Source organism: Phoca vitulina, unplaced genomic scaffold, assembly GCF_004348235.1.
Source record: "Phoca vitulina isolate PV1807 unplaced genomic scaffold, GSC_HSeal_1.0 scaffold38, whole genome shotgun sequence".
In the NCBI taxonomy this organism is placed as follows: domain Eukaryota; kingdom Metazoa; phylum Chordata; class Mammalia; order Carnivora; family Phocidae; genus Phoca; species Phoca vitulina.
The window spans coordinates 8,834,808-8,978,986 of record NW_022589741.1 but is presented as its reverse complement, the minus strand read 5'-3'; the positions used below and the strand labels follow the sequence as shown (position 1 = coordinate 8,978,986).

The window sequence follows — 144,179 nt, the reverse complement described above, 5'->3', positions numbered from 1 at the left end:
GTAACTGTGTAAAATCTGCAAATTTTCCATCAAGATGGACAACGTGAGCTTTGAAGCTGGAAGAACCGGTGTGACGTGAGGTGGAGTGGCTCCGTGTTCCCACAGAGCAAAAGAAAGTGGGCCAACGCTGCTACTGGGAGACCAGGGACTTTGGCAGAGTTTTTCTCTTGCCTCAATCTGCACCTCCATAAAAATGATCCATCTTAGTGCCCGTGCTGAGAGATATGGAAGGGTGCAAACTGAGCGTCACTGTTCTCCCGCAGAGCAGGGCCCAGCGGTGCCACGGCTACATTGGGAGCATCCCGGGCTGTGGGGTTGCAGCTCACCTGGCTGGAAGGGACAGCGGCCTAAGCAGCTAGTCCCATGCTGGAACAGCTGTATTTAAAGTCTCTGGCCTCGGGGGGCCTGCGGGCCTCAGTCGGTTAAGCATCTGACCTTTGATTTCAGCTCAGGTCATGATCACAGGGTCGTGGGATCGAGCCCCACATGGGGCTCCTTGCTCAGCACAGAGTCTGCTGGAAATTCTCTCTCCCTTTGCCCCTCCCACAACCCCCTCCCTCATTCAAATCAATCAATCAATCAGTCTTTAAAATAGATAAATAAAATCTCTGGCCTCAGTCTTCACGCCTCCCCTAGGGTTTCCTCACCCTGCTGAGCAAGGCCTGGGATGGTGAGGGTCCTCAGCAAGGGAGGGGACAAGCCCCACACTCATGTCACCACAACAGTCATGTCATTTGGGACTTTGAGCTAGCTCCTTGCAGCACCCCCAGTCCAGTCCCACTTTCTCATCAGCATGCTCCACACTGCCAGGCTTCTGTATTAAAGGCAGGATTCACATTTTACCTCAACGACCTGGAGCCACGTGTGGCAAAGGCAGAGATTTGTGGCAGGTGGCAGGTCTCCCGGGCCTGGCAGGAGAGAAGGAGACTGGCGGGTTTGGGTCCTACCAAGATCTTTTTCATGGACACTGGGGTGGAAGCCCCCACTCCACCCCCAGCCATGAAGAGATCTCATTCATTCCCCATCCACTGTATTCACACCTGCTGTGGCCAGCTCATTCTCAACCCCCTAGAGCACAAAAAAAAAAAAAAAATTGCTTTTCACTCCTGAGGAGGGCATAGAAGCCTACAGCTCCTCTAGACCCTGCATGGCCTGCTTCACAAGGCAGAGGACAGGCCAGCACCACTTGGTAATGTCTGCCCATCAAAGTCACTTTCCGACTTGGCCATTCTATCTAACCCCTGCTCCTATCCCAGCCTGTCCTCTGAGGGCAAATGGAGAGTGGGAGGCTGCTTCCCAGCCCTCTGGGTGCTGTTCTCCCTCTCCCCCAAACAGATACGTCAAAAAGTGTTTATGGAGCCCCTCCTACCGGTCAAATAAGCCACAACTGTCAAAAGCAATCTACACGAGTCTTCAACGTGAGACAAATCAGGATGCAAGTTCTGATCTTAGAACAGTTAGCTGTGGATCCTTGGCTGAATCACTACCTTTCTGATTTCAATTACCTCATCTGTACAACAGAGAAGATGATATATCCCTTACAGGGTTGTTCTGAGGCGCAAACAAGAGGATGTCTACAAAACCCCATGTCAGACAATAAATGTTTAGTTCCAACCTCTTTAATAATATGATCATTGTTAGTTGAGCATGTGCTTGTTACGAGGAAGAACTCTGGAGTCAGGTTCAAATTCTGACTCCATTTACCAACCATGTCACCTCAGGCTCGAGTCACTGAGCTCCGGAGCCCTCCACCGAATAGCAGCGACAATAACTATGTCCAGCCTACAGGACTGCTTGTAAGGATCCTCGACCCTTTTGCTTTTCATGTCACATTCCCTCTGCAGCACAAAACCAAGGAAAGGAAGCAAGGCCTCGTTTCTTTTGGTTTTGTCATTTAATTTAACCCTAATTCATCCTCACAAAGTCCCTGGAAGGCACAGAGAGAGAAAATCGCCCACTGGATTTGCCTTGCTTAGTGTTTACTGAGTCCCCTGCCTACCCTGGTCCCCATCTTCCTTGCAACACTCTGCAGTATGTGCACTCTGAAGGAAGAGAAGAAAGAGCAGCTGGGTCTGACCTCCAAGGAGTCTGACAAACCCATCGGCCCTTCTAGCTCCAAAGTCTTGTCCAGGATGCGCACAGATGAACCTGTCCTGTGGGTTGGGGTCAGGAGGGCTACTACGGTCTCACATCAGGATGGGTCAACTGCAAGCTAGGACAGGAGGGTCTGCTAGAAAGAACAGGGACATGGAGAAGACCTGCGTTCCCATGTGGGCCTGCAGGGGGGGAGGGCAGGATCCAGAATGTTATGCTGAACCCCAGGGCTACCTCCAACTTACCAATGCCATCAGATGAATTGTTCAGCTGCTCTAAGATCCCACCTCTCCTCCTGAGGTCGTGCTACAAATCTCTATTAACCACTGGAATATTGTTGGAAAGTTATGAATAGTCCACACAATGTCAGTTAATAAAGAATGCCTTAGAGATATTTGATCATACTTAAAGCACTTGCTAAATGGGAAGCAAAGTATTATTATCCCCATTTAAAAATTTTTAAAAAGTGAGATTTGGGTCCATTGATAAGATTGCCCAAAGTCTGCAAGTTTTATATAAAAGGCGGTGTTCAGGAATAAAACCCAGGACTTCTGACTCTTAGCCCAGTGCTCTCCTACACTGCTAATGCGGCTGGATTCCACTGAGTGCGTCCATGAGAAACATATGTCCACTCCTACCTCCACAGAAAAAGGCAACAGTGCCAGGTGTGCCGTGTCCCGTTATGACTGGTCCTGCCTTTGCACGAAAGAGAAAGTTTAGTTTCCAAATAAAGCCACTGCTAGAAAGGAAGTTTGCAAAATGTGGATTTCATATTAAAAAGTCTTTCTGATTGGAGGCGAGTGGGAACAATGCCAGGGAAACGGTAATGGGAGGCAGCTGGAGACGCAGGGGTGCAGCTTCATACAGGACTCACAACTCTGCACGGGAGCCCCGAGGCCCGCAGCTCAGCGGGAAGACTGATGCTCCCTTCCACCCAAGTCACTCACTGGCCTGAGAGGAGGATCATGGCTGGGCATCCCAGCTCCCCTCAGGACAGGACCTAATGGGCTTTATTCCAAATGCCAAGAGTGGGAGGCACCTTTAGAGAATCTGTCCAGTTCACAAAAAGCCTCTTTCTCTGGGAACTGCCTCCCACCCTTAGGTGGAGCCAGCGGCCCTGCCTGTAACTTCACATACATATGCACTTGCCTTCACATACCCAACCACTGTTGACTGGACCAATGGGGTCACCTGCCCCAGGCCAGGCTCTCTTTCCCTGGAGTCTGGAATTAGGGCAGGCTCCCGGGAGAGGCATCCATCCATCTGAGTTGGGTTACATGAATGGAGAAGAGGAAAATTCAGGAGCTATAAGGCATCCATTTCATTCCAAGCATATGGAGAAGCAAAGTCACAGGTACATCCTGAATAGGACTTTGTTTACAATTAATGTTTCTTTTGGAGGGAAGCAGAGGAAGACAGTGAGTGATGGGTCTAGGTTCCTAACAGCTTCAAGAGCTCCTAGTCCCAACTCTTAAAAGGCCCAACTGTGCTTAGATTCTGTAGGATCCCGCTGCAACCCAATATACTCTCTTTTTTCCCTTTTCTTTTCTTTCTTTCTGCCTTCTCCCCCACCATCTCACAATTGGCTGTAGTTGGTTTCTATTAACAGCCAAAAGAACTTTGAATAAGACCCCAGGTCAGACAGATGTTGGTGAGGATGCGGAGAAAGGGGAACCCTCCTAAACTGTTGGTGGGAATGCAAGCTGGTGCAGCCACTATGGAAAACAGTATGGAGGTTCCTCAAAACGTTGAAAATAGAGCTACCCTACGACCCAGCAACTGCACTATTGGGTATTTACCCCAAAGATACAAATGTAGTGATCCGAAGGGGCAACTGCACCCCAGTGTTTATAGCAGTAATGTACACAATAGCCAAACTATGGAAAGAGCCAAGATGTCCATCAACAGATGAATGGATAAAGAAGATGTAGTGTATATATATACAATGGAATATTATGCAGCCATCAAAAAAGGGAAATCTTGCCATTTGCAATGACGTGGATGGAACAAGAGGGTATTATGCTAAGCGAAATAAGTCAATCAGAGAAAGACAAGTATCATATGATCTCACCGATATGATGAATTCTTAATCTCAGGAAACAAACAGGGTTGCTGGAGTGGTGGGGGGTGGGAGGGATGGGGTGGCTGGGTGATAGACATTGGGGAGGGTAAGTGCTATGGTGAGCACTGTGAATTGTGTAAGACTGATGAATCACAGACCTGCACCTCTGAAACAAATAATACATTATATGTTAAAAAAAAAAAAAAAAAAAAGAAGATAGTAGGAAGGGAAAAATGAAGGGGGGGACATCAGAAGGAGAGACAAACCATGAAAGACTACGGACTCTGAGAAACAAACTGAGGGTTCTAGAGGGGAGGGGGGGGATGGGTTAGCCTGGTGATGGGTATTAAGGAGGGCACGTATTGAATGGCGCACTGGGTGTTATACGCAAACAATGAATCATGGAACACTACATCAAAAACTAATGATGTAATGTATGGTGACTAACATAATAAAATAAAATTAAAAAAAAAAAAAGACCCCAGGTCAGAGAAATAACCCACCCTTTGATGACCATTTGACATGGCTACATGCTACCAAAGAGGTTCACCCCTGCCTCCTCCAAAGGCCCATAGGACAGAATTTAGAAAAATATTTGAAGACAACTTTGGACACAGTGGATGCTTCATGAAGTGCTTTAAGGCAAACAGAACATTATAAATAAGTGAACTGAACTAATCTCTAGACCTAATATTTAAAAATAAAATAAATTCAGGTACACTTTGAGTTTAAAATGGCATCTGGCTAGACACTCCTGATGAAGTATCTCTAAACTTCTCCCTAAATTACTTATGACACAGAAAAAAGACAAATTTCACAACATTGAAAACGAAGACTAATCAACAATCTGTTACCAGCATCTAGAAGGAATTTCTATTAACTAAATAAAGGTAATGAAGCTGAGCTGCATTGAGACAAACAATCTATGTTTCACCTTGTAAACAGAGCAGCCTCATACACCTGAAAAATGAAGACTTCACTTTTCTCCTACTTTCCACCCACAGCTCAGAGACCCAGGACCAGAGCAAACAAAAATCTGGCTCTTTGCTCTGGGTGCTATTTTGGGGATGGGCCAGACTACTATTGCATCTTCCCCAATATACCCACATCCTTTCACAGAATACAATTCCTGGGAAGGCATGGAGCAGGAAGCAGAAGAGAACTAGCAATGGCACATCACATTTTGGAAGGTATTTTTTTCCATGTACGATGCTTTGTAGGCAGGATGAAGGCAGTATGTGCTCGCGAGTAAGCTTTTGACATACTCCACCAGTCCTGAATGTTATAGGCAGAGGTAGAAGGAGATCCCACATCAGTTCAGCAGGGCTATACAAGATGAATCCTATCTTGGGAACTACAGAGGAGCTATGCACCGACAGAGGAAGTACAGAGGAGCTATGCACCTCAACTGGCTCTCCAGCTACAGTCCTAAAAATTAGGGTCATAAGCAAAGCCAAGGACAACCCACACTTCCTCTATGTTAGCAAGCACCAAGTCTCCATAGAGCTCTACTTGCTTAAAGGTAAGTAAAGTGAAGGGGGTAGGGGTGGAGGGGGGGTCCTCATGGGGCCTACAGAAAAACAATGCCACATTCAGGAACTAGAGCATCACCCAGAAGACTAAGAAAAAGAGCACACCTCTGAAGATGATTTGCTATAGAAACCAGAAGAAAATTTTAGGAAATTGGCATCTATAATATGAAAAATGTAATGTGGCCCTGTGAAGTTGAAACTGAAAATCATATGGAAAACAAGCTGAAATAAACAGATAAGTTTCAAAGACTGCCACCACAGATGACATTTTAGTTCTTACAAAAATGTAATGGCAGGGGAGGGCTCCTTTGGTTATGCTAAGCCTAATTGTGATTCTTTTAAAATAAACAATGGGACAGAACTCTTAGAACACAAGAAACAGCTAACTGCTGTTAAAATTTTAAGAGTGGAGTTTCTAAAATAGTTCATCCAAAACAGGATTAAGCAATATTCTGTTATTATCTGCCCAAGTTTCAGCCCCTTGCTTGTGAGAGTTCTTCTCTTTTATCAAATGTCTCGGCAAATCAGAACACCACACACCCACGGGAAAGACTGTATTCCAAAACTTTTTTTTTGGCAGAAATGATGGGAATGTTGAAATCCAGTAATAACCTCATTACCTCGTTTGAGATAGTTTCATTGTCGAAGTTACTCTTTTTTGCAGCAGCAGCAGTAAATAATTAAGAAAGCACAATTCAGAGAAGTTCTTATAGAAGTCTTTTAGAAAAGATACCTGGTGGTTTCAGAATATGTTATCACAGTAACTTCAGCTGTTGTATAAACACATTCAATATTTGTAGACTGGATGAAATATAATAGAAGTGGATTTGTCACTTACAAAACAGCCCACGGCAAAGGTTCCCAGTTTTCAAGAGCAGCTCTCCACCCCTGGACACCCACGCTAACAAAAGTTCTGCTGTCTTCACCATGTGGCCTCCAAGGTTGTCCTTGTCATTTCCTGGCACTCAGCTGGAATGGGGGAAAAAAGCATGAATGAAAGCTCATTGAACATTCTTATGGGGAAGTCCTATAAATCACACACATCACTTGGGTTCACATTTCTATTGTCTAGAACTCACTTGCATGGTAAATATCAAGGGGCTTCAAGCCTATAAAGGAGAATTTGACCAATGGTCTCCCAAGAACAGACGGAAAGGAAGCTGCTTTTGACTTTTAAAAAATTTCCAAGAAAATAGAAGTATTAAATAATAATTAAACACCATGTATAAAGCAGTAAATGAGTGGAATTCAGATGGCAGAAAGTCAAATAAGTATTATGGATGGCAAACTCGAGAAACGCTTTCAAAGTGCAGAGAAGGGAACAAAAAGATTGAACTACCCTGTTCCACTGACTCTAAGACATCCATTTTTCCACCTGTTAACACTGTGGAAATCAGGTTAAGTCTTAACAGTCAGTGGCACCTTATAATCATTTGGACCAGGGAGCTGTGTGGTGAGGTTGGCAACTCCTGGCCATGGGCAAACTTGGTCTCAGCTGTTCATGTCGTAGGCACTTTAATTGAGTTATGTACATCCTTGTGATTACATGTGAGTTTAATTGCTATTTGAAATGTCTTTTAAAAGATTACACTATGATTGGGCATTGAAACAAGAAGTTATTGTGTATGCAGAAAGGCATGGGATTAAAGCAGCAGGAGGTAATTTGATATTATTGAAGCAAATATTGGAGCAATGACTACAATTGCTTTTTTTTCTTTTTAAAGAAAAACCAAGTACTTTACAGGACCTAAGAAAGCGAAATGTTCTCTTGAAGTGATGTGAACTCTGTGATGTTCTGTAACAGAGAGGCATGCAAAATGGACGGCCTGCCACATGCTAGCAACGCAACTGAATGCAGGAGAAACTGCCAAATTCCCCAAAATAGATGAAACATTTTAAAACAGGAAAGGGCCTGGTGCAACTAATTTACGAATTTCACGGGATGGTAATTACAACACCATGTCATATTTTTAATTGGCAGTATTTTTTTTCTTCCTCGGTTGTACATAAAATAATAGTGCTTCTTACAATCTAAGATAGTACTCAATCAGTACTATCTTAGATTCAAAAAAATACAGATATTTAAAAGGAAAATGATAGCTATGGAAGACCGGGAATAGAGATTCAGCCTAAGACTTACGTTGCCAAAGAAAAATCCAAAACCGTCAAATAAGATATAATCATTGAAGATATAATTAAAGAAAACTTTCCAAACAAGGATGGGAACAGGGGAACCTGAGAAGAATGAAATGGGTTCACCGGGTTCCAGGTAAAAGTAACCAAGAGAGAAATATCCTGACAAGCTTTTAAATTACAAACAAATAAAAAGCATTTTTCCATATACATCCGGACCAAAAAAAAAAAAAGAGGTATCTATAAAGGAATAAAAATCATGCTGATCTTCGTCTTCTCTTCCACAATGAGTAATGTCTACAGTTCTGACATGACAAAGATTCAGACTCAAGAGTTTTACTCACAGGTAAATTTTAGTTTTTGAGAGGAGACAACAAAAAGACATTAATAAAAGCTCAAAATGGCTGTCACTCACATATTCTTTTTTAAATCACTTTAAAATATATTCTAACTGCATAAGTGATGAATTAAAATTAGGAGCTCAAAAATGGGAGAATCAGAACATAAAAGGACTAGCAGTGAGCAGTGAAACCAATTAAACATAGAGATGGGTCTAAAATAATTGTTTAAATACAGTTACAAGAAAGACTATGTGTCAAAAATACTCTGGAACCAGGGACATACAACAACAAAAAATATTTATAATAACCCAGATCCTAAAGCCATATTTAATAAACTTTCAGGTAGGAAGGGGGAACAGAGGAAAATAAAAATATACAAAAGTCTATATCCTACACAGTTGTGAGCCTAAAAATACCATTTTATTCTTGACTAAACAATCAGAAATACTGATTGGTGTTCACATACATTTTTAGAAGCACATTACATAGGAGAACAGGAGACTTTCCTTAAAAAGACAAATAAAACTTCACCCCTGCCTCAAGATATTTGAAGACCTCTAGACAACACGCAGGATGCATTTTAATTTGTTATAAAAATAAACAAACGTTAAATTCTTTGAAGAAGCCTGTGGAGAACCAGTCTTCCAATGATGTTTATACCTTACTGCCAACCTATATTTTCTATTTCCTCTGGTAAAAGATTCCTAAAGTCTGGCATGAAAAGATGCAGAATCCTGTATCAGGGTGGTGCTCTCTCTACCTGAGGTCAGTGTCGCCCCACTCTGTCTCGTGTCAGTGTAAGATGGGACAGTCCTCAGTCAGGACCGCCTTGTTCAACAGAGTTGCTGGTGGCACCCCAAAAAGACACAAACATTCAATCAGGGGGAAACTCCCCAAGGTACTGTTGTTACACACACAGCACCTAGGCCTGAAGTCAATACCTACACCAAGTGTTTTCCATCCACTACCTAATTGGATGCTCACAACAACCATCCACAGGCACCATTTTGCCAATGTTACAGATGAGAACACTGAGGCTTGTTTTTCCAGAATTCAAAGACTGTTTCCCAGAATTACACAGCCAGTAAGGGGGTGGCAGAGAGGGAGCTCCAAGACAGGAATTTCTGGCTTAGAAGTTCATCATGCCATACCACACCGTTTCCCTAATTCAAAGAGAGAAGGAAGAAGGAAAGGGAGTGGAGAGATTGATTTCATAATGTATCAAAGTATTAGTACAAGTGCTTTCTCTTTTACAAAATAATAATAATAATAATAGTAATGCAATGCACTGGATTAATCACACTGTGCTAGTACCTCATTAATCCTCTCTAAAACGTTCACAAAGTGGATATGGGGCTGCTTTTTCCCCAACATCAATGGTTCTGAGACATTCCCAGAGCCTGCCCTGGTCTCCGAGGTTTGATTAGCAAGTAAGTACCACTGGACCTTCCATCCTCTTTGTTTCTTGTGTACTCTGAGCTAACCCTTCTCTTGCCAGGAAAGAAGTGACATTAAGTCACTGATTTACCCTCAAGAGTTCAAGGTCTAATGCACTGCTCCTTCCCAGAGCTTTGAGGAGAACAATACTTAAGAGAATGCACCTGTAATAGTGAAATTTTAGACACCAGCAAGGGAGTTCTTTTTAAACCTCCCTCCCCCACCACCATTGACACCAAAAAACAAAAACAAAAACAAAAACAAAAAATCTTCACATCACACCATATTGAGACCGTGGTTTCTCCTCATTTGTGTACCGAGGGCCTTGGCTAATCTCGGTGTTACCTAACTCAACCTCTTGTTCCCCCACAAATCATGTATAGAGGCCAAGCCGGGCCACAACATGCCATCAGGCCGCCGCCTGGAGCATCCGGATTCTGCCTCCGCTCTCCGCGGCTCCTCCTCTCCCGGGTCCCCTGAGCCACCCGCGCGTCCCCGGGCCACCGCGTTCCCGAACAACCCCCGCATCCCCCGAGCCGTCCACACCACCCGCACATCCCAGCCGCCCGCGCGTCCCCGAGCCACCCGCACGTCCCCGAGCCGCCCGCGCGTCCCCGAATCACCCGCACGTCCCCAGCCGCCCGCGCGTCCCCGAGCCACCCGCACGTCCCCGAGCCACCCGCGCGTCCCCGAGCCACCCGCGCGTCCCCGAACCACCCGCACATCCCCAGCCGCCCGCGCGTCCCCGAACCACCCGCACGTCCCCGAGCCGCCCGCGCGTCCCCGAGCCACCCGCGCGTCCCCGAACCACCCGCACATCCCCAGCCGCCCGCGCGCCCCCGAACCACCCGCACGTCCCCAAGCCGCCCGCGCGTCCCCGAACCACCCGCGTGTCCGCGCCCGGCTGGGAGGCTCCGCGGCGTCAGCGGCGTGCGGACAGCTGCTGCCACCTCTCGGCCGCCCCTCTCCCGGCCGCACCCAGCCATCCCCCACACTCCCCCTCCCACTCGGCCCCAAAACCCTCTCCTGGCGTCTCGGGTCTAGTAGGCGCTTGGCTGGAGGAGGTGTGTGATCAGTGGGCCTGGGAGGTCGAAGCCATTTCCCCACAGGGACTTCCTATGGATGAAGAGTCTTCCTTTCGGGTCACTGCCGCTGCGCACCCAGGAGGGATGTGGGGATGAGTGCTGCCAGCGCGCACCTCGCCTTGGTTCTGGGCGGCACGTGCCCGCACCCCTTCCCCGCCAGGAGATCCAGAAAGGCCACACAGTTGCCCCGGGCCACAGCCTGGCCCCCAGGTACACCGGATAACAACCAGGACCCCCAAATCTGAGCTATCCTGGCTGCCTAAAGGAATGCGGATTAGAGCACAGGTTCTTAAGACTCCTCTGTCAGACACACTGAATTAGAATATCCAGGGCTGAGGACAGCAAACTATTATTTTGCAAATTTCCCCAGGTGATCCTAATGGTCCCGCAGGCCAGGGACACCCGAGTTAGAAAACCTACAGGCTGCCTGCACACACAAACACACACTCCTGAGTCTGTGCCAAGACAAACACCTAATACCGGGCCCAGGGCTTAAAATGCGAAAGATTTCCCTGAGCATGCATCCCTAGCCCAGTTTCCAACCTTCTCTGTTCAGAGTGCCCTTCGTGGTTCAGTAATTATTTTCACAGTCCCCCTGGGCCAGAAGAAACACCTAAGGGTCTGTTCATTAAGTAGTTAGGCCCAAACAATGTAATAAGTATTTATGTTCTAATAACCGAATAGCCATTAGAAAAAATAATACATAAAAATTGGGGGGGGTCATATTTTTATTGCATTCTTAAATAACCAACTACTTACTAATGGGATGTGTGTGCTAGCTGGGTACTACACCGCACCTCAAACCTTGGAATCAGATTAGACACTACCACCCTTATTTCCTACTCTGTATTGATTTCCCCATGGTGCTTGCTTTTTATCACAGCAACCACTAAAAAGCCAGCTTCACGAAGATACGCTGTCATCAAAAAGCATGTAAAGCAATCTAATGGTGAAACTGCAAACCATCCTGACTAGCTAGTAGTTTACATGGAGTCCAACAGATGTCAAGCGTCGCCTTAACCATTTAACCTACCCCATGGAGCCCCTGTGGATTCTCTACAGGGCCCTGGGACACCTCAGCACAGCGTCTGGGAGCATGCAAGGCCTTCACTCCAGCTCACCAGCTCATCTCATACCACACTCCTCAGGGTTCACGACATTCCGCTACAAGGACCTTCTTTCTTCCCTGCATGTACCAGGCACCCTCCCTCCTCAATACGTGTCTTCCTTGCTGTTTCTCTGCCTGGAATGCTCTTCCCCAGGTCCTGGCAAAAGGCAGACTCCTTCTCAGCCTTCATATATCGGTTTAAATATCACCCATTCCCTGAAGACTTCTCAGGCCTCCCACCAAATCCCTCTCTGCTATGCCAGCCTGTTTCCTTGTCTTTGTAGCTCTTATCATTATCTGAAATTATCCTGTTTATATATTGGTTTACTTACTTATTTTCTAGCTTCCTTATCAGAATAAAGTGAGCTTTATGAAAGCAGGGCATTTTGTTCATTACTGTTTCCCCAGAACCCAGAACAATGCTTAGCAAAAGGCAGACAACCAATGTTTAATGAATGAATGCAGCCACTACACCCAGCCCAGAGAGATAAAAGGTTTGAAGAATGTGCTTTAGATGTGCTATCCTTTGATCTTCACAACAGCCATTAAAAAAAAAAAAAAATTGATGTGATTAACCCCATTTTATGGATGACGAAATCAAGATTCAGAGAAAGTGACGTGTTCAAGGATGCACAGCAAAAGCGGCAGAGCTAAGATTCAAATTCAGGTCCAGCTGTCTCCAAGGCTGCTTTTCGTAAAAGCACACTGCCTTCCGTGGACTTCCCATTATCTGCCCAAAAGGCTGAGGCCAGCAGCAGAGGAAGGAAATGGAGCCTTGGGGCTAGTCCCCAGAGTGCTGGGAAACAGAAACTGGCCCAGGTTGGAATTCACCCTCTAGAGGCTCCAGCTCCCCCACCCCCAGTAGAGACCAGCAGAGATGTCCCTCCCCAGGAAGGGCTCTCCTCTGATTCCTCAGGCCAGGGGCTGACACAGGGAGGCCTCTTGCAGCCTTATCTTTTGGCCTGGCCCGTGTTCTGCTGTAAGCGTAATAGCACATGGAACTGGTGACGGCCTCTAACTGCCGAGTGTCCGCTAATCACCCTGACAGGTAGGGGCTAACACACGGCTGTAAGAAAGGATCTGATGAGCACCCACCGTGCTCTCCGCACTGCGCTGGGTACCAAGGGGCCCACATTTTAGACAGTCCCTGAGTGAGGCGAGGACGATCAGGACACATTCATCTGTAGTCCCAGGAATTTCAGGTTCCCATGACTGCTGGGAGGAACTATGAAGGGGACATGCAGCTCAGACGTTGGACAGCTGGACACTGAGTTTGAGACCCTCTTACGAAGGAGGGGAGATTAAACTTGGGTCTGTAAAGTCAAAAGGTCTGCACTTTGTCATTTTCCCTTCTTCATATGGCTTGCTTCTACTGCATTACTATTACATGGGGTGGTGCAGATAGGAAAGCAATCCACCTTTCCTCTCCTCACCTTTATATTCCCCTTTGCCTGGCCAAGCCAACACCTGTTTATTCTTGTAGACTTAGTCCCCTTGGTTCCTCCTCCAGGAAGCCCGCTCTGGCTCTCACTGGGCTAAGTACCTCTCCCCTGTGCTCAAATTGCCCCATGTGTAGCTGGGGCTCACCACATGTGTGTGGGTCTGTCCCCCAGCCAGATGGGGGGCTGTTCTGAGGTGGGAGCTGTGATGGACTCACGGTTGTGTCCCCAGCCCTTAGCACCATGCCGGGCACACAGTAGGAGGTTAGTGAATATTTGTGATGCCTGAGTTACTGAATCCCCCACCCACGTGTTCTGACGTGTGGTTGGGAAGATGTGACAGCACGGTGCTGGTCTCCTCGCTGCCGGTGTCCACAGGGTCTTGGGAAAGACCTAGAGGTCAGCTAGTCCAGCACACAGGTGCCTGCCTCCTGGGGCCCCTGCCCTATAAGGATGGCCTGCTAAAAACACACACCCTAAGAAGAGGACACCCCAGGAAAGGCTTGGCCATGGGCTACTGTCATTTCTTAAGCCAGACTACCTAAAACAAACTCCTTGCGACTCAACGTCATTATCTGCTCCCCTGCGTGGAGCCTCCCGGGCTCTGCATCAGGTCACCGTGATTGCACCCTCTGGGGCTTGTGACACCACCTCCACAGGCCACAGCCACCCCAGGCTCCTTTACAGCAAAAATAGCTTGCCAGAAAGACTGAGAAAAGCAATGAACATGGACTGGCTAACAAGAGAGCAGCAACATGTAGGAAACAAAGGAGATGGCTCTGAGTAACAAAGTTTCCAATTGCTGGCCCCCGGGCATCAGCGCCACAGACCCTGGGCTTCAGGCTTTAGTCATCAGGCTCTGCCCCTGATGCATTAGCTCAGAAGAGCAGAGCACCCCCTTTTCATCATGAGCCAGAGGCTGGTCTTGTGTGGGGGCCTGCAGAGACCTCCTGAAGCCAACGCTGAGAGGAAAAGGCAGGCCCGAGGAGAAATGGTGCCTGGTCCGCAGCAGAGCCCCGAGAGGCAGAGAGAGAACACTGGAAGCATGAGGCAACCGACCGTCTGCCCACGGCAAGGTGACGAGGAGAAATGAGAGAGACACAGAGAGAACAAGCAGGGAGGAAGACACAAAGAGACGCAGACTGAGAAGCCCAAATGGAGAACTTAGAGAAGAATGTGCTTTTCCAATCCACAAGAGGTGTGAGGGCATGAGGGGGAGCGGGTTGTGAAAGCACAACCAGAAAGTTCTAGACCTAGTCACCAGTAACTTCAAAGCCAGCTCATATTTACTTTCAGTTCCCAAACTGTGACCACCTGAGGCTTAGGTTCTAAGCCCCCACCAACCAACCTGCCGGCATGTCCTGCAGGGGTCGCTGAGAGGGGCCGAGGACAGGCAGTTCTCATGCCACACCATAGGGCTGTCCCATTCGGACAACCCCCCCCCCCCTCCCTCCCCCCCCCCCCCCCCCCCCGTGGCTGCTGTGAGTCGGAGCCCTGGTCTGGGCACTGAGTGATCTGGTCTGCTTTGCAGGGGCTGGGTGCTCCCACAGGATGGAAGTTTCCAGATATCTCTTGGTGGGCTGCATCTCCCCATCTGTCCTGCTCTGTTTCCCATCCTCACTGTGTGGTCAGTGCTGCGGAGCCACCCACAGAATGGCTTGTGTGTCCCTGAGGCGGGCATCATCACAACGTACCTTGTGGGCAGGTGGAGGGGTTGGCCACTGGGGGGCGATGTCACATGGGGGCAGAGGAGACAGGGAGTGGGGATGGCCCCCTGCTGCTGGCTGAAAGGGTACATTTGTTCAAATTCAGAAAAGGGTATCGCTTCCCCAGGACACTTCACTGACATCTTCCAGAAAGCTGTTGCAGTAACCAGTCAACGCCGTGAGGAGCAGCACAGGGTGAAAGGGGTCCTCGGGAGTTGTGCAGTGCAAAACTTGGCCCGCTGTTCGTGGCTGCCTTGCTGGGGCCACGCTGAGCGTCACCTGCATCTCGGCCTGCCTTGCGTCTACAGGTACCCCGGCGAGGATCTCACGTGGCTGTGGAATAGGGGCCCCTGAAGAGGAAGACCTTCAACTCTGGCCTCCACACCAGGCCTCCACATGGGGCCCCTGAGCTCACTGCTCTGCAAAGCACAGCGGCCCCCCAACCAGGGCCACCACCACAACTACCACTCCATCCGCCAGGGAAAGGGCCCTGTTCAAACACGTCCTCCTCAGTCCTTATTATGGGACCCACCTTTCTCCAATATCACACAGCACGCCTGAGATCAGCTACATTTACCATGAATTTCCCAGAGGACTGGAGGAATAGAAGGGACCTACATAGGCCCCAGTGCAGCCAAAGGCCCCTTACCCACCTGCCTCCCACGTCATGCCCACCCACCTTCATGGCCAGGTGCCTCTCAACTCCCACCACCAGAAATGTGCCATTCACCTCCATGCTCTGGGCTGAGTCAGAGATGGCACCTCTCCCGATCTAAGGCCTACCTCCCATGACCAGTATCCCCCTGGACTGCTCCCTCCCACACCCCTTCCCTTCCAGGGGACACCACTCCCACTCTGCTCTAGTCCAGACGGGCTCAAGCAAAACCACCTTGTAAGATCACACAATGGCGCATCTCCCAAGGTCTGGCTGATTCCATTCTTAAATAACCTCGTGTGGGGGACGTCAAAAGCTCAGCTCAGGGGAGCTAAAAAGCTCAGTCCAGACTCTTCTTACTCTCTTTCAATAAAGGTTAAAATCTGGGGGCCCGATCCCACCAAATTTCCTTTCACATGGATTCTCTCCTCGAAACTATCAGTTGAAAGTCTGTGCTCTTTCGCTTCATGAGAGTCTGCACGGCCTGGCTCTCTCTTCTCTCTAGCCCACCTCCACCATCTGTCACATTCAGTCCTCCCCTTGCTCCATCCACCACCGAGCCTTTGCACGACTGTGTCTTCTGCCTGGTGTGTCCTACTCATCTTCAAAACCCAGTCCAGACATTGCTGCCTCTAGGGAATGTTCCCTGATGGAAAACATCTAACCTAGACCCCCCAGGCCCCCACCCTGTGCTCCTTCTCCCATACCTGCCTGACTCATTCAAAAATGTTTCTTGACTGGAAGAGTAGTTACAAAGGGCTCCAGGAATAAAGTCCCTTGAGGGCTGCCATGGAGACACTTCCTGGTCACCAAGATCTGCCTTCTCCTTTCGTAGGAATAGATTTATAGCTGGGCATTGGCTACCAAGAAGGGACTACACTTCCCCATGCCCCCTGCTCCCATGGGACTCAGTTCTCAGCACTGGAAAATCAACAAAAGTGACACGTGTCACTTAAAATACCTCCATGTGTTCCTCCACGTTCCTTCTGGAACCCAGAAGAGCCCGCATCCCAGCTTCAGTCAGCAGAGCTAATGCCCTGGGGTGATGCCGGGTTCCCGAACGCCCTGACAGGATAAATGAGCCCATCTACTTACCCCAGACTGTTAAATGAGAGAGAAATAAATCTTGATATTCTTCAAGCCACTGTATTCCTGCGTGTTTTTCTTACAGTGGCTTTGCCTTTCACCCTAACAAATAACAAGAGCAAGCAATTTCCTGGCATGAGTCACATCTGGTTTCAGCTCACAACAGTGGCAATGCCCTCTGAGGATCAACCTCATCTAACGTGGTGGTTAGGAGTGGGTACTGAGACTCCTGCTGAATTAGTAAGTGCCGCCCAGCACCACCTACGCTAAGAGACAAGTATGGCCTCTCCTTTCTTCCAACACCCCATCTACCTCTTTCCTGCTTTGTCTTGCGCCCCCTTCCCTGTCCCTGTGAGGCACACAGCAGAGGATCCAATAGCAGCCAACACACAGTAACCACCTGAGCAGGTTGAGCAAGTACTTGGCTTCTCGGGGCACCTTTTCTCTCCTTCTCTATGATGAAGGATTGGACTTGACTGGTGCTTCTCAACCCTGGCCACTCATTAGAATCCACCCAGGAGCCTTTAAAAACTGAGATGCTGAGTTCCATGCCAGGCCAATTAAAACCAAAGTTCTGTGGGATAGAGAACCTCTAACTCGGAACTCAATCCAGTTTCCAGCCTGGCTTCATCACACCCTAGAGCCATGTTGTTCTGGGCCCAATCCAGCCCAGCATGGCCTCCGGTGCGCTCTGTGTCATGTTGATGACCCAGCACCAAGGACTGTAGTCGGTGTCACACACAGATGCTCGCTGTTCTTTCTGAGGTTGCTGTCATTTGGGATAAAATTCCATATTTCCTGCACTTGACTTCAGAATATCTGAGTAGAACTTTTCCCAAGGAGGGAGAGAAAACTAAATTCAGTTGTGTTTTACTCCCATGGGGTCTCTGAACAGAAAGGTTGTGCTGTCATTCGGACCCGGGTTTGAATCTGGCTCTGCCCCTCCCTCACTGTGTGGCTTGGGCAGGTGATTTAATGGCCCCACCTCTAACCAGCATGGCCACTTTAACTACAAAGTGAAGAGCATCCCCCAGAGTAGTACAAATACACAATCTGTAGCAGCCCTGGCTGGACCTCTGAGCCCAGTTTTCTTAGCTGTGAGACAGGAATCATGACAGCCAGCACACATATATGATGCAGAAATATGAACAATGATATAACACAGCATCGCACCTAACACATAGTAAGTGCTCAATAAATGTTCACTTTCTCCTACTTTCCCCCCAAAAGTCTTCTATATCCCCAAACCTACGTATCTGTGTCCCCTGTGTGTCAGGGGCCCCTATTCCACAGCCACGTGAGATCCTCGCCGGGGTACCTGTAGACGCAAGGCAGGCCGAGATGCAGGTGACGCTCAGCGTGGCCCCAGCAAGGCAGCCACGAACAGCGGGCCAAGTTTTGCACTGCACAACTCCCGAGGACCCCTTTCACCCTGTGCTGCTCCTCACGGCGTTGACTGGTTACTGCAACAGCTTTCTGGAAGATGTCAGTGAAGTGTCCTGGGGAAGCGATACCCTTTTCTGAATTTGAGCAAATGTACCCTTTCAGCCAGCAGCAGGGGGCCATCCCCACTCCCTGTCTCCTCTGCCCCCATGTGACATCGCCCCCCAGTGGCCAACCCCTCCACCTGCCCACAAGGTACATTGTGATGATGCCCGCCTCAGGGACACACAAGCCATTCTGTGGGTGGCTCCGCAGCACTGACCACACAGTGAGGATGGGAAACAGAGCAGGACAGATGGGGAGATGCAGCCCACCAAGAGATATCTGGAAACTTCCATCCTGTGGGAGCTCCCAGCCCCCGGCAAACCGGCCCGGATCACTCAGGGCCCAGAGCAGGGCTCCAACTCACAGCCGTCGGGGGGGGGGGGGGGGGATGAAGGGTGGGGTTGTCCGAATGGGACAGCCCTATGGTGTGGCACGGCCGCACCCTTCTAAAGGAACTGCCCGTCCTCAGCCCCCGCTACAAAGGCATCTCCAGCCAGTCCTGTTCTGTACCACGCCCTCCCCTGCCCAGCTGATTGCAAAGGTAGCAGACCCTCGAAGGGCCAATTCACAGGCTGGGCAGAGACCTTTGATGTGTCCAAGCACCAAAAAAAGGGGGGTGGCAGCGTCAATTAGATTTCTGTCTCAGGAAACAGAACTGGGAAATGCCAAGAAGATAAGTCAGCTGGTGGTACGTGCTAAGACTGAAATGCCATGAGGTGGAGAGAGTGGAGAGATGCCAGGGGGACCACGATGAGCTCGGGGTAAACCATAGCTCTGAATAAGCAGAAGCTAGGATGCAGAGAAAGGCAAGGGGGGGCCTCAGGGCCAGGTCAGCAGCAAAGAGAGAGTGAGAGCAGGCAGGCCACCTTCCTGTGGAGAACCAGGGCGAACCCAGACTCCTGCTCCAGAGTGACCTGACATCCAGATCGCAGGCTCTGAGGACAATCGCTCCCTCCGTTGCTCCAGAGTCCCTTCCACCTCCTCTCCAACTTCCCGCCAACTGTGTGGAGAAGTCCACTTACAGCAACTGAAAGAACTCAGCTAAACCACTTAGCAAGTAGAGATGGACGGAGAAAACCATGAAACGGGCCACTTAATAAGGAAGAACAACTGTTCTGGAGTTCCTGGGAATAATACTAATTAACATATGTAAAACCATTTGCAAATTTGGGCTGGGAAAATTTTTGAGAAACATGGAAATCGAAGGGGAGCTCTCTCTCATCAGTCACTACAGAATCCGTTAATTTTAGTCACCAGGCAGATGGAGTAATTACAAAGATGGAGCTTTGTAATCTAAAGCTCTCCTACCCACAAGTTGGTGGATCTTCTAGAGCTGTAAGGAACCCCCCAAAGAGCAAAGAACTAGGGAAGGAAAGCATCTTGCAATACATCCATGCGGCCACTAGAGGGAGACGCTTCCTTATGAAACCTGTCCTAGCCAGTCCCCTACAGGGGGGATTCTTAACAGACTTGAAGGGGCAAAAGGACCAGCTCCCCTTCTTCCTCTTTTAGGCAGCATCTTCTCGGGTGCCAAATGGGTTCTTTCCCTGCCTTGGTCAACACAACAACAAAAGAAGAACTAAAAGTGCTTCCCTGCTTCAAGTCAACTTTGGGGGGGTTACCCCCAATCCAGAAGGCTGGAGAAAACTGCTGCCAAGTGCTGCATGGTTTGCCGGCTTCCTTGGGAGCCATGGGCCTGGGCAGCTGGAGGACGAAGCATTCCTTCCAGGACCTGAGCCGGGCTGCCCACTGTGCTATCCCCACTATCTCCATTCACCCGCCACCAGCACGAGGGCTGTTCTGGGACCAGAGTTTCAGGAGGCCAATAGGAAGCTACAGCACCTCTAAACCTGGAGGTGAACACATAGGAAGAGAAAGAAAAGAATCCGAAAGCTTCCCCTTCCAAATGAGCCTGCAAATCCCAAATTACAAAACACCTGCAGAAATCAAGTGCTAAGCGTAACAGCCACAGACATCAACAACTGAACATAAACCAGTCCACATGAAATCAGTTTTAGGAAACAGAATCAAAAGCACACATCAGTATGTTGGGGATGGTTGAGACACAAATGAAGGCATAATGTCGGCCACCGAAAAGGACAAATGGCCAAGCGGCACACGCGGCTGGCCCTCTGGGGCCATGCTCCCTGGGGGCGACTCCAAGAGGAGCAGGAGCTCGTGTGCAGGTCTAGCACGGGTTAGCATCAGACTCTAGGCGAGGGAGCCTGACTCTCAGACCGAGGGGCTTTGAAGTTGTTGACTAGGGAAGCATCGGCCCCTTCCTGGAGCAATCAGAGGCTGGAATGCAACAGCAAAATGATGTGGCAGAGCCTGGGCTGTGTTCTCTGTGGGAGCTCCAGACCAGCACCCCCCCAGATGATGGAGACAGAGGTCCAAGCCCGGCGCTTACAGCTCTACGACCTAGCCAGTTGGGAAGCGCCAGCCCCCCTCTCCTGGCATGATGGGGACGTGAGCGCAGGGCTGGTACCCAGTCCTTGCCGTTGTCAGGACTGGCTGGCATATGCACTGGGCCAGCTCCTGTGGATCCCCGCAGGAAGCCCACCTGTAGGGAGCAGACCTAGACACACCCACCTTTACCTCTCCATATCTACTTCAAAAAGAAGCTCTCATCAGAGAACTTCCCTATCCTTCTAAGTACCCCACTCTGCCCCCATCACTGGCATTACAGATCCATGGAGACAGAATGGCTTCTTAATGGTGTTGGTGTAATCGGTTACCCATATGCAAAAAAAAAACTGGATTTTTATCTCCCACAGTCACAAAAATTAATCAGTAGTAAATTCAAGACCCAAATGTGACATACAAAACTTCCAAACATTAAAAGAAAATGTAGGGGGATAACTTTTTAAAATCTCATGAAAGGAGAGGAATTTTTCAAAAAGACTCAAAAAAAAAAAAAAAAAAAAAAAAAAACCACCCCACTGCCTAGGGGGCACCTGGGTGGCTCAGTCAGTTAGGAGTATGACTCCTGATCTCAGCTCCGGTCTTGATCTCAGGGTTGTGAGCTCAAGTCCTGTGTTGGGCCCCATGCTGGGTGTGGACCCTGCTTAAAAACAAAACAAAACAAAACACTGCCCATAAAAGATTGTAAATATGACTATTTTCAAATTAAAAATGTGTGTTCAGCAAAACATACCACAAGAAAGGTAAAAGACAAGCCATAGTTTGAAGGAAGATATAACAGAACCAACAAATGTTCAGTATCTAGTATTATAAAAAAAAAAAAAAAAAACTCTTTCAAATCAACAAGAAAATGACAACCGACCAACCAACCAGAGAAATGAGCAGAGGATATGAAGCGGCATGTCATAGAATGGAAAACCAAAATGGCCATACCATAAATGTGAGAAAGAACACATTAAAAACTTATATTCACCAACATAAAGGAAATATACCTGAAACAATGAGACACTGATTCACACCAGATTTGCAAAAATCGAATCTTGACAATTTGATTGAACAGTTGACCCTTGAACAACATGGGGGGGGGGGGCGGGGTTGGAGTGCAAACCCCCTGTGCAGTCAAAAATCCTATACAACTTTTAACTCCCCAAAAACTTAACTACTGATAGCCTACTGTTGACCAGAAGTCTTACCAATGTTGTTCAAGGCTCCACCATACAGCTCCACCAGCCCGGAGGGGTGAAAAGGATGTCCTGGAGCCTGCTCTGCCCAGGTGCTCTGACCTCTGGCCCCTCTGGCCCTGGGCTCTATGTATGGAAGTCAAGTCCTTCCCCAGGCCCACACCAGCCCTCCTTTCTTCTTGTCTCCACCACCATCCTTCCCTCTTCCAAAAGGACTCAACTCAGCCACTGCGCTCTCCTGTCTGAAATTCTCTTCCTCTTTTCCACATGTCCAAATCTTACACTGCCCTCAAGGTCCAGGTAAAATGCCTCTGTTCTCTCCCACCAAGCTCCCACTAGAAATACCTTCCCCTTTATCTCAAAGCCCAATATCTCTTCTTCACTCATGGTGAAGCAAAGGATTAGCCCCTTGAGGATAGGCCTGATTCATCTTCACGTTTCCTCCTAGCCACCCGCTATCCCGATGAAGAGCACTCGGGCCAGTCAATCCTGATTGAGTGATGTAGGCTGCATCTGTGAGACTTAACAACTAGTCAGTAAGGGGTCTACTTAGGAGGTTAGGAGGAGGAGGTGTAGAGAAAGTTATCCTGGATTCTGGGTCTGCCATTTTCTAAGGCACAATACAGGAGGAGAGGCGGGTTTGGGGGGGAAGACAGTAATTCCATCTCAGGCACCAGGCGCTGGATATGCCTGCAGGTCATCCACGTGAGGATGAATAGATGGGCGTCTCACCTAGGAGAGACGTGTAGGCTGGAAACAATGCCAAGGATTTCCAGAGGCATCACTGTCTCCACTTAATGAGGAAAAGAATGACATTTGGAGAAGGGGCTTGTTCAAACTTGTCTGGGAGAAATAAAGTAGATTGCAGTAGCGGGATGCTGGCTGGGAGAGGCAAGGAGGCAGAAGTCTTTCCTGGGAGAATTGGGAAGGGATTCAGAGGATTCAGGATTCCACTGGGAACACCAATGTTTTGCAGAATAATCAGGCTTAAAGCAGACCCTCTCTTGAGCCCTGTGTCCCCAAAGACAGACTAGTGTAGTTTAAAAAGTCCTAGCTCCGGAAATGTGAAATCCACTATGAATCTATGTACTTCCTCGGGGGAATCCCTTTCCCTCTCTGCATTTCCTCTACTGTAAAAGGAAGTTAAACAAACGATCCCTGGGTCCCTTGTAATTCTAACACAGACGGATCAGTAATCCATCTCTTTAACTCTTTAATTTTTTTTTTAATACAAGCCCAGGACCATTTCTTTTCTGAGTACTTCACTTCTAATTACAACGTTAATATAATTCCTATAGTGTTCATTGTAGAAAATTTGGCAAAGGTGCAAAGCCTAAAGAAGAAAGGAAAAATCACTACAATATCACCAGTTGGAGACAAAACTGCTAACATTTCACTGTAAGTAACTTCTACTGGCCTTTCTTTTACTGTGGAAATACACAGTTTATGTTCTTTTTTTTTTTTTTTACAAAAATTGGGTAATAATATCCACTACTAATTGAGCGTCGGACTGATACACAGGCTCAGAAACAAGTGCCCCCTCCCCTCCCAAACACCAGCAATTCTTACAGCAACCTTACAGGGCAGATAGCAATGTCCCCATTTTATAGAAAAGAAGATTGAGCACAAAAAGGTCAAGTGACCTGCCTAAGGCCATATGGCTAGAAAAAAACCAGAATTCCAGAAATCTTACCATACTAGCTTTGTGAGCTGTTTGTGTGTGTGTGTGATTTTTTTTTTTTACTTAATTCTGCTTTAACATGCTCTCATCTCATTTTTCAAATACTTTTGTACCATGTTATTATAAGTACTTTCCAGGCACTAATTGCACAGTCCTTCACTGGTTAGCATCTCAGATGTTTTCAGTGTTCACTCTCACGAACAATGCTATGGTTATCTTCTTTCCACTCAGTGGTAATTAATCTCCTTAGGGTAAATTCGTAGAGGCTGAACATCTAGATCAAAGGATATCTGCTTTCTTAAAGCTATTGACAAATAATATCAGGTTGCCTTCCCCCTAAAATTGAACAATTGTTCTCCCTGTAACAATTTATAAAAGTGCCGTCTACCTGCGACCTCATTAATGTGGAAAATTATCTTATTTTTATTAATCTCTGCCAATGTAATAAATGGAATTTCTTATCAGTGAAGTTGAACTTCTAATGTCATTGACAATTTCGCGATTCATTTTAATAAGCATTTATTATATAAACCCTTGGGAGATGGGAGAGAAGTGAAGGAATGGGAGGAAAGACAGGGAAAATTAATTTTAGTCATTTAACAAAAATCAGGTACCTAACCTATGCAGAGCATGTTGTAAACCCTGCAGGCATTAAAATGAGTAAGAGCGAGCAGATATTGAGCACCAAGGCATACGGAGTATCGTGGGAGACACTAAAGAAGATACAGTATTTAACCTCCAAGAACTTGCAAGCTAGTTAGGGAGGGAGAAAACCAACACACAAGGTGTTTGGGCATGATGCCTCCCTCCCCTGTTCTTTCATGGGGCTGCCTCCCCACATCCAGTATGGCTTTTGGGTCAGTCTTAAAACTATTGTTACTTGTCTACAAGCCTTATTTCCTGATCACCTGAGAGCCCCAGAGGGCAGGGATGGTGTATTACTCATACACCTGTCACATCACGTCAGTGAAGGATTTCATAATTCCTTCACAATTATTCGGTGTTATAAAATAGCAGCAGGCTGCCAAGCCCTCTACCCACTGCCCACCCCTATTCCCATATTAGTCCACCGCACGCCGGAGAGCATAAGAAACACATGTACCAGGTTCTAGGACTAGACATTAAAGTAACATTAACAGTATTAACTTACTGGTTTGATTAAATAAACCACCACACCACCTTCAATTGTCAGAATCCTAGGATGGTCACCTGCCAGTTCATCGACATGGCCCAACATGTAGAGAGGTTCAAGGGTTTGGGGTTAGTTTTTCACTTTCTCATACCTTACTGATGCTCACATCCCCTTCCTGCCCTTCCAGGACCCCTCAAACCTCATGATCATCTCCCACCACCCAACCTGAGTGTCTGGTTCGGGAACAGGGGCTCCCCCCTCCGCGTAGACAGAACAAGGCTTAGTTCCCCTCCCACAGGCTACGCCTTTCCTGGCCCCTCCGGGCCCTTTTCCCCCTTTGCTCCCCTCTCTGCAGCTCCACACCCAGCCCCCGCTAGGTCTCCTTTCTCTTTTCTTCTCTAAGGCACATCTCACAACACCATGGACGGATCCCCAAGTTTCCCCTTTACTGTGCACTCATGTCTCTTATCTGTGTTGCCCAAAGCATCTAAGGCCCGCTCGGCTAAATAAACATTTGCTTCCCTGAATTAACTCAAATTCTGATTCAAGAGTGTTCCAGATTCGTGAGGGCTGGAGGGTTGGAAAGAGGTGGCCGCCACAGTGGGGCTGGAACTGGCCTCAAGTGTAAGATTCAGGTGACAAGGTGGCCAGGGGTCTTGGTCCCCTTAAACCTTTCCTCCCTCTTTCCCTCCGCCCACTTGTAAGGAGCCTTTGGCAATACAGGGAAAAGGTGAGACTGCTGGCAAAACACACTTGAAAGAAGTGAGGAGAGTCCACACACCAGCCTCCAGAACAACGCTGGCTCTCGGACGCACAGCAGGGCCCTCTCTCCTGTGCTGACAGGAAGGAATAAGAGGACTGTGGAAGAGGGAAGGAGACCAGAGCAAGAAGGGGGGCGAGTTCCCGGAACTGGGACTGAGAGGTCCTGGAAGGGAGAAGTGAAGCCGTATTTACCCCTTGCCCTTTGCGTATTGGCATGGGCATCAGCCAGTAATAAAACTCTCTGTGCCCACACCCCCCCCCCCAGAGGTCACCAAGACAACCAAGGGGTCGCAGTGTGTATAAGATCATTGACCAGACAGGCCCCGTATTCGGTGGCATGTCTCTCAGACATCACTGAGTGCCACAGGGCACTCTGCACCCAAGACCACCAAGGCTCCCGGGCAGGGGTTTTCAAACTGGAGGCTGCTGCCGAATAACCATGGAGCTGAGCACAATGGCAGGAACATGCATTTTTATAAGCATCCTGTGACAATGGTGCAGATGTCCAAGGACCACAGTAGCGTATCCAGATGAGACCATTGTGGAGCTCCAGCCTGGTCCCAGGAGGCTAGTGGCTTCCCTTTGGACCCTTGGAATCACCATCTATCAATGCCTCAGAGGCAGCTGACCTGGTCACTGTCCGCAGTGAAAGCCCCTCCAGTCATCCCTCCTCCTCAGGACACCTCCATGCCCCTCCACCCTCCCTCTCCCTGTCTGTTTCCTGCTCTCAGCAACATTTCCTCTGTGCCACTCAAAGCCCCCAAAGCCTACTGAGCCCCTTACACCTTCAACCTTTTCCCAGTGATCTTACCCTGTGGTCCCAGAAGAAACCCAACTCCACTGCGGACACCACTTCCCCCAGCCACCAATGGCCTCTATGATGCCTTGAGTAAATTAGAAAGAGAAGGCCCCTCTGAGGGTAGAGGGGGCATTGGTTAAAAGTGCTCCCCTCTCTCCCCAGGACCTAAAGGGTGGTGAAAGCTCAGATTTCAGCTGCACCCTTCCTCAGACAGAGCACAAACTACACCAACTCTAGCCTGACCGCTTCTCTATAACCTTCCATGGAGATGGCTCAACCTCCCACTCCCCACTGGCACCAAGATCAAGAAGGGAGTGCTGTCCTCTTCACTCCCCAGTGCCATTTCCAAACCTCTACTCTTCCCCTTCCTATAGAAGTCTCTGCCATTTGCGACTCGGCCCCATGGTCATAGGCCTCCAACCTCATCACTGAGGGCTGATACCTTCCCTCTGTCCCTTACACCTACCACCTTGCTATGTAACTTGGATGTCCACGACTTGTCCAGCACCAGCGTCTCACAGCTCACAAACCTCCTCATCTCCATTCCCCCTGGATTCCCCACATCCAGGAACCTTGTCAGAACTGCCCTTCATCAGAAATCTCAAGATCTAATAGTCCAGCGCCAAACAGCAAGCCATTTCCTGTGTGGCTCTTGCCCTGCCCTCACTCCTACTCCATCTGCTCCTCCGCATCACAGACACCCCTGGTCCCGAGTCCTTCATTTGCTGCCTGCCCAGCCGAGACCTCATAGTGGACCACCTGAACCATACTCTCACAAGCATCTACCTTCAATCTCATTTTTCTGGAAAAACCCACCCCTAATGAATCCCGTGATCTGCCTTCCACCCTCCTTTGCCCAGGCCAAGTGCTGCTGAAGAAAAGCACACAGTTCTACCGATGGCACCATGATCTCCAAACTCAACTGGGTCTGAGCGCTGCAGATCGAGGATCCTTTAACTCATGCTTTGCAGGCCATCTCTCCCACTCTCCTCAGGAACTATTCCGATCTCTAGAGCCCTCTTCAAGTCCCTCCCATCCAACCCCAAAGCTCCTCTGTCTTGGCAGACAACATCTCTTCTTATCTTGATGAGAAACTTGAAGCCATAAAATGAGAGCTGCCTTAACTTTCCTGTTCCCGCTACATTCTTACCCATCTCTGCACTCCTCTTTTTTCTCCTCTCCAGTCTCCCAGGATGAGGGTTCTTCCTCCTGCCCCGGGCCAGTCTCTCCACCTGTGTTCCCCACCCTTGGCACCCGTCCCCCTCAGCTTTCATTCCTTAGCTTCCAACCCCTCCTTCTCTAGTGTTTCCTGCCTCTTAGCCTATAAATATGCTCCAGTTTTGCAACAGTCAAAAACAAACAGAAACCTTCCTTCCCCTGGGTCTCCCAGCCCCATCTTATCTCCCTCCTTCCTTCTCTACTGAAACCTATACTTGTTCTTCCACACCGCCTCTTCTCCCCTCCCCAACTCATTCCATTGCAGCTTCTGATCCCCTATTTATCACCCTCCAGTAAAAAATCAATATCTTCCCATTGCCAAATCCAGTGGATAATTTCTATACTTTTCTTACTGTTGCACTTGACCCTATTGCCTACTCTTTCTTGCAACTGTCTACTCCCTCGTGACCGGAATACCACTCTCTGTCAGCGTGGGTCTGCACCTTGGATTCCTCTTCTACCCACCACTTAATCACTGGGATTCCCTGTCCATCAGTCCTTAAACTACTGCTTTTTGCATCCACACAGTGCTCCTGGACAAAAGCTTCTATTGTTGGCGTTTTCGCTATCACTGGATATTCTGATAACTCGCAAGTCTCTACCATAGCCTGGGTTTTCTTCCTGAACATCAGGTTTGTTTATACAACTGCATGCTAGACATCTTCGTTGGGATACTTCACAGGCATCTCAAACGAGACCTAAGTCACCATCTCCACCTTTGCCCCAAAACTGCTCCTCCCGTGATCCCTATCTTAGTCAACGGGACCATCACCCTCCCGTCCTGTAAAGCCAGACACCTGGAGTCATCCTAACTCCACCCTCTCCTCAGCAACTATCTCTAAATCTGCCTTTTTTTATTGCCTTAATATTTAAATTTTGTCCCTTCTACATCCTACACCTCATGACTATTTTGTGATAGCTCATCATCACTCACCTAGACTATTACAACAGCCTCCTAATTGGACTGATTCCAGATTTTTCAATCTCACATGTACTTCCCACAAGGTCACTAAAGTGATTGATCCAAACTCAAGTCTGGCCATGTCACTCTCCTGCTTTAAAACCCTGTTGCCTGTAGGATAGAGTCTTAAATTCTTGGCATGACCTATAAGGCCTTGGTGACTTGGATCCTATTCACTCCCCAGCATCAGCACATCACCCCTTGTCCTGAACACTATGTTTTAGTAATGCCCTGCTCCTGCCATACTGTTTCCTACCTCCATACTCCTCTCATCCAGAAACACCCACCCCCAGCCACCCCTTGTCCTTCAAAACAGCTCATCCCCCATTTACTCCAAAAAGCACTCTTGCCTTTCTTTTGTACTCCTAAGGCATACGTGAGCTTACCTCTGCCTTAGCATTTGCCCACTGTTTTGAAATTATCTGTTTATGGGCCTACCTCCCAACACTAAACCAAATTCAAAAACAGGGATCGAGTACTGGGTACTGGCCTTTGCACCCTCTCCCCCAGCCCCCAGCACATTGCCTGATACATAGTAAGTAGTCAGAAAATAATTATTGAATTGATTGCCACAGTAGGGCAATGAAGCAGGTACTACAAGTGAAAAAACTCAGACTCAGCAAGTTACACACTAGTAGATGAGGGAGCAGCAACTTCAAATCAACTCTAAGGACTATGCTCTTTGAAACACAACCTGGAAAACACAGCTAAGCGCAGAAACAGAAATGAGAATGACATGTCAGTACATCGCCTAAGGGTGATGGTGTATGCGAACAATCTAAGGTAATGAAGGTGGGCAAGATTGTGGGGGGCTGAAGAGTATGGACTTAGAGTCCTAGCATTGCTGGTTCTAAGCAGAGTCCTGATAGTATAAACTGCGGGCAGTGCCAGGCCTGAGCAGCCCACTAGCTAATTCTACATGCTGGGCCTGAGGCAGCTGACATTCCCACAAATACTCAATGATGCTTTGTGACCATTTTCTCAGTTCTCTCTTAGAAATAAGCTCCTCTCTTGGAAACAAGCCTCCAGGAAGTTCCTAGTATAGATCAAGACACGGGATATCCCAAGGATATTAGAAGATAAATAAATATGGATCTGTGTAAAAAAAGAGCTGCCATGTCCCTCAGCCTCCACTGGGAGGTCCCTAGCCTCACCCCCTACTTTCCAGCAGCCTTCTCCTTCAACCTGAAACACAGAAGGCAGCCAACCAAGGAAGTCAAGAGAGACATGAGACAAACCAAGGAAGGCTCAGGCCCAGGAACCCCTAGAATCACAAAACAGCCTAAGAGGGGTCATTAGATGCAGCTAATGGACCCACACCTACACACATCAAACACGCCGTCCCTGCACACTTCCCTCCAAAACTCCGTGTCTAGGAGATGACTGCCCCGGACAAGGAAGGCACGAGGACACAGGGTTGCAATGATATGAGCAAAAGAAAACTAAAAATACCATCCTGTGTTGACAGAACACAGGAAAAGGCAGCAAGGGTGTGGATAACAAAGGATAAAGATAGGGTGCCCTGCTCTGGTAAACCCGTCAAACAAAGGTGAAGAGCCAGGATGACCTCATTAGTAGAGAATCTGGCAGGTGTCCAGGGCAAGAACTCCCCCAACCTCTGTCCTCATCCTAATCTCTGGGGGCCAAGCCAACCTATCCTCTTCCCTAAAGGGTTCTGGGGCAAGGAGAGCTCACTTCCTGCCCGGGGAAGGAAGCTAGAGCAGTCGCACCTCTAAATCATAGTTTTCATTCACAAATGGAGACATTCATACATCATATACCTGTTCCTCTGCGGACTGTGACATAAAGGCCTTTGGTTTACAAAGTTTCACAGGAAAAAAGGATCTGTTGTCCTCCTTTCTTGCTTCCCTTTAGCCAACCAAGCCCAGCTCCATCTCAGCTCAGCTGCAACGGACAGCTCATTACCAGCTGGACAGGCTGTGTCCTGGAGCCGGAGTGAAGCACTTGCAGCCCTGACTCACCTTTCATTGCTCAAGGAGGGGGTGAAGCCTGGGATCTGTGAATTCCCCTCTGGAGGAGGTGTGGGCAGCTCCCAGACACCACCTCAGTTGTATCTCTCTAATAAAGAACAAGGACAATAAGAATTTAATGAGCGCTTTCTCTATGCCAGACACTGCACTTTACATGTACCATCTCATTAAAAGTTCCCAACAACCTTATGAATAAGTACTACCATTACCCCCATTTTATAAACCAGAGAATAGAGCAGTTCGATATATTAGTTTGAGGTCACATGGACAGCCCACGGAGAAGCAGGTACACAACACAGATCTTTCTTCCTGACTTCAGAGATCCTGCTCTTACCCTCCCACACAGAAGGGGCCATCTTCCCTGTCGCCCCGCATATCTCCTTCTCATTGTATAGACTATGATTTTTCTTTTTTTATTTTTTTTATTTTTTTTTATTTTTTATTTTTTTAAGATTTTATTTATTTGCGAGAGAGAGAATGAGAGACAGAGAGCATGAGAGGGAGGAGGGTCAGAGGGAGAAGCAGACTCCCCGCTGAGCAGGGAGCCTGATGTGGGACTCGATCCCGGGACTCCAGGATCATGACCTGAGCCGAAGGCAGTCGCCCAACCAACTGAGCCACCCAGGCGCCCTGATTTTTCTTTTTTTAAAAAAAATTTTTTTAAGTAGGCTCCATGCCCAGCGTGGGTTCAAACCCACAACCTCGAGATCAAGACCTGAGCTGAGATCAAGAGTTGGACACCTAACTGACTGAGGCACCCAGGTGCCCCTGATTTTTCCCTTTTGATAAAGCTCAAATTCTCAGAACTCTCTTGGTTTCCCATTGGTGTGAAAGTTTCCTGAAGTTAGAAATCATTTTTAATATTCCTTTGGAAGTGATACCAAGAACATAAATTGAAGGGTTCAGAACACCATGGATGTTTAGTAAATAGCATTTATTTGTTATTATTAAAAACCATTAATATTCCACATATCAGGCAATTCCTTTCCTCTAGAGCAGGGTTTCACGACCTCAGCACTACTGACATCTGGGGCTGGGTAATTCTTTGTCATGGGGCTGTCTTGTGCATCACGGGATGTCCGGCAGCACCCGGCTTCTACTCACTAGATGTCAGCAGCAATCCCACCACCAGCAGCTGTGACAACCAAAAATGCCTCCAGACATAACCAAATGCCCCCAGGCAGCAAAATCGCCCCCAGTTGGGAACTACTGCTCTGGAGTAATCACATAAAAATGATAGTATTTTTTCCCTCAGAGTAGAACAGCAGGAAAGCTTATTTCTACTTACAATAAAACAGTGCCCTTATTACTCATAGATAATAAGTATGAGAGTTCCTGAGAATTACTTATAAAAGAAAAGCACCAGAGCATCAATTTTAGGAGATCAAGGTAATGTTCCTGTTACGCCTGAACCAAATAACTTTCTGTCTGTAGAATCTTTCATAGTGGGACGTCATAAGCCGGAGGGAACCCATAGCCAAAAAAAGGCCTGGGTTCAAATCCCTGCTCATAGTTCCAAAACATTTTTTGTAACAAGATGGAGTAGACATAACTATTTTTGTATCTCAGCTCCTTTACTTACTAGCTTCCGGTCAATTCACTTAATATTGCCGAATCTTAGTTCCTGTATAACGGAGGTGAAGTTTCCTTGCTCAGGATTGTGAGGATTCCATACAACTGCTAGAAAGCAACCATCTCACAAAGCTTGGCTCAAGAGGGCTCAAAAAGAGTCCCTTCTGGGGTGCTTGGCTAGCTCCGTCAGTTAAGTGTCTGACTCTTGATTTCAGGTCAGGTCATGATCTCAGGGTCTTGGGATCGAGAGCTCCTAGTGGGGCTCCATGCTCAGCGGGGAGTCTGAGTGTCTCTCCCTTTGCCCCTCCTCCTCCTGCTCATGCGTGTTTGTGTGTGCTCATGCTCTCTCTAAAACTAAATAAATCTTTTTTAAAAAAGTCACTTCTTTCCCTGTCTCACTTGTCACCAGGCCCTGATGTCTGATTTATGTTTTCTCCATACCATCCAGCAGAGCACTTCTCAACCCTACAGAGCTTTCAAAATGCAGATGTCGGACCCTACTGTACACCAACTAGATCAAAATCTCTGGCTGAGACTATATAATGTGGGTATCCAAAAAATGTAGTCATAAAAAAGGTAAAATATTATCTTTTACATAATTTTATTGATGCCAAAAAATAAAACAGTAATAATATTTATATCAGTTCTTAAAATATGATATTAGTCATTAATCAATACATTATAAATAATTTAAATAAATAAGTATATCTCCAAATGGCATCTATTGTATTCTTAGGATCCACAAGTTCCATTAGAATTTTTAGAGTTTATGTTTCAATTTCAATGATCACTTAAAAATAGCCTTTACATATTATTTAAAAAATCTTTGAAGTGATAATTCTCAACTGAAAGACATGTTCGTTTTAATTTCTTTAGATTTAGATTTAGAATTTAAATTCATGTTCACTTTAATTTCTTAAGTTAGTGTTTCTCAAAGTTTCAGAAACAGAGCTACAAAGAAATCTGAAATTAATGTAACAACAAATTACATAAGTGACAAAATTATATTTGTACACAAGGCTAGAAATAGAGCCCATTTGTTATCAGGAGAGTCATTTGTTTTGTTTTTAGAAAAGATAAGATGCCATAGTATACAGTAGTGATATTTAAATGCTAGCACATAGTATCAGATCAATACCAAAAGAAAAAAAAATCACCGTTCATGATTAATGGCAGAAGTCAGTAGCATCGATGGGAATTAAATGAATTGAAGGATGTTTCTGTGACTCAACTAATAGAATGATATTGAAAAGGGAAAGTTATGGGCCAGATTCAGGGCTGTGTGCTTATCAGTAGCCTTGCTGTAAGCCACATCAGCACATCATAAACTCCATAGGAGCAGGGGTTTGTCGTATTCTCCTCTGCCTACAACAGTACCAAGTCTATAGAGACACTGGGCAAACATTTCTGAAATAATGAACACCACCTTCCCCTTACTATCTTGTTCTTTCTACCCTTATTTTCCCTATATCTTTCATTTCTTACTTTTTAAACCTTGTATTTCTGTAAGTTACCTTAAATCCTACATGAACGAGGTAGGATATTAGAAAATCAATATACTTTTAAAGAATTGGATGTAAGGGGATTCCCGGAAGTAGCATGTCTCCTTGACTTTGGCTCTGGAGAGCTGTCTCTGCCGCATTCTGTCAGGTCACCCACCACACTGGTCCACCTCCCATCCTGGGAGTTCAGCTCATGTCCCACTGATTGAACTGTCCTGTATGTTTTTACTATTCAACTGTCCAGTTAAATAGTCGGTACAATGCATTTGAATTTCTTGGTAAAATGCCATGCCCTCCAAAAACGCTCCGAAGTATAGCTAAGAGGAACTAATGGGCGCCATTTTTCTCCAGAGGTAACTGATAGGGCCACCCTGCAGGCTACTTCCTCTCAGGCATAGAGCTCTTGTCTCTCCAGGGAGGAACTCCCACTGGCTGGCCAGTGAAGGGGGTGTCCAAACCCGCCTCCTCCCTCTGCTAGGGATGCCTTTTCTACTTCCTCTTCTGTGTGGGGACTGGGAAGCACTGAGCCCTGACTTCTCTTGTCTCATTTCACTTCCTCACCCACTAACCCACTCTTTGACCAGGTGCTGAGTGCCCTCAACACTACTCTTTCCGCCTAAAAATGAATGAAACTAATTTCTGATTTGGGGGTGACTACAAATGCTAATGTTAGAAGGAGGAGCTTAAAAGGTTCAACTTCCCTATAAGCACTCAGTAATATACAGAATTGCTGAATCATTATATTGTATAGCTGAAATATAACTCTGTATGTTAATGATACTTTAATGCAAGAAAGAAAAAAGAAAATACCTCCTGGCAACATTTATTTTTTTTATTTTATTTTTTTAAAGATTTTATTTATTTATTTGAGAGAGAGAGAGAGAGAAAGCACAGAGGGAGAGTGTGAGGGAGAAGCAGGCTCCCCGCTGAGCAGAGAGCCCCACACAGGACTCGATCCCAGGACCCCGGGATCATGACCTGAGCCGAAGGCAGACGCCCAACTGACTAAGCTACCCAGGCGGCCCCCTCCTGGCAACATTTAAAAGTGAATGGTGGGGTGCCTGGGTGGCACAGCCAGTTAAGCATCCGACTCTTGATTTCAGCTCAGGTCATGATCTCAGGGTCCTGGGATCAAGCCCCAGTCATGCTCTGTGCTCAGCACAGAGTATGCTTGTCCCTCTCCCTCTGCTCCTCCCCCCACCGCTCAAATAAATAAATAAATAAAATCTTTAAAAATAAATAAGTAAAAGTTAATGGTAAATTGACACAGCCATTAAGAGAAACAATATGGAGATTTGTCAAAAACATTAAAAATATAGCTATCATATGATCCAGCAATCCCACTTCTGGCTATATATCCAAATGAAATAAAACCACTTTCTCACGGAGATATCTACACTCCCATGTTCATTATTCAGAGTCACCAAGACATGAAAACAACAGAAGTGTCTGTTGACAGATAAATGGATAAGAAAATTGTGATACATATATACATATATATGAATATATGGATTATATCTGCATATATACACACACATATTATCCAGCCTTTAAAAAGGAAGGAAAGGGGCGCCTGGGTGACTCAGTCATTAAGCGTCTGCCTTCGGCTCAGGTCATGATTCCAGGGTCCTGGGATCGAGCCCCACATTGGGCTCCCTGCTCGGCCGGGAGCCTGCTTCTCCCTCTCCCACTACCCCCCCCCCCTCCGGCTTGTGTTCCTGCTCTCTCTCTCTCAAATAAATAAATAAAATCTTAAAAAAATAAAAAAATAAAAAATAAAAAGGAAGGAAATCCTGCCCTTTGTGACATGAATAAAATTGGAGGACATTATGCTAAAAGAAATAAGCCATCCACAGAAAAACAAATAATGCATGATCTCACTTATGTGCGGAATCTAAAAATAAAAGTTGAATTAACAGTAGCAGACATTAGAATGGTGTTTCCCAGGGCCTCAGAGGTAGAGGAAAAGGAAGATGGTAGTCAAAGGGTACAAACATTCAGGTATGAGTAAGTTCTGGAAACCTAATTAGAGAATAGAAAAAAATAAAAAGATTCAATCTCACACTTGTTGAGAAAGAGGTCTTTGAATACCAGCTCCCACTTAAATGCCAGTAATCCCTGCTTCTTGCCACAATAATACAAGGCATGTCTGGATGTTACCACACAAAGTAAATCTTTGTAGATCCCCAGGCTCCAGATTTGGGATTTCAGGGACCTAGCTAGGGGACCAAGTTTTCATTTTGCTAAATAAGGACATTAAAAAAACAAATAGATGAAAGGGGAGGATTTACTGCCCACAATCTATAGTGATCATAATTTCACAACAGAAAGGACATTTTAATAACAAAATGTCAAAAAAGCTATAATGTTCGAATAAAAGGCAAGCCCTTAAATTGAATAAATTTTTACATGCTCTTTCAAAATCTCACCATTTTGTTCTCATTCCCCTTATTCCACGAAACCAAATGAACTGTCGTCAGCCAGGAGTCGCACAACAACTGAGTGTAAGGCAGGGGTATTTTTCCCTAAAGCTCTGTGACCTGAGCAGCTTACTCAGGGCTGCCCAACCCTAGTCCCCTGACCAAAGACGCAAATGAGGCAATGTGGATAAAGCACTGTGCCAACCCAACTATGCCACTGACACACAATTTAGGATTAAATGAAACCAGGGATGTGGCCAACAAAAGGTCTCGAGCAAAGATAACAATTAACTATTTCAAGAGTACGTTTCTCTCCAAGTTCTATAAAATGCAAATAGACTAGCAAGAGTCCCAAATATACCACGAAGTATACACACATATTAAAATAAAATTAATTTAATATTAAATTAGAATTTTAAAATTAAAATTATGTAGTGTGTTGAATTATTACAATGTATTAAATATTAAAATTAAAAGGTATTATACCTTGACTTTGGCCCATCTGAATCTCAGATGCTAAGTAGGAGCAGGCATATATTAATTGGGTAGTAAAAGTGTACAGTGGAGAAAACATCTAGCTGGACGGAAGGAGGTGGGCAGTGCGGTCTGAGCCCTGACATTGCCACTAAGTATGGCTATAGCCTTAGGAAAGTTTCATCTTTCTGGGTTCAGTTTTCTCAGACATAAATGAGGAAGTTTGATTAAAATGATCTCTTATGCCAGTTCAGCTTGACAATGCTTAATGTCATATACAATAGTGTATTATCTCTCCGAGAATTTGTGAGCCTCGGAGAATGAGAAGGATGAGCTGTATCTTCTAAACCGCTGACCACTAGATTATCCTCTAAGGTTTAAGGATCCACAATGTGGGATCCTCAGAAGTACAACACCCACTCCCCTGATCCAAAAAGCCAAAGGGTACAACCCAATTAGTCCCTAAGTCAACGTGTGGACGTAAGCATCCATTGTGGACAAACAAAAGAGAGTGCTGTAAATATTCTCCAGGCCCCTCCCGCTCCCTGGTGGCCCTTCCTCTGAGATTTGCGCCCGGCCCTGCCATGGGTGGCGAAGAACCACCTTTCACCGAAGGCAGACCATGGCAGCCATGTTACCCGCGTCCTCTCTTCAACCTTGACACAATCCTGCAAGGTTTGTATTCTTAACTCCATAATATGATTTAAAAAATTGAGGTTCAGAACAGGTTAAGTACAGTCCAACGTCACAACGTGAGGGGCAGGATTCAACCTGGGGCCTCTGTGACTCTCAAGCCTGTGCTCTGTTCCACTTGGTGGCAATGCTGCGCCCCCCACACCTCTGGAGACCAGATCAAAAACCATCCAAGGTGCCTCAGGGTCATGATCCCTGCATTCACCAGTGGTTGCTCCTGGGGAATTTCAGGGAACCTCTCTTTGGACTCTGACCTTAGGAAGACCAGCTGCTCTCTGCTGTCTGAAAGCTCTCCTTCCTAGAGAGACAAGGAGGTATGGAAGTGCCAACCACTTTCTGCAGCATGAAGTCTCAGCATATAAGCTCCAGGCCAACTGGAAACTTTGGGGCACCCAGTACAGTCACAGACCCCAGCTTTTCTGACTTTAATAACTAGTCTGATTCAGTCCCAACCTGGTTTACTCAGATCAGCTTCTAAACCTTTGCTATGCAAGGTGAGCTCCAGGGATCAACAACATCTTAGCATCCTCTGGGAGCCTGTTATAAATGAGGAGTCTCAGGCCCCACACCCGTCCTACTGAATCAGAAACTGCATGTTAGCAAGATGCTCCGTGTGATTTGAATGCACATTCAAGATTTAAAAGCACTGTTCTAGAATCACCTATGGAGTTTTAAAAAACCGTGCATTTCCAGAAACTAGAGTCCAAAATTACAGAGAAATGGGGTGGAGGAATAGTGGGAAGTCCAAATACACCTTTTTTTTTTTTCCCCTAACTAGTTTTCTTGTGGTCTCCTATTCTCAAGAAAACTCAAGTCCTTTCTGGAAGGAATCAAAGATCAACTTTGTTTTGTCAATAGCTTTACCCACAGCCAACAGACAGCTCCCTCCTCCCAGGAGCAGTGTTGATGACTTCATACTGGCCCTCTCCAGGGCGGAGCTCCATTTTCACCCAGTAAATGAATGGAACAATTCTGCTTATCAGTTTTCCCCTCTGCTCCAATCTTCTGCCCACAATTCACAGGGAGGTTTATACTATTGTCTCCATATCAACAGCAGAACTCCTATATATTTTCTTTTCTTCTGACCCACTGCCTTAACCTGGTATGAAAGAAGGAAGGAAGGAAGTTGGAAGGGAGGGAACAAATCAATATGTATTATATACCTACTGTGTGCCAGACCCAGCTCATGCCCCAAAACAGTTAACATATATTTCTCATTTAACATACATAAAAATATGTAAGATTGGTATTAATGCCCCAATTTTCAGAAGTGGAAACTAAAGTTCAGATAGGTTAAAACTCTCCCAAAGCCAGGTTTCTAAACAGGATCTAATACTAAAGTTTTGCTGCATTCTTTCAACTACTCCCAACTTGTTTACACATAATAGTATATAAATAAACATTGTTACTGAGATGTATTCCCATACCATAAAATTCAATTTGGTGGCTTTTAGTATATTCACACAATTACGAAACTGTCACAACCATCTAATTCCACAGCACTTCCATTACCCCAAAAAGAAACCCCAAACCAGTAAGCAGTCACTTCTCATTCCCCTGTCTCCCCCCAACCCCTGCACCCTTCCCCTGCCGCCCCCCATACCCGGAAAATATTTGATCTCTATTAGTTTGCATCTTCTGGACATTTCATATAAGTGCTTTCATACATTATGTGGTCTTTGTGTCTGGCTTCTTTCACTTAGCATAATGTTTTCAAGGCTCATCCATGTTGTAGCATCTATCAGTACTTCATTCCTTTTTATAGCTGAATAGAATTCCATTGTTGGATATACCATATTTTGGTATCCATTCAAGAGTTAATGGACACTTGGGTTGTTTCCAACTTTTAGCTTTAGGAATAATGCTCCTATAAACATTCACGTACAAGTTTTTGTGTGGACAAATGTTTTCAATTTTCTTGAGTATATACCTAGGAATGGAGTGGCTGGGTCATATAATAGTAACTCTGTGTTTAATTTTTTGAAGAATTGTCAAACTGTTTTCCAAATTGATTACCTTTCCACTAGCAATACATGAGGGTTACAATTTTTCCATATCCTTGTCAACACTTGTTATCTGTCATTTAGCCATCCTACTGGCTGTGAAGTGGTATCTCTTTGTGGTTTTATTTGCATTTTCCTAATAACTAATAATGAGCATCTTTTCATGTGCTCTTTGGCCTTTGTATATCTTCTTTGGAGAAAGTACTCGTTGCCCATTTTTAAATTAGGATACTTGTCTTTTTATTGTTGAGTTGTAAGTGTTCTTTATATATTCTGGGTACTAGGCCCTTATCAGATAGACAATTTGAAAATATTTTCTCCCACTATTTAGGTAGTCTTTTTACTTTCTTGATTTGAATGCACCCACCTTGAGTTAATTTTCTAGATGGTATGAGTTAGGGGTTCAATTTCATTCTTCTGCATGTGGATATACAGCATTCCAGCACCATTTGTTGAAAAACTATTCTTTCCCCCATCAAACTGTCTTGGCACCCCTGTCAAAAATCAGTTGATTATAAACGTATGGGTTTATTTCTGGACTCTCAACTCTATTCCATTGATCTATATATGTCTATCCTTATGCTAGTATGGCGCTATCTTGATTACTATAGCTTAGTAGTAAGTTCTGAAATTGTAGTCACCGTAAGTCTTCCAACTTTGTTGTTATTGTTGTTTCTTCAAGACCATTTTGGCTACTCTGGGTCCCGTTAGATATATAAGTCTTACATTTCTTTTGTTGAATTTATTTGATATTTTTATTGAATATCTTCAAGTTTACTGACACTTTCTCTTGCTAGTTAAAATCTGTTGTTAAGCCCTTCTACTGAAGTTTTCATTTCAGTCATCGTACTTTTCCACAGCAGAATTTCTATTTGTTTTTTTGATCATTTATATCTCCTTATTAATATTTTTTATTGAGTGAGACATTATTCTCACACTTCCCTTTCACTCTTTAGACATGGTTTCTTTTACTTCTTTAACTATATTTATAATACTTGAGATAACATCTCTGTCTGCTAAGTCTAATATCTAGGCCTCCTCAAGGACAGTTTCTGTTGCTTGGGAGGTGTTTTCCTGTGTACTGACCATACTTTCTTGTTCCTCTGCATTCTTGTAATTTTTTGTTGAAAACTGGACATTTAAAAAATATAATGTGGTCATTCTGGATATGCAATACCCCTCCCTCCCAGGGTTTGTTGTATTTTCCATTGGTTATTATTGTTTGTTGTTGCTGCTAATGTTGTCTGTTTAGTGACTTTTATAAATTAATTCTGTGAAGTCTGTTTTCTTTTTTTTTTTAAGACTTTATTTATTTATTTGAGATAGAGAATGAGAAACAGCACGAGAGGGAAGAGGGTCAGAGGGAGAAGCAGACCCCCCGCTGAGCAGGGAGCCCGATGCGGGACTCGATCCAGGGACTCCAGGATCATGACCTGAGCCGAAGGCAGTCACTTAACCAACTGAGCCACCCAGGCGCCCTGAAGTCTATTTTCTTTATCATGTGTGGCCACTGAAGTTTCTGCTCAGTTCACTTGGTGGTCAAGTAATAAAACCTAAGAATTCAGATTTATAGGCAATTTCCAGACAAGTCACATAGTGACAACTGTCTGAAATGAGGCTTTCTGGAGAGCTCCAAGCCCACTATGTCTCCGTCCATTGGCTATTTGTTTGCCGGTCTGCAGGGCTCCCATAGTGGCAAGTCTGTTGGTTTCTTTTTTTTTTTTTTTTTTCAAAGTTTACTTAGTGATAGTAAAGTGATAGTACAAAGCTCCCGAAGAGGACCCGAGGGGGTTGCCCAAGGCTGTTGGTTTCTAAGGCTAGTACAGAGGTGTGGTGAGAGGGGTGTAAATAAGCCAAGTTAAAATGCCACAGTGCTCTTTGTGCTCAATGAGATCCAGCCATTTTTCTTAAACAAATGCTCCTCAGATTTTTGCAAGCCTTTGGTTAATTTCAAGAGTTCCGAAAAAGTTGATTTTGACAGTTTTTGCTAGTGTTCTCACTGCTTTTCTGGAGGAGATTTCTCAGAGGTCCTTGCTTTACCAGTCTGTGAGTACTTCTCTTGAAGAAACATTTATAAATATCACCTTGATTCGATTCTACTTTTTTTTTTTTTGGTTTCCTTTCTACTCACATAGTACTCCTTTGTAAGTAAATCATAAAAATCAGAGGAGAGATATAAGAAAACATATTTTCTGATTTTTTAGTAGTTTCCTTGTGCTATAGTGCTATGGAGGAATGTGTCAGGAGCAAGGTGGACCAAAGCTATTTCTTTCCAGAAAATAAATATAAATCCAAAAGCACAGTCTTCCTAGTTTTATGCTAGTCACAAAAGGAACTGGGATTGGAGACAAGTTCAATAAAGGAGAGCTAGAAAAGGATATGTAATATTCCAAGAAAAGAGAGCTTTTATGCCTGAAGAAGTGTGGAGCTTCTAAATGGGCCAGGTACGTGATGATTACTCAACTCTGAATTTTACTTTGCCAGCACTAACCCTTTTCTCAACAGCTTTCTTCAAATAGCAGATGCTGAGATGAATGAGACACAAAATAGAACCATGATCAATACCTTCCCCTCCTTGAGCAAAACTGGACTTGGTAAAGGGTCATGCTGATGAGTACTGGGTGAGTCACTCCTACTGATATCCTGGGCCGAATTCCAGACACCAGTTCATTTTAGGAAGGAGTGGGAAGGAGATTTGCATGTATGACCTCATGCAGAAGCTCCAGCCCTGGAGCATATAAACAGCTGAGTTGTAGGTATTACCCAGTACCGGGACTGGCAGTTTCCAAACAGGTCAAGCCCATGGCAGTCCTCAGTTCCATGTTGCTGCCACTCAGGCTGTTTCTGTGCTTCGGACTGCTGTGTTCTTCTGCCAGCTCTGCAGATGACATTGACAACTGCATGCTCTTCAATGAGGTCACCACCACTGGCCAAGGCATCATGGCCAATCCAGATGTCTATGAAAGCAACACAAACTACACAGGTGAGGAGAAGCCATTCTCTTTGTTGTCCTTTGTCTTCTGAGGGGAGTTAACCAGAATTTCAGAGCACACCCCTCCACTCCTGCTCTCAATCACACAAAACATGTTTTTGACCCAGATGGGAAGTGGGGGCAGAAACAGAAAGAGAACATGTGTGAGAGAGTCTGTTGTGTGGGACTGTTTCCTCCCTGCTCCCTGTGCAAACCTGAGCCAGGGGTCATTAAGTCCCGACACCCAGGTTAACTGAGCCCCGGCAAAAGCACACCTGCAGCAAGTTCTCAGACTTAAACAAAGTGGGCATTTTTATTGTTTTCAGGAATAACAAGTGCGTCACAATGTGTGGTCTGTTCACATCCATTTGATAAAACAATGTCACCATGGATGACACCGGTATATTGCACAACACCGGGAGGCACTGTTTGCCTCTAGGGTGTGGGGGGAAACTCTAGTGAGCTAGGCAGGGAAAGTGTTACTCTCCCACCTTGTTTATGAGCAGCCTGCAGCTGAGAGAAGTTAGGTGACAGGTCAGGGCTCCCCTGCTAGTAAGGGGCAGAACCGGCTCCTGAATCTTGGTCTTTCCTTCCCAATGCAATGCTTTTCTTCGAGGTACCTAGGAACATTTTATAAATATCCCATTTTGGGTCAGCCAAACCTATAAGTCAAGACAGGTGCTTTCTGATTACTTTCGTAACAACAACATTTAATATGGTGGTTTACGTGTATTCATGCATTTAGATCGCACAACAACGTGTTAGGCAGATAACATACCATGATCATTCCCGTTTCACAGATGAGGAAACAGAGGTAGAGTGCTAGTCACTTGCTCAGGTCACACAGCTACTTACAGGATGGAGCTGGGATATGAACCCGAGCAGTCTAGCTTCAGACACCCAGTCCTTAACCACTGCACTCTACACCCCTCACTTACGGTAATGAGAGCTGAGACTTCTTACTACGTGTTGGGTGCTATTCTAAGGGTAAATGCTATTATCTTCCCAGATGAGAACTGTGGCATAGGGGAGTTAAAATTTTACCCAAGGCCATAGTGGGTAGCATTGTTAATATTTGAACCTAAGTAACAGCCAAGATTTGTACAGCTCTGTTCAGCCAGGATGTCCAGCTTCAGAGCCTGCTGTCTCATTACTATGTCATTTTGCTCTCCTAGAACTCTAACCAATTCTGCAGAGAGCACCAGGGTGATGTCCACACCCATGAACCACAGATTCCAGACTTTGGCAGGAGAATGACGATGGTCTGCCTTCACACACTTGTCCCAGCTTGTCCTTTTCTCTTTTTTTCATGGGGACTGTCACTAAGGGCCTCAGCTGTGATTCAGATCACTGTATCCCACTCCCTCAGGCAGTGGATCTTGTCCGCCCAAGCCAGGGAGGATAATCTTATAATTCGACATGAGGACAGGAAGGCATATGTGTGACCTTGCACACGGGGAAGGACCTGGGGGGTCAGAGGGACTGCTACACAAAAGATCACAGACCTCGGACTTAAGATAACATATCACAAGGTAAGGGATTTTGCTGTTGAAATGGAAGAAAAAGAAACCTATCTCGTGAAAATGCTGGGTGGAGATATGTAGACTGGGGTTCTTCTGAAAGTAGCAAGACAGGAGAACGAACAGTCAAGAGAGGATCCATAAGACCCCTTGAAAGGGAATATGCTGGGTGAGGGGGAAATCAAACATTTGCAGAGGTGCTGGGTAGAGCAGAGAGAAAGGGGAAGGAGGAGACAAACTCTGGTTCACTGAATGCCTACTTCGTGCCGGCACTTCAAACTTCACCTGACTTCATCTCAGAGCAGAAATGTGCTAAAGCTCCATGATGAACCGAATGACTAAGCGAATGATTTAAGTTGAGAGTCAAAATCCTATGCTCACGGAAATGTGAAGTGCCAGACTCCACACCCAGCATTGCACAACAGGCTCCGTGATTTCCTCGTGAGAGCGTCATTGCAGGACTGCACTGGGTCTTTTGGGGAGACTGGGTAAAGACCCACAAAGGCCAACCACTTCTCCTTATTTTGATTTTGAAATTTTTTAAATTTCAGGGTTTGTGTCAACATTGGTAAGTCATGTATAAATGGCTTGGCATGTCCCATGGCACACGCACAGCTCAGGCAGGCTCTTAGAAGAGGTTCTCTGGGTCTGTCTTGGTATCAGTGAAAGAAACCCATGATGCAGTGACATTTATATTAAGATTGTGCTGGGTACGATCTGCCTCCGTGGGCGAGAGGGATAAAAGGTGCTTGCCTTTTTTCCTGAACCTTCATCTTTTTTTTTTTTTTTAAGATTTTATTTATTCATTTGAGACACAGAGATACAGAGAAAGAGAGAGAGAAAGCATGAGCAGGGAGAGAGGCAGAGGGAGAGGGAGAAGCAGGCTCCTCGCTGAACCAGGAGCCCAATGTGGGGCTCGATCCCAGGACCCTGGGATCATGACCTGAGCCGAAGGCAGACACTTAACCATCTGAGCCACCCAGGCTCCCCTGAACCTTCATCTTTAAGGGCGTGGTCCAGCACTGGATGCACTTTTTAAAATCAATCAATGAGTAGTTAGTGCCGGCCAGGTCCCCAGCATTGGGCTGGCCAGATACTGACATGGATGAAACCACAGTATAGAGAACAAGCCAGAATGTAATTAAGTACTCAACTCTGCAGGAACAAATGTAAATGTTTCAAGAGTGAGAGGAAGAGAGGGCTGAACTGGCCCAGAGGTGGAACACAGGCAGGATCCTGGAGAGTAAGCAGGGATGGAATGTGTGATGAGAAGGCAGGGTTCCAGACATGAACAAAGGCCAGGGGCAGGTGTGGGCCAGATGCATCTGCAGAACCGGAGGAGGGCTGGCTGCCCCTAGAGCAGGAGTGCAAAAAGCTCAGTGAGCCAGGTTAGGAGGGTCAAAAAAGCCATGTGTTGGGTACTGTAATCAATAGAAGTGAAAATGTAAAAGCAGAAATGTTTAGATCCTCTAGAAAGATGGGCACTTGGAAGGTTTTGGAGAGTACTTTGTCCTTATGGAAGAGTTGTATGTGGAATCTGATCTGGCTGCAGCCTGAAGAGAGAAGGTGGAGACCAGAAATCCAGGTGACAGATGCTAGGAGGGAAGGAAGGAGGAAGCCAGTGTGAGAGAGGGAGAGCAGAAGAAATGGCAGAGACAAGAGCATGCCCATGGGAGAACTGACAGACTTGGACACCAGGACACCACCACTGAGCACCATCCACCTCACCATCGTGCACACATCTACAGTTGTCAGGTTCTCAGTGGGCAAGTCAGGCCAGTGGGGTTTGGCTCAGCCCACCTGATTGGCAAAAACAAACAGAACAGAAATGTTTTGCGCTAAAAAATATAAACAATCACAATTTATCCAACACCCATCATGTGTTAAAAGTCTTACACTCTTCTCTGTGCTTTTCCCAGGAACCTTGTAGATAAGGTATCATGATCTCCATATCATGAGGGATAAAGTCATCATCCGCAGACCTAGGACCAGACCTGGTGTAGAGTGGGCATTGAATAAATATTTGTGGAGTGAGTGATGGACAATAAGGAAACCAAGGATGAGAGACGAAATGACTTGCTCCTAAATGTGAGAGCTAGAATTCCTTTCTAGGACTGTCTGATCCTATTGTGCTACATGCTTGATTTTCTTTGCTTTGTACGGAGAAGTCTTTGAAAGGATTTGGAGTGGCTGACAGGGCCCTGGAGAATAACCCTTTAGCACTGAGAAATTCTTCCAGAATGGATCTTCTAAGGAAGGAAATGGACAGGCTGAAATGTTCTCTTGAAGTTCACTCCCTGTTACACCTCAGAATGCTAGAATCAGCAAGTGTCAGTGGGGTCCCTGTGAGCATACCCTAGGCTACATCAGCAGGGAAGACTCACCTGACTGGGGAAGGCCAAGAAGCCCTAGGGTTATTGGACAGGTACTGGGGCTCAGAGACCCCACCCCCTTCTCTCACGCTCAATAACAGAGACTGAAAGCATCAGTGATTCTGGGACCAAGAAATGGGCTCTGCTTTGACTTGGCACTAAGGATCCCTGATGTCATGACACACTGCCCAGGGGGCCCACTTGACCCTTTCCCAGGCATCAACCCCACCTCTCCCCACCCTGCCTTCCCCTGAGAGAAGGGCAGAACAGGCTATCCCCTTCGTCTGGCGGACAGGAACCTGGCTCCAGAGGTTAAGAGCCAGCCAGGATCTCACCTCTGTTCTACAGCGAAAACCAGGGCCAGAGCACAGGTCTTCTTTTGTTTACCTTTTACTGGAGAAAATTTGGAAAACATAAAAACGCACGAGGAAGAAAATAAAAATAATAAGATAATCCCACTACCAAGAAATCACCATAGTTAATATCTTGTATTTCCTTCCAGACTTTTGTCTGCAACTTCATTTAAAATGGGATCATACTATATGTACATTATTTGTAACTTCCTTTCTTCCTGCTAAAGGTTGATTTCATGATCCCCACCCCCTGTCTGACTGCACCAATGGCTGATTGGTTCCTTACCCTCTCCTCCTAGTATGGGTTCCCGTGAATGCCAGTATCAGCTCTGTGGTCCTGCGAGCAGTGGACGCGAACAACAACTCACTAGGCCTCTGGGAGAAAGTAGACCAGCTTTGCAACAACAGCGCCCTATATCACCTGAGTAACCTGAGTGACCAGCTCTTCATAGCAAACTGGGTATCTCCTCACTCAACAAACATAACTACAATCGTGTTACAGTAAGAATCTATCTCTGCATGATTTGCTTTGGGCTTTTACAATTGTAGACGGGGTTTACGCAGTTTCACGCTGACCTTGGACGACTCAAAATGCACCCCAGACATGATGTGGAGAATTTAGTAGCTGCACTCCTTTCTGCCTCACTACTCTCTGTCCTTTTACCTACAGGAGTTCCCACGCATGCGCACACACTCCCCACCCCCACACCCCAGGCAGGCTCAACAGAGACAGAAAGCTCTAGTGTTATGATAACTACAGCTGGACAGTGGCTAAAGCCAAACAAGCAAACAAACAAATGAAAAGAATTTATTCGGGACTGTTGCAACAGGAGAAAAGAGACCTCAGGATAGAACCGGGCTCAATTCTGAATACATTGTGGGCAAGTGGGAATTTATAGCCAAGAAGGAGGGTGGGGGTCACTCACAGGAAACAATAAGGCCTGTGAGGGGCATTCTGGCTAAACTGACCTAACAGGATTCTTGCAGAAGGCAGGCCAAGACCATCAGATATTCCCCGGGGGTGGTAGAGGAGGGAGAACTAGGTATTAGGAGTAAAGGGTGGGAGGTACTTGCTCAACTTACTTAGCAGGGTTCTTGCTAAAACCGGATTTTACTTTTTTTTTATTTTATTTTATCATGTTATGTTAGTCACCATACAATACATCATTAGTAAAACCGGATTTTACAAGGAAGTGCACAGACAGGCCTAGGAGAAGATTCTGGAGCCTTTGTCACTGAGCATGCTGTTTGCTTCAAATTCCAGAGAATCATTTTTCAAAACACACATTCATTTTGGAAATGCCAAGTGTGATGATTGTGTCATAAAACTGGCTTCCTAATGTCACACAAAATGGACACACTCAGATTGTGAGGTGAGGCCACCTGGGGGCTTGCATTACACTGTAACGAGAAGACCTTCCTCTCAGCTAGCGATGTTATCCAGGTTATTTTGGGAGCCCACGTTGAGAGGCCCTCACACTTTCAGACTGCCACTTTGTACTGAAAGGGCAGGTCTGACCATCAGACCATGGCCCCTGGTGGTGTCCCCTTGGTGGTGAACAGCCACCAAGTCTCTGTGGACACTGGTGGTGATGATGCTATCAAGCCATCCTGCCTTCTCCTGTCACACCTGGTTGGACAAGGCTGGCTCTGGAGAGGGGGTTTTGCCCACAGTGATTTCCGAGAGTGAAAATCCAAGGGAGCTGCTGCATTCCAGCCTCCCGATGATAGCAGTCTCTTAGAAGCCAGCCAAAGCTAATCAGGGCAAAGACTTTGCTTTCACCTCACCTCGTAAAGCCTCCACACCCCATGCAACAACAGATAAAAGGCCCAACAGTAACAACCTGCCACAGAAACAGTGCATTCCCACTGACAGTGTGGTCTCCAGACCCCTCCTAACCTGCCCTGGCCTCTCTGCTTGTTTGGTCTTGGTCCCCATGCCTGAGAAGGGGAGGGGAGCAGCACATATGATGGGGGTACGGAGAGCAGCTGGGTGGGACACAATGGGATGTGAAGAGGCCCCTGCCCACGGGGCTCCACAATGAGTTTTGGGGAGGCAAGGCCTCTACAGAAATAATGGTGGAGCTTGAATACCAATTCCTCAAGAAAGCATTCCCTAAACCCCTAGGTCAAGTTCCAGCTCCCTGTTTTCACTCTCATAACTTCCACTGCTTTTTCACAACCTATGTCACAACTGCAATCAATTATTTAACTTGTTTACTGATTGCTTTGTTTCAAGTCTGTCTCTCTGAAGAGACTGTGAAGTGCCACAAAGGTAAGAACCATGCCTGTCTTGTTCACCACTGTCCCCTAAGCACCAAGCACAGAGACTGGCATGTAGCGCGCGCTCATTAGTTAACTGTTGAACGTATGAACGAGAGACTGAATAACGGGACCACCGATAGAACAACACACCAAGCTGTACAGATGATTTAACAAACATGAAGCACCTACTACGTGTCAGGCATTGCTGACAAGAGAACCTGCCCTCAACGAGCTGGCCCTCCCGTGGAGGGACTGGCTCACAGCAAGGCCATGCGGTTGAGGGCCATGTCTCTCTAATGGAGCTCTGTCTGGGAATGACAACAGGGAGAAATGACTTCACAGAGGTTACTGTTGAGTATCTGGGCAAATGGGACCAGGACGGAGATCCCAGGCAGGACTGGCTTGAACAATGACCAGAGGTGCAGTCCAGCCTTGTGGGGAGTTCAGGGTGCTGAAGTTGGGGTGTGAGGGATGGACAAGAGCTTGACTGGAGCAAGACCATGGAGGATCTTAGTCAAGACAACATGCACCCGATCAGTGATGCTCGGCTGATCGTGCTGGAGAGAACACCAAGGTCAGGATCCTCTGGGAGGGCAGAGAAGGGAGCTAGACTTGTGAGTTCCACAGCTGAGCGCCTCACCGTTCTCTCTCATTGATTTGCCCTCCACAGAGCCTTCACTATTAATTTCTACAATGTGGCTGCATTTTCTTCTCTGCAACTAGAAAGAAAAGGTAAGTTTCTCTGTGGCCTATTTACACATCTGGCAGTGACTCGGTCAGCCTGGAAAATTACTTGGTGGGTGCCCTAGAAGAGTCTTCTAATCATGTGTTATCCAGATGTCAGTTGAGTTCCCCAACACCTGAGACCTACAGAAGACAGTTTGACCCCTTATCCTACACCCTGTGGGAAACAAAAGCCATTCCCAAGATTTTTGCCAACTCCCAGGGGCCTTTAATTCTCACAGCCACCTTTGGCTCCAGACTCCTGCTTCCTTGGGAGCCATTATGTCCAATGCCACATAGATGGATAGGAAAATCAGCTCTTTGTTTGATTTCCACAAAGAATTCCCATACACACAAAGCCTTCCTAGGTATAGCATACTCTAACCAAGGGGCTCAAGGAAAGAGGGGGAGATTTTCACAAAGAAGGCTTGAGAGTATAGAAATGCTCATACTTTCCTTAGTTCTTAGAGTGGCCTCTGGCCACCACCACTACCACCAAGGATTTCCACTGACCTTTCATAGGCTGTTGTCCCCAACTTCCAACCATCCTGAAACTCCTCATCCTTTTCCTGCCTTCTCCGTCCTCTTTCTTCTCTCTTACCTCCTTCTAGGGAGCTAAAACAAATTCAAGAAACTGAGGTGCAGGAAAGATAGGTAACTTGCCAGAAGCCACATAGAAAGTAAATGGAGAAATTGGCTCATGGTCCACATATTATGCTTTTTTCCACTTTTCTTAGACTTACATCAAAACTATACAGTCTTTTATTCTTAATGAAGTTTTTAAATACAAAGTTCAACCAAGAATAAGAAACATTAGTCCTTCTCAATGTCCAGATAACAGGTCTTCCTTGGGAGCCCTCCAACACTGAAATACATGCAGTATGCTGTCCATCTTCCTGCTGGCCATACATTGCAAATGTGGGCACACGGGTATCTATTTTCAACAACAAATTTTAAAGTGATTGTGCCTGAGGAAACTATTACATAAATGCCTTCATGGCTTCCTTGGTGGTTTCCCTCTGTGAAAAGACTTGGGTGTTATTTTTCCTCCTGAAGGACATTATCAAGATGAACACTCACGTAAATGCTAAGAAAGAAAGAAAAGATGTTTGTCTCTAATCAGGATTCTTTAGCTCCACACTAATAAAATCCAGCTGGAAGGAAGGAAGGAAGGAAGGAAGGAAGGAAGGAAGGAAGGAAGGAAGGAAGGAAAGGAGAGAGAGAAAAGAAAAGAAAAAAGAAAAAAGGTTGTGTTCAAACCTTGTGGCTCAGTGGGATACTAGAGAAACATCTGCCCTGGGGAAACACTAAATGAGATAAAACAGTGCCTCGTAACTGGAAGGCACCCTCCCACCAGTGGAGAGTGCCTGAGCCTGAGCAAATCACAAGACTTCTCCCTTCTTCTTCTTCCATATAGTCCTCTTTGATCCACAGACCCTTGGAGGCATCATTACAAGGCTCCAGTTTTTCCAGAATCAAACTACCCACAGGGCCTGGTTCTCACTGCTTCTCTGCAAGGCAACCTCAGAGAACCAAAGGGTGGTCAGATCCCTGCACAGGAGAACGAGCAGTGCCTCTGAAACCACAGAAAGAGATATGAGGGTTTGAACAGGGCCTCTGTGCCCTTGCTTTAGAGCAGGGGTAGCCGTCCTCAGGTCTGGAATGATACTAGTGGTTTTTTTTTTTTAAGATTTTATTTATTCATTTGACAAAGAGAGAGAGCACAAGCAGGGGGAATGGCAGGCAGAGGGAGAGGGAGAAGCAGGCTCCCCGCTGAGCAGGGAGCCCAACACAGGGTTTGATCCCAGGACCCTGGGACCATGACCTGAGTCAAAGGCAGACGCTTAACTAACTAAGCCACCCAGGTGCCCCTGATACCTAGTTCTTATAAGCTTTACATGCAACCTTTGAAATTAGCAAGAAAAAAATATAACTGTGCCATTCTGGATCATATTTGCACTGATTGATCTAATATAACATTAAGGACATGAAGACATTTGAGGACAGAGTACCACCCAACAACAAATTCAGTAGTTGTATAAACTCCTTCCCCCATAGGATTGTATAGAGCTTAAGGGTAGAGAATATTTCTTACTTATTTTTTCTTCCTTGACATTCTGTACTCCCTAGTTTTCCTCCTCCTCTACATATATGCTTGGCCGCTGAGAATTGTTGACTGAAGTTTGCTCATGAACTCTGGCTCTAGTGTTCCATCAGATTGGCCTCCTTTCTCCAGTGCCCCCCCTAAAACAGGTTCTGATGCCATTGTTTTTTGTTTTTTCCAGACACAACCACTTCCCAGAGCTCTACAATCAGGACAAACCCACACCCAACCTCAACAAAAGGACACATCTCCACAACAAGAACAACTCCACACCCAACTGCAACAAGAGAACACATCTCCACAACCACAACAACCCCACACCCAACCCCAATAACAGAACACATCTCCACAACCACAACAACCCCACATCCAACCCCAATGACAGGACACTTCTCCACAGCCAGGACAACCCTACACCCGATCCCAAGGACAACCAGCTTGGCCAACAGAACCTTCCTCTGCCCCATCACAAGTACCATTCAGATCCTGCTAGTCTTTCTCACCAGCAAACTCCTCTCCTAGAAGGAAGCTAAGAAAACAATTGCTCCTGCTTCCACTGCATCCTCCTACGTTCCGTTCAAAGCCAGTGCTCTGACAGACATATGAATGAAGACTTTACATTCTCAAATGTGCAACTCTACTACCACTGCTTTGGACCAAAACAGAGACCTGGGGGTCACTTGGTGGAGGGCAGCTAGTCCACTCACTGGTGGACTTGAGGCACACAGATGTTCAACTGGATCTCTCAGGACACAAATTAGGCTTTTTGTTAGCTGCTTAGACCTAGTCTGGGTGTAACCCGGAATTCTGGCTCTCGGTTTCACATGCTGACAGCCAATTCCACAGCCAATGTAAACTTTTGTTCACTGCCAAATGATTCCTCCACACCTGAGTCTCTGTGGGAAAAACCTTTCTTCACTTTCAAGATGACCTCAGATTTCTGACCAAACTCATTCAGGTTACACAGAGCTTCTGTGTCTCATGTCACCCAACAAGGAAAAGAAAAAGGAATAGCCCTGATGTTATTGGCCACACCAGTAGTATGTGAAGGGCTAGAAAACAGGAACGTACCACGTCTGAGCAAACAACCACAGGGATATATTATGGTATAAAGACATTATTTCCTATGTCGTACCAAATAAGCTACACTTCAAACAAGAATAATGAATGTGTTAAATTCAAATATAAGTCTTTAATGAGTGATTACTCTAACTTAAAGTATAACATGCTAATTTTATTTGTGTATATGAACATTAAAAAAATTAATAGAATGGTGGGATTCTACTTCTCCTCAAGTACAAACTGGTCATTTTTCCCCTAATGGTAATTTCCATTAAGAAATGGGCAAAATATTTATAGTATTCATAATACAATGTAAAACCAACAGAAAGCATGGGATTTCCAGTAATAACCCTGGTAATAAGCAACAAAGTTTTCTTTTAATAATTACGATAAATTCCAGGATGCCAATATCCAGTAACCAGCCTTCCTCTGGGACGGTTTCTGTCAATTTCTTCTTCTTCCCTATGAATAGGCCACACTTTCCTTACTTACTTGTAGGTCTTTAATTTTTGTTGAACCCTGGACATGTTGAAGGTTATAATGTGGCGGCTCTGGAAATCCAGGGCAGCCTGCTGCTTGTTGAGGGCTGCCGTCCATTTGTTTAGGGACTTTTCCCAACTGTTCTGTGCAGACTGCATTCCTTGTTGAGTGTGGGTCACTGACAGCCCTTTCCTGTTATCTCAGCAGTCAGTCAGCGACCTGATAGATTTTCTTAAATGTCAAAATTTAGAGGCCTCTTTCCTCATTAAGCATTCCTCTAATAGCTGGAAGTTTTTTATTAGATCCTAGAGTGCTGAGAAAGTTCACTCTGACAGTCTGTGCCAGCTTAATGGTTGCTGCGGTGGAGGGACCGATTCCTGGAGCTCCTCATCCTGCCATTTTCTGTGACATGGCTCGGTAGCCACTATTACTACCTGCCAGGTGCTTTAAGTGCATCATCCCATTTAATCGTCACAACAACCCTGGGAGATAGAGTTGTTCTACAGACGCGGACACTCATGCAGAGAGAGAGAAATCATTTGCCCAGAGTCACTCAGTGAATAAGTCGTGGGGCTGGGTTTCGACCACTTCAGAGCCTGCACCATTAACCAGGACACCCTAAGGCCCCCTGCGTGGCTCCGGCATCCCCCGGCATCCCCCAGGACAAGTGGCTCCCCAGGGCCCCATGACAAGGAGAGGGTATGGGTGTCTCTCAGAGGCACAAGCAGGCTGCGTGCTCCAGCAGCGCTCCTCCACACACCACCCTGCTGCCACCTCGGAGATAAACTGCAGTGAGCCCTGACCCAAAAGCTAGGAACAAGCTTCGTATTATCTGTCACGGCCCGGCCTGGAGGCATCTCAGGTTCACTGTGGAAAGTGGGACAACTATTGGAGCCTCAGCAGAAACACTCTCTCAAGCTGGAAAACTTTTAGACTCAGAGAAATCTGGGGAGCTGAATTCAGACATGCAACACAGAGGCAGCTAGACAAGGGCGCTGGATTCGGAGGCAGGGAGCCTATTAAATTCCATTTCTGCTACGAAGGAAGAAAGTGACCTTCTGCCTCGGTTTCTCATCTCTTCCATACAGGGTTGGCCCAAGTAGCATCTGAGCACTCTTGTGGGTGGGTCTCCATTTTGATTTCTCTGTCACATCCACACCTAGTTCTCAGGGTCTAGTCAGATGGTAGGTCGGCGTTGCTCAATGCCCTGTGTGATCGGCAGAGGCCGCCCGGAGCACTGCGGAGGAGTCGGAAGCGAAAGCCAGGCTCAGACACAGAGTGTCGTATTCAGCAAGGGTTAGCTTCCTTGGACTCAGGAGGCCGCACTTCCTCAGGAGGCTTCAGGTTAGCTGCCGTCTGTGGTCTCTCGAGCGAGTCCAGTGAGTGGCCAGCAGAGCAAGAGTAAAGGGATAAACAAGTACGCACGGTCACAGTCTAGGAATAAGCTAATCCTGATCCTCGCTGATGGGAAGGTGACTCACCACAAGGAAAACAAAGGCATTCAGGAAATTCGAGGAAGCCCCCGGGCTGCACCTCATGCACAGAAAAGAGGTGAACAAAGGATGGACTGTTTCCACTCCCACGTTCACTTGCCCAACCTCGTTCTTCCACTTCTATGTTTTCTTGTTTGCAGCTTCGTGTTTTGTGAATTCGATGCATGCTTATCCTGTGTTAGAAACAGCAACTGCCCACCCGTTTATAGGAAGGGAGTGCTGAGGGAGTAGGAAAGAAAACTGCTGTCTTCCTAATCCCATTACCTCAAAGATCTTCAAATACCAGAAAGAGTGCCAAGCCTGGTCAGTGGTCCAGCTATCCCACTGACTGTTCAGAGCAGGGAAAACATTCAGAACAGGCAGAACATGCAGACATTATCTTATTATCTACCAACCTCCACATTACTTTTGAAAATAAACGTTGAAAAATATTAATAATTAAGTAAAAAACTTAATATTATTTCACACAAGAGGTAGTTCGGCAATTGTCTTAAAGCATAAACTCTGAGGCCAAACTGCCTGAGTTCAATCACATTTGATTTTACCCCTTATTATTTGTGGGACTTTGTAAAGTTACTTACCTTCTATGTAACTTGGTTTCTTCATCTGTAAAATAGGGAGAAATACAGTAGCTACCCATAGGCCGTTGTGGAGATTAAATCAGTTAATATATATAAAGCATTTGGAGCAGTACCTGGCACAAAGTAAGTGCTACTTAATTATTTAATGCCTAAAAAAGGCATCACAAATGATATATTGATGTACAAGAAAGGACAAGTATTGTAGCCATATAAATATTTGCAGATAAAATGGTACCTATAACAAGGACTAAAAGTACTAACTTGTAACTCTTATAAGAAATGGCTGGCTGACTTTCCACAGTCTCCCCACTCCCACCCCCCTCACCCCCCGCCCCCAGCCCCACCTTTGCCACCCTTCAAGCTTCTAAGTAAAATGTCTTCTTGCGTGCTGGGTCAGCTCCTTTCTTACAGAGAAAATAAACCGTGGGTGAGGGGTTGAATTATTTCACATAATAAAGAGTTACGAGAGAGGGTGGAGAAGAAAGAGCAAAGCAAAGTTTGGGATGAGTATTGTGGGGGCTGAGACGGAAAGGAGCCTCTGTGGAGTGAGCGGAGAGGCTCAGGGATTTCCCAAGAGCTGTTCTTGGTTATAAACCGGTTGTCTCTTAATGTCCTTCAAGACATACTAGTGAAAATAAGAGTAATTTTACCTCTGATCACTGGACTGTATTTCTTTGACTATGGTTCAGTAGTGAAACTGGGACATATGGACCACCCCCACTCTGCTTTTATGTAAGTTATGTCCATGTATATAGACAGAATGAAGTTAAATATATATACCTGATAGAAGTGGGAAATAATTTAACATATGCAAAAACCTACATATTTATCTATGCATATGCATATAACCTGTATGTAAAAATAAATTTAGACTCAGATGTTTGAGTCCAACAATCTCAAAAAGCTTTTGGCTAAATGAACAAAATAAGCAGACAGCACATTTAAAGAGCTTGGGAACATTTTTCTTTTTTTTTAAGATTTTATTTATTTATTTGACAGAGAGAGACACAGCGAGAGAGGGAACACAAGCAGGGGGAGTGGGAGAGGGAGAAACAGGCTTCCAGTCGAGCAGGGGCCCGATGTGGGGCTCAATCCCAGGACCCTGGGATCATGACCTGAGCCGAAGGCAGACGCTTAACGACTGAGCCACCCAAGAGCCTGGGAACATTTTTCAATAGTCTATTTTTCTTCCTTCCTTCCCTTTTTCTTTCTCTCTTTCTTTCTTTCTCTCTTTTCCTTCCTTCCTTCTTCCTTTTTCTTCCTTCCTTCCTCCCCTCCTCCCTCTCCTTCTCTTTCTTTCTTTTAAAGCCAAACAAACTTAGGTTCAAATCCCAGCTCTTCCATTTAATGAATGACTTTGAACAAGACCCCTCATCTCCTTAGACCCCAGATTTCTAACAGTGAACTGGAGCTGACTCCCACCTCAAGGACTACAGTGACAGAGATGCTGGACACACAGTGGTGAGCATAACGTTAATTCACAAGAAGCCAACCAATACCAACAACCTTAAGTCAGTTAACTATGCAATCTTAAATGAGAGTGGAAAACATTATACCCCACAATCTGGTTAGGTTGCTTTTTTTTCTTTTCTAAATACAGTTTTCTCCTTCAAGAATACAGCCTCAACTTTCCCCCCTAATACTTTGGGAGTTACTGAAAGTTATTATGGCAACGAAACTAGGCCCCTGTTTGCTGAAAAGCATGTAATTGCCTAGTGTTGCCACAGATCTATTTAGTTCATGCTCTACAAAAAACCCTGCTCTTAGGGGCCAAGCAGATGGAATGATAAAAGGCATTCTTTGCAATACCAGCTGAGGCTCTCTCTCCCTGGGGCAGACCTCCTCTCCACAAGTTGGGACAGTAACTACCCACCAATCTCGACCGTTCATCCTGCTATAAAGGGAGTACCTTGTCGGTGAGCACTTGTGTAAGAACAGCTACCAAATGGTGGTGTGGCCATGACAGCAATTTCCTAAAAGATCCTTGATTCAGTAATTTACTAAAAGATCCTTGATTCAGAATCCTTGGTTCTGTTTTGTCTTTAAAGTAGTAGTTGAGGGGCGCCTGGGTGGCTCAGTCGTTAAGCGTCTGCCTTCGGCTCAGGTCGTGATCCTGTGGTCCTGGGATCGAGCCCCGCATCGGGCTCCCTGCTCCGCGGGAAGCCTGCTTCTTCCTCTCCCACTCCCCCTGCTTGTGTTCCCTCTCTCACTGTGTCTCTCTGTGTCAAATAAATAAATAAAATCTTTAAAAATAAATAAATAAAGTAGTTGAGGACTAAAAATATTTTATCCATAAATGGGAACGGAAAACTTCCAGGAAGATAAAATCACCCATATAACCAGGTTTGGAGAAGTACTTAGGGGATCTGATTTTATTTTGTGGTGGTTTTTCTCTAAGTGGAAACACATAAAGATAAGACCTATGTGAAGTATACTAGAAAAGTTCGGTATTAAATCTCAAAATTTTTACCAAACCAGGTTCAACCACTTTAGAGGTGGCAGGCACTTGCATTCATTCAGTAACTAATTATTCAGCACCTGCTGGGTGGTGGGCAATAAGCTAGGTCCTGGTGAAAGAGGAGTAGTAAGACAACAGGCCTCTGGCCCGCATGACGCTGACATCCCCGTAATCAGGAAAGACAGTCAACTAATAGGCAAATACATGAGACAAAAGAAAATGTAGATAAAAGTTTTGAGACTGCAAGAAAGTGGAGTGTATAGGATTATAACGGAAAATAACAGGATTTCTACCTATACAGGTGACCAAGGAAGGCTTCTGCAAGAGGGGGACCTTTAGGCTGGGATCTGAAGAATGACTGGTTTTATGAAGAGGTGGGAGGTGGGGGTAAGGGGCAGAATTCCAGGCAGAAAGGCAGAAAATACAAAGATCTTGAGGCAGGAATGAAATTGGTGTGCCTTAGGACTTGAGAAAAGGCTAGTGTGATCAGCTGCTCAGTGGCTGGGTCATATGAAGCATAAAGTTTGAGTTCATTTTAAAATCAAGAGGAAGCTTTCAAGGGGTAACAGGAGAGAAGGGAGAACTAAAGAAGTATGGAAAAGAACCAAAGTGCAAGCAGGAGACCAGCTAAGAGGCCATGTCAATAATCCAGGCAAGAAATGGTGGCCTTTTGGCCTGGGGCAGTGGCCCTGGAAATGGAGAGACAAAAATCATGCATATTTTAGAGGTAGAACTGGTAGAACTTTCTGATAGATTAGAAGTGACAGGAATCCAGGACAACTCCCAGATTTCTGGCTTGAAAAAAAAATGAGTGGATGGTGGCGGCATTTTCAGGAAAGACTGGTGGAAGAATAAATTCTGAAGGAGGAATCGGAAATGCACTTTTGGAAATGTTAACTTTGAGATGCCCGTGAGACACCTCACTACCCACCTATGGTTCTCCCTGCAGGCAAATTAAACCTTTAAAAGATGAAGGACAACACTAGCCCTTCTATTTCTTCAGGTTGTCATCAGCCAGTGCTTGTATTTATTAAGATATTTGCGAAAAGTGAAAAAGGTTTTTAAACTGAGTTCATACTTATACTAAATTGGGAATTTTCACTAATAAACTGACTGTCTGAAGGTGAACTTGGGCTGACATACTGAGGACTTGTTTCCTGGGCATTTTGAAGAATACAAGCCTGGGATGTTGTTGTTGTTGTTGTTGTTGTTGGAAGGAAGGAAGGAAGGAAGGAGGGAGGGAAGGAAGGAAGGAGGAAGGGAGGGAAGGAAGGAGGGAGGGAGGGAAGGAAGGAGGGAGGGAAGGAAGGAGGGAGGGAGGGAAGGAAGGAAGGAAGGAAGGAAGGAGGGAGGGAGGGAAGGAGGGAGGGAGGGAGGGAGGGAAGGAAGGAAGGAGGGAGGGAAGGAAGGAAGGAGGGAAGGAAGGAAGGAGGGAGGGAAGGAGGGAGGGAAGGAAGGAGGGAGGGAAGGGAGGAAGGAAGGGAGGGAAGGAAGGAAGGAAGGAGGGAAGGAGGGAGGGAAGGAGGGAGGGAAGGAAGGACGGAAGGAGGGAAGGAAGGAAGGAAGGAAGGAAGGAAGGAAGGAAGGAAGGAAGGAAAGGTCAGTGCTTTAATTCTTTTTTTTTTTTAATGATTAATACTCCTGTCTCGATGATGACAGAATGCCAGTGGGATTGGGTGGATAGATTCTGAAGGAAGCAAACTGACTGATGAGCTACTTGAAAGCCTAACTGCTGCTTTGAAAATCCTTCCAGTGGAAAGACCACCCTCCCCGACTTTTTATTTGTGGTGATAGCAGTTCTCTCTGCAGCTATGTGGACAGAGTGTTTATCTGGGACAGTTTCCAAAAGTGTCTTTCAACAGAATCTTGCTATAAAATTAAATTGTGTGAAACTAACAATGATTTTTCTATGTGCAAGGGAGGCTAGAAATATCCCAGACAAAACAAAAGCAAAAGGAGCACAATCTGTTTCCCATCTTTAAAATAATTCTATTTCCAGGAGGAATGTAAAAGTTTGGAGTTTAAAAAAAAAAAAAACGAAACAGACACTCACCATAGATCTAGGCTATGAGTGGCTGCATATACACAGCTGATCGTATTCTGGCCATTTTTATAACCCACTGGTAATGATTACATCAATTCAGGCCGTATAAATGACAGTTGAGTTCTGGTCATTCTGTCCATAGTGATATGGTCAATATAATTTTTCTCAACTTCTTACCTTAGAGTTGGTTTTAATTTCAGAATCATGCTTTAAAGATCTGTGTATGTCTACCCACAAAACCCACCACGCCCATTGGAAACAACCACTACTGCTCGAGTATTTCACTCCCGCAAAAGGAAATGTGTTTTATTCCGGGCATCAAGAAGGGCATGACAGGCCTCCCCTCCCCCCACTGACCTCCCCAGCCTCCTCTCCTGCCGTTCTCCTCGTCACACTTTGCACTCTAGAATATATGTGCAATCCCCTCCCTCGAGTGTGCGTGGTTTTAGAGACTTGCTTCTAAGGAAAATCTAGAAATGTGATTAGGTCACAAGACTGTGACCTCCACCGTGCAGGGCCATGTGCTCGCTCACTGGCACTCTCTCTCTCCCTCCCCTCTCGCCTGCTCATGCTGAGGAAGCAAGCTGCCCTGTCATAAGCTGCTCTAGGCAGGGGCCCCCATGGCAAGAAAGGGAGGGAGAAATTGAGGACTCAGACCAACAACCCCATGAGGAACTGAATCCTGCCAACAACCCTTTTAGTGAGCTGGAAGCTGACCCTTCGTAATCCAGCCTTGAGATGACTGCAACCCATCAGTGACCCTAGGCCAGAGGTCCCAGCAGGGACACATCCAGACTTCTCACACATTCAAACTGCTATAATAATGATAAATGTACAGTTTCGAGCCACTATTTTGGGGTAATTTGTTATGTAGTGGTAGATAACCAGCGCACTCCCCTTGCAGGGTGGTCCTAAGGTAACCTGAGGTAACATAGAAAGTACTGAGCAAAATGCCAGAGGCCACAGCAGGTGCCCCGTCAGGTTAGGTCTGCCCTCCTTCCCTGCCGCTCCATTGCCCCTGCTCCGCCAGCTCCTGGCCACCATCACCTCATGTCTGGATCCCCACAATGGCTTTGCAAATAGTTTCCTTCCTTTCCTGTGTCCAGCTGGTGATCTTCCTTAAAAAGCAAACAGAAACCTCAACAGCTCCCTATTTCTCAAAGGATAAAAACTAAACTGATATTCCAGGCCCCCAGGCTGTCCCCATCCTGTATCTCCAAGCTAGCTCCCCCTTCCACACTCACATCTCATCACTCTTCTATTGAGATTAATCTATTCGCTATATCCCAAATACACTTGGTCCATTCCCACCAGCATCTTCACTAATGGAAGTGTATCTGTTCAGTACATATTCCCTCCTTTCTCCTGAATTCCAAAGGCCACCCTCCCTACCCCATCACTTCAAGGACCATTCAGGACTAACCTCCTCTACCTAGTTTTTCCAAAACTTACCACCTCATGATAATCTTTTTCCTTGTCTAATTTAATATGTACTCCTTTGGTATTTAAAATCACAGAGATGGGGATGCCTGGGTGGCTCAGGTGGTTAAGCATCTGCCTTTGGCTCAGGTCATGATCCCAGGGTCCTGGGACTGAGCTCCCGGCTCAGCAGGGAGCCTGCTTCTCCTCCTGCCTGCCGCTCCCCCTGCTTTTGTGTGCACTCTCTCTGTCAAATAAATAAATAAAATCTTTTAAAAAATAATAAAATAAAATCACAGAGATATAAAATCTGAAAATAGGCAGAAGCAACTTCAGAAAGCATCAGTTTCAAGCATTCATTTTACAGGTAAAGAGACTGAGGCTCTAAGAGGAGAAGGACACACCTGAATAGTAACAGCACGAGGACCAGAATTCAAGCCTCAAAACTCTCACATTATTAGATTCTAGAAACATTTACCAAGTGCCCATTATGTATAGGGCACTACAAAATTTCAATAGTTTCTACCAATATGCCATTCATATATTTAATCAACAACAAAATTACCGAGCGCTATTTACCAGATACTCTGCTTAGAATAAAGACTTTGCTCACAAGGAATTCAGGGCAGTAAGAACACAAAAAGGTAAAGCAACAATTACAATACAGTTCAATAGGGTCTCTGACAGCAGGTTCTAGGAAGACGTAAGAAAATCACCTACATACTATCTTTGGTCCTGCCCTCCTTTACTCACCCATTCAGTTTGACAGACAGACAGACTTCTCACTTTTTTAAGGAGAGCAAAAAAAAAAAAAAAATGTTCTCTTGAAGCAACTCATGAACAGCAAACATCTGGAGTACCCATGCTACTGTGAAAAATAATGTTTTTCTAATGTGGTATCAGATCTACAAAATTAGATCTATTTTAAAAAATCCTCAAATATACATACATTATATATTTTATTTATTATATATTTTAGAGTCTGTGTTCAGGAGTCAGACAAACTCTGAGTGTCATACACTCAGTTTGCTATTTATTTGCTGAGTGATCCTAGGTAAGCCGCTTAAACTCACTGAATTTTAATTTTCTCATCTGCAAAATGGGAATAATATCCACCTTGCATGGTATCTGTGGGAATTAAAAATCCTGTCTTTCAAGTAATCAATACAGAATACAAGCATACATAACAAAAATTGTGTCTGGTAACTAAAACACATTCAAATTTAATTAAGTGGGCATTGATTATCAAAATTTATAAAATCCCTGTGGTTACTAACTCTCCAGAATAAAAGTGTACTCCTTTGAAAATTTTTCTAGTATAGTAATAACTGCATAGTCTTTTTACTATTTTCAGGCAGCAACATTCTGAGAATCTATTGTGTACTAGTTGCTATGTGGAGAGAAAAATAAAACCCTACCTTTAAGAAGTTTAGGATACAAATGAGAACAGAAGAGAGAACAGTTCTTTGTGCAAAGCAAGCAAATACATTCTTGCAGATTTAGTCATGAAGAAAAGAAACCAGACACCAAGAATATAGTTCAACTTAAGCAGGTGTTAAGTTTAATGATCAGAACAAAATGGGATCGATTAGGAAAAACTGTATATAAGGGACACATTACAGTATAATATATCCTTTCTCATGTTAATTTAATAGGATTTGATATATGTGATTATTCTTCAGTTTTCTGAATTAAAACTGTTCAGGTGACCATAAGGTCTGGAAACATGGAAAAATATACATAATAAATAGTTTAATGATACTCCAACAAATGTTCAGTGAACATGCTGATCCTCACTAGCAACTCATAGTTCAGTAAGACATGCAAAACTGCATTGAACAATGTGCGCTGAACGGTATTTTCATCAATCCTTGTACATCCACCTACAATGTATCGCCAACGTGATTTGTGTGTCTCATTTTCACTGAATAAACTTGTGTCCCTACATACCTGAGAAGTAATCAAGGAAGAAGTATATGTTCTGTGGTCACCTGTATTTTTGTTTTTTTAAGTATCACCTACGATGTCTTATAAACACTTTCTCCATTCATATTATACCAAGAAAAAAATGAATACTAAAAATGAAATAACGGAAAAACAAAAATTGATTTATTTTACTTTTAAATTCCACACCACAACATTTTACTGAAAATGAAGTGATTTTTAATCTATAAATAAAAGACTCTCTAAATGATACTCAGGATGTTTTACAAGTTTGGTTTTAAGATAGATTTGAATTCACAACAGGTTTTACACACAACGATTTCAATCAATTGGGCACTCCGGAACACAATGTGGAGGCATAACAAGTATGTGACGACTTCTTAATAGTCCCAGGGGATAAAGACCTTTTTCAAATATGGAAAGAAATTAGTCTTTCTACAGTATTAACCCCTAAAAGCTATTCTCCTTTATAGACAACGATATTATTGTCAGTTTCATACACTTTTACTTTATAAAGAACTCCCAGAGGAAGAAATTTCTGGAGGTTTTCCCAGATATATACAGCTACATTTTCTGTCGTGCTGTAGAAAAAAAAGGAAAGAAGATCAAAGGCAAATAAACAAAATTTCATTTTTGATATTGATAGAGAACAGAAATTCTAGATTTAAAAGATAATGTTAAAACAAAACTTCAGAAATCACGCAGTGGTCACATAAAATGTTGACAGCAATTCTTCTTTCTTACTATCTACATAAGGCAAGATGGTCATACTCACCTTACAACATCTGCAAAGTATGGCACATCCAGATCCAAATTCTTATGATCAAGGGGCTTCATAATTGCCTCCTATAGATAAAACAAAGGAAAAACACCACTCATTCCATTTAGGACTCAGATTCCAAAGTGTTCATCAGTTAGCCGCTAACTCAGTACTTGTAAGTACTCCGTCCATGTCTCACAAAGCAACGCTTAAGGTTGAAAAATAAAGCAAGGCCCAGATCTCCATAATGACTGGTTCTCCTCATCACTAAATGCAAAGAGGTAAGAAACCAAAAAGTAGAGAACTCACTGGAGCTTTCTTGTAACCAGCCATTGCGGTTCAGAACTGAGTTTAACGCTTCTTGAATTCTGTCCATAAACTTACCAAAAATACTAATCCCAAAAATACTTCTCCATACAGTCTTCTCTTCAGCCCAACACCACAATGTCATTAGGACAAGGATCCAGTGAGTACTACATTTTACAAAGCAGACTAAGAGTGAAATTATGTAAGTAGTTCTAAATTTCTGCTATGAGGAGTAATTTAAGAATGATCTTGGACTCTTAGGAGAAAAAATATATAAATATGTGAAGACCGTTGCTTCCTAATACGTGTATATATTAACATAATGCTTTCCCTTGTCAGTGGCAAGAACAGTAATTGCCTTATTCTTTCTTTTTACTTTTAGCTAGTGTACAAAATCTAAGCACTTGTGAAACAATCTAATTTCCCAATGGTATGGTTCTCAGAAGAGTACATTAATAATAATCATTTTTTGAGCAAAACCAGAACCATATAAAAAGAGTTAAGCCTTAAACCAAATAGCCTTTAAAACAGATCAAATGAAGGGCAGTTCCAACATGGATATCAAGAAAATACCTGTTTTCTCTTCAATTCCAGTTCAGGTCCCAACTTTTGTTTTGAAGCTTCTTCCACAGGCCTCTCTGACTTTACTCTATAAGCCACGATGAGCCACTGTTACTGATTGGACTGCATGGTGTCCCTCACGTACAAAAAGTGGAGAAGAGTTCTCTACACAGAACCTCTCCTTTAGCACGTGGTCATATGCACGCATGGGACGCCTCATATTTCCTATACTCTTGTCTTGGATTGTACAGCACTCCGTGTATATATATTTTACGTGCCCAATAAATGCAAAAATTCTGTCTTTATAGCTTCCTAAAGTACTTGAAACACACTGCTATCTGTTCATTCACTGATTATTCTTTTCTTTTCTGAAGATTTATTTACTTATGAGAGAGAGCACGCATGCACGCGTGGGAGGAGAGGCAGAGGGAGAGAGAGAATCCTGAAGCAGACTGCCCACTGAGCACAGAATCCAATTCAGGGCTGATCCCAGGGCCCCGAGACCATGACCTGAGCTGAAATCAAGAGTCAGTTGCCCAACCAACTGAGTGACCCAGGCGCCCCTCTTATTCATTTATTCAGTTGAAACTTACTGAGCACTTATTATCGTCTGCCTCCTAAAAAAGTAACATGAGCACTCTGTGGGTAAGGGCTATGTCACACTCATCTGTGTACTCCTGGTACTTAGCTCGAAGACTGATGCAGAGCGGGTGAACTGGCTGAATATATGGATGATAAGTACTGCGGAAGCAGTAATCATCATTAATAGCATTTTTATGAGACAAATGTCAGATTCTAGAACAAGAGTAAGGAGCAGACGGGGCGCCTGGGTGGCTCAGTCGGTTAAGCATCTGCTTTTGGCTCAGGTCATCATCCTAGGGTTCTGAGATTAAGCCCTCCTTAGCAGGGGAGTCTGCTTCTCCCTCTGCCGCTCCCCTGCTTGTACGTGTGCGCGATCTCTGTTAAATAAAATAAATAAAATCTTAAAAAAAAAAAAAAGTAAGGAGCAGAGTTTAAGTGAAGAACTGAACAGGTAAAATGATGGAATAATAACAAAGCTGGATAGAAGGAAGTCCACTCCCAATTTTGTAAAAGACTAACCACACAACCTAAGTAAGGCAAGTCCGTGAACTGTTTGGCCTCTCTCAATCTTAATCTATGGAATGAAAAAGTTGGTTTAGATAATCTCTAAGGTCTCTGACAATGCAGGATTTCTATAATGATACAGTCAGCAAGTCCTTGATTGAACTCCTTCTTCTGTGTTATCCCTATGGTGAACTGCCTCAGTGAGTTTATGATAAAATTAGAATGAATAACACAGGGTAGTGTTAAAAATCTATGATCAAAGGCATAAGGAAAATCCAGAGAAGGAAAAGAAAGCCTCAAGGAGAAAGCTGTGTCTTGAAAGAAAGGCAGAATCTGTTAAATGGAGGAAATCAGGATACACCAGCAAGAAATACAAGAAAGACAAGCCTGTTAAGGTTATTCCCGTCATTGCAATACAACTGTGACTGATCTCCCTTAAATCACCCAAACACCTTTAGAAAAACATGAGAGTAGTTCCTCCAACTACTTCCCTACTCCCACACCCAATTCCACTCACAAGGTCATGGAACCTCTGGAGATACTTGGTTAGGGAAGTGATAAGGGGGCCACCAAATACACTTAGAGGACAGTACGTAATAAGCATCCAACATGACATTACCTCCATATACTCTTTGAGGTCAGTCAAATTCATAACCATTCCTGTAACAGGATCAATCTAAAGAATAAACAAAGGTGAATGTTACTATAATATGCTCTTCATATTTAAACCTCTGTTAAATTATTAAAGGCTGTACAATGTGCAGAAATCGTGCCCATGTCTGCCTTCATCCCCGGGACACCCATCGATCTCATTATGGAAACACCAGGTGCTCCAGGAACCCCTTTCATGGTACTGCTCTTCTACCTGTCCACATAGAGCAGATTAAAGATAACCCTTTGGGAGAGGAAAGGCCTAGAATGGCAGCAGCTCACCATACACAATGGACAACAATGAAGCAATATTGATTTGAACAGAATTTTTCAACACAGAATCCATCGTGTTGGCTGAGAGGGCCCAGCAATCTGGACAAATCACACAGATCTTTTCAGCACGTACCTCTCCATGCACCGTCACCACAACTATGGGAAAGAAAACAGAATACCAAAAAAACCACATGACTTTGAACAGATAACACCCAAGCATAAGTTAACAACATAAATTGTTAGGTCTCTATCCTGAAAAGCTCTATTTATGTTTTCCCTCAAACAGCTGTTCCTTTAGTTAAGATCTTTTTCTCAACCAAAGCAAGACTCGGCCAAGACAGAGAAGCTCAGCAGGAGCTTTGGCTAAGCAGAGGATCCCAGCCAGAGCCAGAAAGGGTGTACATTCAGCTTATGATATTGATGCACTAGGTAGGAATGTCCACTAGGTAGGATTGAGATGCTGCTCGATCACTGCCTGAAAAAGTAGAACGTACAGGAAGACATCCAGCTACACACCAAGTTGGCCCAACGCTGGGCAGCACCTTTCTCAGCAAGCAAAACCACTACTGGGCTTAAAACTCTGATCCCTACAATCACATGAACATATACAGTTTATGGTAATATTTTGTAAATTAAGAACTGCTTGTATAAGCATTTGAAAAATGATGATCAGAGTGTTTTACAAATTAGTGACTTTTATGTATATTTTTCAGCTCCGTACAAACACCATTAGGTATTATGTGATACGTGAGCAAACTAAAAGTGACAAATATCATAGATCAAGTAAAAGGTGGTAACTAAACTAGAAATTCTGATCTTTTGACACTTTTTGAATCTTTTTACTCTACCCAACTATATGCTGTTGATACTCTATGCTCACAGGTGTTTTTTGAGATATCAGCTTTATCTCAAAGAATCAAGTCTCCTACACTCACATAAATTATTTTCTTGGAACACTGCAGGCAGTTTTAGACTCAACCTATTTTCCCGGCATACAGCATATTCCTAGTCAATATCTCCCTTTTGTCAGTCGTTATTTACACAAAGAATACAATCTAATGTTTCTAAGACGATCTAATTTTAACATTAGCCTCAGAAATACCTAATTAGAAGGAAGCAGGTGCCAAAAGAATCTCATTATGCACACTAACGCCAAGGCAAAAAAAAAATTGTTTAAACCATTTGTTATCTCTAACAGAGCAGATATTTGCAAGGTAAAATTTAAGACACATCCAACCAAGGCAACAGATTTTTTTCATTCTGAACTTCCATGTAACTTCTCATTCAAGGCTCAGATATGCTTTGTCCATAAAGTTTCTTACTTGTTCAGACTGTATTTGCTGATCACACTTTCACCCTTATTGAAAGGGCTAAAATTTCATCAGTTTTTCTCTCACCTTTATAATTGTGCCCATGGCCATTTAGATTGTTGCATTTCCCAAACAGTTTCAAGTTTTCTTCATTACTCAGAGATTTGCTGACCAAAAAAAAAAAAAAAAAAAAAATTAACATGACACAAGTTCAGACACCTGTTCTGTTCCCTACATTTATTATTTGCTCTAGCCTTTGAAAAGCTTCACAATTTATTATCTTAGCTCACCAAATGGAGTCATAAATCAACTTGATTTCATTATTCCACTTTCTGTCAGGAACCAGTGTATGCCCCCTAATTAGGCTACTGTAATGTACAAATGAGTGTGAACAAAGTCCACACCCTTGTTCCACAGCAAGATTCCAACTGATCTGCTCAAGGCCCTTCTATTTTTCAACTCAACAAACATGTACTGGGTACCCATTACATAGGAGGCATGGCTTGAATGAAGCAAGGACTTACAACGATAAAAGAAGACGCTTGTCTTCAAGTGGCTTAAAAATCTCATTTCTCCTGAAAAATAATTACATGACCTACTACGTCTCCTCTTTAACAACCTTGCATTATTATGGCCAGAATTATTGCCCACTGACGACTTCACCAATCCGTACAGCAGTATTCAAATTAAGTAAAAATTTAAAATTACAGTGCTCAGCTGTATTCTGGGCAGAAAACAATTTTCTTAATGAATTTTTACGTCTATACCTGTCCAATCCACTATGCATCTTCAATGAGGCCTTCCATGTGTGAACGTCCTATTATACCACCCCTTCCTTCTTGAGATTCTTTCTTCTCCCCCGCCCCACCCTCATCCACGTACATTTAGAATGCTACGGTTCACAAAGCTTTGGCACAAAATTATCCCACTGTACCCTCCACAAATTGGCCAGATCGTGCACTCCGCACAGAAGGCGGGGACAGGTACGTGTTGATCGCTGCTGCATCCCCGTCACCTAGTACAAGACCTGACACGCTGGTCACAAATACCTGCCCAGTGAATGAATGGATGACTCTTGTTAGAAATTATTATCCTCATTCTACGGACAGGGAAACGTACGCTGAGAGCGGAGCTTGCTGATGAGAGGCAAAACTCTCCTCAACATCAACTCCTCGGCGCAGTCAAGCAGCCTGAACGCTCCGGGTTCAAATCGCGGCTGTGCTCCTTGCTCTCAGGGCTGCCCTAGGCAGGGAACGCCTGGGTTCGGGACACCGGTGGTAAGAAGGGCATAAACCTGGGTTGCTGTAGCGGTCCCGGTGACGGTGGCTAGCGCTCCTGACACCTCACAGCAGCTCACACTTGCCGAGAGTTCGCCACATGTCTGACACTGTGTCAGCCGGGCCAGGCGAACTGCTCTGGGCGCCACTAGGAACCGTGCGCTCCCCCGAAGCTGCTCCAGGGCCCCGAGCCGCGCGGAACCTTAGCCTTCGGGTTCCGCACGCAGGGCCGCGCCCTCCGCTCGGCTCCGTCTGCCAGCGCGCCCTACAGCGCCCCACAGCCTCCTCTGGTCGACTCCAGCTGTCACCGTCAGCGTGGCGCGCGTCGGCTCTCACACCTGCGCTCCCGCCCCCGGGCCCCGCCCCCCCGCCGTGGGCACTGTGGGCGCCACCCCCCACCTGTGGAGTCGGTGGGTCGCGCTGAAGGAGACGAGGCGGGACACCCGCGCCCGGCGGCGACAGCCCTCGCCCGCGCCCGCCACGCTCATCGCCTCGCCTCCGCACTCGGCTGGCGCCGGGGCTGGAAGACAGCGCGTCCCGCGTCTGCGCAGTGCGGCCGGCGCGCTGGGACGCGCTCTCCGCCCGCGCTGCGACTGGCTCCCTCCGCTGGTCTGGAGGCAGTAAAGCGTCCGGTACTGTGAGTCTCTGGGATCCAGAGCTGGGCTAAGCTAAGCAAACCTCCCGGCGGTCGGTCGGAAAAGGTGGGTGGGACCTTAGTGTCTTTCATTATACTGACTGGCCAGCCCTAGGCCAAGTCGGGCCATTAGGGTCAGCCGGGCACACTTTGGGTACTGGGGGGACCTCTTTGAGATGCTCCTGCCGCTCCCTTCCAGAAAGCCCTAGTTCGAGTAACCTCCGCTGGCTGGTCGCTCTGAGATGAGCCCCAGGGCCAATCCACTTATAGCGTAAAGGGAGCGGGAATTCCAGGGCACGTGTGGGAGCACTTGGCTTTCGGAAATGATACTACCTTTGGCCTGTTTGTAAAGATTCTTCTTATTAAGGGAAATTCTCAAGCTTTCCTTCTCATCCACACACATGAAGCCATTTATCACAGTGTGAACACATGCAGCTGTGAACACACACACATTAGAGATTCTCTGTCACCTCCAGAGTGAACGGATCTTGTTTCCTCACACCTATCTGTAAGGAGTATCCACACTACTTGCAGTTCCCAGTATTATGTCACCTCTCTTCACCATTCATTTCCTCACTAAATACGTACTGAATAGCTAACCATGAGGCTGGCAGGGTTCCAGGTACTGGGAAGGATAGATTAGATCATGAGAGTGGCAGGCATACGGGCCCCAAATGTTGATTTCTCTCAAATGTCTCCTGTCTCCGGCTACATACTCTGTTCTGCATGAAATTATTGTCATGTAGCAAACATTAACACATTTTCAAATATTTTTATTCTCTTCCCTGTTGGGCTGTAAAAAAATGTCAAAGAAGGATAAACTTCGGAGACATCTGAGATAGACATTATTATCTAGTTCAGTGCTCTCACAGATAGGAAAACACGGGCCCAGATAAGTGAATTACTCATCCAAGACCACTTACAATAAAACAGTATTTCCTGGGCATTGACCACATCGTGGATAAAATACTTGACTCATTCCAAATGAAGTCTTAAGAATCAAAATACAAAGTCGAAGGAATTTCTGAGAAATTGCTATAATTACTTTAGTAAAACATGGCATTACATTTGCAGAGCTCTTTCTCTAAATGTTTTTATTAAGGGTACTCACCAAATTTACCCTCAGTGATCCTGTTATGGATTCAACCATGTCCCCCCAAAATTAATGTTGAGCCCCCCAGTACCTCAAAATATGACTTTATTTGGAATAGGGTCTTTGCAGATGTAATTAGTTAAGAGAAAGTCACAAGGGGGAAGCCCTAGTCCCTTTACCCCTTCCCTGTGCACCACATACTCCCTTTCCTTGAGTCTCTGGACACTGCTGAGTGATAAGCTGGGCTTAGGGAGAGGAAGAAGCCCTGCTTAGGCTTAAACTTAGTCATATGCTCATTCAATTTTACCAGAACTCTCTGCACTAGATTACCAGGCGTAGGCATATTACAAAATGTCATTGATCCTTTTTTGTCTTCTCCTTCAAGAACCTCATAGATGACAGAGCCACGGAAGAATTTGGGCATCCTTGGGTCAAAATCTTATGATTGTACCGCTAACCTTTATATGTTTGAACTTCACTCCCTGTGATTAGGATGGAATTTATAGAGGAAAGACGTTATCAGCTTTGCATACTTCACAGAAGTCAGCCAGAATCTCCTCCACCCTTTAGATCCGGATAAGATCTAAAACAATCTTCCATGTCTTGTCTGGGGGAGTACAATGCCTTTTTGAGGATTTCTGTGAGATATATTTACGTTCTCTTACAATGACTTCAGCCTCGAAGCTCCCACATCTGCTGTCTTAGCCGTACTTAGGCATCTTCTCGTCATTCTGGTACCTACTGCTTTTGTTTTGTGTTTCATCAAGCCAGACACAAAACTTAGAACTTTCACTTTATTGCCACAATGTAAACCATTACCTGTGGCATTTTCGTACCTGTGGGAACACTTCACTGAAAAGGACAAGGTTTATGATGTCTGTAATAACTCCTGAGGATAACTGGGAAGAAACTGGCTATGCTGGTCCAGGGGTGTGCATGAACCATGAGTTCACAGTTGCCCCAAACTACACATCTAGGAGGCTTCCCCAGCAACATTCAACATGCAGAGGGAGCGAGGACAGTTTAACTGGCCCCAGGCTGGAGTTACGTGGAGAGAGGAAGTATAACTGAAGGAAAAGGGAACAAGAGATCTTGAAGGTGTTGGCAAGAGTATGGTCTAAGTGACAGACGTAGCGGGATTTGGGCTGTTGGTAAAACTGGGGGTGAGAGAGGGGGTTTAGAAATGAGATTATATGGCCTCTAGTGCCACCTGTTGCCCGATTGAATGAAGAACTACTGACTTCTCATCAATTTCTGGAGAACTATACACCTGGAGATTAGAAGAAATGCCTGATTTTAGTGACGTCCCTCAAAACAACACCCTCCCAAGGCTGAGCTGGGGGCAGGGCAGAAGGTGGCAGTCGGTGGTTCAACTGCCATGGCGTCTGTGGACAGCAGAGAAACAGTTTGGAAGAAAGCCTCTAAGCATGACATAGCTGGCTTCCCGTCCTCTGGGAGCCCTAGGACCCGTGCTAACAGGCAGGCTGGCGGGGAAAACGAGGTGCTTTTTAGAGCTATATGCATATTTTACTATCTACGATTATTTGTATTTTTTCTCTCAAGTGTGAGAACCTCTGTCACCCACCCTATCTGGTGGTGGTAATGACACAGCTCTACTTTTTCTTTCTCGTATATTTATTATCTAGAGGAAGATCTATCTAGTAAATATAAATTTAAAACTCTCTTCAAAAGGTTGTATCAACACTTGTTTAATGTTTTTAAGAAAGAGCTCTAAAAAATTATAAAACCATTATTATCTCAAGAATTCTGTTTTTAATAGAAATTTTAAAACCAGGTGTCTGTGGTTTGGAAGGGAAGGTGCCCTTTTTGCTCTCCCTTTTGTACGGAGCATGTTCATTTTAAAGCTAGTTTCCAGGTGTTTCGAGTTGCTCCATCACATGGTTACAAAGGTGCCATGGAACCCATAAGGCATTTGCACAGGTACTTCTGCTCGGCCCAGTTCTTTAAAGCTCTTGGCATCCAAGACTAGGAGAAAATTGTTTTCATTCTAGAACAGAAAGACAATACTGAAAATTCTTTTGATAATGTCTTATGCATCTTCCTATCTATCCTCAGCACCTAGCACAGTGCCTTGACTATCCATCCATTCACTAAATGTTTGCTGAATGGCTGAACGAGCCTGAGAAGGACATTATGGCTGAAGAAGTTCATACCTAGAGTGAAGAAATTAAGTTGTTTATATCAATTACCTTCAGAGGATCTCTTGGAGTTTAAGGATCTCGTTACCTGCCCCTTTTCAATCTCCTAAGAGACAGAATTTTTTTCTTCCAAATTAGAAATGTTTCCATTTTGTGTTACTTTGGAGCTGTACAAAGGGTAGCATTACAAGGCAGATTGATATTTGCCCTGGTGTAATTACATGAGTGGCAAGTACATGGTATGAGGACAAAGTCCTCCTAAGCCTATGGCAGATATTAGTAATTGATCACGGCACTTTTCTCACCAAACCCTTAAAAAGCCTCAGGCGGGGCGCCTGGGTGGCTCAGTCGGTTAAGCGACTGCCTTCGGCTCAGGTCATGATCCTGGAGTCCTGGGATCGAGTCCCGCATCGGGCTCCCTGCTCGGCGGGGAGCCTGCTTCTCCCTCTGACCCTCCTCCCTCTCATGCTCTCTGTCTCTCATTCTCTCTCTCTCTCAAATAAATAAATAAAATCTTAAAAAAAAAAAAAAAAGCCTCAGGCGATGCCTGGGTGGCTCAGTTGTTAAGCATCTGCCTTCAGCTCATGTCATGATCCCAGGGTCCTGGGATCAAGCCCCGCATGGCGCTCCCAGCTCCGCAGGAAGCCTGCTTCTCCCTCTCCCACTCCCCCTGCTTGTGTTCCCTCTCTCTCTGTGTCTCTCTCTGTCAAATAAATAAAATCTTTAAAATATAAAATAAAATAAAAAGCCCCAGAATCCTACATCCCAGGCACCCACTAATAACTGGTCAAAGCTGGTACTCAACCTATTTGCCACAAGACGGCCTTAGACAAGAAGTTAAGACATCGACATGATTGAGACACTAGGGCTCACCACATTAGACTTTTGGGGCACTCGGATGAAACTGGCAGCACAGTTAGTGGCATGAACATCAGACTAGACGTCAGAAGACAGATTTAAACACGGGCTTTACTACTATGATCTGACACAAGCTCTCTCAACTTCTCTAAGTTACAAATTCCACATGTGTAAAATGGTATCCAACAAAGCTGTTCTGATGAGTAAATAAGGTGACATGTGTGAAAGTCATTTGTAAATGAATTCCTATGCAAATGTAAATTATGAGGATGATTCTATAAACAGAATGTTAAAGTAATAATAAGCCATGGATTATGATAAAAGGGTATGTACATATGAGGAGAGGAAGAAAAGGGAGAAAGTGCTGTATTGGAATCAAAAACTATTGATAGCATCACTGAATATAATCCTCAAAAGGCTCATTGCTACTTCTCTTTTTGACTAGTGATGAGGAGATACATTTACCTGGTCAGGGGTGATCACTACAGAGAGAATAACCCCACCATCTTCTTCACTGGCTCCTGGTGCTGGAACAAACACTGGTTCTGAGGGGTAAAAGCCATCTTCTCTCCAAATCTAGAAGTCCCAAAAAAAGCATTTGATAGAAGGCTAGTTATGAGCAGGAAGCCTTCTATAGCTTTTGTCATTCCCAGCATGAATTTGGCTGTCTAATACAATATTCCAACAGTAAAAGAATCAGGCTCACTGAGTTGAATGGGCGGGGTGGGGGGTGATTTTGCAGCTGCAGACTCCATCATCATCAAACACAATTTGTACAATTTCCCATCGACCTGAAATATAAATGTCCCAACAACCTGAACCCCATTATTTGTCTAAAAATAAGATCATGCAGAGACTTGTTTTTCTGGGCTTGTGATTCATTTAAGATTCCCTAGACAGAATATACCCCTAGCCTAGGTAATACCACGGTTCTCAAACTTAATAAAAGTAAATGGCTGAGCTGCCTAAATATTAAAGGATCTCAAGAGCTACTTTAACAACACAGAAACTAATTCAAAGTGCAGAACAGGTCATTTAAGAGTTCAGAAAGGGAGGGGCACCTGGGTGGCTCAGTCGGTTAAGCATCTGCCTTGAGCTCAGGTCATGATCTCAGGGTCCTGGGATCAAGCCCAGTGAAGGGCTCTCTGCTCAGTGGGGAGTCTGCTTCTCCCTGTCCTCTGCCCCTCCCCAGCCTGCTCATGCTCTCTGTCTCTCTCAAATAAAATATTTTTTTAAAAAGAGTTCAGAAAGAGAAAAAGATTTTCATTACCGTCAGTGTCTTATTCACCACATCAACCTTGATCAGAGAATCCCCCACCAAATGCCGAAAGCCACAACCATAGAAGAAACGATACTTTTTGCCACTGAATTGGCCATAGTTGATCTGGGGAAATTCAACACCTCCTTCCTCCTCTAGATCCTCAGGATGTAGATTTTCATAAGAGCACCAAATCTAAAAGAGGTTCCAAAAAGATATGCAGTAATTGCTTACTTGCACACTTATTTTATTCAGTGTAGGTCAGTGAGGGTGCTAGGAGTTTGTGACAGGGCTTGGGGACTGAGACTCTAAGTCACTTTTTCCATTGTTCCTCTTTCCATCATATGTATGAATGCATAAAAGATGATCAGGTTTGGGGGCACCTGGGTGGCTCAGTCAGTTAAGCATCTGACTCTTGATTTTGGCTCCGGTCATGATCTCAGGGTTGTGAGACTGAGCCCCGTGTCAGGCTCTGCAATGAGTGTGGAGCCTGCTTAAGATTCTCTCTCTCCAAGGGGAACCCTCTTACACTGTTGGTGGGAATGCCAACTGGTACAACCACTCTGAAAAACAGTATGGAATTTCCTCAAAAAGTTAAAAATAGAGCTTACCCTACAACCCAGCAATTGCACTACTAGGTATTTATCCAAAGGATACAAACATAGTGATTCAAAGGGGCACCTGCAGCCCAGTGTTTACAGCAGCAATGTCCATAATAGCCAAAATATGGAAAGAGCCAAGATGTCCATCAACAGGTGAATGGATGAATGGATAAAGAAGATGTAGCGTATACACTCACACACACACACACACACACACACACACACACACGGCGGGGTGGGGGGGAGAATATTACTCAGCTATCAAAAAGAATGAAATCTTGCCATTTGCAATGACTTGGATAGAACTAGAGGGTATTAGGCTAAATGAAATAAGTCAGCCAGATAAAGACAATTACCATATGATTTCACTCATATGTGGAATTTAAGAAACAAAACAGAGGATCATAGGGGAAGGGATGGAAAAATAAAATAAGATGAAATCAGAGAGGGAGACAAACCATAAGAGTCTCTTAACTATAGGGAACAAACAGGGTTGCTGGAGGGGAGGTGGGTGGGGGGATGGGGTAACTGGGTGATGGGCATTAAGGAGGGCACGTGATGTAATGAGCACTGGGTGTTATATGCAACAGATGAGTCACTGAACTCTACCTCTGAACCTAATAATACAGTATATGTTAATTTTTTTTAAAAAAAGTTTCCCTCTGCACCCTCCCCCCACTTGCACAAGCGCTCTCTCTCTCTCTTTCTCAAAAAAAAAATATATATATATATCAGGTTTTGTGATGAAGCTGTCAAATGGCATAAGAGGTGGAAGTGGGCTTTTTATTCTACTAAAGCTAAAACACTGACAGCTAAACAATAACATGGTAAGTGCAAATTATCTAAAAGGTGGAGATGATCAATAACAATCTCAAATACTTAGGCATTTCACAACCATTAGAAAACTGCACCTATCTGTTTCAAAACACAAAAAGGACAGAATTCTGCAATTATTGTGACCTTACCCTGCTCAGCTGAATGTTATCAGACTTATCAGGCACAAAACATTGTGGAGAACAGTCAAGGAATGAAGTAACATGACTAAAAATCAAAGTCTTCATCTAATGTCCTTTCATATCATACCTTTCCATCAGCTTGTTTCACAGCACTGGCTGAAGAATAGGACAAGGGGCTGAGGTTCTCTCCTTCGGGGTCATTCAAACTGACATGTAAGGGCAAAACAAACCTTCGAGGGAAAGATCTGCCTGCTGAATTATAGACCTGTTCAGGAGAGACAAAGAAACAGATGAGAAAATGTCATTCATGGGATAACAGCATGTCCCAATAATTTATACCCAGTCAACTTTATTGGCATTTCTAAGTAATTGCATAAGTGATATTTTTCATTCATTCATTTATTCCACAAATATCTGTTAAGTACCTACTATAGGCAAAGCACTGTTTTAGACACTGGGAATGCAACAGTGAACAAAGTCTCTGGCCTCATGGAACTCATATTCTAGTGGAGAAAAGATGATAAAAATAAGAATTAAAATACATGTTATTGAATTAGTGTCAAATAAACAAACGATTAGATAGCCCAAGATCTGATAGTGATAAGTGCCATTAAGAAACATACTGTAGGGTGAGAGCCTAGAGAGTAACAGGGTGCTTCCTTCTTCACGTTTAGTCAGAATAGGATTCTGCGTGGAAAAGCATTAACTTTTAGCAGGCCTGGGTTGCTCAAACCTGGCACATTCTCAAGAAAGGTCTGTTTTCATGACTGGTTCCTGGCTGACACCTGGAAACTAAGCTCTTGGAATGTTCTGTCTGACAAGAGTGGCTCTGCATGCCTGAGGTCTTGAGTACACACTGTACTAGTGTGTCCAAACAATTTATGCTAACAATGTGATTTATGAACGCCTGCTTCCTTGTGGGCATATGGAGCTTTGCTAACCGAGGTGTGTAGGGGCTTTGTGACTATGTGCTGATTCCCAACAAAACCCTGGACAACCAGCTTCCCTGGCACACAACATTTCACACACGCTGTCACAGCAAGTTGCTAGAGAAATCAGGTGTGTCCTGACTCCACTGGAGAGGACTTAGAAGGGTGCACCTGGCAGTTTTCTCTAGACTTCATCCCATGAACCTTTGCATTTGCTGATTTTTCTGAGATCTGTGAACCCTCCTAGTGAATCATTAAACCAAGGGTAGCTTTGGGAACCCCCAACACAACCACCCTGTAGAGATCATGTTTAAGCAGGAAACTCTAACAAAATAAGTGTATTTTTTTTCTGACAATGAGAATGCTTTAAGCACATTTTCTTCTCTTGAAATACTGTAAAATGGAGGGCAAATTGTGCCATTTCCCCTCATTCACCTGGTCTGTATCATCTCCACCTCACACAGAAAAATTTTTACCAAGTAAAAATTTAGTGCTATTTTTAAGCTTTACAAAGAGTTAGATTTTTATAATTACTTTTAAATTTATTTAAACTTTTTTTTTCCTTTTGCAAAACCATAGCTGAACAAAAAGAGTTGATGTGGATCAACTGTCCCACTGAGAACAGCTAAAGAAGCTGGACAAGATGTTTAAAACAGGGGCGCCTGGGTGGCTCAGATGGTTGAGCGTCTGCCTTCGGCTCAGGTCATGATCTCGGGGTCCTGGGATCGGGTCCCGCATCAGGCTCCCTGCTCCTTGGGAGCCTGCTTCTCCCTCTGCCTCTCTCTCTCTCTCTCTCTGTCTCTCATGAATAAATAAATAAAATTAAAAAAAAAAAAAAAGATGTTTAAAACAGCTGTGTGAAGGCACTGGTGGGCTAAAAAGGCAGTGAAGATCAATATGGCAGAGATTTGGAAGGAGAAGGAAACCCACAGGTAAACAAGATACTGGGGGCAACTTGTTCCCTCATATCAGCTGCTTCTAGGAAAAGGCAGCTGAAAGGCTGAGAAAATGAAAGAATTTTTTTATTAAACTTTTTAATCTTCAGATCACTGCAGATTGGCATGAAATAATCCAGAAAAATAAACAATTGATTAAAAAAATGGGCAAGAAACTAGAATAAACATTTTGCCAAAAATATACAAATGGCCAATAAGTACATGAAAAGATGCTCAACATCATTAGTCCTTAGGGAAATACAAATCAAAACCACAATGAGATACTACTTCACACCCACTAGGGTGACTATTGTCAAAAAAATGAAAACAAAAACAAAATCAAAAACAGAAAATAACAGGTGCTGGTGAGATTGTGGAGAAATTGGACCCCTGTGCATGGTGCAGCTGCTGTGGACAACAGTCTGGCAGTTCCTCAAACAGTTAGATATAGAATTATCATAGGATCTGGCAATTCCACTTCCAGGTATAAACAAAAAGAATTTAAAACAGGGACTCAAATAGATATTTGTATGCCAGTGTTCATGACAGCATTATTCACAATAGCTGAAAGGTAAAAAAACAACCCAAATGTCCACCAACAGATGAATAGATAAACAAAATGTAGTACAGACATAAAAGGAAATATTTAACCTTTAACAGGAATGAGATTCTGATACATATTAAAACATGGATGACCCTCAAAAGGATTATGCTAAATAAAATAAGCCAAACACACAAAAAATAAATCTTGTCTGCTTCCACTTATATTAGGTACCCAGAGTAGGCAAATGCATAGAAACAGAAAGTAGAATAGAGGCTCCCAAAGGCTGGAGAGAGGGGGAATAGAGACTTGTTATTTAATGGGTAGAGTTTCTGTTAGGGATGATGAAAAAATCTGGAAACAGATTTTTCAAAAACTACTGAAAGACATTGAACTACTGACATTTTTCAACTACTTTTTATATTCAACTACTGACATTTTTCAAAAACTACTGAAAGACATTGAACCATAGATTCAAGTATCCCTAAAAACACCCATATAAAATAAATAAAAAGAAAACCATATTAAGAGATATCATAGGGATGGACTCTGAAAAACAAACTGAGGGTTCTAGAGGGGAGGGGGTTGGGAGGATGGGTTAGCCTGGTGATGGGTATTGAGGAGGGCACGTTCTGCATGGAGCACTGGGTGTTATGCACAAACAATGAATCATGGAACACTATATCTAAAACTAAGGATGTAATGTATGGGGATTAACATAACAATAAAAAAATTAAAAAAAAAAAAAGAGATATCATAGGACTAACTACAGAAAATCAAAGAGAAGATTTTAAAATCAGAGGAGGAAAAATGATCAACTTCAAAGGAGCAAAGCTTAGACTGACTACTGATTTCTCAACAGAAATCAGAATACAATCAAATATCTTTAAAGTGTCAAAATAAAATAACTAACAACCTAGAATTCTTTATCCAATGAAAACATCCTTCAAGAAAGAAGGTAAAATAAAGACAATTTTTTTACAGGCAAAAATATAGATTTCATCACCAGCATATCTGAACCAAAGGAAATACTAAAAGATGTTCTTCTGTCAGGAAGAAAATGATTCCACATGGAAGCTCAGAGAGACAGGGAGGAATTAAGAGCAATTGAACGGTACAGATGTGGGGAAATGGGTAGTATTGGGAACTATGATTACATAAAGCAACATTAGTAATAATGCCTTGTAGGGTTTAATAGAGAGAAAATTAAAATATACAACAACAGTAGTGTATAAATTGGGAGTAAAGTGTCCAGAGTTCTTGCATTGTCTGCAAAGAATTAAAAGAACCAATTTATAATATACTGCGTTAAATGAAGAATGCATATTGTAATCTCTAAAATAACCACTAAAAGAATGTATACCAAGCTAATGGGCAGAGGGTGGAATGAGGTTTGAGGAACGGGAGATGGAAATGAAACAATAAAATATACTCAACCAATCCAAAGAAGGCAAAAAAAGAGAGAGAAAGAACAATGACACAAATAGGAAGTGAATGGTAACATGGAATTTTTAAGCCTCAATATAGGTGATTATTCCAACTAAATGCTCAATTAAAAGTCAAGAATTAGGGGCACCTGGGTGGCTCAGTCAGTTAAGTGACTGACTCTTGATTTCAGCTCAGGACATGATCCTGGGATCATGGGTCCTGGGATCGAGCCCCACTGCGGGCTCCACGCTCAGTGGAGGAGAGTCTGCTTGAGGATTCTGTCTCTCTCCCTTTGCTCCTCCCCACCACACACATGCATGTACACCCTCTCTCAAACAAATAAATCTTCAAAAAAAAAGTCAAGAATTAGCACAATGGATTTTTAAAATATATGTTGCTTACAAGGTATACATTTAGAAAGATTAAAAGTAAAAGAATGGAAAAATTAGAGCAGGCAAACACTAAGCAAAAAGTAGACTTTAAGGCAAAAACCATTACTCAGAAATAAATGTTCAATAAATTATCAAGGTAAAACAAGTTAAATTTGTATGTACGTAATAACAGAGCACCAAAATATATAAAGTAAAAATTAACATAACTATAGGGGTGTCTGGATGGCTCAGTTGGTAGAGTATCCGACTCTTGATCTTGGAGTAGGTCATCAGTTCAAGCCCCATTGCAGGGGTAGAGTTTACTTAAAAAAATAAAATTAAATAAAATTAAAAAAAAAAAAATTTAAAAAAAAAACAGAAAGAGAAAAAAAAAATTAAATTAACATAACTATAAAAAGGGTGGCTGGGTGATAGACATTGGGGAGGGTATGTGCTATGGTGAGTGCTGTGAATTGTGTAAGACTGTTGAATCACAGACCTGTACCTCTGAAACAAATAATACATTATATGTTAAAAAAAGAAGAAGAAGAAGAAGAAGAAGAAGAAGAAGATAGCAGGAAGGGAAGAATGAAGGGGGGAAAATCGGAGGGGGAGATGAACCATGAGAGACTATGGACTCTGAGAAACAAACTGAGGGTTCTAGAGGGGAGGGGGGTGGGGGGATGGGTTAGCCTGGTGATGGGTATTAAAGAGGGCACATACTGCATGGAGCACTGGGTGTTATACACAAACAATGAATGGAACACTACATCAAAAACTAATGATGTAATGTATGGTGATTAACACAACATAACATAACATAATAAAAAAAAGAAACAGAAAAATCTATAGTGTAAGTAAGAGATTTCAATACGCCTCTCATGTTATATCAGAACCTTATATAATAGACAGCAATTAATAAAAATAGACACAATTTGGATATTATAAATAAATATGATCTAATTGACATATACAAAACACTACATCCAAAATTCAGAATATACATTATTTTAAATATACATGAAGCATTTAAAAATGATCTTATTCTGGGTCATAAAGCAACTCCCAATAAATTTTATAAATTTAAAAACATACAGCACAAACAATGAATCATGGAACACTATATCTAAAACTAATGATGTAATGTATGGGGATTAACATAACAATAAAAAATTTTAAAAAAAACATACAGCAAAATTAAGCTGGAAATCAATGGCAGAAAATAACTAGACAAATCCCAATATATTTGAAATTTTTAAAACACATTTGAAAGAAGACATCTCAATGAGAGAAAATTCTTTAACTGAAAAGTAATAAAAATAAAACATATCAAAACTTGTGGGATGCAGCTAAAGAGAAATTTATCATCTCAAAGATATATGTTGTGGGGGAAAGGATGAAAAATAACAAACTAAGGATCCACATCCTTAGTTAGAAAGAGGGCACATTTTTTTTTTTAAAGATTTTATTTATTTGACAGAGAGAGATAGCGAGAGCAGGAACACAAGCAGGGGGAGTGGGAGTGGGAGAAGCAGGCTTCCCATCAAGCAGGGAGCCTGATGCCAGCTCTATCCCAGGACCCTGGGATCATGACCTGAGCTGAAGGCAGACGCTTAACGACTGAGCCACCCAGGCGCCCCAGAAAGAGGGCACATTAAGCACAAAGAAAGTAGAAAAAGCCAGAGAAAGACAAATACCATAGTTTCACTCATATGTGGAATTTAAGAAACAAACAGATGAACATAGGGGGAAAAGAAAAAAAGAGAGAGGCAAACCATAAAACAGACTCTTAACTATAGAGAACACACTGAGGGCTGCTGGAGGGGAGGTTGTTGGGGGATGGGGGCTGGGGATTAAGGAGTGCACTTGTGATGAGCACTGGGTGTTGAATCACTAAATTCTACTCCTGCAACTAGTATTACACTTTAACTAACTAGAATTTAAATAAAAACTTGAAAAAGAAAAAAAAAAGAAAGTAGAAAAGGAAATAATAAAAATAAGAACAAAAATTGATGAAATGGAAAACACACATTAAAGAGGATCAACAAAGCCAAAAAGATAGTCCTTTTTTAAAAGCTTCATTATATTGCTAAGACCCTGGCAAGCTTAAGCAAATGCACAAAAAAGACAGGAAAAAATAACCATATCAGGAATAAAAACAGGTGGTATCAATTAAACCTAGGTACTTTTTTTTTTTTATTTTTTTTTATTTGAGACAGAGAGAATGAGAGAGAGAGAGCACATGAGAGGGGGGGAGGGTCAGAGGGAGAAGCAGGCTCCCTGCCGAGCAGGGAACCTGATGCGGGACTCGATCCAGGGACTCCAGGATCATGACCTGAGCCGAAGGCAGTCGCTTAACCAACTGAGCCACCCAGGCGCCCACCCTAGGTACATTTTTTAAAAACACAGAATGATACTAGGAATAACATCAGGTAAATATACTTGAAATTTTAGATGACATGGATAAATTTCTAGAAAACCCCAATTTACCAAATTTGATACTATAAGAAACAGAAAATCAGAATAATCCTATATTATTAAAGAAACAGAATTCATAATTTAAGGGGTGCCTGGGTGGTTCAGTCGGTTAAGCATCTGCCTTTGGCTCAGGTCATGGTCCCAGGGTCCTGGAATTGAGCCCCACAGCAGGCTCCCTATTGAGCAGAGAGCTTGCTTCTCCCTCTCCCTCTGCTGCTCCCCCTGCTTGTGCTCTCTTGCTCTCTCTGTCAAATAAATAAATAAAATCTAAAAAAAAAAAAAAAGAATTCATAATTTAAGATCTAACTATAAGGAAATTTGCAGGCCCAGATGGCTTACTTCTTGAATTATTCCAAACATTTAAGAAATAATGCCAATCTTACACATTCTGCAGAGAAGAGAGAACAATTTCCAACTCACTGTATGAGATCAGCAAAGCCTTAATACCAAAATTTAACAAGGACATTATAAGAGAGAAAAATTATAGGCCAATTTTATTCAGAAAATACATGCAAAAATAACCTAAACAAAATATTAATACAGTAAATCTAACAATATTAAAAGAAAAATACATTGCAACCAGTTGGTATTTGGTTCAGGAATGAAAGGTTAAGCTTCACATTCAAAAATCAATAAATAGGTGTTATAACCATTTCTTAAATTAATCAGTATACTTCACCACATTGATGACATAAAGGATAAGTCATGTGATTATCTCAATAATACAGAAAAAAATAAAATAAAATCCAACATCCATCCATGATAGAAATTCTTAGTAAACTATAAGTAAAAGGGAATTTTCCTAAGCAAGCAAAACTCATCTTTAAAAAAAAATCTTAGGGGCGCCTAGGTGGCTCAGTCGTTAAGCGTCTGCCTTCAGCTCAGGTCATGATCCCAGGGTCCTGGGATCAAGCCCCACATCCTGCTCCTGGCTCAGCGGGGAGCCTGCTTCTCCCTCTGCCTCTCCCCCTGCTCATGCTCTCTCTCTCTCTCACTCTGTATCTCTGTGTCTCAAATGAATAAATAAAATCTTAAAAAAAATTTTAAAGTAAATAAATAAATAAAAATTTAAAAATTAAAAAAAAAATCTATTGTGGTGCCTGGGTGGCTCAGTCAGTTAAGTGTCTGCCTTCAGCTAGGGTCATGATCCCAGCATCCTGGGATCAAGTCCCACATGGGGCTCATTGCTCAACGGGGAGCCTCCTTCTCCCTCTGCCTGCCGCTCTCCCTGCTTGTGTGCACTCTTGCTCTCTCTCTCTCTGATAAATAAATAAAATCTTTAAAGAAAAATCTATCAATAACTTATGTCCACACAAAACCTGCCCACAAATGTTTATAGTAGTTTTATTTATATTTACCAAAAACTGAAAGCAACCAAGATATCCTCCAATAAATGAAAGGATAAACAAACTGTGGTACATATATACAATAGAATATTATTCAGTGATGAGAAAAATGAGCTATCAAGCCACCAAAAGACATGGAGAAACCTTAAACGCATATTACTAAGTGAAAAAAGCCAGTCTGAGGGGCGCCTGGGTGGCTCAGTCGGTTAAGCCTCTGTCTTTGGCTCAGGCAATGATCTCAAGGTCCTGGGATCAAACCCCTTATCAGGCTCCCTGCTCAGTGGCGAGTCTGCTTCTCTCTTTCCCTCTGCCCCTCTCCCCGCTCATTCTCTCTCTTTCAAATAAATAAATAAATAATGTTTAAAAAAAAAAAAAGGGCCAGTCTGAAAAAGCTACATAGTCTAGGAGTCCAATTATATGACATCTTGGAAAAGGAAAAACTATATTGACAGTAAAAAGATTACTAGTTGCCAGGTGTTGAGGAGGGTGGGGAGGGAAGAATAGGTGGGAGATGGTATTTTTAGGGCAGGGAAACTATTCTTCATGGTACTATATATAATGATGGATACATGACCTTATGCATTTGTCAAAACCCATAGAATTGTACAACACAAAGAGTGAAACCTAATGTAAATTATGGACTTTAGTTAGTAATAATATATAAATATTGGTTCATCAACTGTAACAAATATAACACACCAAGGCAAGATATTAATAATAGGGAAACCTGGGGCGATAAGGGGGAAGGGAATATACATGGGAGTTCTCTGTATGTTCTGCTTGATTTTTCTTTCAACTTTATGTTCTGCTTGATTTTTCTTTCAACTTAAAACTTCTCTAAAAAACAAAGTCTACTAGTTTGTTTGTTTTTTGTTTTTTTAAATCTATATCAAACAGCATACTTAATAGTAAAAGGTTGAAAACTTTTCCTCTCAGATTAGGTACCGGATAAGGATGCCAACCATCACTACTTACACTCAACACTGTACTGGAGATGCAGTGAAGTAAGGCAAGAAAAAGAAAACCAATAACTAGTTTGGAAAGGAAGAAAAGAAAACCATCATTACTTGCATAAGATATGATTGTAGATGTACAAAATCTAAAGAATCTATAAATTATTAGAATTACTGAATTACTGTATTCATTACTGAATACAAGATCAATAAAAAAATCAATCATACATACAGCAGTATTAACATAAATGAAAGAGAAAGTAAATAACATTTAAATTAATATAAAATAATATCAAGGGGTGCCTGGGTAGCTCAGTCGTTTAAGCATCTGCCTTCAGCTCAGGTCATGATCTCAGGGTCCTGGGATCGAGCCCCATGTCGGGCTCCCTGCTCAGTGGGGAGTCTGCTTCTGCTTCTCCTTCTCCCTCTCCCACTGTCTCTGCCCCCACTCATTCATGCTCTCTCTCTCTCTCTCAAATAAATAAATCTTTTTGAAAAATAATAAAATAATATCAAATACCTGGGGCATCTGAGTGGCTCAGTCAGTTAAGTGTCCAATTCTTGATCTCAGCTCAGGTCATGATCTCAGGGTCATGAGATCAAGCCCCATCTCAGGCCCTGCATTGAGCATGGAGCCTGCTAAGATTCTCTCTCTCCCTTTCCTTTGTCCCTCCCCCAACCCATGCTCTCTCTCTCTCAAAAAAAAAAAAAAAAATATATATATATATATATGTATATATATACATTCTTACATATATATAAAATACCTAGAAGTAAATCTAATAATTTAATAATCTTTTTTATAATCCAAAGATGTATAAAATGTGTACCCAGACAGCTATAAAACACTTTAAAGAAATGATAAATGGAAAGATATATTGTGTTCATGTACTGGAAGAATCAACATCGTGTAAAGATGTTAATCTTCCCTCAAATTAATACATAGATTCAGTGCAAATGCAATTAAAATCTAACAGGTTTTTTGTTTTTATTTTTGTGTGTGTGTAGAGACTTACAAGCTGATTCTTAAATTTATTCCAAAGTGTAGAGGGCCAGGGAATGGCCATGACACTTATTATAGAAGAAAAAATTAGGAGGACCTGATCTGCCAAACATCAAGATTTTTTATACAGTGACAGTAATCAGAACAATGGGATACTGGCACAAGAATACATAAGGAGACCAATGGAACAGAATATAGAGTCCAGAAACAGAACAATACATATATGGGTACTTAATTTTTAGAATTAAAAATTCTTCTAGAGGTAATATGGGAAAATATTTTCATGACCTTATGATGGGAAGATGTCTGAGACAGGATGTATAATGTATTACTCATAAAGAAAAAAACTGATATATTGGAACATGCTTATTCATCAAAAGCACCACTAAAATAATCTGATAAAGGTATCTACAAAAATACTTATAGCAATTTCATACTTAATGGTGGATTATTAAACATTTTCCAAATGAGATGGGGAAAATTATTACTGCTATCATCACTTCTTTTCAATTTGAGGTCCTAGCTAATATAATAAGGCAAGAAAAAGAAATAAAAGGTATGTAAGTACTGGAAAGAAATGAAACTGTCACTATTTCAGATAACATGATTATATACATAGAAAATTGAAAATAACCTACAGTTCAACTATTTAAAGCCTAATAAGTGAATTTAGCAAGGTCTCTAAATATGACATAAATATACAAAATCAATCAATACCAGCAAAAACAGAAAATGAAAGTTTAAAAGATACAATTTATAATAGTTTCAAAACACATTTAATGCCTAGGGATAACTTTAACAAAAGATATGTAATATCCTGACACTGAAAACTATAGACATTACTGAGGGAAACTTTAGAAGACTCAAATAAATGGAAAGATATTCCATATTCATGGATTGAAGACTTAATATTTCTTACTGTAGTACAGATATCAATTATCCCCAAATTGATCTGTAGTTGCAACATGATCTCAATCAGGTTTTTTTTTAATTTGCAAAACTGATAAGTTGATTCTAAAATTTATGGAAATGCAAAAAGGCCAAGAGAAACCCAGGCAATCTTTAAAAAAGATTTATTTATTCATTTTAGAGGGAGAGAGAGTGCATGCAAGTGGGGATAGGGACAGAAGGAGAGAATCTTCAAGCGGGCTCTCATGGAGCCTGATGAAGGGCTAGATCCAACAACCCATGAGATCATGACCCCAGCCGAAACCAAGAGTCAGATGCTTAATGGAATGAGCCACCCAGGTGCCCCAAACCCAGGCAATCTTAAAAAAGAAGAGGGCTAATGGACTTATACTGCAGATATCAAGACCTATCATACAGCTATAATAATATAGGTCAGCTTTGTAAGTATAAGTAATTTTAAAATTAACATTTTAAAAAGATTTAAAAATAAAACTACAAGGGCACCTGGGTGACTCAGTCAGTTAAGCAACCAACTTTTGATCTCAGCTCAGGTCTTGATCTCAGGGTCATGAGTTCAAGCCCCGTGTTAGCTCCACACTGGGCATGGAGCCTACTTTTTAAAAAACTTTTTTAAAAAATAAATATAAACAAAACTACAGCTCAAAACAATTTACATTACATAATACAAAGGAAAAATTTTACCTTGGATTCAGTATCAGGAAAATGTGAATCCCTTCAGCTAGATGAACTGAAACACTTTCTTTTATTAGAGAATTAAGATATTATAGTCCATTTTGTTATCCTTTCCAGGTAACTTAAGAATGTGTAATAAGGAACTAATCACAAGTGCTCCAAAACACATCTCTTGGTTTTCTTTAATATGCTTTTTATTTATTAGGTATTAAGTAAGTACTTCAAATTATTTTTAAGTATTAAATAAGTAAATGACAAAGCTGTGTCTTCAAAACCATTCTCCTTCCTTATCTGCCAAAGAAGCAAGAGAAACAGCTAATTCCAAAGCCAATCAGAACCTGACAAATCAGAGATGTTTACCTGATCAAGCCCCTCCCCAGATTTCCTGAGATTCTGTAGTTGGTAAACTTCCAGGCTTCTTCCATGATCTTGACAGCACAAATCAATTACAACACAGCCCTGGTCCTCAAAGGCATTGATTTGATGAAAAGTAACAAAAGGTTTACTGTAGTACATTCCTGGAAGAAGCTGCAGGGGAAAATACAAACAATGAAAGAGAGATACTTTGTTTTTTCATTTTTTTTCTTTAGGGGACAGACCCACAAAGTTTAAATTAAAAAGATTCCCTCCCTTTAAATGACAGGCCTAGTAAGTGTAAAAAGTAGAATTTGGAATGTAGAAGCAAACACTTTGATTTAAGCATCCTTCTTTAAGCCGTCACATCTCATATTAAATAATGAATTCTGGAGCTATCTGATACAAACCAATCAATGATTACAATGAACTTAAAAGTCCTGATGAAATATGGCCCAAGGTTTTGAGGGATAAATAAATCCTGGATTCTATCTTACATGATTAAATAGAAAATACTGCTATTAAGTAGCTTATGACGAACTCTTTGAAAATGCACTCATTACCAAAAATAGGATTTTTCTGGTAATGAAATTAGAGTAGAGTAAATTTAGGATATTATCTCTTTAAAGAGACTAAAAGAAGACAAATATAATAGTACTACTAATCAGGAGTATAGAAAGATATTTAACTAACCCACGCACCTTGGACTTTGGTAGGATTATCATATTTACCTATCAAGAAGTCACAGGACCAAGCAATTAAAGTAAGTGCAAAAGTTCCAAGACCTCTGCATGAACAACATTCTCTTTAACAAATATCATGATATGGAAAAATCCATGCTTAGATGCTAAGAAGATTTCCTAGATGCCATTTTAGTTAAGTCAGATAATTAAAAGTGTAAAACCAACAATTTTCTAATATGCAAAACCCACTGTATTAACTAATAAGTGAGCTAGCCCTACCTATGGAAGAAGGTAATACCCTTGATTAAGAGAGTCTTATGCAAGCAATGCCCAGGGAAAGTAAAAATCAACCACAGGAAAATGTGTCTTTGTGTCCAATCATTTTCATGATAAATATACTCAAAATACTCCACCTGTCCAGTGTGCTTATCCACCACATGAAACCGTGTATTATACTGGGGTTCCCAGCTTATTCCACTTGAAAAGGCCTTTCCCCGAATTTTAGAAGTGACAATTTTCCACAAATTAATCTTTAGAGGCTGTTCAATGAAGATTATATAGTTCCTCGTCATTCCTAAAAGGTTCCAGCAAATAATAAAATGTTATTTGGCAAATTACAGTTGTCTGAAATGTGACAGTTACGGGGAGACAGTTACGGGGACTTATCTGAATGCCTGGACGTAGTACTGCTGACCTAAGCAAAAGCCAGCCAGAAATAATCCTTCACTATTTCCCAGCTTTGTTTTACATATTTCCTGTTCCTACATAAAAAAGGGAACTGCCTAGAATAGCTTGGGTTGAATACCGTCAGCTTGCTTTTTATCTTTCTTATTTTTCTTTTCAAACTGTTTGTTTTAGGAACAAAGTAAAGAAGCATAATATTAAAGTGTCATTTGTGATCGAGATGTTTATTCTGTAATCCATTTGCTATTTGTACTGAAGGTAAGGATTCAGGAGTAGATTGGCCGTAACAGTTTAGAACGTAGAAAATAAATATTCTGAGAAAGAGCTGAAGCAATCAAACAGAATATAAATTTCCCCCAGGAAATATAGTCAAGACCTTTTCATGTATGATTATTACCTGTGGCTTAAAGTTACCTAAAATTTTGAATTCTGTCAATTTTTTTATGGTCAAATGATTTTTTTTTATTAAGACTTTACTTTTTTTAGAGCAGTTTCAGTTTTGTAACAAAATTAAAGGGAAGGTACAGAGACTTGTCATATATCCTCTGTCCCCACACATGCATAGCCTCCCTTTTATCCACACCTCCCACTAGAGTGGTTGGTACATTTGCTATACCTGATGAACTTCCACAGACAAATCAGAGGCACTCAAAGTCCATAACTGACCTTACGGTTCACTTTTGATGTTGTCAATTTTTAAGTAATTGCCAGTACTAAAATAAATACGTCTTTTTAAGCAGTCATTTGGCCAGGGTAAGAAGTATGTGACTGAGTAGAATAAACTTAACTGGCATTAAAATGCAACCTTGGTCTCATTATCAGCATGCTTTGATAAGCTTATCAACACAGTATTTGCCCAAACTAGCTCCTCTGCTACAGCGACATTAAGGCCGATGCCATTGCAATTTACCTTATGTCTGGGCTTACCAAAGCTATGATAGTAAGAAGGTTTCATCCTTTCTGCAGAGGCAATAGAACATATCACCTGGGCTCCGTGGATTGTCTCCCCAAGATCCACCTTCTCTGGAGGAACCCGAATAATATTATAGCAAGAACCTGGAAAACAAAGTCCTGTCTTATTTTACACACATTCTAGAATAAAAGATAACCCTCACACTCATGGACTACACAAAAGCAGTTAAGAGATTTATACAATATATGCCTGACATCCATATTTCATAAAGGGTTATTTCAAACAAAGACTTGGATAAAAAAAATATTAACTGGGGCGCCTGGGTGGCTCAGTCATTAAGTGTCTGCCTTCGGCTCAGGTCATGATCCCAGGGTCCTGGGATCGAGCCCCACATCGGGCTCCCTGCTCGGCGGGAAGCCTGCTTCTCCCTCTCCCACTCCCCCTGCTTGTGTTCCCTCTCTCGCTGTGTCTCTCTCTGTCAAATAAATAAATAAAATCTAAAAAAAAAAAAAGCTAACTTTATGAAAGTCACATTAGGTAAGCAATACACACAAAGTAATCAACCAACAGTTTATTGCATTTTTTTCATGATTAATAGCTAAGTTTATTGCATTTTAATGCTCCCAAAAGTTTACCCTCTCACTTCCTGAAGATGAACTCATTCTCTATAGGAAGAGATTAGGTACCAGCCAGGATCATCTTCAAATTCTATTTGTCCCTCTCCCGACTCCCCAGTCCCTACAACTACAGTCTCCATTTGCCCCCACACCCACTTCTTCTCTCCAGTCCTCTGGATCCCTGGGGTCTCTCTGAGTCCTATCTCATCCTTTCTCATCAATGCATTCACGCAATCACCTTCATTCACGTAATCATTCATCTTACTGCTTCGTCAAGCATCAGCTCAGGTAACCACTCCTCAAGTAGCACTCCCTAACTCTTCCCCACCCCAAAGGTATTTGGTGTCCCTCCTCTATGCCCTGAACATATCACATACAGTCACAGCACTTGTCTTACTGAACTATAATTTTGTGCTTGTTTATCTGCTTCCCAGTATACTGATGAGTTCTTCAAGGGCAGGAATTGTGTCTGATTCATCTTTGCATCCTCAGTACCAAGCAAGGACTTAGAATTCAATAGGCACAGTACAAATAGCTATTGACAGATAAATTAACAACTTATGTTTTTTAAATCATTCAGTGAATAAACATATACTGAGGTCATCTCAAATTATATTTCTGGTATTAAAATTGCCAATGCTGGTCCTGAAAAACTGGACCAATAACTTGCAGAATTTTGCAATCACTGAGCTTCTTTTGGAACAAGTTCTCCATTCATTTGTTCAGCAATTACTTATTGAGTGCCAACTATATTCCAGGCCCTCTTCTGAGTGTCCTAAGTTTATCTTCCAGACACTTGTATACAGCAGTGTGCAAATATACAAAGGCTCTTCTTTGATAAAGCTCAAATAAAGCATTCATAGGTAAAAATATAAAGCATGAGATGATGAAAAGATCTACAAAGAAAAATAAAACAGGGAATGGGAATCAAGCATAAATGTATATAGATGGAGGCCACTGTTTGCAATTTTCGATATGGTGATCTGAGAAGGCTTAACTAAGAAGGTGACATTTGAGTAAAGACCTGAAGGAGGTGTGGAAGAGAGCCTTGAGGACACCTGAGAGAATCACATTCCAGGCAGAGAGAAGAGTAAATGCAAAGATTCTCAGCCAAGAGTAAGTCTGGAGTGTTCAAATAATAGCAAGGAGGCCAGTGTGGCCCTGTTATAGTAAACAAGGAGAAGAGTCTAAGGAGATGAGGTGGGTGGGTTAAAAGGATAACTGGCTGATATGCTGAGAATGAGCTGACGGGACAGAAGCATGGAGATCCATTAAGAAGCTATTACAATAATTCACATGAGAGAGGATGGTGGGCTCAAACCAGAGTGCTGGCATGAGAGGTCATATGAAGTGGCTGGATTTTTTATTTATTTTGAAGGCACTTGCTGCAATTGTTTTTTGACCAATTGGATATGGATGTGAGAAAGACAGGTGGGAAGGATGATTCCAAAATTATCATCCTGAGGAACGTGAAAGATGAAGGATCAACTGAGATGGGGAATATTTTAAGCAGAAAAAATCTAGGGAAAAATTTCAGGAGTTTGGTTTTTAGATAAATTAATTTTGTAATGCCTATTAGACATCCTAGTAAAAACACTGAGTAAGCAACTGGATATAAAATACTGGAGAGGTCTGAGTTGGGGATATACATGTGTTCTGAGCACCCATGATATATAAACAGTGATGAGTTATAACAGCGATAAAAGACAAGCTCTACAGTTCAAGAGTATCATAGAGCCATCTAACTGATTACATATATTTAACTAGTACTAAAAACTACCTGGACTGATTAATGTTTAGAGGATTTTTGTTCATTTTTAAAAGTCTTTTTAAAAATATATGGAAAGGCTAAAACAATTAAAAGCTTTTTACTTCTTAAAGATAGAAATTACTGGTGAGCGCTTTATTAGGGGAATCACTAAATTTCCCCACAACCTAGGTAGTAAGTTCCCTGCAAGGACATGTACATTCGAGTTCCAGTTCAAAAACTCCTCACTGGACTAAATCATCAAGTAAAAAGAAGGGGGAGGAGAGGGAGGAGGAAAGAAAATTCAGTTTTAGTTGAGGTTAGGAGAAGATAAAGAGAAGAACTGCCCATCTCAGTAGCTGGATTAAGTGACAAGACTCAATTCACTAAATTTAACCACTCTTAGTTAATGAACTGTTCTAATCACAAGTTGTGAAGCCCTGAGCAAGGCAGACATATACCCAGGAAACACCCAGCAGAGGAAAGCCCAAAAGAATGACCTCCCCAATACTGTGAGTCTAACTCTGGGAGACTCTTCATGATTTTGTATAATAGCAAATTGAGGCAAAGTAACAAGAGAGGCTCTGATGACTGGGGGCAGGATTTCTCAAAGATCCAGGAGTCACTTGCACCAAAATCACCTGGGGACCTTGCTCGAATGCGCCAACATAAGAGGTAAGGGGGGGTAGTTAAAATGCAGATTCCTGGCCCCTTTTCAGGTCTATTGAACCAAAATCTCTGAAGATAAAGCCCAGTAATTTATATTGCTAGAAGTGTTCAGAACATTCTTAGGTACACTAAAGGCTGAGAACCTCTGATCTAATGACTATTTATTTTAGAATATATAATTCAGAATGGTTAAACAGTTTTTATCATATTATGAACTAGTTACAAGGTTATCTACTTGATTGATAGAGTCAATTTATTAAGAAATTTATTTTTTGTCAACCATATTTTAATTAACAAGAAAATATTTCTACTTAGGAGAATTCTATGCAGCTTGGTTCTGTAAAATGCTTCTTGATGTAAGAAATAATTAATTACAATATTTTAATATGTTGCTAAGGGAAGAAAAAACAGACCAAAAAAGCATATAGAGTAGACACCATTTTTTAAAAAATGAATCTTAGGCGCCTGGGTGGCTCAGTCGTTAAGCGTCTGCCTTTAGCTCAGGTCATGGTCCCAGGGTCCTGGGATCGAGCCCCGCATCGGGCTCCCTGCTCAGCAGGAAGCCTGCTTCTCCCTCTCCCACTCCCCCCTGCTTGTGTTCCTGCTCTCGCTATGTCTCTCTCTGTCAAAAAAATAATAAATAAAATCTTTAAAAATAAATAAATAAATATAAATAAATAAATAAATAATGAATCTTTTTTTAATGATCAGAAAAGGACAAAAAACTGCTGAGTCAGTTTACCCATTTGCTGAAAGATTTTACCTAAAAGGGTGTTTGCTGTGTTCTATAACAGCTTTGAAGGATACACCCCTACCCTAGATCAGGTAATAAAGAAGAGGAGAGAGACCTGGGTGATGAAGTTTCAGGGTACCCTATCTCTACATGAGCAAGTAAAAAACAAACCTGCAGTATTCATTTTAATATACATCACATGTATAAATATGGCGAGGTAGAGACCAACAACCTGCAAAGCCAATTACTCACTCACCAAAAGTATACATTAACCTACACAAAAGTCAAACTCTACAGAGGTTTCACAGGTTATAGATGATAGATTGACAGCTAAGATAGAAATATCTAACAGCTACCCATCTCTCTTTATTTTAAGATTTTATTTATTTATTTGAGAGAGAGAGAGTTAGACAGAGCATGAGAGGGGAGAGGGTCAGATGGAGAAGCAGACTCCCTGCTGAGCAGGGAGCCCGATGTGGGACTCGAAACTGGGCCTCCAGGATCATGACCTGAGCCGAAGGCAGTTGCTCAACCACTGAGCCACCCAGGCACCTGACCCATTTCTTTTCAAACAGAGAAACATGTACTCAGGTTATAGGAACATGAATTTGCACGCTCTGAGAGTCTTCTGTACTCAGCAATGAGTAATTTCTAAGATGGTCTATCAGAGTGACTTTGGATGTGATTCAGGCTCAAGACCAGTCTTACACACTTAGAAGTTTGCCTAAGCAAGTATCCTAAACCTTCTCAAGGTTCACTGCCATTGTCTGTAAAATGGGGCAATTATAGTACCTTTCTCAGAGAGTTGTTATAAGGATTAAAGGAGAAAATATATGGAAAAATGCTTAACACCAGCATATACTAGACACTCGTGCTCAATAAATGTTAGCTATCATTATTAACTATTAGAACTTTCTGGGGCAGATAGGTAGGCAGTTGGAAAAGTATGTGGGTGACCAGGAAAGAGACGTGATATAAACAGCTATAAATACAACCACACTATAACCTTAACTTACCTCATGGTGTGTTACTCCCATGATAAAAATAAATTCCTTCCCATGTGATAAACAATGTACCTTCCCCATATCTCTTTGCTGCAGCATTCTACTTTTTGTGTACTTACAATATGATACTTTTAAGAAATTCAAGTTTGAGAAATACATATTGAAAATCCCTACAATGCCTGTGAGCCAAAAAGCACAACAGAATATAAAAATGTAAGTCATGCTGAAAAGGTCAAATAGCAAATCAGTTGCTAAGTGTATGTGCAAAAGGACCACAGAACACAGGAAATTATATACTTTAAGCTCAGTTATACCACTTTGGAGATTTCTTTCTGAACATTTCAAACAAAGTTCCCGTAGGCTTACAACCTTAACCATTATGAAACCCTGGGAAGATAGTTAACCCCTAATTATTTTTAAAAAGACCCCCATCCCAACTTTACCACGTGGCCCAAAGGAGTTCCCCATGTTGTATGCTGTTCCATCTGGGTCATAATGAGGATGTGCAGTTGCTCCATTCACAGCAATAAATTTGCTCCAGTCTACCTGCAAATTTAAGACCATCAGGGACTTTTAAATGTTACACAGGCAGATCTCTACTTAGACGCAGAGACAGTAGGAATGTGTCAAATATTTTAAAAATAGAATAGGAAAACTATAGTATAAGCCCTAATCTTACTTCTGAGAAATCAAAATTATTTTTCCTACTAAAGAAACTGAGACTAAATAATAAACAAAAACTCCACCACCAGCAACAACAAATGGACAGAAATGATTATCCAATAAGGATTTTTTTCCCCAAGATTACAGGAAAGTACTAAAAATAAGAGTTAAAATTAAAATTCTGGTCCAAAATTTTATTTATTTTTAATTAATGTGTTAAGTGAAAGCAGTATGGGTCTAGACAATCTCTAGTCCAATTCTACCTGTAGCTAGGAAGAACATGAAATGACCAAAGTAAATCTATACTATTCTATTTCTCCTTTACCATAGCCTTCAGATATTAGGACTAAGGAAGAAGTCTAGAATTGTCTCTCTTTTTTTAAGATTTTATTTATTTTAGGGGGCGCAGAGGGAGAGAGAGAATCCTGAAGCAGACTCCCCGCTGAGCACTAAGACAGTTGCAGGGCTTGATCCCAGGACACCAAGATCAGGACCTGAGTCGAAATCAAGAGTCAGCCACTCAACTGCCTGAGACACCCAGGCGCCCCTCCAATTTCTTCTTCAGATAGCTACTACTCTAAAAAGTATGTTGAAAGGAAAGACATTTTAGGGTCCATTTTATTCATTTTTTAGCCTATATTTTACCTTTTCTGTTTTTTCCAGAGTTTCAATGTCCACTTTATTCATCAAGTTGATCTCAGAGCTAAGATAGTAGTCGCCCTTGTACCGCACATAGTTGACGTTGGTATTGTCAGTCATTGCTGAAACCAAACCCCAGAGTTAAACACCACAATGTACGGTAGCACACAATCAGAGCAACAAAACAGCTTAAATATCCTCTCATACCAAAAAAAAAATCTATTTCAAAATATATATTTATATAGATTCACACATATCATAATTAAAGAATCATCACTATCACCCAGAAATTCTGGGTCCAGTAAAGGCTGCTTACCAGGCAGCTCAAACTTTGACATGAAACGTTCAAAAACATTCTTGCATGGATCAGGGAGAGCCAGCGTGCCAAATTCTGAGATGACAATTCGGTCATGAACACTATTGGCCTTATATGTATCACTCTGCAGGAACTTGCTTCTATAGGTCACCGTGCCCTTCTCCATCCTGAACTGGTGAAGCAAAGCCATTCCATCAAACCAGTGATTGTACCTTCAAACAGGAACAAAAAGAGAAAAACAAATATCAGTAAGAAAAATACGGGGTAAAAACAAGAGCCTTCAAATATAGAGATAAGGAATCGGAATGGGTTCCCAGCACAACTTGATTATTCAGAAAAGTTGAAATTAGGGAATGATACCTTTTGAGTATATCCTGGAGTACAATAGAAAAGAGCAACCTACATTCTCCTGACCCCTACGCCGTCAAAAAACTCACACTTAGAAGGCTAAAAAAAACCCTCCAAATTGGTGATTCCTAAGATAATTCTGATTTTTACCCTATAGCCAAGAGAATAACATGCAACGATATGGAATATTTGACATTTTCTCAATTAAAATGGGTTCCTAAGCTTTTAGAAATAGTTATCTTCATATCTTATATTTTCCCTTTACTTTAAAATTTTTCAATTTATCAGAATTATGCTAAAGTAAACAAATAAGATAACTGTACTTACTGGATAATCATTTTTATACATATGATTACAGTAGAAATGATCTATTTAAATGATGAAACATCAAAAAACTATAAAGAAAAATTGGTGGCTTTGCTTTTTAAAGGGCTTCACATCATACAGTCTTTTTATTCATGTGCTTGATAGACTGAATGCTTAATGTCTTCAGCACGGATAAGCAAGGCTAACACCATTGCCTTAAGGCAATGGTCCTGAAAGCAGGGAATCAAAGAGATATTCGTACACCTGTGTTTATAGCAGCATTATTTACAAAAACCAAAAAATAAGCAAACCAGTGTCCATTAAAAAGGAAGGAAATTCTGTCACATGATACAACATAGAAGAATTTTGAGGACATGGTTATAAATGAAATAATCCAGTCTCTCTCTCACACACACAAGGTATAGTTTCAGTTTTGTAGGAGGAAAAAGTTCTGAAGATCTGTTTCACAATGTGATAAACTTAACACTAACTTTTACCCCTAAAAATGGCTAAGATGGTAAATTTTATATTATGGGCTTTTTTTTAAGATTTTATTTATTTATTTATTTATTTGAGAGACAGAGAGACAGCATGAGTGGGGTGAGGGGCAGAGGGATAAGAAGAAGCACACTGTGCTGAGCACGGAGCCCAAAGCAAGGCTCGGTACCAGAACCCTAAAATCATGACCTGAGCCAAAGTCAGATGCTTAACAGACTGAGCCACCCAGGCACTCCTATATTGTTTTTTTTTACCACAATAAAAAAAATGCAGGAAATAAAGTAAAAAAAAAAAAAAGACTCTCTTTACCAAGTGATTTGAGATGCCATCTTTATTATTAACTTAATTTCCAATCGTTTTTGGGTTTATTTCTTGGCTTTCTATTCTATATCACTTATCTATTTATTCATGCACTGATATCACAATGTGTTAATTATTGACGCTTTATAGTATTTTTTTAAGATTTATGTTCTATTTATTTGAGAGAGAAGCATGAACAGGAGGGGCAGAGGGAGAGGTAGAGAGAGAATCTCAGACTCTGCACTGAGCACAGAGCCCAATGCGGGCCTCAATCTCACGACCCTGAGATCATGACCTGAGCTGAAACCAAGAGTCAGATGCTTAACTGACTGTACCACCCAGGCACCCTATAGTATCTTTTAATGTCTAGAAGGGCTAGTCCCTTCACTAAAAAACCATTAGTGTTTTTTTTACTATTCTTGCATATTTATTTTGCCACATAAACTTTATGTTGATTTGTCTAACTTCTTTTAAAAACTTGTTAGAATTTTTATTAAGATTGCGTCAAATTTTAAAATTAACCTAAGGAGTACTGACATCTTTATGTTGTTGAAATATCTTATTCAAGAACACAGGATGTTTTTTCATTTGTTTAATTGTGTCTTTCAGGAGTGCTTTATTTATTTATTTTTTTAAAGATTTTATTTATTTATCTGAGAGAGAGAATGGGAGACAGAGAGCATGAGAGGGGAAGGGTCAGAGGGAGAAGCAGACCACCCACTGAGCAGGGAGCCCAATGTGGGACTCGATCCCGGGACTCCAGAATCATGACCTGAGCCGAAGGCAGTTGCTTAACCAACTGAGCCACCCAGGTGCCCCTTTCAGGAGTGTTTTAAAGTTTGCACATTTCTTGTTAAGTTCCTAAATATTTAATCTCCTTTGTTGTTACTGTAAAGGTTTTATCCTATTATGTTCCCTAACTGGTTATTGTTTGTGTATATGAAGGCTATTGATTTTGGTAGGTTAATTTTACATCTAGTTACCTTACCTTTTATTGTTTTAGTCTTGTCATTGATTTTTGTGGTTTTCCAGATTTACTAAAATATCATCCACAAACAGAGATAGTTGTACTCTACTAATCCTTGTGCCTCTAATCAATTTCTTTAGTCTAACTGTATTGGTTACATCTAGTTGAAAAGCAGTGGAATAGTGGCCATTTTCTCCTTGCTCCTGTCTTAAAGAAAATACTTGTAGTCTTTCCCAATTTAATATTACTGGTTTTAAGACTAAGATTAAAACATATTATGTTTGTGTATATACATACATCTATATAAATACATACATGTGTGTATATATACATGTACACACACATATATTTGAGATACATATATTGCATATACATATACATATAGATTATGTATACATATATATATGTGTGTGTATATATATATATAATCATGTTAAGAAAGTATCCATCAAGTCCTGTTTTATGAATATTTTTACGAGGAATGGATGTTGACTTCTGACAAAAGTTTTGTCAGCATTTATGGAGATAATCCTATGATTATTTATGCTAAAACCTATTAATATGGTATATGATAGGGGCGCCTGGGTGGCTCAGTCGTTAAGCGTCTGCCTTCGGCTCAGGTCATGATCCCAGGGTCCTGGGATCGAACCCCACATCGGGCTCCCTGCTCAGCAGGAAGCCTGCTTCTCCCTCTCCCTCTGCTGCTCCCCCTGCTTGTGTTCCCTCTCTCGCTGTGTCTCTGTCAAATAAATAAATAAAATCTTTTTTTAAAAAAATGGTATATGCTATTAATAAATTTCCAAATAATGCACTTACTTTGCCTCATCATAGTGAATTATATTTTTATGTAGTGTTGGATTCCATTTGTTAATAAAATATTTGTCTTATATTGGCACTATATATTCTATATTTTTTCATGGATATTCATAAATAATATGAATAAGTCATAGTTTTCTGTGCTGTCTGTGTCATGTGCAGATAGTTAACATTATACTTGTTTCATAAAAAGAAGTGGAAAGTTTCCCTTCATTTTCAATTCTCTTTAATAATGAATCAGGACTACTTGATATTTGAAGGTTTGGTAGCATTTCTCTGTGAAGAAATCTGGGCCTGGTGCTTTTTTTGAGAGGTGGATACTTAATAAGTATCTCTTTTTCCTCTACAGAAATTGTTCTGTTCACACCTGCTCTCTCTATCAGTTGTGGTAATCTGTGTTTTCCCAGGAAACCATGCACTTCACAAGGTTCTCAAATGTATTTGCTGGGAGGCCTGAAAGACTCCTGTACACTTTTATCTGTTTCGACGGTTTCCTTTCCCCCTGCCATTTCTTGTTTTGCACATTTGTGCTTCCTCCCTCTTTCTTCTTGATTGTGTTAGCTAGTGCTTTCTCTGTTTGGGTAATTTTTTTCAAAAAACACTAAAAAGAAGGGGCGCCTGGGTGGCTCAGTCGTCGAGCGTCTGCCTTCGGCTCAGGTCATGATCCCAGGGTCCTGGGATCGAGCCCCGCGTCGGGCTCCCTGCTCGGCGGGAAGCCTGCTCCTCCCTCTCCCACTCCCCCTGCTTGTGTTCCCTCTCTCACTGTGTCTCTCTCTATCAAATAAATAAATAAAATCTTTTTAAAAAACACTAAAAAGAAAATAATTTCAATAATTATTGCTATTCTAATCTAAACACCTCTAAAAACACAATACACAGTCCCAAACACAATACTCCAGGTGTAACAGCAGACATTCAGTTTCTTCATTTAAGAAACTTCATATTCTTTTCTTTCCTTCTTATTTTTTTTTTTGGTTACCACCTCATAGTATTGACTCACACTGAGCTGTCAACCAAAACCCCTAAGTAATTTTTAACACATTTTGTTGTTAAACCACATCACTTTCATCCTTGTGCTTGTAAAATTTCTCTTCCTCTACATATACCTTTAATGATATTCCACTTGTTAGATTCCATCTCATAAGATCCTTCTAGACCCTATCATTCCATGCATTCATTTACTCAAACCAACCAACCTTTCTTGAGCCCCTACTATTCTGCCAGGCTTGTGCCAAGACCAGTGCTTACAGGCACATAACTAACTATGTCATAAAGTTGTTCTCTGAGACAACAGACAAGTGTTAAAAAAATACTATCTGTGCACAGAAGGAGCAACAGGATGGAAGGATGTGGGGATCAGGGAAGGGTCTAGAGGAAAGGAGACATTTGTCTGGTTCCCTAAGGATGTTTGCCAGTTGGAGAAGGGGAGAAGGGCATCCTAGTGAGAGGTGGTGAAAGAAAAAAGAAAGAAAGAAAGAGAGAGAGAGAGAGAAAGAAAGAAGAAAGAAAGAAGGAAGGAAGAAAGAAAGAGAGAAAGAAAGAAAAGAAAGGAAAGAAAGGGAGGAAAAGGAAAGTGAGGGAGGGAGGGAGGGATGGAGGGAAGGAGGGAGGGAGGAAGGAAGGAAGGAAGGAAGGAAGGAAGGAAGGAAGGAAGGAAGGGAGGAAGGAAGGGAGGAAGGAAAGGAAGGAAGGAAGGAAGGAAGGAAGGAAGGAAGGAAGGAAGGGAGGGAGGGAGGAAGGAAGGAAGGAAGAGCAGTGAAGGCATATGGAATCCTGGAGGAAGAGCCAGCTAACAAATTCGTGTGTGGGCAGAGCCTTCAGTGGCCGGCGATGGGGAAATAGGTCAGCACAAGACCTATCTGCACTTAGACTTACAGCTCAAAGACCTGCAACAGCAACATGTGGAGTTTTGAAACAGGAGGGTGAAACAGTGAGACCTGCATCTTAGAAAGGTCACTCTGGACACACAGTAGAACACGGGATAGAACGAGGAGCATCCAGATTCGGAGAAACCAATGAGGAAACCAGGCAATAATTCAAGTGAGGGATTATGAGAACCTGAACTGAAACAGTATAATTAGAAAATTCCAGAAACAAGTCAGGTGACTGATAGGGTAAAAGCAGTGACAAAAAGAGAAGGTCCAAAGTGTTATACCTGAGGGATAATTTGCTTTCACCGAGATGGAGAAAATGTGAAGAGCAAATAGTTCAGTTTTGAACAAGACTCTGGGCTATTTGAAGCCATCAGAGTAAAGATGTTCTACAGCCAGTTGGCAAAATACAGGTGCTAGAGCACAAGAGATGGGGGCTGGGTGGGAGATGCATGTTTGAGAGTATCTGTGGGTGACAGGCACAGGCCAGGTGCAAATGAGACAGTAACTACCATCTACTGAGTGCTTACTACCTGCCAGGACTGTGCTAAGCACTTTACCACATACTTTCCTATGCATATATAAAAATAAACATATATTTTAACTTATATATAAATATAAAATGTTTATATGCATTGATTCTGTGAATAATTTTAAAGATGTGGGAACCAACGTACAGAGTAAAAACATGCACAGGGTCACAGGGCTGGTAAGAGGCAGGAAAGCGATTTGAATTCAGTGCTGACCCCAAATCTTGGGACCTTACAATACCCCAAAAAATAAGGTGAAATATAAAAAGTAATTTGGCAGAAAAGGGAGTGGGGAAGGAGAAAAGGAAAGAAGAAAATGAAAATGTACTGACTGCCGATTCTTGTCAGCCACTGAATGAGGCACTCATTGTCTCCTTTAATTCTCATAGCCAGTCATTAAAATCTATATAATTAGCCCCATTTCTCATATGGGAAAACTTGCTTAAGACCACAGCACTGATAAATGGCAAAATGGGATCTGAATCCACTCCATCTTACTCCAAAGAATGTATTGTTTCTACTATACCAAAGAAAGCGTATAATAAGAGAAGAGGAATACTCAGGGCAGAGGCTGGGATGTCTCCATATCACAGGCACAAGTGAAGTGAGATGAGCAACAAAAACTTAATTTTAGAATGAGCAATCTGATGATGGATAGAAAAAGAATCAGGAGAGGGTGCCTGGTAGGTTCAGTTGGGTTAAATATTTGCCTTAGGCTCAGGTCCTGATCTCAGGATCCTGGAATCAAGCACAGCATCATGCTCTCTGCTCAGCAGGGAGTCTGCTTCTCCCCCTCCCTCTGCCCCTCCCCCCACTCGTGTGTGTGCGCACTACGCTCTGTCTCTCTTTCTCTCAAATAAATAAATAAAATCTTTTAAAGGAAAAGAAAAGAAAAATAATCAGGAGAAATTGTTATGGAGGAATCTAGGGATGAGAGAATTTTAAGACGGGTGGTCAATAATGTCGAACACTATTGAAAAGTCAGGCTAAGGACTGGAAAGTCCATCTTGTTTAATAATTAACAGGCTTTGGTGACCTTTCTGAGAACAGATACTATAGAGTGGTGGGTTAAAAGTCAAAGGGCAGCGAACCGAGAAGACACCAGGAAGCAGGTAAACAGAGGCAGTGAGGGGAGGAGAACAGGTATTAGCTGGAGGGGAAGGTGGAATAGGGAATGAGGGTGTTTTAGGATGAGAGGACATCTGGAGGCCAGGATAAAAGGTAGGTGAAGGAGAAACAGACACAAGGGGAGGGTGTGAATGATGGGGCAAGGTTTCAGAGGAGAGGACAAGGGCTACTTCCACCTCTGATCACGAGGAGGCAGGAGAAGGTACTTTTGTGGAGAAGTTTGGAGGTGGGGAAGAGGGCAGTGGAAGGAGCTCCAATCCAGTCGCCCCTCTTCACTATGAAGTCGGCCCACTTGCCGTTAATAGTGAGAGGGACAAACCGAATGAAGGAGACTTCAGGAAGGGACGCGCTGCAGGAAGCTGGAAAGTACAAGGAATGCTAAACATGCCCTGGAGACACCAAGTTCCTATTCTACCCAGACTCATGTCATTTAAAAAACTGATAAGCATGCAATCATTGATATCATGGATGAAATCATTGATAAAATACTTCTGATTGAAGAAGGGCCTTTGTCCTGTCGCTACTATGTCGGCATGTTGACAGAGACTCCTGAACGGCGGCGTCTCACAAAGGGACCAGAGACTGAGGACTGAGTGGGGCTACTCTCATTCGCAGGTTGGGGTGCCCGGGCTTTAGGTCTCCGCCGGCCCAGGAAGTCTAATCTGGGGAGCCGAGCACTAAACCAAACCTCCTCTTTGACCTGAAGGCATGTGTACCTCACACCCAAGGGGAAGGCCAGACCCTGTTCCTGCTGTAAATGCCTACTGCTGGCTCAGAAGAAATGGATTTGAAGTACAAAGTAGACACTCAGGACGACCCGCCACACAACCACCTCCCCCACCAAGACGTTTACCTTTAAAGAGGCCTGTAGTGCCGTCTAGGCCCTGAGTAGCTCTGCTGCTTGGTTTTAAAATTTACTAGAGCTACTTCAGCAGCAGATGAAAGACCATATGCTTTTTGCAAGAGGCTGTTACTCTCTCGGGGTTGGATCGGTAGTTTTATTTTTCTCTTCCTCCTCCCCCTTCTTTTTGCCTTAGAATCTTTCTTCAAATTATAACTTGCATGGAATCCAGATATGTAAGTAGAAAAAAGCACAACTCTACTGATTAGGACCAGGAGGATCTATAGGCCAGCTGATTCACCTTCTTTTTCTATGCCTCCAAACCACCTTCCCATCCAGCCATCAAAAATAACGGTCATTCAGATTTCATAGCAACATGGATTAAAAGGCTTATGATAGTGTGAAAGTTTTTAAATCAGGGCAAAAAAACTCAATTAATATCCAAAACATAAAGAACCCACACAACTCAACAGCAAAAAAATAAACAATCGGGGGCACCTGTGTGGCTCAGTTCGTTAAGCGTCTGCCTTCAGCTCAGGTCCTGATCCCAGGGTCCTGGGATCGAGTCCCACATCAGGCTCCTTGTGCAGTGGGGAACCTGCTTCTCCCTCTGCCTGCCACTCCCCCTGCTTGTGCTCTCTCTCTCGCTCTCTCTCTCTCCCTCTCTCTCTGTCAAATAAATAAAATCTTTTAAAAATAAAAAAAGGGCGCCTGGGTGGCTCAGTCGTTAAGTGTCTGCCTTCGGCTCAGGTCATGATCCCAGGGTCCTGGGATCGAGCCCCACGTAGGGCTCCCCGCAGGGAGTCCCACTCCCCCTGTTTGTGTTCCCTCTCTCGCTGTATCTCTCCCTGTTAAATAAATAAATAAATAAATCTTTAAAAAAATAAAAAATAATCAATTAAAAAAATGGGCAGAAGATCTGAATAGACATTTTCCCAAAGAAGACATCCAGATGTCCAAGAGGCACATGAAAAGATGTTCAACATCACTAATCATGATGGAAATGCAAATCAAAACCACAACAGCACGTCACAGTTAGGATGGGTAGTATCAAAGAAATGAGAAATAGCACATGTCGGTGAGGATGTTGAGAAAAGGGAACCCTCATGCAATGTCGGTGGGAATGCAAATTGGTACAGCCACTGTGGAAAACAGTATGGAGTTTCCTCAAAAAATTAAAAACAGAATTACCACATAATCCAGTAATTCTACTTCTGGGTACTTATCTAAGAAAACAGAAACACTAACTCCAAAAGATATCTGCACCCCCTCATTCATTATAGCATTATTTACAATAGCCAAGATACAGAAACAACCTAAGTATCCACCAGTGGGTGAATGCATAAAGAAGATGTGGTATATGTATATACAATGGAATATTATGCAGTCATAAAAAAGAAGAATACCATTTGTGACAGCATGGTAAGGACATTTTGCTAAATAAAATAAATCAGACAGAGAAAGACAAATATCATATGATCTCATTTATGTATGGGATCTTTAAAAACCAAACCAAACCAAACAAAAAACAGAAAACCCCAAAATCATAGATACACACACAGAACAGATTGGTGGCTGCAAGATACGGGGGGCGGGGGGTAAGGGCAGGTGAAATGGGTGAAGGAAGTCAAAACGTACAAAAATAAGTAATGGAAATGTAATATATAGCATGGTGACTATAGTCAATAATACTATATTGCATATTTAACAGTTACTAAGAGAATAAATCTTAAAAGTCCTGATCACAAGAAAAAAAATTTTTGTAACTATGTGTGATGACAGATGTTAACTAGACTTACTGTGGTGACCATTTCACAACACATACAAATATCAAATCATTATGTTGTACACCTGAAACTAATATGATGTCATGTCAATTATATTTCAATTAAAAAATTCTACATACAATATGATTGTAATTATTTAAAACCAATCTATAGAAATGGGGCAAAGACTAGCAGGAAATACACCAAAGTGCTAACAGAGGATATGGTCCACATCTTCCTCCACTCTGTTCTATATTTCAGAAAGTTTTATATAAGTAAACACTTTTATAATGAAAAAAAGTTTTTAATATTGAAAAATGTTTAAAGCAAAGAAGATTCCTTCCTTACCATAGGGGTTTCTTTACATCACTTCATGTCCCCACTAAATGTACAGAGAAATAATATACATAAGAGTTATTGGTGTTTTTCATTTATTTACATGTATTTATTGAGAGCTATTTAAGAGCAGGGCCTACATGGAACTTATATTCTAGTGGAGGAACACAGTCAGTAAACAAACATAAAAACAAAAACAAAAAAATACTAGGCATTTGATAGTGCTGTGCAGAGAATTAAAATAGGTAATACCATTTTTTTAAAAGATTTTATTTATTTATTTGAGAGAGAGCACGCACACGAGCAAGGGGAGCACAGGGAGAGTGACAAACAGATTCTGAGCTGAGTGCCAAGCCCATCACTGGGCTCGATCTCAAGATCCTGAGATCATGACCTGAGCCAAAACCAAGAAACCAAGAGTCAGATGCTCAACTGACTGAGACACACAGGTGCCCCAATAGGTAATATATTTAATAATAGCATTTTTAGATTTGGGGATCAGGGAAGGCTTAAAGGACGTGTGATATGAGCTGATACCTGAATGACAAGAATCAGACTTGGGAAGATAGATGAGAGCCAATGCCAACACCCTGAGCAAAAATACGTGTGTCCAGTTTAAGGAACTGAAAGAGCCATTGTGTCTGGGGAGCACTGGGCAGGGGAGCTGTATGAGGTGAAGACATTGCCCCTTCCTTCAGGAACTTGTGGTGAAACACAGCTCGGTAGTCATACAGACAGTTCCTGACACTTCTCTTTTGCCATAAGCCCTCAGAGGACTACAAATTCGTAATATTCTGCAAAGCAGAAAAGTAAGGACTTTTTTTTTTAAAGAATTAAGTCTCTTTTTTTCTGTAGACTACAATTTTCTCACCTGCATTCAAAGGAGCTGCATGACAATGTTAGCCTCAGAGAGAAAACAGATTTAAAGCATATTCCATTGAACCAGCCATGCTAAAAAATCCAAATTGTTCTCCAAAATCAAGACTTACTTATCCTTCCCAAACTCGAATTTCCCGGGCCCAATTCGAAGTAGATAGCCACTGAGCCACTCGGGAAAATGTCCTCGGACTTGAGCAGAGACCATCTGTGGCGTCTCCTCCACCGTGGTTAGGAGTGGTGCAATACAGGGAAGCTTCTCACGCTTACCGAAGGTTGCCTTCTTCTGATGAGTACTTTCCATGGTACTGTGAAGAGGAAATCAAGAGCACAAAAAAATTGTACAAGATGCCTGTTTCTCCATAGACAATACTCTTACCTCCTGGTAAGGGAAAAGTAAACCCATCACCAAATATAGTCTCCAAATTCCTCTCCTTCCTCATTCTCAAACTGTCACCTCTCTGGTTCTCCATTTTTTAACTACAACAATCCTTTTTTTTGTATTCTTGCAGTACAAATCTGCCTAAGAATTAACTCAGGACTGTATTATTATTATCATTTCTCATGGTTGAACAATGTTCCTCTTTTCACAAGACTGAATCTACGTATTAACCTCAGATGTGCTAAAAGCAACCTCACTGTTATGATAAAAAATGACCACTATTCATCACTATCCTAATTACATTACACCAGAACGGGATGCCAAAGATTTCACAGCAATTTATGAGAATTTAGTAGGAACTGTAATTCAATTTCTTCCATTTTAATGACATATGCATGAACGTGCATGGCATTTTCTAAAAGAAGGGTGTCATGAACTAAATTATGTAGTGAGACCTGGTCTGAAATTACCTAAAGTTCAAAAGCCACAAGAAAAAAAAATCATTATTATATAAGAAGCTGAAAATTATCCCTTTTACTTCATATTTATTTGGTGTTCACAAGGTAGTGTTACCTAACACAGAGGGGTGGTCAGATATGTAATTAATTAGACAGTGCTTTATTTTATTTCATAAAATTTTAACAGTAATATAGAAGTCTAAACTAGAAAAACGAATACACAGAGACCCTATTCCTCTGAAGAAGTGAGATTTGCATTATTTTAGCAAAATATTTTCCAATGTTATATCTATCATCTCATTTCTTTCAAATCTTTATAAAGTTCAGTTTAAAGTACATGATTCCTTCTACTTTCCTGTAAGTAACAATTCAGTCAAACCCAACTATTTCCTGCTTTCCCAAATAAAATTGACTAATCTATCCCTAAGGAAATGCTAGTATTGTTCAAATTCTATCTCAAACCTACCTCCTTTATGAGGAAGTGTAGTGTAATATTTAACAAGAGTACCGGCCCAGGTTCTGCCGGGCTCCGGATTGCTTGGGTTCAAATCCTGACCTGCCATTTTCCAAGTAAATAGCCTTGAGCAAGGCAACCTCTCTGTGCTCTGTTTCCTCTTTTCTAAGGTGGAGATAATAATAATTCTTATTACTTCTAAGGCTATAAATAATAAATGAGTTAGGTTATGTAAAGTTTTTAGAACATAGTAAATACTCAAAAATGTTAGCTATCATTATTTACATAGCTTTTAATGCTCAAACCAACAAGATGTAATATCATCTTCCTTCGAATTATTTATACATTCAATAAAGTAGTAACTGGTGAGGGATAAAAAGTACTCAAACCCGATGTAAATGAACATATAAACAGATCATTTATACTATAATCAGTGTTTTGTTTGAGCACTGTTTCTCGAGGTATGGTCTAAAGGTCACTTGGAACAGAAATACATGGTATTACTGCTAAAATGCAGATTCATGGACTCCACCCTGGACCTAATCAGAATTTCTGGGATACAGCAAGGAAGTATTCTTAGACATATTAAAATCTGAGAACCACAATACTAGAGGTATAAAGAGGATGCTTTGAAATGCTTAGGTATTTATCTTACTATTTTTATTTATATTATGCCTATTCATCTCACTCTCCTCTTACATTAAAATAAATGTCCTGAGGTCAGTTACTTTAGTCTTCTCACTTAAGTAGAATTAAATTTAATACCCTGATTGGACATTTGTCTGAATAGAGATTCATGAACTTAAAACACTTCACATTTTAGAAAAAAACTTACATGTCTATATGTTCTATACTCCATAGCATGTTATTGGCAGTTTTTTATATACTCTTCAAACTTTCCACGGTACTTGATATTGTGATCTATACTTCCTTAAACCCCTTTGTATTCTTGGTTCCTGAAAATACTGGACTTCTCTAACTTCCTTGCTCCCTCTTTGTTTGCTTTATGCTAGCTTCACTTATTAGCTGACAACCTTGGGTAAGTTACTAATCACTCTGAGCCTCAAGTTTTTCAATGATAAAATGGGGGTAATGGGAATGAAAGGAAGATAATACTTCCCATTTGTTTGTTGTCATAACTAAATATGATAGTAGATAATTTCCAAATGTCAACTCCCTTAAGTGCTCCTCTTCCCCTTATCACCTCCTGAGTCTGACCTTGGACCTCTACTCTTTATAAAAATCTCAGCACACCCTCCTTGGTAGTCTCATCTAGTCCCTTAATTTCACCAAGTACTTCCTGCAGGTGGCTCTCAACATGTCAAAAGAGAATTCTTCATTTTCCCCTTTCCAAATCTATTTTTCCCACCTGCAAAATCATCTAGCTTCAAAATCTCTGTGTGGGCCTTTAATTCCTCTTCTTTACTGTCCCCTCACATTCACTAAGAGGTTAAATTCTGACTATAACCAGACAGGGCCAGGAAGAGAATGTTACAGGAATGATATAGGGGGGCTAGTATAAATTACTAGGGCTCAGAAGTCTACAAGGGTGCCTCGGGCAAATCCTTTGTAAAGATTTGTGCTAGTCCACACCACCTGGGCAGCGCCCCCCCCCCCAATTTTTCTTCTGGCCCAAACCTGTCCTCCTCAGCATCAATGCTTCAATTGCTCTTACCTATCAGTCACGTTCTTTCTATTGTCCTAATTTAGGCCCTCACAACCTCTTAGATAATATTATCAGAGTCTCTTAACTGGAAGGAGAAACCAGATAGGGAAGCTAAACACTATGGGGGCCTCCAAATGGTTGGGCCTCTTGATCCCTTTATCCCTTGGGATGGCTAGAGGCCACAGGTCAATTGCCTCCAGCTCTAAACAGTTCATGGGGCTCCAGATCCCATCCAATTTACTCCAGTGTGAGGTAAAAATATTATCATTCTCTATGTGTGCTATGATGTGAAAAAGGTTAGGAAGCACTGCTACTAAATTAATCTTCCTAAGTACAGATATGATTGTATCAAATAATCCTCCAAAAGCCCTCACAAATGACTCCTCACTGTCCACCAAGTAAAGTCTAAATTGCTTGGCCAGGCACTGAAGGCGCTGTACAATCTCACACCAACCTACCTGTCCAGGTGCCCCCTCACTAATGCCTTCCACTCCGGCCAAACTAAACCACTCCCCATTCTCTTCTCCTCGTCACAATTATACCCTTCTCTTCACCTAGGATATTTCCCATCTCCTCCAGGTGAAATTCACTTACCCTACTCATCCTTCAAGATCCAGTGCACATACCACCTGCTTCTTAAACACAACATTCCCATTTCCTATCACAAGAACTGATTCTCCTTAGTCTGAACTCACACAGCATCTATTTCAGCTCTGTTACGGCACTCATCTTACTGTCTCTTGTGCGGTAAAGATGAATATAATTTATAACTTCTACTACTGGTATTCCTTGAGTAAAGGGTCACTTGTTTTTCCTCCCACTCCAGTACCTAACATACTGCCTTGCATACTGCAAGTACTAAATTATTGAATTAAATAATTTTAAAGTTTATAGTGCCTATTAGTATGATTTCTGAAAGCTCAACATCAGCCAATTTCAAGAAATAAAATCATGTAACAATAGTAGCTAAAATAGAAAGCTACAAAACAAAACCAGAGGTTTTAAAGGCAGTCCCCCAGAATGCAAAAAGAAGAACAAAACATTTACATTAGGACATGTAGCAATGATTTTCAACTGAGAAGGGCCTAAACAGTGAATATTCTTCCTATTGCAGATCCAAGAGAATCCCTAAACCCTGATCCTGCCCCATGTTATATAAAATATACAAATGGAAAGACTGTTCCCCTGACAAGTAAACAAATCTTGACTCAGTCTTCCTTAACTCGCAGCTCTGTGGGGTTGCTGTCTGTATCTGCCACACACACAGTGAAAAGCTTCCGAAGCCCCCAGTACTCTTCAGGAAAGAGGCACAGAATTGGAAGCCTGAGCGGCTAGGAAGAGGAGGAAGGGGAGGAGGAAGGGGCAAATCCCCTACCTGGGATCCAGGGTACTACCATAGAAAGGAACCCCACTGCAACGGTAGAAAGGTTGCTGACAAAATGGAGAAAGGTCTGAAAAAACATTCTGGTATTGAATTTAGCAGCAGCAGATCCTGTGATTTCCAAAACCTCCCACTCACTTCCTGGGCTGTCCTTGGCTCACTGACAGAATAGGAGGGAATGGGGGAGGAAGTCAGGGAGGGCAGACAAGGGATGGGGCTTCCAGACACCTGCAATCTCTCCCGTAGGTCGGTTGCATTGTCAGAAGTATCCCAACTACCTACCTATGATAAGCACCTGTTTGAAATTCTGAAATTGGACCACCAATAGTGGTCTCCCTTCCTAAACTTTCTTCTTTCCAACGTCTTCTCACATTACAATTAAGCGCCTTGATCCAGGGCTCAGTTTCATTATGCCACTTCTGTTCTGAAAGATTCACATCTCTTTCCTTACAGAATAAAGTCCAAATGTAGTTTATCAACAAAGGACTCTACAATCTGGCCACACCTACCTTTCCATCTTTTGCCCCTCTGCCTTCTAGCATTTCATCCCTCCTTTTCTTTTCCATTTATTTAATTTACAAAACATTTTCTGACAATCTAGTATGAATAAGGCTCTGTGGAAGTATGCCCTTAATAAATGTATAACCACGTATATTTTTATTAACATAACCAACACTTTTGAGCACCAATATATCAAATACTGTACTACAAGTTATGAATATAAGGAAACAAGATTCAGTCCCTGCTCTCCAGCAGTTTAGATGATGCACTATTGCCCTTTGTGAATTCTCAGCTCAGGAAAAAGCTTATCCAACATACCATGTATTTTTGTTCTTCAGTGCCATTTTAACAAACTTTCCCCTGCCTGAAATATCCTCCCTCTTTCCTTATCAAAAACCCATTTCACTACCTTTCTGACCCCTTTGCCAACATATTCTAGTAACTCACACTAAAAGGAGTTAACTAGCACTGCACAGAGATACTTTTAACATTTACCTATCATGTCTTCCTAGCAAAGACATGTAAGTATGTTTCAAGAAAGTAGTGGTGACAACTGTCAGAAGGGAGAACAAAGAGTACCTTAAACTATTCTGTATTCCCCACAATGCCTAGCAGAGTATGATGTACAAGACATTCAATATCTATTTTTATTGGTAACCAGTGAGAAATAATTTATAAACTTGTGAAATTTTATTGAAATGAGTAATATTAGAAGTGTAAATTAAAGGGCAATAACATACCTGCAGTTGTTAATTATTCAGAGATAATTATTCTTGTTTATGTGGATGGTACCAAAGACATCAAAATTTGATAAAAATCAGTCTTAATTAGGCTTTCAGGAACTTTTACCCTAGGAGGTAGCTGTTCTGACCAGTAAACACATTGTGACTAAAAATCAGTTCCCTCGTCTTAATCATACCAAATGAAATGATCAAACCAATTCTCTGAACCAGCATAGGAAAGAACCACATCCTGAACAACGGTGACACCATCAAGAGATAACAAGCATGTTATGAAATGCACTCTGAAACAATGTTAGCCTTGTCTTTCTCATTAGTAATAAATGCTTAGAAAAAATAACTCAGAAACGTTTAATTATGATGTGTCAGGAGAGACATCTTTGTATTTAGAACATTAAAAAATTCTGTAAGTTAACAGAGTAAATCAAAATCCAGGTGACATGTCATATCAACTCAAATATAGTCTTCTGGTTACATTTAGTATTTTAAAATTCCATTACTAATAGTTATTTCGTTGACCTCCAACCTACCCTGCACCATTAGCATATCCCTCTACAAACCTAATTAATTTTTTCCACTTAACCAATATTTTTAGTTAATATTTTATTTTACCATTTCAATCCTTTCTTATATGAGTATTTATGTAATGTGGTATATATGCCTTACAATAGTAATCTGGTTGCTGCTTTAGTTGTCAAATGAGATTTTAACATTTAGAAGGCAGCAAGGCAAATATGCTATACACCAGAGGAATACCAAATTCCCTGTGGTGCCATTTGTAAATGTGTCCAAATTTGTGACTGCTTATATTGGTAAAATATATATAAAATAGATTGAATTATCTATATGATTGAAAAATGCATGCTGTGATTTTTAAAAACCTGATTAACATAGTTATCACATATAATAGTTATCATATATAATTATATAACATATTAAAAGTCTTCAATAAAATCATAGCAGTACCTTCCAACCCTTTTTTAGAGAATTTTTTTTTTTTAGCTAGGTGAGTTATAGAGATCCTCTAATTGAAATTCAATTTATGAATTATAATAGGTTTGAAATGACTCATCAAGTTTACCTTGTTGTTTAGGCAATCTTTTTACTTCTGGATCACTAATTTTTGTCCCATACCACACAGTTGCTAAGGCTCTAAATATAATTTATTAACTGCACCATTGATACGGTTGATATGTAAAAAAGCCAACTCATGTAAGGTTTTGGTTAGTAATTTCTGGTTTTTATTTTATCACTTTTACCACAAGAAATAATTTTAAACCAAGAATTTTTATTAGTCATATATAATAACTAATAGTGAAAATAATCAAATGGTAACATTAAATAGCAATACCTTAGTTATATTTTATTACATATTGTGAAACTGGACAAATTACCTTGAGGTTTTAGGGTTTTTTTAATACTGACTATGAAAAACATTTTAAAACTATCTCCATAGCTATCTAGCTGCTATTTAGACAGAGTATTTTAAAAGAAAAGTGCAATATTGTTAAACATTATCAAAATAACTCAATGAGTCCTCTTCTAGAATTTTAAGAAAGGCTAGGAGGCTTAAGGAAAAAAAAAAATCTATATGCAATTTAAATAATTTACACTTTTATGAAATATGCCGAATATTTAACCCTCAAAAAAAAAAACTACATGCTTCATATTAATGTCCAGTTTAAAGTCCCTTTTAAATCTAGAAAAGAAATTCAAGGAATTTCCCCTTCTATGTTTAAGGCACACATTTTCTTTAACAACTAGAGAGCTTTCAGAGCATAAATGTCATTCTTTTAATACAACAATAATGGGCTTAAATTCTCAGATCATTTTAAGTACACAATTTTATCTGTGCAGTGTATTTGCAATCACTGTAAACCTCTGTCTCAGGAGCTCTCTTTTTTGTATTAGAAAGTTTTCAATAGTATTGGCTTCTTTGAAGAGTCCATCTATCTCGTCAATATAAGATGCATCTACTGCTGCTCTCTCACTAATGAGGAAAAAAAAGTTTTATGTTAAACTAAATAGTTAGAATGTCTAGTGACTATCACAGTGATGTTCTTTATTATGTTATAATTGTTAGCTACTTCATTTAAATAGCTTTGTACATCAAAAAGCTTCATTAATTTAGAAACAGTCTTCAGTAAAAGTTAAATTAGTCATGTAAATATTTTTGACTATTCAAAGTCTCCTGATACTGCAGACTATATATCTTATAATACATTATAATTCTAATATTAAACTATATACATTATTTTAACAACCACAAAAACCATCATCCAAATACAATGATTGTCCAGTAGTTAAAAAAAACCCACCTTAAAAAACAAAACAAAACAACAACAAAAAAGAACACCTTATAAACATGATAATCTCAGGCCAATAAAATATTTAAATACACTCTTCAAATATCAGACATAATATTTAAATATTTCATAAATATATTTATTTTATCTTTAATAGCACTCTTATCATTAACTTCAACAAATGGCATTTTTCTCAAAGAAGTTTTTCATTAAATGTTAGAATTTTATTAGAGACCAAAATACATCCAGCCTAGTATTTAGCTCTGGTAATAACAAAACAAAGGATGTTGAGTGGAAAAGTTGGGGTTATTCTTTGAAAATAACCAACTAATCTATTTTAAAAAACTAAGGTAGAAAGAAAAAAAACTCTGAAATTACAATTACTGGATAGGTCTGCAGCCACTAAACTAAACTTCCCATTATGGAGTTTCCAGAAAAAAATTATTTCTAAGAGAAAGACTCAAAAGGATATGCTATAAGTACTTGCCTTAAGATCTTTGCATATGCAGACAACATTAGATTAATTTCCTTGCTCATATCTGTTCAAAAAAAATCACTGAGTAAGTTGCGAACTATAATAAACCTTCTGTATTATAAAATCAATGTTTAGAAATATATGCATTTTATATGTCACCATTCAAATCTTTGTCCAGGGATTCATCTTTATAAAATAGTCCAGAGCTTTCCAAGAAAGAGGAATCTGATTTTCCAAGAGAGGACAGTTGTGGACTCTCTGGCATTTGAGGCTAATAGAAGAAAGTAAAGAAAACAGATAAATAGTCAACAAGATCCTTAGGACAAATGCATTCTGTCCCCCAAAAAGGCAAATAAAACATCTTCCAGGAAAAAAAGCAAACATGCTAGAAACTATACGCATTCATGTCCTAATTAGTCATTTGAAATTTTATTATCGAGAAAACTTTTAGGCCTAACAAGTACCTTGTTCAATATACTTATTATTACTTTGGTTTTACATTAGACTTTGAATATGGTATTAATCCCTTGATGAAAAAGTTTCCTGTATCTTGAACCGGTAGATGTTTCCATAGCAATATAGTAAAACTTTCATTCAGACAATAGGCAAATGCTTGCAAAATTTTGCAAGATAACATAATCTTTAAGGAAGCAATAACGTCCCAAATGCAAACAGATCAAGTAGTGGGAGGAGTGGTGAAGAAGGGCAGAATACAGTGCTCTTAATTAAAAATATCAGCAACTATAGTACCTAAGTATCCTACTTATTAGGGCAAAACAATTACTTAAAATCCTATGTATCATATGGGCATGAACCCATTTCTGTTTCTCCATCACCAATTACAACAAAGAAATTTCATCTCCCAATAGTTTCTTGAAAGCCTATACTATTTAGTGAAAAAGCAGCTGGAGTCAACATAGTTCCTGCTGGGACAATCCCACTTCTGGGGATATGAAAACATCAAATTCCATTCATCAGCAGAACTTTCTTAAATAGAAAAAAATTTGAGAAGCATAAAAAATAAAACTAAAGATTAAGGCTCCATGAGCATATGGATTACCTCCAGTTCTCTTGGTCTCTTGCAATTTCTAGTATCAGGTTTTACAATGTGACTTGCCATCATATTCTGGAGGCGAGAGCTGCAAGGTTTAGAGGAATGCCAAATATAAGTATGAACTCCATGCTATAGCGTTTTTGAGTCTTTCCCTTTCTTTCCAGTCCCATCAATTTAATTTAGGCTCTCATTATCTGTCACTTATCCGAACTACCCACTTTCTCCCTGCCCTATTCCATCCTCTCAACTGATATTTGGGCAATCTTTCAAAACTGATTACCATATTCCCTTAACTCAAAAACCTTCCCACTCTTCATTGCTCCAGAATGAGCTCAATTTCCATGGTACGGCACCCAAAGTCCTATATCACTTGGGGCCAACCTACCGTTCCTATGATTTTCATCTACACTCTCAGCAAAACTAGTCTCTTTGGCACTTCTGCCTGTTTCAGAATTTAAGATTCTTCTACCTTCAAAAAGTCTTAATGTTGAAATATATCTTATAGTTCATCTAATTCAGTGTCATTTCCCACAGACATGAAAACAGAAGCAGAGACGATGACCAAGTTCAAACAAGTAAAACTGAGCCAGACTAGAAGCAAGATTTCCTGAGTTTCCACTGCCCTATCTTACCTTAATATAGCATCGAATTTTACTCTTAAATTACTTTCCCATAAACTCCGAAAATCATTTCCCTAGGAATCTGAAAGAGTGCGTTTAAACAAAGAAAAAATGTAGAAACCTACAAGGGGATAGCCTCTACGTCTTAAGCGATGAGGAGCCTGTCTATATTCGACTATCAATTTACTTTGCTTTTTTTGGAGAAACTATGATGATCTGGATAATTGTAATGAATCTGTTTGATTAGTCATATATCATATTCATATAAACAAGACAGAAAGACAGCAACAACAAATAATAAATAATAAATCCCCTGTAGCGCTCCTGCATCGCTGTCAGTACCTTCCCAGCATGTAAGTGCTGTAAGAGGAGACGCAGAAACCATACATGCACAGTAGTGCTCGCTTTGCCTTGGGAAGTTCGAAAAGAGAAGCCGACGTGACAGCTGTTCTCTTCTCCCTTCCCCTTTTTCTCTTCCCTTTTCCTTCTACACCTCTTCTCTCCTCTCTCAGAGTAACAGAACGTGCGTGTATAGCAAATGAAAATTTCTACAGTTAGGTAATTCTGTTTCTGCAAAAATAAATTCTTTTTTTCTGTCATAACTTAGGGCCCCCCGCTGAATCCAGGCCGGGTCAAAAGGCTGGGGATCCTCCTGTGACACACCCCACTCGCAGCCGCGAAGCTCGGCTGTGCAATCCAATGTTCTGGTGGCCTAGACTTTACCAAGCAATGACCCTGCACCTTACGCAACTTTTTTCTCCTAGTCTTCTTTCTTCTCAACGCCTAGTGGGCCCCTGTGGCCATTTCACCTACCTTTTTTCTCACTTCCCTCCCCGCTGTCTTTTCCTCCCTGCTTGTATTTGAGACCCACTAATGTCCCCGTGAGAGACATCCTCTCACTGCCTGGTTTCACACTCTCAAGGGCGCGCATCCCTCCAGCCCCATCCCAAGCCCAGTCTACTACGTGGCGGCGTGACCTTCCTCTTCAGCGAAAGCGCGGGAATGAAGAGACCTGGTTCGCACGCGCGAGCGCAGTCTCCGCGGGCTCCCGGCAGTCAGCGCGTGAATCACGTGAGTCACGTGACGAGCTGCGCAGGCTCCCGGAGCCCAGAGCCGGGGCTTCAAGCGCGGCCAGGAGCCCCTCGGCATTTGGCGGAGGGGTGGCTTTCTTCCTCTCGTCTCCCGCTGTTCCCCTGGACTGGGAATCTCTGAAACAAAAATGTCTCCCTTCCTCCAAGTGTGTGGAGAAGATGGGAAAAATCTGAGACTAGTCTCTCAGGAAAGAAGAATTGCCTGAGCGAGGCTGGGTGGGGTGTGTCCCACCCGTTTGGAATGTCAGGAAAGGAACTCAAAACGGGACACCCGACACTACTTCTCAAATAAAACTTACATCCTACACCACATGGCGTGTTTGAAGGAAGTCTGAAGGAGGCCAGTGTTCCCCTCGCTCGCAAGCGAAACTTGCAGACCCAGACTCTCCATTCCTTCGCCTTTTTCTCTGGTGCAACCACACTTTCAGAATCACACCCTTCTGGAAGATTCGTTTCCTGATGTCAATAGGTTTAGTCACCCTTAATTGGCAGCTTTCAAAAAATACTTCTAACATATATGGCTCACATACTTGGAAGTGCTTTCATGGGGCGACTTTGACCTGCAATTTCTTTTTTTTTTTTTTTTTTTTTTTGACCTGCAATTTCAAAGACATTCTAAGGTTATGCCCAGTTAGTTGATGTGGAAGGGAAAAAAATCACCTCATAAAACAAAGGTCAATAACATCGTCCATAAATTCCAGGTACACACTCTTGCACCTTAGCAAACTAACTTAAGGTTTTTTTCCCTTTGGTTTATCTCAATGTTAGTTGTCATAAAGACTTGTGTATGTTTATTAGCTACTTGTGAAAAAGCCATTCGTTTTAAGTAAGTTCCCAGAAAATACTCTGTTTAATTTGATTTGCTAATATTGTGAAATATAAGTCATTTAATAAAACTAGACTAGATAATTAGGGAGTTATTATTGACAGTCTTTATAGGATCCCAATCACTGTTTGAGAATTGATAGCAATCTGTATTGAAATTTTCACCATGTGTGATAAAATGAGGGCGGAAAGTAATGAGTTTTTCATAAAGCCACAGCATCTACTTGAAAGAATTGTCCTTTACTCTGGTACTATGTACTTCCTAATTTTTTTGGTGTTAAAGTGGTCTTTCATGAAATAAAAATGTAAAGATTTTTAATGCCCTTACTTGGCAAAATATAAAGTTGCCTGCTCAGTGTTTATCTCTTCTGCATTATTATTATTGTTGTTATTATTCTTAATAGTCCATTAAATCCAAAAGTCTGGGAAATACTGATCTAATTCCTCTTCCAGACTTCACATTGTATGCTATCTAAAGAGATAGTTATCTAGTTTCTAAAATATTTCCAGGAAAAATGATTCCACCTAATACATAAATGTTTACGCCAGATTAAGAGAACACCGGGGACATTTTATTTTTAAAATGTTATCTCCTTTGCATAAACTAAATGAGTAAGAATAAATGAGAGTGTGTGGAGAGTTATAGTTGTCTAGTGCTTTAAAATATTCAAAGGGCTGATGTAATGAATGGTGACTAACATAACATAATAAAATAAAATTTAAAAAAATATTCAAAGGGCTATCATCATCTCTTTTAACCTTCACAAATAATCCTGTGAAATAGGTAGGACATGGAGACATCTGGCTTGCTCTGTATCAAAAAAATGTTTATCCCCAAACTAAGAAATGGGTAAATTGTGCATTCTACATCTTTACAGTTGGAGAAAAATCATCAGCAATAGGCCATTTAAAATTAATTTGTTTGGTGCTCTGCTTCTGATCACTGTTGGACTCCATTTCATGCTTTCATACACTATAGTTGGAGGATGGAAATCTGTTAGTTCAATTTCAATCATGTGTGTATTCTTATCATATACTTCTTAAATGTGTGATTTCTCTGCACCAAGCACCTCCGAGTATCCCACCACAGGCTTCCTTTGTAATCACTTCTGTGGACATGTTTTTATGACCTTATAAAATGAAAACTCTATTGTTAAAAAACAAAACAAAACACCCAACATTTTGCTTCCTAACTCTAGAACCCCCTCTGTTTCTACACAGGCTCTATACTGGCAAAAAAAAAAAAGCAAAAACGAAAAGTTACTTTGCTAATTCCCTTGCTAGCAAGGTAATACAATTTAGCACATGTTCAAGAAAAAAATGTCCAAGGAACTTCGTTTCTGCTAATTATCTTCTTCCCTTCTTTTTTTGTGGGTGAATTCCCTTCTAACTTTTTTTTTAAGATTTTATTTACTTATTTGACAGAGAGAGAGATAGCGAGAGCAGGAACACAAACGGGGGAGTGAGAGAGGGAAAAGCAGGCTTCCTGCTGAGCAAGGAGCCCAGTGTGAGGCTCGATCCCAGGACTCTGGGATCATAACCTGAGCCGAAGGCAGGCGCTTAACGACTGAGCCACCGAGGCGCCCCTCTGCTAATTATTTTCAAGGCTGTAATATTTTACTCTGCTTTTTTAAAGTTAGATTTTAGGTGCTATTATTACATAATAGGGGTTATTCTAATAGGGCTGATTATTCAGCACTGCAAGATAAGGAAGAAGTTTTGTGCTGAAGTGTGAATAGAAAGTCTTAAAACAGAGAGAGATTAATGTGAGAAAAGATGCTTCTAATTGACCAAGCAGGTGCTTTTTCAAAAGGGCTTGGGGGGGGCACCTGGGTGGTTTAGTCGGTTAAGCATCTGACTCTTGGTTTCAGCTCTGGTCATGATCTCATGAGTCATGAGATCAAGCCCCCCACCCACCCGTTGGGCTCCCTGCTCAGTGGGGATTCTGCTTGAGATTCTCTCCCTCCATCCGCACCCTCCCCATGCTCTCTCTCTCTCTAAGTAAGTCTAAAAAAAAACAAGAAAGAAAGAAAAGAATCTTTAAAAAAGGAGGGGAGCTAGGAAGTACAGCACTTCTGAAAGAGGCACAAGCTTTGGAAGGGCCAGAACTCCAACTTTTACAGAAGAAATTATTTCATTGAAATAGTGATTTTACATTAAAAGAAGTACCCATATTCTCTGGCATTACTTCAAGTTCTGTTGCCCTAGGAAAGAGCCCACATTTGAAGGCGAGTCCAAGGCGTGCCAGAACAGTCTCCTCCCTCCACCTGCTTCCTCCTTTCTCCTAGTCGCCTGGTCTCCACCCCCAGAGGCTTGGTCTCCTCCCCCAGATGGCTATTAGAACTGCCGACCAGCTCGCTCTGTTTTCCGATGCTTTCTGCATTCCTAGCTGCCGCTTCAGCTGCTGAAGGGACTGCCACCTTTTCCCATTTACACAGCCTCAGGAAAAGAAAGGGACCTCAAACTTTCCAGATCCCTTTCTCTCATAGGAAACTATCAAGCACAGGTAAGAAATATCATTCTTGTTTATTTGGAAGTAAGTAAGCTAGAAAAGCGTTTGAGAGCAATTTCAGTCTTCTGACACCACTATGATGGGCAGACAGTTACAACGTATGGAACATAGCAAAGTCTGAGTGGAAACTTTTTCTCTTTTAACCAACATTGGAGTGTATCACTTTTGAGCAAATGTTCTCAAACTGTTTGGCCTTGTGACCTCTTTCCATTCCTAAAAATTACTAAAGACTCTGAAAAAGTTTTGTTTCTCTAGGTTATTTACTGTATTGCTGTCATTTACTGTATTAGAAATTAAAACGGAGACATTTTTAAAATAGCGACCTTTATTTTAAAATAACAGTAAGCATATCATGGGTTAGCATAAATAGCATTTTTAATTATAGATAACTATACATTTTTAAAAATCTACTCTGAAGAGTGACATTGTTTTTCATTTTTACAAATCTCTTTAATATCTGGCTTAATAGAGACAGCTGCATTTCTATCTGCTTCTGCATTCAATCTATGTGATATCACACGGGGAATGTAGCCTCTGGTAAACTGTACTCTATACTCGTGAGAGAATGAGAATGAAAAAGACAAATTATATCTTGGAATTATTATGAAAATAGCTTTGACCTCATGAACCCCTTGAGAATCGCTGCTTTAAAACAATAAAGTAGGGGCACCTGGGTGGCTCAGTCACTTAAGCGTCTGCCTTTGGCTCAGGTCATGATCTCGGGGTTCTGGGATCCAGTCCCACATCGGGTTCCCTGCTCGGGAGGGGGGCTCCCTACTCAACTGGGAGTCTGCTTTTCCATCTCCCTCTGCCCCTTCCCCTTGCTCGTCCTTTCTCTCTCAAATAAATAAATAAAATCATAAAGTAAAATAAAATAAAATGAAACGATAAAATAAGTAAGCTCCTCTTCAAAGGGAATCTCCACTCTGAATCCATGATTCTAAAAGCAAACAAAACATTTTGCCAAAGATTGATCATCTTGATGGAAGCTGCACCAACACCCTTAGCCGGGCTACAGTTGTACAAAATTAGAGCATTCCCCAGGGGAATTTTATTTCATAAAAGAAGGAAAGGACTGAATAAACATCTCTATTTTGAAGTATGAATAACAAAAATTAGGACCCCCCCTTAAACTCCTCTTTTCTTTTTGCCTACATCCAGCTATTTCGAGTTCTATTAAATCTTCCTCCACAACATCTTTTTTAACCTGACTTGTTCATAATATCCCTACATGAATATTATGAATTCTTATGTGAATTCCTACATGAATTCTTAGTCGTGTCATAGCCTATCCCTATTTTTTTCATAATGCACTTGCCCGCTCAGTAATCTGCATTCCTATGGCCTGCGAGATTAAATTCACATTCTTCGGGGGTGCCTGGCTGGCTCAGTCAGAAGAGCATGCAACCCTTGATCTGGGGGTCTTGAGTTTGAGCCCCACATTGGGTGTAGAGATTTCTAAGAAAAGTAAATAAACTTTAAGTAGGTAGATATATAAATAGATAGATAAATTCACATTCTTCTAGTGACTTCCAAAGCCCTCTCTAACCCCACCCTACCTTGAGTTCACTGCAGGACAACAGGATTGTGCCATTACAGTCCAAAAAATGGCTCCATTCAGTCCACCCTCCACCACAACATTGTTTTAATGGTCACATAAATGTTCTTCCATCTCCTTTTCCTCCTTCAAATCTTAAGCATTCCTTAAAGTTAAATTCAATTCTCCTGGGGCACCTGGGTGGATCGGTCGGTTAAGCGACTGCCTTCGGCTCAGGTCAGGAGCCCCTGAGCCCCGTGTCAGGCTCCCTGCTCCTCGGGGAGCCTGCTTCTCCCTCTCCTCTGCCAGCTGCTCCCCCTGCTTGTGCTCTCTGTCTCTCTCTGTCAAATAAATAAAATCTTTTAAAAAAATTCAGTTCTCATTTTCACACAAGGCCATTCCAACTACATCAGTTCCATTTTGGCTGTTTCCTTTGAGTCTGTATTTAGCCGTTGATTACATATACACCTTTTACCATTAACTACCTAAATTTGCCTAGGTCTTCTTCCATCCCACCTCTGCCACACCCACATGTATATATTCATAAAATGGCAACATTTTCTTTCTTCCTTTCTTTTTTTTTAATGGCAACATTTTCAAGAACAAAAGGATTTCTAGAACTGAATAGTTAGGTTTTGATCTTGCTGCTATCAAGATGACTATGGGAGCGCCTGGGTAGTTCAGTTGGTTAAGCGTCTGCCTTTGGCTCACGTCTTGGTGCCGGAGTCCTGTGATCAAGCCTGGCATTGGGCTCCTTGCTCCGCAGAGAGTCTGCTTCTCCCTCTACCCCTCACTCCGCTCATGCTCACTCTCTCTCTCTCAAAATAAATAAATAAAACCTTAAAAAAAAAAAAAGATGACTACATACATGATTTTAGGGAATTAGGTAATATGCTTCCTCATTTCATACCATGCCTATGCCACAGAATTGTAATTCCACAGCAAGGATAAACATGATTGCTTTTCAAATTCAAGACACTTTTACTTTCAATCTAATTGTATGTTTTTAAACTCCTATGGCTTAACAATGCTGGCTATATAATAAATATTCAATCAATACATGTTGTGTTAGAATTACAAGGAAGTGGTTATGAGGATATTTGCCACATTATAAATGGTTCTCTTTGCAGCCTTACCTAGAATCTAGAATTACAGAATGCTGGAGCTGGTTAAGACCTGAAAAATTAACCATTTAACTTCCTTTGTTCAAATGAGGAAACTGAGACCCTCAATATTAAGTGACTTGCCCCAGGAAGATTGCAAAGCTTGTGACCTAATTTCCATCATGATTTTCTACCATTCACTAGCCTTTGGCTAGTTTCCAAGTCTTGTATAACTAAAACTGTTTTTGTTTCAAAGAACCAATTGCCACTGCATATTCCCAGGAGGATGGTTCTGAGGTGGTTTGTAACTTTAAAAGAAGAAAAACTCAATAATCTGAGAATTTTAGATGAAATATTCAAAGCATCTTTATCTAATGGAAACTATAATTTTCATAGACTAGAGTTAAGAAAGCAAAGGAACACGGATGATAAAGCAAAAGAGGAAAATTCAGGGGAGGAGTGAAAAGGGGCACAACACTTACAATCGTAGATGTATTGATATTTAACAAAAAGAGTGGTAAGAAAATAAACACTCACATGAAATAAAAAAGAAACCACTAGAGAAAAAAATGAAAGAGGGAGAATACTGGAGAAACTCTATTTTTAAAAATATGTTTCAGGGGTGCCTGCATGGCTCAGTCATTAAGCATCTGCCTTCAGCTCAGGTTATGATCCCAGAATCCTGGGATCAAGCACCGCATCGGGCTCCCTGCTCAGCGGGAAGCCTGCTTCTCCCTCTCCCACTCCCCCCACTTGTGTTCCTGCTCTCGCTATCTCTCTCTGTCAAATAAACAAATAAAATCTTTAAAAAATAAATTAATTAAATAAAATATGTTTCAGGGGCACCTGGGTGGCTCCATGGGTTAAGCATCTGACTCTTCCTTTTGGCTCAGGTCATGATCTCAGGGTTGTGAGATCCAGCCCCCCCATAGGGTTCCACGCTCAGCATGGGGTCTGCTTGGGATTCTCTCCCTTCCCTCTCCCTCCCCCTCTGTTGCTCTCCCCACGCTCTCTCTCTCCCAGTCTCTCTCTCTCTCAAATAAATAAATAAATAAATAAATAAATAAAATCTTAAAAAATAAATGAAATGTGTTTCGGATTTTCCTCATTTTCCTTCTTCTCATTGGCTTTCAGATGGAGTGAAGGTTTTAAGACAGAAAAAATTCTACCAGTCCCTTTATACACTGTTGTCATGGCAACACAGTTTATCATCACAAACGTTTATTCATTTAACATTTATTGAACTCCTGCTGTATATAAGCTTCTTTCCAGGTGTTGAAGATTCAAGAAAAAACGACAATTCGTCGTAAAGAAACTCAGATGGAAGCTGGGCAGACCTATTTGTAATCAAAATAATCTTATTCAGCATTAGTAAGAGCTATTTGAGAAGCATAAATAGGGGCAGGTAGAGGGGGCCACTGAGGAGACAATGATTAGGTAGGAACAGAGGAGTCACGGAGGCTTCCCTAGAGAAAATGTTGAGTGAGGACTTAAAAGATGAAGAATAAAGGGCTTGGCAGGCAACAAAAGCAGGGAAGTTACGGCCTGAAAGGAGAAATGACACTGGCAACAATATGTAGCCCGGGAGAGTCTGGAAGCAAGAAAACCAAGTCAAGCAGTATTAAAATAGAAGATACCGGAAGTGATGAGGGCTGAATTTAAAACAGTGCTGGTGGGTAGTCAGAATGGCTAAAATTAACAAGTCAGGAAACAACAGATGTTGGCGAGGATGCAGAAAAAGGGGAACCCTCTTACACTGCTGGTGGGAATGCAAACTGGTACAGTCATTCTGGAGAAAAGTATGGAGGTTCCTCAAGTTAAAAATAGAGCTACCCTATGACCCAGCAATTGCACTACTCGGTATTTACCCCAAAGATAGAAATGTAGTGATCCGAAGGGGTACGTGCACCCCAATGTTTATAGCAGCAATGTCCACAATAGCCAAACTGTGGAAAGAGCCAAGATGTCCCCTGACAGATGAATGGAGAAAGAAGATGTGGTATATATATACAGTGGAATATTACTCAGCCATAAAAAAAAAATGAAATCTTACCATTTGCAATGACATGGATGGAACTAGAGGGTATTATGCTAAGCGAAATAAGTCAATCAGAGAAAGACAATTATCATATGATTTTATTCATATGTAGAATTTAAGAAACAAAACAGGATCACAGGGGAAGGAAGGAAAAATAAAATAAGACGAAATCAGAGAGGGAGACAATCCTTAAGAGACTTAACTCTAGGAAACATACTAAGGATTGCTGGGTGGGGGGATGGGGTAACTGGGTGATGGACATTAAAGACGGCACGTGATGTAATGAGCACTGGGTGTTATATGCAACTGATGAATCACTAAACTCTACTTCTGAAACTAATAATACACTATATGTTAATTAATTGAATTTAAATTTTTAAAAAAGAACTGGATTAGTCAGTAAAATTAATTAAATAATTAATTTTAAAAAACAGTACTGGTGGAGACGGAGAGAAGATACCAAATTCTAGAGACATTTCTGAGTTATAATCTACAGTATTTATGAGACAGTTTAGATAAAGGAATTGAGGACTCCTAGGTTTCCGTTTGGGACAAGTTACTTGGGCATGTTTTGGAAAGTAATTCATTAGTATATCCTGCAGTTGGACTGTGGGTCTGGAGCCAGAAACTGAAATTTGCAAGTTATATACCACCCCCCAATCTAACTACCACCCTCTCTCTACACTTTATGGCCAAACTCCCTAAAAGAATAGTTTGTATTTGCTGTCTTACCTGCCCCCCCATCCTGCCCCACCCCATGCTGCCCTAGATTTTTGTCAGCGTGCCTCTACTCCCTCCACATTCCCCAAACTCTTCTATTCCCTAACTTCCTAACTGCCAAATTCAATGAACAAGTTTGAGCTTGTGGACTCTGCAGGTTCGATCTTGCCTTCTGTGACACTTCTCTCTGAGATTTGCAAAATTGAATGCATTTTCCACTCAAACCTGTCATTCTCTTTTTTCTTAGTTATAATGAGGTAACCACTCAACAAATTGCTCAAGCCAGCAACTTTGAAGTCACCTGCAGTTCCTCCTTCTTCCATTTGATCTACAACCAATCAGCTAAAAACTCCTGCTGTTAAGTCTCCTTTCATCCCCATAGCCACTAGCTTAGTTTACATCTTCATCAACTGTTACCTTAACTAAAACTGCCTCTGAGGTTGTTTTCTGGCCTCTGTCCAGTCTTGCCCATAGAAACCATTCTCTACACTGCTGCCAGGGCGAGCTTTTTAAAACATAAATTTGACCATGTCTTTCTCCTACTTAAAGAAAGTCAGTATTTTTTCAGAAAAACAGTTCAAACTCTTTAGCCTACTTAAGCAAGGCCTTTATAATCTGACTCTCCTTTGGGAGCTTTTGTCAAATTGAACTACATTGCAAATTGCATTTTATGTGAATTGAACTAGGCATAATCAACCCATGTAATATAAATAATACTCACTTTATAGGCAAAATGAAAATATGTGAAGTCCTCCAAATTAGCTTATCTAGAACGACATAATTTCAAAGCTGGTAGGCTAAGTGAGTTGTGAACCGTTAACACTCTTGACACATTTAAGTGTCCCTTATACCTGACAAAATTAGCTACTTCCACGTTGATATTACGTAAGCTAGGCTATCCTTTAAATACCTCAGAAGTTCTTGAGACGTACAGGTTATTGTGATGCTATTTTTTAAATGTTCACTACTCTCATAATTTTAAATGTTTTTATATCTGATAGCAATGCTATCAAAGTGCTGAGGGATATTGTTACTGCTTGTGCTGAGAAGCACCTCCAAATAAATAAGTTGGAAAAACAGTCAGATGCAAGAAAACAAGGGTAAAAGGGCCAAAGTACCACCATGATAGAATGTGTGGAGAGAGCACTATGCAAAGCATTATTTATAATGCTGAGAAAGTTGAAACAAAGAAAGCAAGCAAGAATACACTTTGGTTGTTGTAGATTTGTGTACTCCAAGGATATCTCTTTACATACTTTTCTATTTATTCCCAAGGAAAAGTTAATCTTGAACTTTGTGAGATCTTCAGAAATGCTTTCTTCCTGTAAAATGGGGCTGCATTTGCATTAACTACAGTAATAGGCTCCAAACAAGCCATGTTCTCTCAGAATTCCCTGCTTCTTGGCTTTTGCTCACATTTTCCCTCTTTGTGGAAAGCTCTTCTCCTGGCTTTGAAAATGCCTGTCTCTCTTACAAGCCAGCACAATTATCAGTTCCTCTAAGAGGTCTTCCTCAGCACTGCCAGGCAGACAGAGGATCTCGTAAATCCAGCTCTTACAGCATTCATTATACCATTCTGTAATTGTTTATGTATTTGTCTTTCACCAGACTCTGAGTAACTGGAGGGTAGGTATTATGTTTTGTCAGCTTTCTAGCTCCATTACTGACACACAGTACATACTCAATAATTAACTGATGAATGATTTCAAATATTGTGTAATATTATTATTTTTAAGGTAACAGTGTCCTCTGAATCCATTCACTCATTGACTAAATACTCACTGTAGTAAACATAAGTAATTTCATCCAATTCCTGCACATACTACTTAGTACTTCTCAGGTAAATTATTTTCCAAAAATATGAGTGCATTACATAATATTAAAGTTTGTAGAGAAGACCACCCTAGCTATTATATCATATGCTTGTATATTATATATCTGTATAAATTTGATGACTATTCACATTTGTATGTGTATAAAGAACTGAATCTAGATTAAACTGTTAAATAGCCACCAACTGACAAGTGTCTTGGGTTAACTTAATTTGGATTAAGTTTTTTAACTGAGTTTTAATTTCCTGCTTCCTCTACCATATATATCTGGCCTCAGCAGACTATGCCAGAAAAATATTTGAGTCAGTTCTCTACCTAGGAGCTTGGACTTAAATACCCCTATATATACTAATGACAAGTGTGACCCAAGCACCTGCCTTAGAGCCCCAACCATAACTACCCTCAGGAACCCAAGGTACTGCTGAACTCTGGAGTAGAGCCTCTTAATCATTTCTGTGTCATGGATCCTAATGGACAATCTAGTGAAGTTTATGGACCCCTTCTCAAAATAATGTTTTTACATGTATACCATTAAATCTATTATATCAAAATGGGGTTATCAAAAAAATTAACAAATTTTGATGTAGTATATACGTGCTTCTTTATTAACACATAAATCACAAAATCTACTGGTAGGACCAGTAACTTCTGTATATTTCAAAGTAGTAAGGAATTTAAACCCTATTTCGAGATCTTGGGGTGCCTGGGTGGCTCAGTCGTTAAGCGTCTGCCTTTGGCTCAGGTCATGATCCCAGGGTCCCGGGATCGAGCACCGCATCGGGCTCCCTGCTCGGCGGGAAGCCTGCTTCTCCCTCTCCCACTCCCCCTGCTTGTATTCCCTCTCTTGCTGTGTTTCTCTGTCAAATAAATAAATAAATAAAATCTTTAAAAAAAAAAAATAAACCCTATTTCAAGATCTCAAGATAACACAATAGGAAATCTGTATTTTTATTAGTGACATTACAGGTACTGCTAATAATACATTTGTTTCCTACACCATAATGGAAGTAACTGCTAAATTTCAGTTAGAAGTTCGTGAAAATAAATATGTATTTTTTTTCCCATCACAAATTTCCCAGATAGAGAATCCCTGCTTCATAGACAAAGATCTGGAAGGATATACACTATATTGGAGTGGGATGGAGTAGGGTGGGGCAGAGGAGAAGAACAAAAATAAGTTTTAGCATTTTCAAATCCTATATTATTATTTGTTGTTGTTTTTTACAGAAACACTGTATATTTATGTATTACTTGTGTAAAAAGCATACTATAACCCAAACTCCAGATCTAAAGCTACTGCTGCATAGGGAGAGAGGGCCTCCAGATGCCAAACCCTTCAGCCTCCTCCCACCACTACCCTCACCACCCGGCCCTCACTGCCAAGTGGAAACACCATTTTTATCATTGTCTCACTTCTAGCACTTTGACAATGAACTCACAAACCTTCAATCTTCCATTCACATGAACCCATTGGTTGAAAGACAGAGATAGAGCCCATTCATAGTTAAATGACAGGCATTCTATATTTATATTGATAATACGTTTCCCCCAAGATACTAAGACAATATTTCAGTTCATTAGTGGACCACTTATCCACCCTTTATAACTCTGTTTTATGAGAAGATGCTTTCTAGATTCCAAATATCTGATGGTTTGTAAGAGAACATCTGTATTCATAAGCTGAAGACCCAAGCATTTATTAAATGTCTAAAGTGTTCATCGGCATATTGGGTGATACACTGACTTCTGAATTTGGAGTAGTACAAGGCAGTAAGCAGTAAAAGATTCTTTTTGTGTAAATGGAACAACCACTACCTTTTCACAGATGATGATTTGCTTTCATTAGGAATAAAGATGGCTGCTAACCCAGGAAAAGACAATTGCATCAACTTTGTGGAAATGAAATTTATTGACAATATGCTTTACTTTAAAGGTAAGCCTAAAGCAATAGACCAAATAAGGGTTCAGATAAATGTATGCAGCTAGAAAAGATGTTGTGAAGTGAACTATTAACTGCCTCTTTTTTGTCACCAAATTCCACTGTAATACTAATGACACTATTCTCTGGGGAGAATAGAAATTAACCATAATATGTCCAATATCCTAGCACCTCGTCCCACCACATGTCCTGGCTCTTTAGTTAACAGTAGCCAACTCATAAGGTGGCTTCAGGTGCACATCATGAAAATCCCACAAAATTGGGTACATTCAGGGAATATAATTTCCCAAAACAAACTGGTAAATCATATAAGAAATACCTTACATCTAGAGTTCTGTGAGTGAGTTATACCATTTCATGTAAAAATATTTGATAAATAAAAACAGATTCTAATGATTAATCTTCGATGGGCAGTTTGGCTTCACTTGAAAGGCTGGCTTCATTTGACAGCTTCATAGAAAGTCCCTAGGTGGGGTGCCTGGGTGGCTCAGTCGTTAGGCATCTGCCTTCGGCTCGGATCATGGTCCCAGGGTCCTGGGATCAAGCCCCGCATCGGGCTCCCTGCCTGCCTCTCCCTCTCCCACTCCCCCTGCTTGTGTTCTCTCTCTGTGTCAAATAAATAAATAAAAAATCTAAAAAAAAAAAAGAAAAGAAAAGAAAGTCCCTAGGTGACTTTCCATTTAAACAATAAACTTAAGAGTAAATCTATCATTTTATAAAATTTCCTTTTAACTGAAAATTCAAATTTATAAACCCGGGATATAGGTTTTTTATCTAATTTACCTGTGAACACACTAAGTCTAATGAGCTTCATTTTATGGGACCTTTGGGATGATTATATAATATTTCTGATGGAGGCCCACAAAAGCTATCCCTGGTAAGATAGTGGTTAAATATTGGGGAGTGACAGGAGAGTAATGAAATGATAGGGTAAAAGATATTCTGAATTGAAATATAGAATTTAACATATTTTGTTTCTCTTTTTTCCCCTTTAGCTGAAAATGATGGTAAAGTATAAATTTATTTCTCTTTCTTTGTAAAATAAGTAACTACTTTAGTAAGCATCTCTCAGACACATCCATATCACCACTCTTAGCTGAGAGAAACTGGTACCAGTATATTTGAGAAGTGAATCTTCCCACAAAGGAATGTGGACTCGATAGCATAGCCTTGGAATAAAGGTGACCATAAGAGATACAAAGAAGAACCTCTAGCAAAATTTGCTTCTCTCTACACCTTAGGAAATTCTCTAGCTCTTAGAATCTACAAAGTAGATTATCTGTTATACAGATCCTGAGATTAGCAGGAAGTTATGGATTCTCTGGAGGAAAAGGGGATTGAAGCATGAGAACTGTCCAAAATCAAGAGAATCCTCCTTCTTCAACCCCCTCTCTCAGAAATGCTTTGGGAAGAAGCCTGGGAGGCTCCCAGGGGATAGAGAATTCTGGAAATAGAGGAGATGGGGAAGGGTAGAGCAAGCAGAACTATGAGGCTGAGTCATTGAGTCTTATTAAGATGTGGATGCACCCAGTCCTTGTCCTGGCATTCAGGTAGGATCATACCCAAGTCTGGCCTGTGATCCTCTAACAGGCCCCCAGATTATTAAAGGCCATTAGTTTCTCATACTTTTCCTTAAAAATATCACTTTTCCCATTCTTAAGGTGATCCTTACTGGACTAGAAATAGAAGATAGCAACTTTTTTGAAAAAATACTATTTTTTCATATTTCTTTTATCCCCCCAGCTTTATTGAGATATAAATGACATATAACTCCTCATGCTTCTTAAAGTCTGTCCTACTCTCCATTTATTTAATTCAATACATATTGGCATCTGTATCCCAGGTGCTATGTTAAGCAGTAGGATACAATGGTGAACAAAACATGGTTCTTACAGGAAGAAGCAGGCACATCAGGAAGGCAAATGGACTATGGTATGTCAAGTGTTACAAAGGCACAGGATGCTATGGGAGCACATGGAAGGGGCACCTAATTCAGTCCAGTAGATTCTGGGAGGGCACTTTGAAGGAGGGACAGATTTGAAGAGTGAATAGGAGTTAGCCAAGAGAAAGTATTCTAGGCAGGGAGAAGACCACATGCAAAGGCCAAGATATGAAAGAAAGCATGGCACCTATGGGGAATTAAAAGTAACTCAGAATGGGAGTAGGAGAATGGTGTGAGAAGAATGATAAATAGGGTGCAGATAAAGAAGGTTCTCTTATTCCAAGATAGGGAATTTGGGTCTTATCTTTGGGATAATGGGGACTCATTAAGCACAATTTATATGATCTGGAATACAGAGTAGTTTGCTGTAACAAAGTGATCCAAAAATATAGTAACTGAATAAGATAGAAAATGTTTCTGTCAAACACAAGACCAAGTAGGTAGTTCAGCATTAGCATGGCTAGATAACTGCCTGATGATGTTGGGATCTCAAGTTGCTTCTCTCTTGTTATTCCAGCGTCCCTAAGCTGTTGAACTCATTCACATACTTGAAAAGCATTACCACACTTCCTGGGTCCATATCCCAGCTAGCAAGAAAGGGTTCAAAGTAAGAGGAAGACAGCCCCATTTCTTTTAGAGGCTCCACTTGGAAGTCGTACACGTCAACTGCACTCATTCCATCCATTAGAATTTAGTCATGTGGCCACACCAACTTCGAGGAAATCTGAAAATATGATCTTTATTCTGTGTAGCCATGTGCCTCATTAAAATTCAGAGATAAATGATCATCTCTCTGAATTTTAACTTAATTAAAATTGAATTATAATTCCTTCTGACTTCAGTGTAAAGAATTGATGTGTGACAGAAGGGGGGGATGCCAATTAAGAGGCTATTATTGCAGTCCCTGTAAGAAATGACGGTGACACGGATTAAGGTAGGCACAGTGGGTGCCAAGGAAGAGCTGTGGAGGGATTTTAGAAATATTTGGAAGAATCAACAGGACATGATTGGGGCTGGATTTAGAATGAGATGGAGAGAAAGACAGAAGAGATAATGGCTACATTTTTTCACTTAGGCAATTTGTAGTAAACACAAGAGGAAGAGCAGGGTAAAGAGGTATGCGGAGCAAAGAGGAAGACATAAATTTAGTTTTGGTTCTTATCTGTGGGACATCGTAGTGGAAATGTCCAGTAGACCCTTGGACATATAGTTCAGAGCTCGGGATGAAAATTTGGGCTGGTTATATAGATGTAGGAGGCTTATGTATAGAAATGGCATCTGAAGCTACAGGAATAAAAAGACAAATCAGAGGAAATGTGTAAAGGGAGAAAGTAAGAGTCAGTGACTAAACTCTGAGGAAATACCTACATTTAAAGGATGCAGTAGAAAAAGAAGCTAATAAAGAACAGAGCAGAGTAACCAAAGAGGAAGGAGAAAAACCAAGAGAATGTCACGGAATCCCAGGACAGCCTTTCAAGCTGGAGGTAAAAGGTAGCCTGTTGGATTTTGCAGCCTTGAACACCAAGGGCCGGAAAGCTCTATTACATTTAGCAACAGGGAATTTGGTGACCTCAGTGAAAGCAGTTTAATGGAGAAATGGAGGCAGAGGGGAGAAATGGGTGGCTCCGTTGGTTAAGTGTCTGCCTTCGGCTCAGGTCATGATCCCAGGGTCCTGGGATGGAGTCCCGGGTCGGGCTCCCTGCTCAGCCAGGAGTCTACCTCTCCCTTTCCATCTGCTTCTCCCCCAGCTCATGCTCTCTCTCACTCTCTATCAAATAAATAAATAAAATCTTAAAAAAAAAAGAAAAAAGAAAAAGAAATGGAGGCAGATGCAGACTGCAATTAGAAGAGTGAATGGTAAGGAAGTGATACAGACAATTCTTGCCAGAAGCATGGCTATTAAAAGGAAGAGAGAAACAAGGCCAGCTACAGAGTGGAATATGGTTGATAGAGAAATTTTAAATCTCAAAGTGAAAAGAGCTTTATGTTTTTCTTATAAAAATAATGTTTATTGTAAATAATTCTAGGCAATTAAGCTAAGAACAATAAGAAAAATAAAAGCATGAAAATAACCCAGAAATAATCATTGCTATCATTTTGATGCAATATTCCTATACATCTTTCAGTATATGTTATACTATACCTAAGCTTCTTTTTCTAGTTTAAATTCACATGCATATCTTTCCATGGCAATGAATAATTACAGTTATATTCAATCTGCGATCTTCCATAGTAAGGGCCTATCAAAATGTTTTTGATCAATCCCCAATTGATGGCATTTGAGTTGTTTCCAGTTTGTTGCTACTATTAACAATGCTCCTATAAGCATTTGTGTAGTGACATATTTACAAATTTGCCTGATTGTTTCTTTAGAATAAGATCCAGGAATAGAATGGCTGGTTGATAGAAGAGAGGGGATGATTGGTAAATCCAGGTTTCAGTAGAAGATACATACGGAGCACAGATGGGGTTAGCTCTGGACACCAAAAGGGGCAACTTTTCCACATTTCCTCTTGGGACAAGAGGCGTAGAGGAAATAGCAGGGGGTGCCACAGTTACATTTCTAAGTGGAGTGGCAGGAAATCATTTGCTGAAAGCGAAAGCAGAGGTGACGATGTAGAGATCCTTAGGAGACAGGAGAAGGTTTGGAATTGCAGCTCTGGACTACGGAAGAATACTGAAGTGTAACAGAAAGGAAGTATTGACAATCGGTGAATTTGTGATGGCACCAACTTGTACATATGTATAATTATTCACCAGCAAGACTCGGCAGCCAGGTTTGGGGGTTTTGTAGTAGGCAGACAAATAAATTCGGGATTTAAGATTCTGGCAAAAAGGTGGATAAAATGATGAGCCGTGAGGTCCAGGCTGCATAGAGAAGAAAGGGAGGACAGGAAGAGGTTAGACGGAGAAAATGTAAGAGGCAGGAGGCTCTGAAGTAGAGGAAAAGCTTAAGAAAGTAAAAGGATGGGAGACAGTGGTTGGAAAATAGGATATTTGAATATAATACTGTAGAGGAAAAGTAGTTCTGGGTGATAACAAGAACTGGCTGTGCTCTTGGAAGTGGGTTAAAAAACACCGTGCAATGTTGCCCTAGCTGCTTATGTACCAGAAGATCATGATTAGTAGCTATTGAAAACTGAGATATATAGTATGCTTATTTGTAAATTTAGAGGGAAAAATGTATTTTTAAATGAAATTTAATGTGCATTGTAGACAACCTGGAATCAGATTACTTTGGCAAGCTTGAACCTAAAATCTCAATCATACGAAATTTGAACGACCAAGTTCTCTTCGTTAACCAGGGAAATCAACCCGTGTTTGAGGATATGCCTGATTCTGACTGCACAGGTATTATTTTTTTAATATATATTTGTCACATAAAAGTGACAAGCTGCTACTTCTTCTCATTCCATTTAACTACCTCTGTTTTTCTGTGATAGACCTAATCCTCAGATGAAAAGTCCTAGGAGTAGTAACAACTTCACTCACAAGAAACTTGATAGGGTATCCCACATTTTTTTAGCTGGGGTGAAAAATTGATGCAATAAAGACATTGCTTACATGTGGGTCACCAATCCCTTCACTGTAATTGCATTAACTATATAGGATCTCAAATGGATCCTCGATACCTGCTGCTCATAGCTGAAATTGCTGATGGCATTTTCGAAACTCAAAATTAAAAATAAATACACAAGCATTTCAAGTAAGTCTGTCTTACCCCAGAAATTTAGAGTGCCTTATAAAGTGAATCAGTTTACTGTGCCTTCCAAGGTTTGAATTCCAAATCAGAGTTGAGGCAGAGTTGAAACAGTGAAGTGCACTTTTGAAAAAAAAACTAAATTTTTACCTTAACAGATTTTTTAAATGTTCTATTTAGCATTTAGAAGTTAAAAACAATCTTTTAATGAACTCAGAGTATCTGTAAAACACTCAAAAAGTTGAAGCATTTGTGTTATAATACATATTGTGAGTGTATTTTAAAGAATGTGAGGGCACCTACTTAACAGGCTGAATCTCAGAGTAATGATAATGGGTCTATTAAGGATTATCCTTAGGCTACTTTCCATAAATGCTGATTTGCAAAACTTCTAACTAGTGTTCTCATTTATTAATGTTTGTTTCAGATAACGCACCCCATACCGTATTTATCATATATATGTATAAAGATAGCCTCACTAGAGGTCTGGCAGTAACCATCTCTGTGAAGTGTAGGAGAATGTCTACTCTCTCCTGTGAGAACAAAACTATTTCCTTTAAGGTAAGACTGACTTGTTTTAGTCATATTTTTGTGCAAAATTTAAAAACCCAAATATCCTCAGTCCTAGCTTTTATCTAGAACAAAAATAGCAAGAAGCAGAGAAGCCTTAATATGGATAGTTACTAAAAATTGTCAGACTCTCTAACTTATTGCAATGACATCATGGTTTTTCTGAGCCTGTTGTAGGGAGGAACGGGCACAAGACTTGTTTCAGAACCCGAGTCTTCTGAATAATCAACCTATAGATAAAGTAAGAATATAGAGTACAGACATGAATTATCATGTATATTAAAGAATGGCATGTGAATTTCCAGAATGAGTCCTGCCACACAGAATGAAGTTAAATGTCCTTCTGTAAGCCTTCTACTTTGTAAATTATGATATTTTAATCCTTAATTATTTTGTTCCTGCTTCTTAGCCTAAGTCTTGGCTACATCCTTCAGCTTTCAATTGATACATGTTTTTTGCTCATTTATTTTTTAAGTAAATAAATAAATTTTAATATGGGGCTTGAACTCACAACCCTGAGATCAAGACTCAAGCTGAGATCAAGAGTCAGGCGCTTAAACGACTGAGCCACCCAGGCGCCCCCATTTATGTAGTTATTTTTAAGTTCTCTCAGACTTACTTGGGAGAGGACCAAACTAACAGATGTTAGGTCAAGCTTACCTTCCCCTGGGTTCAGATTCAACCCCTCCTGATGTAAAGAATACCTTAGGCCCTTGGAGCACTCAAGTTTTGCCAGGTAGGGCTTTCCAAGTTGAGGGTTTCCCAAGGTCACTGGGATTGTTTCCACATCCATTTGTTGTGCATCTTCCCTACGAGGACTGTCAATAGTTAACACTAAAGCCAAGGAGAGCTACTGCCCCAAGATTTCCTTGCCTCTGTTCTGAAATAGGGCACTGAACTAGTTAGAGATCACTTATTCTACCTATCCACACCTCCACTTTCAACTATAACTTTCCACACTAGGTTTGAACTAAAAAGTTTATCTCGCTCTAGTATTTCTAGAGCTTTTGAAGTTTTAGCTAAGGATGACTTATCACTTATACATTAGACTTTAGCTTAGTCCCAAATTGGCTCCCCCAGCTTGGAGTCTCCCTAAATTCTGGTATATTGTAGACAGCTGCAGATGAGCTGGGGTGAACTAGTTTATACTCTCATCAGTTCAGGACTCTTCACTTGTTGATAAAGGACAAAGGTCAAGAGTTAGGACTATAAATTCCACAAGTGTTTGAGAAGTTTGGAGGTACCCCCCATCCAGGTTCTTTCAGGCATCTTGGGAGGATGCTGGAATGCTATTTTGTGTCTGGAGGTCTCTCCATCAGTCCTTAGACAGGATCATGGTAATCTTTGCTACCGGGGGTCAAAATTAAGCTCAAAAAAAAAAAAAAAAAAAAAGTCTGCTGGCTCTGGGATTAACATGGAAAGAACCTCAGGTGGTCTTTACATTTTCTAGTCCATCCTGAAAAGTAGGTATGATGCAATAATAGGAAAAGTGCAGGCAGTACAGTGAGTTGGGTGACCCACAGTCTCCTGTGGTCTAGCTATCCTTGAGAAAACCCTATGCTGGGGCTGAAGGATATAGGAATCAGCATTTGGTTCAGAGCAGAGCCCAGCCAATTTCAGGATAGAAATTCAGAACTACTACGGGACTAGAGTGCTTGACAGAGAAAAAGTGCTGTCTAAGCCAATAAGCAGGGCTACACTGGAACCCAGGACATAGCCGTAGGACAAGCAGTGGGTCTATTTACAGCACGTTTCAGTCCCAGGCTCTGCTCAAGGAAGGAAGAAGCTGAGATGCCTGCCACTTTCTGCCTCTCTCACATTTGGCTCAGAAACAAGAGCTAGCCTTTGCCTAGCCTAGCTCATCAATGTCTTTAGCTGTGAATGGTTGAAGAAGACAGGAACTGACCTTAGCACAAACACGTGGTCTCTGCTGGAACTCTCCTTCGTCTTGACCAGATATGGACTCCACTTGGGGGAGAGGAGAAAAGGAAGCTATCCAATGGGTAAATTGGGAGAAACTATAGGCCTAAACCTGAACGTGCATTCAACGGTGGGAAAAGCCAGAGTAAACAGGGAGAATAGATTAGGAATTAAGAGGGAGAGGATTCATCAGTCTTACACAATTCACAGGGTTTTAGAGGTGAGGGGGTGGGGGGATGCGTTAGCCCGGTGATGGGTATTAAAGAGGCACGTAGTGCATGGAGCACTGGGTGTTATACGCAAACAATGAATCATGGAACACTACATCAAAAACTAATGATGTAATGTATGGTGATTAACATAACATAATAAAATAAAATTTAAAAAAAAAAGAGGGAGAGGAGATCAGTATTCTTATATTAAAAGGTTTGTTTGTTTAACTCTTGAGAATAAAAACTTCTTTAGTTCTGTGCAGTAATATACTTCAAAATAAACCATACATACTCAAATTGTTCATGTCTTTAAAAAATTAAATAATCTTTTTTTTCTCTCTCTAGGAAATGTGTCCTCCCGATAGTATCAACGATGAAGGAAATGACATCATATTCTTTCAGAGAAGTGTTCCAGGACATGACGATAAGATACAATTTGAGTCTTCATTGTACAAAGGATACTTTCTAGCTTGTAAAAAAGAGAAAGATCTTTTCAAGCTCATTTTGAAAGAAAAAGATGAAAGCGGGGATAAATCCATTATGTTCACTGTTGAAAACAAAAGCTAGATATTAAAATTGCACAGTTTGAATTTTCTGAGTTTTTGTCTTTCAGAAAGGTTTTAAGACTTTGAGCCTATAATTGTAGTAATGAAATAAAATGACTAATGGTCTCAAAGGATACCATTAAGAAATGAATAAGAAGGGGCACCTGGGTAGCTCAGTCGGTTGAGTGTCCAACTCTTGATTTCGGCTCAGGTCATGATCTCATGGTTGTGGGATCAAGCCCGGCCTGCATCCAGCTCCAGGCTCAGCATGGAGTCTGCTTGAGATTCTTGCCCTCTGCCTCTGCCCCTCCCCCTGCTCACTCTCTCCCTCCCTTTCTCTCTCTCTCAAATAAATAAAATCTTTAAAAAAAAATGAATAAGAAGGTTTCACAAATTGAATTGACTCCTCTTTATCCAGGTTAATAAAATATTTGTATAACATTAAAAGAATGCATAGTTTCAAAACACATTCTACATTGATAGTTGCAACATAGATTATACTCACTAGAACTGCTTTCAATCTTTTGGGTTACTGGTCCTAATGATAAAAGATACTCATAGTTGAGCTTTCTAATTTTTTAAGAATATCATTAAAACCAACAAGATTTTGTAGAGACCACTTCACTTGACTAATTTCTGCATTTCTTCCAAAGTCAGATTGATCCTGAATCCAGGATTATACACTCTGATCAAATGGCATTCAACCCAGGAATGTAAAAGATCGTTTAATATTATAAAATGAACTAATGTAATATACCATATTAATAGAATAAAGGAGGGGCACCTGGGTGGCTCAGTCAGTTAAGTGTCTGCCTTCAGCTCAGGTCATGATCCCGGGGTCCTGGGATTGAACCCCACATCAGGCTCCCTGCTCAGTGAGGAGCCTGCTTTTTCCTCTCCCTTTGCCGCTCCCCCTGCTTGTGTTCTCAGAGATCTCTCTCATTCTGTCAAATGAATAAATAAAATCTTTTTAAAAAATAGAATAAAGGATAAAAACCACACAATCATCTCAATAGATGCAGAAAAAGCATTTGACAAAATCCAATTCATAAAAAAAAATTCTCAATAAACTTGAAAGAGAAGATAACTTCTTCAATGTGGAAAGGGACATCTATGAGGGACACCTGGATGGCTCAGTCATTTAAGTGTCTCCTTCAGCTCAGGTCATGATCCCAGGACCCTGGGATTGAGCCCCACGTTGGGCTCCCTGCTCAACAGGGAGCCTACTTCTCCTTCTTCCCCTTGCTCGTGCTCTCTCTATCTCTCTCTCTCTCTCAAATAAATAAATTAAATCTTTAAAAAAAAAAGGACATCTATAAAAAACCTACAGCTGACATCATACTTTTTTTAAATTTATTTTTTAAATTCCTATATAATTAACATACAGTGTTATATTAGTTTCAGGTGTACAATACAATGATTCAACAATTCCATATATTACTCAGTGCTCTTCACAGTAAGTGTATTCTTTATCCCCATCACCTATTTCACCCATCCCCCCACCCACCTTCCTTTGGTAACCACCAGTTTGTTCTCTGTATTTAAGAGTCTGGATTTTTTTGTCTCTTTATTCTGTACTCGTTTGTTTTGTTTCTTAAATTACACATATGAGTGAAATCATATGGTATTTGTCTTTTACTGACTTATTTCACTTAGCATTATACCCTCTAGATCCATCCATGTTGCAAATGACAAGATTTCATTCTTTTTATGGCTGAGTAATATTCCATTATGTATATATACTACATCTTATTTATCCATTCATGTATCACTGGACACTTGGGTTGCTTCCATGATTGGGATATTGTAAAGAATACTACAACAAACATAGGGGTGCATATCTCTTTTTGAATTAGTGCTAACCTCATAGTTAACGGTGAAAAAATAATGCAAGAATGTCAGCGCTTACAACTTCCATTCAACATCATACTGGAGGTTCTAGCCTGTACAATCACAAGAAAAAGAAAGAAAAGGAAGAAGTAAAACTATTCTTATTTGCACACAACATGATTCTGTATATGGAAGATCTTAAGGAATAGACACAAATGCACAAAAACCCCTATTAAAATTAGCAAGCAAGTTGAGCAAGGCTGCAGAATACAAGATTAATATATGAAAATAAATTGTATTTCTACATATGAGAATGAACAATCTGAAAATAAAAATAAGAAAACAATTCCACTCACAGTATTAAGAAGAATAAAATACTTATGAATAAATTTAGCAAAAGAAGTGCAAGACTCCGTACACTGAAAATTCCAAAACAATGCTGAGGGAAATTAAATATGATTTAAATAAATGGAGAAACATTCCATGTTCAATGATTGAAACACTCAATATTGTTAAGATGGCAGTTCCCCTGATATTGATCTATAGATTCAACTCAATGTCCATCAGATTTCCAGCAGGTCTTTTTTTGCAGAAATTTTGACAAGCTATATCTAAAATGTATATGGAAATTCAAAAGACACAGAATAGCCAAAAAATTGTGAAAAAAACCAAAGTTGGGCGTTTTCATTTCTTAATCTTAAAATTTAATATAAGCTACAGTTATGAGAACAGTTTGATACTGGGGAGCCTGGGGGGCTCAGTCGTTAAGCGTCTGCCTTTGGCTCAGGTCATGGTCCCAGGGTCCTGGGATCGAGCCCCGCATCGGGCTCCCTGCTCCGCGGGAAGCCTGCTTCTCCCTCTCCCACTCCCCCTGCTTGTGTTCCCTCTCTCACTGTGTCTCTCTCTGTCAAATAAATAAATAAAATCTTTAAAAAAAAAACACAGTTTGATACTAACATAAGGATAAACATAGATCAATAGAACAGATTTGGGAATTCACAAATAAACTTTTATATTTATGACCAATTGATTTTTGACAAAGGCAGTTTGATAGAAAAAGAGTCTTCAACAAATGGTGCTGGGACAATTGGATATCCACATGCAAAATGATGAATGTAGACCTTCACCTCACACTATATACAAAAATTAACTCAAAATGGAACAAAGACATCAGTGTAAACTAAAGCCGGGGTGCCTGGCTGGCTCAGTCGATAGAACATGCAACTCTTGATCTCAGGGTCATGAGTTCAAGCACCATGTTGGGCACAGAGATTACTTTTTTTTTTTTTAAGATTTTATTTATTTATTTGAGAGAGAGAGCATGAGTGTGGGGAGGGGCAGAGGGAGAGGGAGAAGCAGACTCTATCCCAGGACCCTGGGGTCATGACCGGAGCCAAAGGCAGACCCTTAACCAACTGAGCCACCCAAGCGCCCCCAGAGATTACAAAAAAAAAAAGAGAGAGAGAGAAAGAAAGAAAGCTAAAGTTATAAACTTTGGGTTTATGTCAAGACCTTGGGTTATGCAAAGATTTTTTAGATACAATCCAAAAAGCATGATCCATTAAAAAAATAGTAAATTGGACTTAATCAAAATTCAAAATTTGGGAGTGAAACTGGGTGAAGGATAATGGGACTGCTCTGCACTATCTTTGCAACTTCTGTGAACTTTAAATTATTTCAAAATTTAAAATAAAAATTAAAAACTTGCACTCAAAAGACATCATTAAGAAAATGAAAAGATGAGCCACAGAATGGGAAAAAAATTTGTAAATCACACATATGGCAAAAACTTATAGCCAGAATATACAAAGAACTCTTACAACTTAATGAGAAGACAATCCAATTTTTTAAAATTTTTTTAATGATTTATTTATTTATTTGACAGAGAGAGAGAGAGAGTGAGAGCAGGAACACAAGCAGGGGGAGTGGGAGAGGGAGAAGCAGGCTTCCCGCTGAGCAGGGAGCCTGATGTGGGACTCGATCCCAGGACCCCGGGATCATGACCCAAGCCAAAGGCAGACGCTTAACAACTGAGCCACCCAGGTGCCCAACAATCCAATTTTTAAATGGGCAAAATATTTGA

The 144,179-nt window shown here is 41.7% G+C and overlaps 5 protein-coding genes across 6 annotated transcripts; 2 read left to right on the top strand and 3 right to left on the bottom strand.

The window, feature by feature from the left end:
* Positions 1-41,781: 41,781 nt before the first annotated feature.
* Positions 41,782-51,820, top strand: PLET1 (placenta expressed transcript 1). The gene is made up of 3 exons (XM_032427734.1): positions 41,782-41,962; positions 46,495-46,696; positions 51,469-51,820. The coding sequence occupies exons 1-3, from the start codon at positions 41,782-41,784 to the stop codon at positions 51,818-51,820; spliced, it is 735 nt and encodes a 244-aa protein (XP_032283625.1).
* A 10,537-nt stretch (positions 51,821-62,357) lies between these two features.
* PTS (6-pyruvoyltetrahydropterin synthase) lies at positions 62,358-69,534 on the bottom strand. Its single transcript, XM_032428099.1, has 6 exons — positions 69,392-69,534; positions 67,803-67,882; positions 66,539-66,561; positions 66,101-66,157; positions 63,544-63,614; positions 62,358-63,349 (listed from the first exon to the last, which is right to left on the bottom strand). Exons 1-6 carry the CDS (start codon positions 69,478-69,480, stop codon positions 63,226-63,228), a joined length of 444 nt encoding a protein of 147 aa, XP_032283990.1. The 5' UTR covers positions 69,481-69,534; the 3' UTR covers positions 62,358-63,225.
* A 2,876-nt stretch (positions 69,535-72,410) lies between these two features.
* Positions 72,411-112,220, bottom strand: BCO2 (beta-carotene oxygenase 2). Of its 2 annotated transcripts, XM_032427987.1 has the most exons (13): positions 112,098-112,220; positions 111,115-111,146; positions 107,857-108,048; positions 97,161-97,372; positions 96,851-96,966; positions 95,986-96,088; positions 90,787-90,915; positions 89,589-89,749; positions 88,499-88,666; positions 76,680-76,817; positions 75,007-75,189; positions 74,202-74,312; positions 72,411-72,727 (listed from the first exon to the last, which is right to left on the bottom strand). In XM_032427987.1, exons 1-13 carry the CDS (start codon positions 112,164-112,166, stop codon positions 72,614-72,616), a joined length of 1,728 nt encoding a protein of 575 aa, XP_032283878.1. In that variant the 5' UTR covers positions 112,167-112,220; the 3' UTR covers positions 72,411-72,613. The 2 variants fall into 2 exon arrangements, with proteins under 2 accessions (XP_032283878.1, XP_032283877.1); XM_032427986.1 differs by lacking the exon at positions 111,115-111,146 and having other exon boundaries at positions 107,857-108,051; positions 112,079-112,220.
* A 2,681-nt stretch (positions 112,221-114,901) lies between these two features.
* TEX12 (testis expressed 12) lies at positions 114,902-118,817 on the bottom strand. The gene is made up of 5 exons (XM_032427990.1): positions 118,745-118,817; positions 117,167-117,245; positions 116,266-116,377; positions 116,119-116,170; positions 114,902-115,315 (listed from the first exon to the last, which is right to left on the bottom strand). The coding sequence occupies exons 2-5, from the start codon at positions 117,227-117,229 to the stop codon at positions 115,171-115,173; spliced, it is 372 nt and encodes a 123-aa protein (XP_032283881.1). The 5' UTR covers positions 117,230-117,245; positions 118,745-118,817; the 3' UTR covers positions 114,902-115,170.
* Positions 118,818-122,045: 3,228 nt separating this feature from the next.
* Positions 122,046-140,402, top strand: IL18 (interleukin 18). Its single transcript, XM_032427989.1, has 6 exons — positions 122,046-122,202; positions 131,285-131,371; positions 132,373-132,384; positions 136,536-136,670; positions 137,447-137,580; positions 140,067-140,402. The coding sequence occupies exons 1-6, from the start codon at positions 122,067-122,069 to the stop codon at positions 140,286-140,288; spliced, it is 726 nt and encodes a 241-aa protein (XP_032283880.1). The 5' UTR covers positions 122,046-122,066; the 3' UTR covers positions 140,289-140,402.
* The last annotated feature ends 3,777 nt before the right edge of the window (positions 140,403-144,179 follow it).

What these genes read in the sequence shown, in the direction of transcription:
- PLET1 (XM_032427734.1), top strand. Translation starts at nt 41,782, where the DNA reads ATGGCAGTCCTCAGTTCCATGTTGCTGCCACTCAGGCTGTTTCTGTGC. An exon ending in AAGCAACACAAACTACACAG is followed by an intron (nt 41,963 to 46,494) that starts GTGAGGAGAAGC and finishes CTCTCCTCCTAG; the next exon opens with TATGGGTTCCCGTGAATGCC. An exon ending in ATAACTACAATCGTGTTACA is followed by an intron (nt 46,697 to 51,468) that starts GTAAGAATCTAT and finishes TGTTTTTTCCAG; the next exon opens with ACACAACCACTTCCCAGAGC.
- PTS (XM_032428099.1), bottom strand. Translation starts at nt 69,480, where the DNA reads ATGAGCGTGGCGGGCGCGGGCGAGGGCTGTCGCCGCCGGGCGCGGGTG. An exon ending in GCGACCCACCGACTCCACAG is followed by an intron (nt 67,883 to 69,391) that starts GTGGGGGGTGGC and finishes TTTTTTGGTCAG; the next exon opens with CAAATCTCTGAGTAATGAAG. An exon ending in TACTTTGCAGATGTTGTAAG is followed by an intron (nt 63,350 to 63,543) that starts GTGAGTATGACC and finishes TTTTTTCTACAG; the next exon opens with CACGACAGAAAATGTAGCTG.
- BCO2 (XM_032427987.1), bottom strand. Translation starts at nt 112,166, where the DNA reads ATGTTTTTTCAGACCTTTCTCCATTTTGTCAGCAACCTTTCTACCGTT. An exon ending in CAGTGGGGTTCCTTTCTATG is followed by an intron (nt 111,147 to 112,097) that starts GTAGTACCCTGG and finishes GGTTGGTGTGAG; the next exon opens with ATTGTACAGCGCCTTCAGTG. An exon ending in CTGGGGAGGGGCTTGATCAG is followed by an intron (nt 76,818 to 88,498) that starts GTAAACATCTCT and finishes TCTCCTGAACAG; the next exon opens with GTCTATAATTCAGCAGGCAG.
- TEX12 (XM_032427990.1), bottom strand. Translation starts at nt 117,229, where the DNA reads ATGATGGCAAGTCACATTGTAAAACCTGATACTAGAAATTGCAAGAGA. An exon ending in CCTGGACAAAGATTTGAATG is followed by an intron (nt 116,171 to 116,265) that starts GTGACATATAAA and finishes TTTTTTGAACAG; the next exon opens with ATATGAGCAAGGAAATTAAT. An exon ending in GCATATGCAAAGATCTTAAG is followed by an intron (nt 115,316 to 116,118) that starts GCAAGTACTTAT and finishes TTTCCTCATTAG; the next exon opens with TGAGAGAGCAGCAGTAGATG.
- IL18 (XM_032427989.1), top strand. Translation starts at nt 122,067, where the DNA reads ATGCTTTCTGCATTCCTAGCTGCCGCTTCAGCTGCTGAAGGGACTGCC. An exon ending in TAGGAAACTATCAAGCACAG is followed by an intron (nt 122,203 to 131,284) that starts GTAAGAAATATC and finishes TGCTTTCATTAG; the next exon opens with GAATAAAGATGGCTGCTAAC. An exon ending in GCCTGATTCTGACTGCACAG is followed by an intron (nt 136,671 to 137,446) that starts GTATTATTTTTT and finishes TGTTTGTTTCAG; the next exon opens with ATAACGCACCCCATACCGTA.